Here is a 128,395-nt window from a genome sequence, read left to right on the forward strand (position 1 = left end):
ATTTTGTATTCTCTTTCAGTAGAAGTCTATGCGTCTTTCTGTGGAACTTCGGGTGGGTGGAGTTTGGACACATCTGGTTCACTTCGGTGTCCAGAACCTGACCTGAACATGAAAGCCAAAAGAGGGAGAGAATGAGGGGGAATGTGGGGAGAGGGGGGGGGATCACTTACTCCCTTTTCCATGGAATCCAGAAGAGACACAGTGCCATCTAGTGCTCCTTGCGCAAAATCTTCCGGAGAATACTTTTGGAAATAGTTTCCATGCAGGGAGGGAGGCAGAGGTCTAGGCGTGGAGTGGAGTGCTCATTTGGCAAGGAATGGATGGGGGTGGATGTTGATGCACGGTTGCTGTGGACCTACTTGTGTATGTGTGTGTTTGCGCGCGCTCAAACTGTGGAGAACTCGTAGTGAAGGTCTGGCCTGGACTCAGATTTTCCACTGAGATCACTGTTTCATGGGAGAAAATGGTGTGTGGAGAAGCGGGGAGGGAGGAAAGAAAAAGAAGGGAGAGAAGGAGGGATGAGAAGAAGGGGTGGGTGGGTATGGGACATCTGGTAATGATCTGTGTTTATAGCAAGCTCTCATAGCAAATCTGTTTGAGCTTTGGCATCCACGGAGGGGGGTTAAAATTGTGATGCATGCATGTCGAGATGTCTCCATAGCAGCCCTAATCAGGTATAAGTACTCGTTAAATTCCCGAAGTACTCATTAGCCCAGCAGTTGGGTGCGTTTTCAATTTTGGCAGTTATAGGGGCAATTTTTGTTCAAAGGAAGGCACCTTTATGCGGCCCTGAAAACTGGCAGGTGGGCATTGAGATCCCTGAAGGATCTCAGCGAGAGGTCGTTATCCTGGATCTCAGCGAGAGAGGTCGTTATCCTTCGCCCCGAGGAAACAAACAGTGTATGTCCTCAAAAAGGTCATGGTAAAGCTGCGTTACATGCAGAAAGAAATGCAAGAACACCACGCATACTTCTAAAGAAGGCGGAGGGAGAGGTTCTGCATAATGTCTTCTTGGCAGACAGGATTTTTCCACAGGATCCTGATGTTGAGTGGAGAAGATTAGTAGCATTTCTGAGTCACAGAGGGAAAGGAGGGATAGTGCTGAGTACAGCCAGTGACTCCAGACTGACTTTTTTTTAGTTTGTTTTGTACAGCTTGTGGTTTTCAACATCTTGCAGCATTTAACACACCACCAATGTGAATGGCATAGACTTTAGTTTGACAGAGGGAATACGATTCAAATGCTACCACCATGCACGATGGTGACCATGGATGAGATGAAACACACAAGCATGGAACAAGGGAGAAACTGAGGGTAGAGAAAAAAATAAAATGAGCTTCTTTTCCAGCGAAAACATAAGTCAGCACAGCACACATGGAAGAGATTAATCACACATGACGATATCACTACAGACTCCATCTGCCTAGAGCTGCGAGTTAACCCACACAAGGTACTGGGAAGAAGTGCGGTGGTGGTCCGGATCAAAGTTTGCCGTTTACTTCTAAATAGGCACCATAAAGAAAATAAAAATAAAAAGAAGAAGTGAGGAATGCTTTGCCATGGTTTAACCCACTTCAAATACTGCAAGGCGCCAGTCACAACATCAGGAAATGGCAGACTAATCAAGATTCGGGCCACGCCAAGAAGAGGTAATGACAGGAAATGAGGCAGGCAATCTCTGCTGAATCTCTGAGTCTCTCATCAATAGTCAATGTCCTCGGGCATTTGCTCCGATCTGTCGCATAAGGAGTGAATATATACAGTATATTTTCTGATTGAACAAACCTATCATCATATTTCAATACCTATTATCAGAAATTGCAAGCACTGCCTGAGTGAATGTTTATGAAGATCTAGGGGGCTAAATGGTCAGTGGTCACTTACTACTGCCATCTAGTGACGTGTTCTATTTCTGATTGCAAATTAAACTTTGAGTACTTGAACACCGTCTGTACTTCTTCTAATAACTCCTCAGTTAAAAAAATCCAATCAACATGCACAAGGTATAACCAAGGTAATTTAATTTGAAATTCACAAACTTTGCAAACCATAGTGGGTGGAGCGGGGGTGGGTAAAAAAAGGCCTACAGGAATAAAGTTATGTCACGTTCAAATAAATGGTCTCATTTTAACTTTGCAATGTGCACGATATTTGTCTTTCCGCATATTTACAGTAGTTTCAATTTCTATTACATGCGAGACCTTTCCAAAAATATATTTTCACTTGTATAACAGATTATGAACATTACGTAACCTCACCCAAATCCTATCCAGCACAACATACAAACGTATCCATGCATAAGAAACTGATGCAAGAAAAAAACAAAAACAAAAAAACAACTCGATGAATAGCCTAGTAGGGCGTTAGGGAAAAAACAGACTATTAGCTTGTGCGGATAATAAATGAATAGTTCTACATTTTGTGAAATATGCCTGTTTGCTTTCCTGCTGTGAGTTTCTTTGATAGAAGATTGATACCACTCTGGTATCTGTCCATGGTAATACAGCCAACAACCAATTAGCTTAGCTGATTCAGGTCAAAAAAATCAGCACCCTCAGTGCACAATACTTCACATTGTCTATCTTGTTATAAAATGTGAAGTTAAAAATTAACAGGTTTTATGTGTGTATGTATATATTTCTTCGACGGGTAGATTTTTAATACACAGCTAAGCTAAGCTGATTGCTCTTGGTTTAAAGTTAAGGGAAATATATGTGTTGTCAATCTCTTAATTTAATCATTTGCAACAAAGTAAATAAGTGCATTTCACAACATGTCAAACTATTTCTTTAAATGTTCACATAGTCCTTGATAATTTTCTAATGTGTCATACTTTACAGTGAATAAGATATTCAAACTTTCCCTCAATTTCAACAGCAACTGTACACAATCAATCTATATTCCTTCATGTATTGCTTGGTTAAGTTGGTCCGTTGCAACTTTATTAGCTTAACTGCAAAATGCAGTGTCTCAGTATATGTGAAAATGTTATGAGAGTTTCTTCCCCAGGTTTTTTGGAGGCTGACTCAGTTCATGTTGGAGTGGCTTTTCAGGTGCCTCCTCAGGTGGTTTAGACAGGTGTAGGTCTTGGGACAGATCTGGCAGTGGTACGGCCTTACCCCTGAGTGGTTGAGCATGTGCTGCTTCAGCACACTTCCATCTGAGAAGGCTTTTCCACACTGAGAGCACACGTAAGGCCGCTCTCCTGTATGCACACGCATGTGAACTGTTACCTTGTGTGCCATTGTAAACCCTTTGCCGCACACTGTGCACTTGAACGGCCTCTCCCCTGTGTGGGTGAGCCTGTGGGTGCGCATTGCACCCATCTGGGAGAAAGCCTTGCCACAATCTGGGCAAACATGGGGCTTCTCTCCTGTGTGAACCCTGGTGTGACTCCTCAGTCCTCCCGCTGTGGAGAAACACTGTGAGCAGTGAGTGCACTGATACGGGCGCTCTCCTGTGTGAGTGCGCATGTGCTGCTTCAAGTCGTAGCGGTTCCTGAAGCCGCGGCCACAAACCAGACAGCTCTCTGGTCGGTCGTCGTTGTGACGCAGCTCGTGGTTGGTCAGGCATTTCTCCGACAGAAAACACTTGCCACATTCCTGACACTGGTAGGGTTTCTCATGGTCCACCCTCTGATGGTACTTGAGCTCGCTGATGCCAGGGAAAGTCTCGTCACAATATCTGCACCTGAAGCGATGGTTGGGGCTGTAAGGGAGCTGGTGTTCACTCATCTGATGGTTCCTCAGCAGGTGGGCCATCTTGAAGGTCTTTCCACAATGAGAGCACTCGTATTTGGTCAGCAGCTGTACACACTGATGTCTGACCCGCTCGTGTGGAGACCTGAACTGACAGCCACACTTGGTGCAGATGTGGGCAGCGTTTTTACACTTCCTCTTCCTGTGTCCGGACAGGTGAGCTTCTGTGCGGAAGGCTTTTCCACACTGGGAGCATTTGTAAGGCTTGACCGCCGTGTGGAACCTCTGGTGCTCCAGGAATTCAAAACGATACTTAAAGCTCCTTCCACACAATGGACAGTTATGTGTGACCCGTCCTCGTGGGTACATGGATTTCACTGATGATTTCCTGGAAGACATAGATGAGGAGGAAGTCCGATGAGCCGAGCATTTCTTCCTGTGTTTACCTCCGCTCATCAGTTTGGCCGACTCCATCTCACCAACCTCCTCATGCCGTAGTTGATGTTTGGACAGACACTTAGAAGAGATGAAGCTTTTTCTACATTGCTTACACTGATAAGGCTTTTCATGATCCACCTGCTGGTGATACTTCAGGTCACCGATTCCTGAAAAACCAACCCCGCAATGACTGCACTTGAAAAGGCGACTTTGGACGTGAGTCAGCAGGTGTTCCTTTAAGCTGCTCGACTTTTGAAAACTCTTTCCGCAGTGCCCACAGTCGTAGCTGCGGCCCCGCTTTGGGCAGTGGTGCCTGAATTTGTCCAGTGAGGTCGGAAAACTGTTCCCACATTTAATGCATAGATAGGCTGCGTTTTTGCATTTGCGCAGCCTGTGACCGGCCAGCAGAGTGGCCGTTCTGAAAGCCCTGCCACACTCGGAGCAGTTGTAAGGCTGCAGCCCGCTGTGGACCCTCTGGTGTTCAATGAGGACGGAGTGATGCTTGAAACATTTGTCACACTCGGAGCATTTATGCAACCCTGACTGCTGTCTCCTGCGAGAGAAAGAGGAGGAGATGTCGGGCCTTTTTGGCGATTCAGGAAAGTCTGTGGATGTGGAAGGATTTGTAGACAGTTCTTCGTCGAACATGACAATCTGAGCAACGCCGTTGTTTTCGTCGTCACAAGCGCTCGGGTGCGAAGCGATGGCCACTTCCAGCGATGGAGGGAGACACAGGGAGGGAATGAGCAGATCATCAGACTGGAACGGAGCTGCAGAGAAAATATGAGGAGAAAATGACGTGTTTACACAACAGTATCCCTCTGCACAATACACCATACTAGGGATGGGCACGAGTAGTGTTACTGCAACTCGAGGGATGGCTTGCATTCCTCGAGGATAAATCGATTCCTCGTTTAACTTATTTCTATTTTTAGAACGCAACGCATCTGTATGCAGAATAACGGTGCATCGCAATAAAGCCAATGCCCAGCGCTTAATGCTTATTGTCAAACAGTCATAGTTACCATATGATATTAAGGATTTATTTTCCACAAGTTCAAAACACCTTTTCCTAACAAAAAGTAATTAAATAGGCGGGTCACAATTTAAACAGATGGAGTAGGTCTGCGGTGGGGAGAAAAGAAAGCTAGACAAAAAGCATGGGCTGTAGGCTAACAAATAAAATAAGTAAGTCACCATTTAAAATAAGAAGGGCAGCAAATAAAATGTAAATATTTTAAAAGTATAGGCCTACAATTTAAATACATATACAAATAACTCATTAAAGAAGTAGAACTAGTAGTTGTAAATCCAACAGCGTAATGCTCACTCTGTGTCCAAGACTAATTAACACGACTAATTCCTCATTAACGGAATGTTACACCGGTTGGCTTTTGAATCTCTATCCCATATTACGTTTTAAAGGCTTCTTAAATGTTGTTGGCTCAGGGCGAATGTGCCTGGAGTAAGCCTGGCTTCTTCTTTAGGTGACTTTCCAAGTGGAGAGCGCCTTGTATGTTCACCTGAAGTCTACTCATTACCATACTACTTGCTGTAGTTTGGTCTGGCTTTGCAAGACTAACTCATTACCAACTGTCATCTCTCGTTCTTATCTACGTAACCTTATCATCTGCTTTGAAATGATTAGACAGTTATAAAATGTCCACATGCTCACACTGCGCTGCGGTGGCACGAAGGAGGCAGTTAGTTGCAGGAGCTGTTTGACACAACACTTTATTGCACATGCATCAAAATATTTTATTTTGTTAAGCTTTATTATGTCCGTTTTGTACACGCAATACATTTAAAAATAGGGCTGGCCTGCAGGCTACAGACACTCACAAAAAAACACCAATCGAGCTCATTTGAAACGAGGAGTACTCGAGTAATCGATTAATCACGCCCATCCCTACACCATATATTGAGTATTTGATAGTGAATGTCAGTTGTGCACATACCAACACTGCTCTTAGCCAATTTCCCGTGGCACTGTTTGCTTTGGAGGAGAAATTTAAGATCCTCTCCGTTTGAGACACACTGCATGTACTCCTCTAGGACAGAGGGGGCAGCACTGACCCAGGATGCAGTCTATAGAGAGGGGGGAAAAAGAAATACATATGGAATTTAAGTTACAAGTTCTCCTAGCTTTTTACTTAATTTGCATGGTGTAACTCTCAGTAATCCTCTGTGCACCTGTTTGAAATCCGGTATTGGCAGCAGCTCCTCCAGGCGGGTGAAGAATTCACAGACAAGAGTCTCCAGTGCCGTGTCAAAGTCTGGACCGTACTCCACTGGAAACACATTCTGCCAGATACAGAAACCAAAAAACAACCAGACACTTTCAGCACAGGGCTTTGTGCTTTATGACCACACATTTAATTCAAAATCTAAAAAATTTGGGTCAAATTGTGATAAAGAATTATAACATTTGAACTTGGGCACATCATATTATATACTGCACAACCACATACAAATAATGTAATATTGGTTTTACCTTGAGGAAGTGTTCTCTGCCATCGGTGTCTTCAATGAGGCCTTGCACCAGCTTCATGAAATTCGCCTCTGGTGCCTCAATAACAGGGTCATTTGTCTGGGTATGAACAGAAAATATGATATAAACACAAACCAGATAGGAAACAAATCATGAGGGCCACAACTAACTAGACAACATGAACAGTTATGTCATCAAATTCTTTTTTTGTCCAACCAACATTAATAACTCAATGAGTGTCCGATGTACTCTCATAAAAGACAGAAAGAAAACGAATCATTTCAGCTCCAGAGCCTATAGATAAAAACACCCACCTCTTCGATGCAAGAAGTTCGGATTCGGTTGAGGTGCGTCTCAACGGCTTTGAGATCTTCGGGGTGTTCAGAACGCAGCAGTTCAAGAGTTGTCTGGAGGAAATGAATTTTGACTTAAATGTTTCTGTGCGGCCCTTATTCATTGGAGTCTCGTATTTGAATAGTTCTCATTATAAACATGATAGACCAACACATCACTACACACTTACCCTTGCTCGCAGGCCCAGTGAGAGAAGTCTCCCTTCCCTTTTACTCATCAGTTCAGGAACAGCATCTGTTACCATGGACACAAACTCCTCCAGTTTCCCATAGTGCTTTATGTTTCGCTGGCGGACCACTTCCCACATCACTGCTGACATCAGCCGAAGTGGAGGGACCAGGAGTGCCAGCGAGGACAGGGGGAGGCTGAATTCTGAAGAGAAAAAACAAAAACAGATAGTTACATAAACTTAGAAGCAAAAGTTCACCCATAATGATGTGTTGTGTTTTGACAGCAAATATTTTAAAACATATAACTTAATGTTTAATGCCAAAAGTTGTGCTAGATCTTTAACACACATATGTGTCTATTTTTAGGAACAACACAAATAGACCCCAATACTAATGGTAGGCTGGAGATGCATCTCCTCAGAGCAGCACTTTTCACTTTCCTGCGGTGCACTAGCAGCCAGTCTAATGATGTAAATGTAGCACTTGGTTTGTTCGCATACAAGTCAAGCTCCATCCACTCATAGCATGATTACAGAGCTAAACATTAGGATAATTTAAGTCCTAAATAATGTGCCCAAACAAACACATGCAGTGCTCCCCCATTGCACCGCACACTATGTGAGGCAAAGGATGTATTAAGTAGGAAGTACACTGATGGAGAGTACAAGCTAACTGTTAGCATTACGTTAGTCACTTTCTTTCAAATTAATATAGCTCTTTCTGGCAGCCAGACACCCAGCAGTTTTGAGGATTTTAATAACATATTTAAACAAGAGTTATTGGATCGGGTGGTGTCCAATGCATTAGCGTTGGCTGACGTTGCCAGACTAGCCACGGGGTCGCTGATATTGCCCGGTAAAACCGGCTTGTTACAAGGAAAGCAATACTTGTTCCAGGGATTAGTCGAGGCCTATTGAGCCTCGGCTAATCCTTAGCTTTAGCTATATGGCTAGCTGCTCGAGAGGCGAAATATACATTGTTTAGCAAAGCTTTGCAGTTGAATACATACCCATGTCGTTCATTGTGGAATTATTTAATAACGACGAGAAGAAAAATCATTAGAATGGAATATATTTCATTATTTCAGTTAGCTTGCTGGCTAACTGCACACGGGGCCTCAGGCGCCAACTTCTTCCTGAAACACGTAGTTCATTCTGGCCAGCGTTGGCCCAGTCAGTGTCAGTGAATAACAACGACGCTCGTTTTGCTTCACGAGGCAGCCCGGATAAGCGGAGTCCTATACAGTTGACGGAAGAAAATGCACCGCCCCTCCGTGCAATCAAATAACTAAATCTTAACGTTTAAACTTGATACACTGTATTTTTCCTTTATCCCTCATGTATTTGTAATGTCTCAAAACGTTCAGATAATTGTAAGGTAAAGTGTTTTGGATGAAAAATATATATTCTTAAATATTTAATTAAAACAATTATAATTTCTGGTTTGATTAAAATGCAGGGAAAATAATAATTAGTTTGCAATTATTTCTTATAATAATAATAATAATAATAATAATAATAATAATAATAATAATAATAATAATAATAATAATAATAATAAATTAGTATAATAGCATTAACCTTGATACACCTGCAGGATGTTTAATGATGGATTCAAATAAAAATCCTGCTGTTGTCAGAAATAAACAAATAGTATACCATGGCCTTCTGCAATTTATTGTTTCTTGTTGAATTTTTTTCTTTCCAGAAATTTTAACATGTGTTGTAGAAAGTAATGCACTTAAATGTGAAGCACAAAAGCTGCACTATTTTGGATGGTACAATCAAACAGAAACAAAGGAATCAGTAAACACAACTTTTGCAACATACACAGTGTATAAAGTCAACAAATGCATTAATAAATAAAAAACATAAAATTCATTGTGGTATCAATGGAATTAGACTGACTGGTTTTGGACTACACTGTGAGTTCTCAAGTGTCTCTTCAGGTGATTGAGGCACTTGTAAGTCTTTGCACACAGCTGACACGCGTGCGGTCGAACCCCTGTGTGGGACATGGTGTGTTGTGTCAGTTCGTTGCGACGTGAAAAACCCTTCCCGCATACGGTGCAGAGGTAAGGGCGCTCGCCGGTGTGGACGCGCATATGAAGTGTCAACTTGCTCGCCATGGTGAATCCTCTCCCGCATACGGTGCACTTGTATGGCTTTTCCCCTGTGTGGGTGCGCCTGTGTATCTGCAGCTCGCCGGCTGAAACGAAAGCCTTGCCACAGTCCGAGCACAGATAGGGTTTCTCTCCGGTGTGGATCCTTACGTGAATTTTCAGGTTCCCCGACACGGAGAACCGTTTCCCGCAGTACGTGCACTGGAACGGCCTCTCGCCCGTGTGGGTGCGCATGTGGAGTTTTAGGCCTTGTTTGGTCTTGAAAGCCTTGCCACAATGTGCGCATATCTGCGTCCTCGGCTCCCTATGCCGCAGCTCGTGGGCCATCAAAAGGGCCACTGAGCTGAAAAACTTCCCACACTGCACACACCGATTAGATAATTTGGGATGGTGAATCTTCTGGTGGTTCCTCAGCTCCCTCATGCTGGGGTACACCTCTTTACAATGTCTGCACGTGAAGTTAGGGGTTTGAGTGTGATTCACTTCATGCTTACCCAGCAGGTGCATTGTCTTAAAGCTCTTTCCACACCGAGAACAGTCAAACCTTTGGGCACGATGAACACACTGGTGTCTAAATTTTTCCTGTATGGATTGAAAGCTATTCCCACATTTGATGCAAACGTAAGCTGCCTTTGTGCACTGTGTCCGCCTATGATTGGACAGGGCGGACGTCCTCCTGAACGCCTTTTTGCACTGGGAGCACTTGTAAGGGTTCTCTCCAGTGTGCAGCCTCTGATGCTCCAGCAGTTCGTAGCGGTAAATGAAGCACTTGTCACACTGAGTGCATTTCTGTGCGACTCTCTGCCGCGGGGGGCCAGTGGTAGAGCTGGTCACTCCGGGACTCTCAGCAGATGTAGAGGTAGCTTGGCAGGCGGCTGAAGTTGGGTCATTGTGATCTTCATGAATGGAGTCACTGCGTATCCTTCCTGATGCTTCTTCTTCATTGCTCCTGTCCACAATGTTTGTTTCTTCCTCAGATGGCCATCTTGTTTCCCCTGTCTCCATATCTTCGTCGTCCTGAGGAGAAATCTGTCTTTGGTCAACCAATGCTGGTGTGTTAGGTTGCACATCTTTGGCGTCCGTCTCTTGCAGAGATGGAGGGAGAGATAATGATGAGAAGAGCCGCTGCTCTGAGGTAGAGGGCACTGTGAAAAAAGAGAAATGAAAAACCTATTAATTTTTACATTTCAACAATTTGAAAGGGCTGTAATATATCTACACTGGAGCAGCAGTTAAAGGTGCTGTAAGCGGAATGGTTCTTTTAGCTAACTTCCTGTCGGTTACTGCAGTTAGCAGTCCCCTCGCTCGTCCCTACGTCACCACATTTATGCACTGCGGTCTTCAAGCAGCAAGTTATCTAGCATCATTTCAGATCCATAAGTGTGATAAAACATCAAAACAGACATTGGGAAGGATTTTTACCTGCTCCGCCATTGTAGGCGCATACACATTCAGCCATCTGTTGCTCTGGCGTGCACCGGCAGTGAGGCCATGTAGTTTATATACTAAATTAGAGTGAGACGAGTGTCGGTTTGTAGCGTTCTCTCTTCTGATTGGATAAAAATTTCGGGATACTCCAATAAGTTTATTTGCCGATTACATGCAAAGCAGCTGACTGAAAGATCGGCTTTATGAAACGCGCACATTATGTAAGTGATCACTGTATGAATAAAGAGCGATTTAACACTTTTATTAACATAAATAAACCGCTTACTTCACCTTTAATGATTATTGTCATTACCAATGCATCCGTGTATTATTATTAGTTTTGTCAATTAATATTAGGGTCTTCTAAAAGAAAAAAGAAAAAAATATGAGGCATATAATAAGCACAACATATCGCAATATGCATTGTATTGCAATGTACCATGATATATCATATCGTGACCCATGTATCGTCGTGATGCATATTGCATCGTGAAATCCTTGCCAATACCCATCCCTAATAAAAATAAGAACGATAGTATCAATCAGCATATTTTAAATTGTATGTTTATGATATCTATTGAGTGATGTGGGAAAAAAAAGTTTGACGAGGTGGATGCATCAAACATTTGGCACTTTTGCTTCACAAATAAACCTATGATGAATTGATTCATAAGTGAATTGTTTCAGTAATAATATGCAAGTGGAAATCTGTCTGGAATCCCAGGCAGACAGACTTACCACTGGTATCTATCTTGGCTATTTTCCCTTGGTGAGCTTTTCTTCTGAGGAGCACTTTGAGGTCATCTGCTTTGGACTCACACTGCATGTACTCTTCTAGCACAGGGGAGGGCACATCACTGATCCACACTGCCACCTTTTTAAAACAAACCAAACTGTTATTTTGAGGGACACACTGGGAGCATGCATAGACACTGCAATTTGAATGACATAAGTTGCTTTTATAACCTGCTTAAAATCTGGTATAGGCAGCAACTCTTCAAGTCTGGTGAAGAACTCGCCTACCAGCGTCTCCAGAGCTGTGTCAAAGTCAGGCCCATACTCCACGGGAAAGACATTCTGCGAAGGGGAAAAATTCAACCCAAAGCATGGACAAAAAAAACTAATCAAAATGTCTTCTATTCATGTCCGAACTAACAATGAGGCAAGAGCAGAGACACACCTTGAGATAGTGCTCTCTCCCTTTTGGGTCTTCCACCAGTCTTTGGACAAGCCTCATGAAATTTTCTTCAAGAGCCTCCTTTCCTGGACGATCCTGTCCAGTAGAATATAAACACATCTAAAAATTAGCAAAATGCTTTCGTAAACAGACAGAACATAAGGTCCACGATGGAAGAAGTGACACACCTGTTTTGAGCTAGGTGCCAGGAGGCTTTTCAGACGTGTTTCAACCCCTCTGAGATCCTGTGGCTGATCTGAACCTAGCATCTGTAATGTCATCTGGAAAACAAGAGTCAACGTAAAATACTGGTTTATTTTAGAGGACATTATTGTAGATCTGGGGCCGTATTCACAAAACATTTTATCTTAGCGCTAAGAGTACTCCTAAGGAGTAATTTCTTAAAAACTATTCACAAAGCTGATAATACCAACTTTTACTAAGGAGTGGGAGGGACTCCTAAACTAAGACTAGAGGGCGCTGTTGACCCTGTTGCTATGCGGAAGGAAAAAGGCGAGACGCGCAACTATACAGTAGCGGACCTGTGGAACGGAGGAGATGCTGCGAAGCGCCACATATAGGCCTACTCTAGTAACAAATTACTGTAAACCCAAACGTGACACCAACAGTAACTTTCAGTGCATCTAAACCGCAGGCATGCAAACTCATAAGCCATGAAAAAGGTGAGAAGTCCGAAAACAAACCCCAGTAGGGGGGTCTGGGGGCATCCCCCCCCCCCTAAAAGATTTTTTTTCTGATTAGAACATTTAAGAGAAGCAATTTGGTGTATTCTGGTGAAGGGAATTAAAGACAAAAAAAACGTTGTCAGATGATATGGGCAAAACAAGTTAGTCAGCCAACCTTCTTGACTTTTACAATACAAAGTGTGTAGGTAGCCTATTTGCCAAGAAAAACATTAAAAACTGCTTAGAAAAACAGTTAAAAATGCTGGCAAAACCAGCTTTAAATAAGACAGAAAATAACATGGAGCCTCAAATCAATCACACCAAAATCCCTTACAATAAACTAACTATTTATATTGTGGCAAACAGGATTTGCCTTATCTTTGTTACACAACCATCAATATGGCACATAAGAATACACTCTGTCACTATAGTTAATCTCGTGTTCACGCATTCACACACGCGCACGCACACACACACCTCAGTCGTGCGCAGGAACATAATTTTGCAAAATGGGACGATAGTGGAGGAAGCAGGTGAGTGTGTTGTTTCGGCGCTGATCTCCTATAATCACTACATTCACCTCAGGTGTGTCGGCCAGAACACCACGCAGCATTCAAAAACCGTGAAAACAGCAATAGACAAAAGCACATTATTAACTTGAGGTGACACGTTAATCTGCAGTGACAATCCGCCAACCGCGGCTGTTAATCAGCGCGCGCATAAACCAATGCAAATGGCTTTAAAACAATGGTTGGCAAATTCCGTGAATTTATTTAAAAAGTGATTCACATAAACCCGAGTAGGCACATTGACACGGTAAAATAATAGTAGCCTACTGCGGCTGCGGCTACTTGAACGCTCCGATGACGCTGAGATAATTGGTGTGAATGCATTCACATCTCTAACATTCTGTGTATTTATTCTCTATACTTATTCCGCCACTTTAAAGACCTTCAATAACTTCAACATACTTCAACCTTCAAACATCTTCCATATTTCAACATTTTCAGCTCTTCAAGGAATTTCTGGGACCATTTCAACATCTTCAAAAAAATTCATAATTTCATATTTCTTCAACGTTTTATGAAAAATATTCAAATCCCATCTACTCATTCATACTTATTCCCACAAACTTCATATAACCTTCTAATTGTTCAGCTATTTCAGGACATTAATTTGTATGATTCAGAATTTTTTGCCACACTGAAAAATTTCAAAGAAATTCAACTTTTATGAATTTTAATATTTCATGCAAAATTATGATCATTCCTACTCGTTCATACTTCATCGTAGAGACTCCATTCAACGTTTTTCCTATTTGTCTTGCACAGGAGCACACTTTGATAATTCACTATTTTTTCATAAAATGTATAACTTCAGAGATAATAAAGGTTTATTAAACAAAAAATCTCTCAATGTTAATTAATAGGGAAAGGGTACAAACGTGAAGCATTTGGACATGTCGCCAAACGCTACTCCTCATTCATACCTCATCCTAGAAACTTAATTCAAAAAGATAAATATTCAGCCGTCTTCCTTCTTTCATAGTTGCTATTCAAAATTTTCAGCAAATGTATAGTTTTCAGATGAGCCAGCCTTGTTTGATGCGGTGCAAAATCAATATTATACAGTGAGTGGATGGAGCAACATCCCTAGACCAGATGCCAAATGTACTCCATTTTCAACTTGCTGGCCAAACCAAATGTTTCACAATACAGACCCTAATTTCACACTGAATCTTAATTGGAATCTTCTGGTTCTCACGGTATGTTCATTTTATCTGTCAGACAAACGGTTTGCGAGATAGAAGCAGCAGTTATGGCTTATGCGTTCAGTTGAAATCGCCTCTGTGTTATCCTCTTTGGGGGAGAAGTGACTGTACGTGTGTACAGTACCAGCTATTTACAATTGACACTGATTAGCTGTCAGTCACTATGGAGACCTCTGCACCTGTCTGTGACATCATAGGATAATGTAGGTCACAGAATGGGAGAAGAGTCCAATCTCTTATGATACATCCAGAATACAAGTGAAATTTTCCTAAGTCGAGAGTTTGAGAATGCTTTTCCTCTAATCATTTTCAAAATGCTCGACTTTTGTTTGAAAATACCTCCTCTGGAAACCGGTAGAGGTTCCCGAAAATAAGAAAAAATATGAAAATATGTATGTGGATTTTAAATTTTATTTTCCAAAAATGACTCCACAGCCCCATTCAAAGCGGATGGAGAAAATTCAAAATGCGTTAACTCAGTAATTTTACATCCGATAAACTTCATTCCACAATCTACATGTTCAGCTCCTGATTGAGCTGAACACAGGGTCGGGGATTCGATTCCCCGTTCCAACACAACATTTTAGACTTCACCGGATTTTCTTCAAAATTTGCACAGATGTTGATTATGACTCAGAGATGAACTGATTACATTTTGGAGGTCATAGTTCAAGGTCATAATTCATTCCTCAATTCAGCTAGAAAGTCCATTCAAACTTCCAAATATTCCAAAAGTTTCAAACATTCTATTATTCAACCATTCTGTTCATTCAGATATATTCATCCTTCGTTCTTCATCAACATTCAGCAGTGAAGCGTCAGCTTCTTCAGCATCAGCTTCAGCAGTGTCAGCATTCACACCGCAATTTCTTCAAGGAATTGCATTTCTAGTTGTTTTTAAACTTCCCTGCAGACGCTCTGACTGACTGATGTCACCACCCCTCAATGACAAATACTGTTTCTGATTGGCCAAATGACCGTCAAAGCTCATATGATAGGAGTTACCATCCGTCAATCATAGTTAGTCACTATGGTCACTCCACTTTCTGAATAGGTCCATGCTCCACACCACACACACACACTGTTAAATTAATTTTATTAAACTAACCAAAGTGTTATACATACATACATACATACATACATACATACATACATACATCTTCAACCGCTTATCCGAAATCGGGTCGCAGGGGCAGCAGCTTGAGCAGGGAACCCCAAACTTCTCTTTCCCGGGCCACATCAACCAGCTCTGACTGGGGGATCCCGAGGCGTTCCCAGGCCAGTGTGGAGATATAATCTCTCCACCTAGTCCTGGGTCTTCCCCGAGGCCTCCTTCCAGCTGGACGCTCCTGGAACACCTCCCTAGGGAGGCGCCCTGGGGGCATCCTTACCAGATGCCCGAACCACCTCAACTGGCTCCTTTCAACGCAAAGGAGTAGCGGCTCTGCCCCGAGTTCCTCACGAATGACTGAGCTTCTCACCCTATCTCTAAGGGAGACGCCAGCCACTCTCCTGAGAAAACCCATTTCGGCCGCTTGTACCCGCGATCTCGTTCTTTCGGTCATTACCCAGCCTTCATGACCATAGGTGAGGGTAGGAACAAAGATCGACCGGTAGATCGAAAGCTTTGCCTTACGACTCAGCTCTCTTTTCGTCACAACAGTGCGGTAAAGCGTATGCAAAACCGCCCCTGCTGCTCCGATTCTCCGGCCAATCTCACGTTCCATTGTTCCCTCACTCGAAAACAAGACCCCGAGGTACTTGAACTCCTTCACTTGGGGTAAGGACTCATTCCCTACCTGTAGCAGACAATCCATCGGTTTCCTGCTGAGCACCATGGCCTCAGATTTAGAGGTGCTGATCCTCATCCCAACCGCTTCACACTCGGCTGCAAACCGATCCAATGAGAGCTGAAGGTCACAGGCCGATGATGCCATCAGAACCACATCATCCGCAAACAGCAGAGATGAGATCTTCAGACCACCAAACTGCAACCCCTCCCCACCACGACTACGCCTTGATATCCTGTCCATGAATATCACAAACAGGATTGGTGATAAAGCGCAGCCCTGGCGGAGGCCAACCCCCACCGGAAACGAGTCCGACTTACTACCGAGAACCCGGACACAGCTCTCGCTTTGAGCGTACAGAGATTGGATGGCCCTGAGAAGAGACACCCTCACCCCATACTCCCGCAGCACCCCCCACAGTATCTCCCGGGGAACCCGGTCATAAGCCTTCTCCAGATCTACAAAACACATGTAGACTGGATGAGCAAACTCCCAAGCTCCCTCTAGGATCCTTGCGAGAGTGAAGAGCTGGTCCGTTGTTCCACGGCCAGGACGGAATCCGCATTGTTCCACTTCAATCTGAGGTTCGACTATCGGCCGAACCCTCCTTTCCAGCACCTTGGAGTAGACTTTGCCGGGGAGGCTGAGAAGTGTGATACCTCGGTAATTGGCACACACTCTCTGGTCCCCCTTTTTGAAAATAGGAACCACCACCCCGGTCTGCCACTCCTTCGGCACTGTACCCGACTTCCACGCAAAGTGGAATAACCAAAGTGTTATTAAATAAAATAATTTGAGTCAGGCAGGCTTCAATTCAGGTGAAGATTTTACTTGCAAACAGCCGCAAGGGTTCAAACATGCGTCACAGCTCAGTGTGTGGCATCATGATCGAGACAACGTTTGAACAGAAATAGCAGAGGTTATATGTCCAAAAAATAGGCGTATACACACTTGTTTGTGTGTCCAGGTCTTGCAAGGGAAATGATACAATTGCACTGATAGTGCAATAAGCTCCTAAGCTAAGACTAGAGGGCGGTGTTGACCCTGTTGCTATGGATGATGTCATGTTCATACCTTCTATGCCTACAGTGATTGGCTGAGAGGGAATGTGAGCTAAGAGTGAATGTATGATAGAAACACTGTGGGAGATATCCATATTGTGTCGCTGTATTAAAGTAAAGAGTTTTTATATACAATTAATGACAAGTGACACTGATTTAACATGAAACCAAGATACTGCAGGGTTTCCCACACATTATTTCACAATTAGCCTACAATAGCGCCACATAGGTCTATTCATTTTAAATTTTACAATTATTTGAATCGGAAAAAATATCCTCATTGAAGAGCTGCACGCCATGCACTCTCACTGTATTTCTCTCAACGGCGGACTATGCAGCAATAGCCAGACAACGACAACCCGGGAAATTCACCATTTAGAAACAACAGCCGGCGAAATCGTAAAGTGCATGCGGAAGGAAAAAGGCGAGACGCGCAACTATACAGTAGCGGACCTCTGGAACGGAGGAGATGCTGCGAAGCGCCATATAGGCCACTAGTAGGAAATTAAACCCAAACGTGACACCAACAGTAACTTTCAGTGCATCGTAAACCCAAAGCAACTGCAGGAAAAGGAACTTAATGAATATTTTATTATATACATTTAATAAATATAAATGTGTCTATACTTTCTAAATATAGCTTTACTAAGATCATTAACCCCTTACAGCTATCCAAAACACCATCAAATGACTGTCTGTGATTTACTCTTAGTGACTTAGGAGTCCTCAAGAGGACTCCTAGCTTTTCATAGATTTAGGAGCTAGTTTTAGCGCTAAAATGCTTTGTGAATTACACTTATTTAAAAAAGTTAGGAGTCCTAAAATTAGGAGTGAAACGCCCCTTATTTTTGAGAGTTACTCCTAAATCAGCACGTTAGGACCTACTCTTAGCCTTAAAATGTTTTGTGAATACGGCCCCTGAACTCTCATCAGTGGTGTCGTTAAGTGGAATTGAGATGTCACTCTCTTCTGAGCTACTGTAGACAATCACTTTCTTTTGGTGACCAGCGTATACAGCCATGCCACTGGCACAACTCTCAGAAATGTACTTTGCACTAGTTGCTCCGTGCTTGTGGAACCAACTGCCACCTGACAAATGTGATTCCCTCTACATTTCTGCCTTTAAATCAAGGCTCAAAACCCATATGTACACCCTGGTGTTTCCTCCCCATTAACTATCTTACCTCTGCACTACTATCTGTGTTTATGTGGTGTATGGGCTTTACGTCTTTTATTTTGGTTATTGTTATTTTACCTTCATTGTTTACCTACTGAATGCACTATGTACAGCACTTTGGACAGTGCAAACTGTCATAAATGTGCTTTTATAAATACATTTTACTTATTTACTTACTTACTTATAACTCACCTAGGCCCTTTGGCACAAATCACCCCAATCCCAGAAATTTGGATAATAAGCATGATGCTGCAATTTAGGGCTGACATCGTGCTAACTGTATAGACTCAAAATGTAGCATACCAAAGCACTAAAACATGTGTCAAATGTTTTCAAACTTGTCTATAAGTGTTCAGACACAATAATCAAAAAACCTTGATCATGGAAATTTTACTTTGAAAGGCAAAACACAGTTTTTTGAGCTTAAATGTGCTTATATCTTATTCCTTGTGTCTCCCTTCTTTACGGGATGAGTCAAATGGATGGCTCTTCTTAAATATGTGGTCACATTTCCAATTTCTTCCACGGTTTTCTAGAAACAAGGGGTGGCACAACTTCCAAAATGCACAACTTAGGCCACTCTCCCCTACAATTAATGACAAGTGACACTGATTTAACATGAAACCAAGATACTGCAGGGTTTCCCACACCTTTGTTCACAATTAGCCTACATTAGCGCCACATAGGCCTATTAATTTTAAATTTTACAATGATTTGAATCGGAAAAAATATCCTCATTGAACAGCTGCACGCCATGCACTCTCACTGTATTTCTCTCAACGGCGACTATGCAGCAATAGTCAGACAGCGACAAACCAGGAAATTCACAATTTAGAAACAACAGCCGGCGAAATCGTAAAGTGCATGCGGAAGGAAAAAGGCGAGACGCGCAAATATACAGTAACGGACCTCTGGAACGGAGGATATGCTGCGAAGCGCCACATATAGGCCTACTCTAGTAGGAAATTAAATCCAAACGTGACACCAACAATAACTGTCAGTGCATCGTAAACCCAAAGCAACTGCAGGAAAAGGAACTTAATAAATAATTTTTTATATAAATATAATATATATAAATGTGTCTATAGTTTCTAAATATAGCTTTACTAAGATCATTAAACCCTTACAGCTATTAAAAGGTACCTTTTATAAAGCTCACTAGCATTAAATCTCTCCAACACACCATCAAATGGTTGTCTGTGATTTACTCTTAGTGACTTAGGAATCCTCTCGAGGACTCTTAGCTTTTCTTAGATTTAGGAGCTAGTTTTAGTGAAACGCCCCTTATTTTTGAGAGTTACTCCTAAATCAGCACGTTAGGACCTACTCTTAGCCTTAAAATGTTTTGTGAATACGGCCCCTGGGGGCCTCGAGAGGACTCCTAAGTCACTAAGAGTAAATCACAGACAACCATTTGATGGCATTTTGGAGAGATTTAATGCTAGTGAGCTTAACAAAAGGTACCTTAATAGCTGTAAGGGTTTAATGATCTTAGTAAAGCTATATTTAGAAAGTATAGACACATTTATATTTATTATATTTATATAAAAAAGTATTTATTAAGTTCCTTTTCCTGCAGTTGGGGTTTGGGTTTACGATGCACTGAAAGTTACTGTTGGTGTCACGTTTAGGTTTAATTTGTTACTGGAGTAGGCCTGTGGCGCTTCGCAGCATCTCCTCCGTTCCACAGGTTCCTACTGTATAGTTGCGCGTCTCGCCTTTTTCCTTCCGCATGCACTTTGCGATTTCGCCGGCTGTTGTTTTGAATTTCCTGGTGTGTCGCTGTCTGACTATTGCTGCATAGTCCGCCGTTGAGAGAAATACAGTGAGAGTGCATGGCGTGCAACTGTTCAATGAAGATATTTTTTCCGATTCAAATCATTGTAAAATTTCAAATGAATAGACCTATGTGGCGCTATTGTAGGTTAATTGAGAACAAATGTGTGGGAAACCCTGCAGTATCTTGGTTTCTTGTTAAATCACTTGTCACTTGTCATTAATTGTATATAAAAACTCTTTAATTTAATACAGCGACACGATATGGATATCTCCCACAGTGTTTCTATCATAAATTCACTCTAAGTTCTCATTCCCTCTCAGCCAATCACTGTGGGCATAGAAGGTATGAACATGACATCTGCCATAGCAAGAGGGTCAACACCGCCCGCTAGTCTTAGTTTAGGAGTCCCTCCCATTCCTTAGTAAAATTTGGTCTTATCAGCTTTGTGAATAGGTTTTAAGAAATTACTCCTTACTAAGAACTTTTAGTGCTCCTTAGGAGTACTCTTAGCGCTAAGATAAAATGTTTTGTGAATACGGCCCCTGATCTATGTGACGGTTGTTGCTTCATCAACTTTGCTTTGAGTCTGCATGTGTAGAAAGTTAAGGATTTCAGCTTTCAGTTATAGTAAGTCAAGAAGCATTTCACCTATTAACTACATTTCATTGTACTGACACTTACTGTGTGCTGGAAGTTAATCTAAACGTCTCTAAAGAATATTCACATTATCTAACATGTTCCCAATGAAAATGATTATAACAAAATGCTGACAAATATTAGCAATAAAAAAAATAAAAAAAAGATTTGACATGATACAAATTATTCTCTTTGAAGCTGCCGAAAATGAATGTAAGTTGACACATCTTGTTTCTCTATACCTTTGCTCTTAAGCCCAGAGTGAGCAGTCTCATCTGTCTGTCAGTCAATACATCGGGGACGGCCTCCGCCACCAAGGAAACAAACGCCTCCACCTTCCCGTAATTCTCCACATTCCTCAGACGAACAACCTCCCACATCACGGCCGACATCACCCGCAGAGGAGGAACCAGGAGCTTCAGGGAGGACAGGGGCAGGGACACCTCTGCAACGGGCAGGAGGTGACTCACACATTATTATATTAAACCAAGAAACATGTTGCATAGGAAACATCAACTATAAACAGATTGTTTATAGTATGTGCAGTCTCCATATTATAGTAAGAAAAGTTGCAACCAGGAGAACAAGCGAGTAAAACAAGTACTCCTTTCACTCCATCACACTTAAAAGGTGGAGTCAGCAATTCTGGAGATCGCCTGTAGTAAAAAAATAAATCAGTAAATAGCCTCGTGTGAGAAGGAGCTGAGAGATGCGCAATTATGACGTGGGTAACACTTTACAATAAGGTACACAAAATTGTAGTACCTACTACATAGAGACAGTGCATGAAATAGGCCACGCCCATCGTGGGGGAAAACATTGAACAGCGCTCCATCCACTTTGTATTGAAGGAGACCTGTCTTCTGCAAACAAACTTAATTAAAATGTAATCAAACATCCATTTAAGAAAAAAACGTTACTTTCTTGAAAGCCACGACTCTTGTTTGTCTATATGAGCTGTTTTTGTGAAAAATAATTGAGTAGTTTTCAATATTGAGGTGTTTTTGTCGGGTCGGACCCATCGTGGGGGAAACCGTTGAAAACCGTTCCATTCACTTTGTATTGAAGGAGACCTGTCTTCTGCAAACAAACTTAATTAAAACGTAATCGAACATCCATTTAACAAAAAAACTTTACTTTCTTTAAAGCCACGACTCTTGTCTGTCCATACGAGCTGTTTTTGTGAAAAATTATTGAGTAATTTTCAATATTGAGGTGTTTTTTCCAGTCCGTGAGGGTTAGCCTATGGTTAGCCTACAGCAGAAGGCTAACATTAGCCTAGCATTCAGCATACATTAGTTAAGAGTTTTGTCTTTTTCACCAAAACAGCTCGTATAGACAGACTAGAGTCGTGGCTTTAAAGAAAGTAACGTGTATTTGTGAAAGGCATGTCGTATTACGTTTTTATTAAGTTTGTTTGCCGAATACGGGTGTCATTCAATATAAAGTGAATGGAGCGCTGTGTATTGTTTTCCCCCACGATGGGCGTGGCCTCCGATTATGACGCGTTCCGCACTGTCTCTATAGATATGTGTTACCTACTACATAGTTTTTTTTTGTTGTGCTACCTAACACAGGTTGTTTTTTTTTGTGCTACCTAACACATAATCTAACGCGTTACTATCTCCAAACCAGTAATCAGATTAAAGTTACTCATCAAAGTCACTGTGCGTTACTTTTTCTGTCATTTTCCTTAGTAAAACATTTTACATAACTGCACAAATGACTGCGATTGCGATTTAATGTAAATAAATGTGCGCGCAAGTGTCTCTAAACGCTCCAACCGCTCCTCGTCTTTTTGGTGGCGCCCCTCGTCTCTGACATGCAGTGTGTGTGTGTGTGCAGCAGCATTACGGCCGAGTGTAAAGGCCAGGACACACCGGCCTGATAATCGCCGTCGTAGAGTCGGGAGGGGGCGGGGACACGAATCTGTTTGGTGTGTGCCGTGAAATCGGTCGTCGTAGATGTCGTCAGGCTTCTTTTGAGCGGGCAGTCTTTCAGTTGGGCAGTCTTTCAGTTGGAGCAATTTGATTTGTGGAGGGCTAGCGAATCAGTGAAGCCCGGAAGTGAGGCGGGTAGCACAAACAGCTAACAACAGTTAGCCATCGTTTTAATGTGTTTGTTTGTTTCGTTCAGCGAGTACTCACATGCATCAACCCTTGTTGACTGCTCGACACCATGCTCGACACTCTCTGCTAAAAATGGTGCTCTTTATGGTCCATAAATATAAATACGTATTTCTATCTATGTTTATGGTCTAGAGAGCCGTCCCATCATTTCCGGCTTCCGTATTTTTTCGGGCCACAATACAGATTAGCGCCGCCTGCTGTTATGGAGACATTATCTCCCGCTCAAGCGCAGAGCGTACGGAAAGTCAGCAGTCGGTTTGGTGTGTTCTTTGCACTTTTGCGGCCACGAAGGGAACACTGGAGCTCCCTGAATCGGCAGTCTCCATTTTCGGGTAGTCGGACTGGTGTGTCCTGGCCTTTAGCTGAACTGTGGCGCAAAACAAACGTTTTCCCCCCCATGAAATATAGCGTCTGCTATGGGGATATTTAGGATTCGGGTACGGTGACGTTGAAGAGATAGAAGTGTTTAAAACTTGGAAACGTATAGTCATTTGGCGACCGGTGGCCGCACACACCCAGTCTATCAACACATGAGACATCACAGAGAAAAGTCAAATTATTGCATGAGAGTGAAGGGCCAAGCACGTTAAGTTTAAAGACACTGCTACTGTCTTTGCACTTTGGAGGAATGCATTTATTTTCATGGGGGGAAAAACTTTTTATTTTATTACATTTTTTAAACCATAATTTTTGTTATTTTGAAAACAGTATGCCTATAGGCTACTAACCTACAAGCTTTATTTTATATATTTTCAATGATTCTAAATGTGTGCATGTTTTAAATTGAGATATATGGGTTTCAAAACCTGTAAAGTAACGTTTAAGGTAACTTGTAATCTAACTTAGTTACTTTTAACATCAAGTAATCAGTAAAGTAACTAAGTTACTATTTTAAGGAGTAACTAGTAATCAGTAATCGGATTACTTTTTCAAAGTAACTGTGGCAACACTGCCTACTACATAGGTTTTTTTTTGTGTGCTACCTAACATAAGATTCACCATTCTGACTTATTTTAGGCTGCAGTTTAGAGAATGAACCTATGTGTTAGGTAGCACAAAAAAACGTATGTAGTAGGTAACACACAAAAAAAAAACCCTATGTGTTAGGTAGCACACAAAAAAAATCCTATGTAGTAGGTAACACAATAAAAAAAATACCTATGCGTTAGGTAGCACACACAAAAAAAAAACCTATGTGTTAGGTAGCACAAAAAAAATAACTTATGTAGTAGGTACACACAGAGCCGGCCCGAGGCATAAGCGAACTAAGCGGTCGCTTAGGGCCCCCAACCACCTCCAAAAATAAAAATAAAAATCTTTTTTTTTTTTTTTTTTTTTGTGTGTTTGATATTAACATCATATTATGCAAATGTAAGTTATCATACAAAAAAAATAAAAAAATGTTTTGGTCTAGATCAGGGGTGTCAAACATACGGCCCGCGGGCCGGATCCGGCCCGCGAGATGATTTGATCAGGCCCGCGACCTGTAGAGCATAAATTTCTGAGTATGTCAAAAAAAAAAGTAAGTCTCTAGCCCATTCCTGTGAGGAGTTATGAATTTTTAAAGAAATAACCGAAATGCTCACTCCTGCCGCTAGGGGGCAGCCTAAATAAAAAAAGCACATTTTAGCAACGTGGGAAATGGTAAATGGCAATCCTGCTTCACCGCTATTAATGTTTCCTCCAGTGCTTTATGGCAAAGTAAAAACCAAAAAAAAAAAACATTTTTATTTTTAGTACATTTATTTTATTACTTTTTTATAAAAATAAAACTATTTTTATTTTTAGTGCTGAACAATTAATGTACTAGCAAGCGCGGTGTGTCTGCGGCTCTGTGTGCGCAAAACGAGCAGGAGCATGCTAGTGTAGGCCTACAAGATTTATTTCCTAATTTTCAATGCTGCTTTATTTTTATGTTTTAAATTGGGAAAAACGAATTCCAAAACAACCAATAACCTCTGTATTTAAAAATAAATCAAAACAGTAGAAGTTGCACTTTTATTTAATTGTATTTTGTACAGTCTGCATGTTTGCACAAAATGTGTCCCTGTACATATAGTAAACAAAATTGGACAACTGTAAGGTCAGTGCCTGTTGTATTTGTGTATTCAAATAAACAGTTGTTTATTTCATTAGTGCACATTGGCATCTTTGAGCAAATTACCCCCAAAATTTTTGCTGCGGCGCTGCGCGCCGCACCTCCTATTCCCATGGCCAGCAGCAACCTTTACTAAGACATCTCCTGGGGGGTACAGAGATCCCTTGTGATCCGTGATAATGTAGGTTACAAATGTAGGCTGGGTGATAAAGCATATTACTGAAAAACAAAGTTAGGGATTTGGAGTTATTTTGCCATTATTTTACTAGTCCGGCCCACCTGAGATCAGAGGCTGTATGTGGCCCTCGAACCAAAATGAGTTTGACACCCCTGGTCTAGATAATTAATAGCCTAAAAATGTAATCAGTTAATCTGGACTGGGAGGTAATCCGAAATTATCTGATCATGTCACGTTCAAATTCATGCACAGTGTGTATTGAGTTTATTTAAAAACAATTGGAAATAGGGCTGCCTTCAGTTTCCCATACACTGTGTATAGTCTACAGCCTATTTCAGCCTCGTCTGTGGAAAAAAAGATAGCTAGACAACAGAGTTCTTCTGCTTCGTTTCCTCTCACTGCATTTAAATGCATTCATTATATTACAGAGAAATATGTCCCGTAAAAGAAAAAGAGCACCAAGCCCATCCCAGAGGACCCTGCATAATATTTTATTTTATATTAATATATTTATGGAAAATCCATGTGTCCTTCTTCAATAGCTTCTAATTCATCAGACCCAGTGTCTCCAAATTATTTGTTCACACAAAATTTCTCAGATTTAGCCTCTTAATTTTCCTCTCAAAGTGCGCCAGATTCATGCATTTCACTTTAAAGAGGTTAAAAAAATCTCCCCGGGTGGGCATACCCCCGGACCCCCCTAGGAGGGTCTGAATCTCGGCTGTCTAATATTTTCACAAAGCTGCACAGTGGAGGCACTAGCGGAAAACACTGGGTGTGTGAATGATGTTTAACAAAGATCTATAGTTTCAGCAGCGCTAACATTGGAGAGGGGCCCCCTAATCATATTTCGCTTAGGGCCCCCTGAAGGCTTGGGCCGGCTCTGGGTACACACACCAAAAAAAAACCCTATGTGTTAGGTAGCACACCAAAAAAAAAACCTATGTGTTAGGTAGCACAAAAAAAAACCCTATGTAGTAGGTAACACAAAAAAAAACCTATGTAGTAGGTAACACATATCTATGTAGTAGGTACTACAATTTTGTGTACCTTATTGTAAAGTGTTACCATGACGCGCATCTTGCTGAGTGCACAGCAAAAATGCAAGACGCGTGTCATAATTGCGAAGGTCTGAGCCAGACGGCTTCTTCTATATGGACCTACAGGTGAAACTCGAAAAATTAGAATATCGTGCAAAAGTTCATTTATTTCAGTAATTCAACTTAAAAGGTGAAACTAATATATTATATAGACTCATTACATTCAAAGTGAGATATTTCAAGCCTTTATTTTTTATAATTGTGATTTTTATGGCTTACAGCTTATGAAAACCCCAAATTCAAAATCTCAGAAAATTAGAATATTACATAAAATCAATAAAAAAAGGATTTTAAATACAGAAATGTCGGCCCTCTAGAAAGTATAATCATGCATATGTATTAAGTACTTGGTTTGGGACCCTTTTGCACAAATTATTGCCTATATGCGGCGTGGCATGGATGCTTTCAGTCTGTGGCACTGCTGAGGTATTATGGAAGCCCAGGTTGCTTTGATAGTGGCCTTCAGCTCGACTGTATTGTTGGGTCTGGTTTGTATCATCTTCCTCTTGACAGTACTCCATAGTTTCTCTATTGGGTTCAGGTCAGGAGAGTTGTCTGGCCAATCAACACAGTAATACCATGGTCAGTCAACCAGTTACTTGTGGTTTTGGCACTGTGGACATAATACCTCAGCAGTGCCACAGACTGATAGCATCCATGCCACGCCGCATTGAGGCAAGAATTCATGCAAAAGGGGCCCAAACCAAGTACTTAGTACATATGCATGATTATACTTTCTAGAGGGCTGACATTTCTGTATCTAAAAACCTTTTTTTATTGATTTCATGTAATATTATAATTTTCTGAGATTTTGAATTTGGGGTTTTTATAAACTGTAAGCCATAATAATCACAATTAAATCAGGGTTCTCAACTTTTGGAAATTGTTTAGAGTGAGACAGAAGCGGATTTCCCATGCGAGCGCGCGAAGCGCGCGAGCGAAATTTTATTGTGTTTATTTATTAATTTAAAGCATAATAATGGTTTTTAACACAAGTTCAGTTCAATATAATTTCTTTGTTTTAGTTAAAATATAGCCTATTGTAGTAATTTTATGATGAAAGTATAACTGATTAATACCAAATGCCAGACTAGTGAGATGGGTGTAGGCCTAGGGTAGTTCTTCGGGGTAGTTATTTCAGTAAAACTCTTAGTTCAGTTCAGCAAATATGGATACTGGATATTACTGATGCTCGCTGTTGTAGCTTTGAGTGGCAGATTTTGAGGCCTTCAGGATAGGGGTTTTCTGGCTCCCACTTGAAGCACTGTGGCTCCACACCAGCCATTTAGACCATCATAATGGAGGACAATGTTCCTTCTAGGGCTAGTCTGTTTCTGGTGCTGGTGAAGACCAACCATGGAGAAGACTCTTTCGGCGTCCGCATTTGAATGTGGGAGCACTAAAACCAACTTGGCCCCTCAACTAGTAGGTGAAAAATCGAAAAGCAAGTGCAAAACAAAAGCATTATTAGCTATGTCTTATGGGCTTCATGAGGGGCCTCTAAGGCCCCCACACACATACAGGAATAAACTTTCTACATGTAAATTATATACTGTTCATAAAAAGTAGCTTTCCACCCTGTATCTGTTGCAATGGGCCCCTCCATCATATAACATGGGTCTGCAGACCAATCTTCTGAAATGTTTTTACAGTTGCAGAGTAAAGAGTGCTGCCTGTTTAAGAAAAATAATGTTCCTTCTGCAGCTCAAGATTTGATTTAAATCTAAATTTTCCAGATTGATTTTTCAGATTGATGCATTTTACTTTAAAACTGTACCAATTTTCTTCCAGGGGGGCATGCCCTCGGACCCCCCAACAAGGTACAGGATATCTCCCACAGTATCCCAAAATCCTGTGGGAAACACTGACTCCCTTAATATGTTTATGCCAGTAAACGTATGTATCTTTGCGGAAAAGTCAATGTAACTGACTGGATAGGGAGGGGGGCGGGGGGGCTTTAAGAGTCTGGGCCTATTATCTCATAATCTGTCTATGAACCAACTAGTTTCCACAATCTTTTTTATTTTTGCGGGGAGCATGCACAAGCATTATTCATAGAAAAAAATAAAAAATAAATGTGGGGGGCCCACACAGGGTCTTGAAACGGGCCCCGAGATCGTTAGGACCGCCCCTGCACGCTTGTCGTGTAGCCTGACGAAACGCTGCGCCTTCTCTCTGCCCGCTCGGCTCTCGCAGAATGCATTAGTGGGCGCAACAAACGCCACGGTCCGTGTGAAACGGCCTTAACTACTGAACGAAGGAAATCAAATTAGTTTTTCCCCAAAAAAACGAATGAGTTTTTCCCCAAAAAACGGGACAAATTGTGTCCCGGGAGAGATTTTTCCTTCCTCGGGACAGCTGGTGAAAAAAGAGAACAATTTCGGGAAAAACGGGACGGGTGGCAACCATAGATAGTATAAATAAGGTGGCAACACTAAGTGATGGTGGTGAAGGCCAGGATTTATCGAAGCTATAGGCTATATATAAAAAAAAATTGTCGAAGCTATAGGCTATATATAAAAAAAATTGTTTGGCAGAGTTATAATTTGCGTGAGAAATGCAAGGTGTGGCGTGGAGCGTGTGAATTGCCTGAAATGCGTGTGTCTCACTCTCATTGCGTGAGGGTTGAGAACCCTGATTCAATTATAACAAATAAAGGCTTCACATATCTCACTTTACATGTAATGAGTCTGTATAAGATATTATTTTCACCTTTAAAGTTGAATTACTGAAATAAATGAACTTTTGCACGATATTCTAATTTTTCGAGTTTCACCTGTATGTTCTTCTCAAACGAGACTAGCGTTTCCTCAAGATCCGCTACCTGTCCATGCTGCGTGTAGAAAACAAGCATTCTCCAGTATCGCTGACTCCACCTTTAAGACACATTAGTTGGCTTACGGTGAACACATACGGTGGTATGGCATGTAAGTAACAGCATGGAGCATTAGGTTTTTTAATATTAATGGATATCGGGTATAGTATGCATGTGTTGTCATATCTTTTACATGTGGATGGATGTTTACTTCTGCCTCCTTGGCTTGGTGGTCTCTTAAATCTCAGTAGCCTAACTGAGATAAAGTGACTTGGTTAATATAACCAAACGAGTCAAATTAAGCCCTTTAGGTGCCTCCAAAAAGTATATCGTTTAGCCCACTTGTGTAGCTGGGTAAAGATGCACACAACAAAACTGTTTCTGACTGACGAAGTGCAAAACTTCCTAACTATGCTCGTTATTTGCCCCCAAATCGAATACATGTTGTATGAACTGCAATGAATATATCTGTTTAATAAGTCAAAGCTTTAAAGAAGTTGCTGCTAGCAGCTAAGCTAACAACGTGAAAACAAACCGACAGGAGCCAAGCGAAATACAAAAACCTTACCCATTTTATTCCGCCAGAGAGCTGTGGCAGCATATACACTGAAGGATTATTCCCTGAGGTAAAATAAGTTCCTCCAGCAGTTACTGTGAGAATACGCTTCTTTTATTTAACCTACACCTTGCTGTCTCTCAGACGCTGCTGTGCCTCGCTTATAACACCACTTCCTGACTCTACTTCTTCGTGTGTATTCCTGTTGCCTTACCGCCGCCTGCTACAAACTAGGCTACATTCAGCACAGCTTCAACAAGGTCCATGTAATTTCATAATTTACATTAACAGATTTGACATATATTAAACCCTTTCGCCTAAACCTTTCATGCACAGTGGTCACAGTGGAAAGCCTTTTAAAAGCTGTGTTCTTGTATATGAATGTTTTTTTTATGGTATCAGGCCTCCACAGTGGATTTTAGGCAACATACTTATTATAATAGTTGTAGGCTTTATTTTATTTTATACACATTATATATCATTTTAATAATTCTTCAGTTGAAAAAAATAATTTTCCCTTTCATGCAAAAAGAGGAAAAAATCCGGACCATTGGTTTTCTTTTAAATTTATGCATGACAGGGTTAAAAGTAAAACAATTGCACTGCATAACAAAAAATATCCAAGCCTATCATGAAAGGCCAAATGTAAGCTTATTGTAATGTCACAGTACTGCTGCAGGAAAAATATATAAAACCAACCTCTTTCCAATCCTCTCTGTGAGTCACTGAGCTACACATGTAAACATATCAACTCATGTACTACAGATACACCTTTTAACCTCTAATCTGTGATAGTGATGTGAAACCTGTGGTACCACTGAGACTACAGAGGCAATACAGGAGCAGGGAGAGAAAAGGGAAAATCCTTAATCATGATAAATCTACATAGGATGATGCACAAATGTTTGGATGATTCACCTTCCTCAGCATTGTTCAGTTTTCTTTAGTGTTATTGTTTTCCTATCTGTAGTTATGAAAATAAACTTCTCCAACATATTTTAATTCTGGTTGTAGTCACTTACATCCTTTTGTCTCTCTCCACATTCACACAACTCAGTCAGAGAGTGTTACCTTTGGGTGCCAACAAAGTCTAAAACTAGTCATGCTTTTGCGTGATGAGTGTAGATGCATGAATCTCCTTATGGTGGTAGTGAAGGCTTTCTAACAGGGATGGCCCAGTAAGTATTCAGCACAAATACAGGAACCATGGGCAAAGTAATTAGTGCCTCATCGGACCATCTGGCCCAACAGAATAAATAAATAAAATCCTTGCAGTGCATGGTGACTGAGAGTCAGTGACTCTGGTACCTAAAAAGGCTTTTTCCTCTACTCTTCTTTTGCTGTTTCGCTGCCCTTTTAATGTGAGGCCAACCTCTATGTTCACTTTGTGACCACAAACAACAAACCTGCAGCACAGGGCTAATAACTAGCGACCTCAGCTCAAACGTGGGATTGTAACTTTGAATATGAATCTTAATAAAAGGAGCTAGTAAACCTGACATACAGTATATTGATAACTGGGTCGCCAGTTTGAATTAATTGCACTTCCATTATGAGAAACATTGTAAGCGAATTCCAACCGGATACTGCAGCCCACTGCAGGAGGACATTTTTAGCTACTATGGACAACAAGGGTGTGTCACCATATTGCAGGATGTTTAATGATGAATTCAAGTTCAAATCCTGCTGTTTTCAGAAAAAAAAACAAATAGTATATACCATGGCCTTGCGCAATTTATTGTTTCTTGTTGAATTTTTTCTTTGCAGCAATTTTAACATGTGTTGTAGAAAGTAATGCACTTAAATGTCAAGCACAAAAACTGCACTATTTTGGATGGTACAATCAAACAGAAACAACGGAATCAGTAAACACAACTTTTGCAACATACACAGTGTATAAAGTCAACACCACTATCAGTACAGGCCAAATGCATTAATAAATGAAAAACATAAAATTCCATGTGGTATCAATGGAATTAGACTGACTGGTTTTTGACTACACTGTGAGTTCTCAAGTGTGTCTTCAGGTGTTTGAGGCACTTGAAAGTCTTTGCACACAGCTGACACGCGTGCGGTCGAACCCCTGTGTGGTCCATGGTGTGTTGTGTCAGTTGGTCGGAACGTGAAAAACCCTTCCCGCATACGGTGCAGAGGTGAGGGCGCTCACCGGTGTGGACGCGCATATGAACTGTCAAGTGGCTCGCCTTGGTGCATCCTCTCCCGCATATGGTGCACTTGTATGGCTTTTCCCCTGTGTGGGTGCGCATGTGTATCTGCAGCTCGCCGGCTGAACCAAAAGCCTTGCCACAGTCCGAGCACAGATGGGGTTTCTCTCCGGTGTGGATCCTTATGTGAGTTTTCAGGTTCCCCGACATGGAGAACCGTTTCCCGCAGTACGTGCACTGGAACAGCCTCTCGCCCGTGTGGGTGCGCATATGTAAGTTCAGGCCTTCTTTGCTCATGAAAGCCTTGCCACAATGTGCGCATATCTGCGTCCTCGGCCTATTGGGATGGTGAATCTTTTGGTGGTTCCTCAGCTCCCTCATGCTGGGGTACACCTCTTTACAATGTCTGCACGTGAAGTTACGGCCTTGAGTGTGAGTTCTCAAGTGTCTCTTCAGGTGATTGAGGCACTTGAAAGTCTTTGCACACAGCTGACACGCGTGCGGTCGAACCCCTGTGTGGTCCATGGTGTGTTGTGTCAGTTGGTCGGGACGTGAAAAACCCTTCCCGCATATGGTGCAGAGGTGAGGGCGCTCGCCGGTGTGGACGCGCATATGAAGTGTCAAGTTGCTCGCCTTGGTGCATCCTATCCCGCATACGGTGCACTTGTATGGCTTTTCCCCTGTGTGGGTGCGCCTGTGTATCTGCAGCTCGCCGGCTGAAGTGAAAGCCTTGCCACAGTCCGAGCACAGATAGGGTTTCTCTCCGGTGTGGATCCTTACGTGAATTTTCAGGTTCCTCGACATGGAGAACCGTTTCCCGCAGTAAGTGCACTGGAACGGCTCCATATGCCTATTGGGATGGTCAATCTTCTGGTGGTTCCTCAGCTTGCTCATGCTGGGGTACACCTCTTTACAATGTCTGCACGTGAAGTTACGGGTTTGAGTGTGAGTTAACTCATGCCTACCCAGCAGGTACATTTTCTTAAAGCTCTTTCCACACCGAGAACAGTCAAACCTTTGGGCGTGATGAACACACTGGTGTCTACATTTTTCCTGTATGGATTGAAAGCTATTCCCACATTTGATGCAAACGTAAGCTGCCTTTGTGCACTGTGTCCGCCTATGAGTGGACAAGTCGGACGTCTTCCTGAACGCCTTTTTGCACTGGGAGCACTTGTAAGGGTTCTCTCCAGTGTGCAGCCTCTGATGCTCCAGCAGTTCGTAGCGGTAAATGAAGCACTTGTCACACTGAGTGCATTTCTGTGCGACTCTCTGCCGCGGGGGGCCAGTGGCAGAGCTGGTCACTCCGGGACTCTCAGCAGATGTAGAGGTAGCTTGGCAGGCGGCTGAAGTTGGGTCATTGTGATCTTCATGAATGGAGTCACTGCGTATCCTTCCTGATGCTTCTTCTTCATTGCTCCTGTCCACAATGTTTGTTTCTTCCTCAGATGGCCATCTTGTTTCCCCTGTCTCCATATCTTCGTCGTCCTGAGGAGAAATCTGTCTTTGGTCAACCAATGCTGGTGTGTTCGATTGCACATCTTTGGCGTCCGTCTCTTGCAGAGATGGAGGGAGAGATAATGATGAGAAGAGCCGCTGCTCTGAGGTAGAGGGCACATTGTGAAAAAAGAGAAATGAAAAACGTATTAATTTTTACATTTCAACAATTTGAAAGGGCTGTAATATATCTACACTGGAGCAGAAATTAATGATTATTGTCATTACCAATGCATCCGTGAATTATTATTAGTTTTGTCAATAAATATTAGGGCTTTTCTAAAAAGGAAATAAAAAAACTATAAGGCATACAGTCCCCTCCAAAAGTATTGGAACAGTGAGGCCAATTCCTTTATGTTTGCTGTAGACTGGAAACATTTGGGTTTGACACCAAAATATGAATATGAGACAATATATCAACATTTCAGCTTTCATTTCCAGGTATTTACATCTGGATCTGATACACAACTGAGAAGATAGCATTATTTGTAAAGGAACACCACATTTTTAGGTGAGCAAAAGTATTGGAACAGATAGACTTAAAATAAATTAATGTAAATATGACTTAATATTTTGTTGCAAATCCTTCGCTTAAAATAACCGCATCAAGCCTGTGACCCATTGACATCACAAAACTTTTGTATTCTTCTTTTGTGATGCTTTTCCAGGCTTTCACCGCAGCCTCATTCAGTTGCTGTTTGTTTTGGGGGGTTCCACCATTTGGTCTCCTCTTTGGCAGGTAAAATGCATGCTCTATAGGGTTTAAGTCTGGAGATTGACTTGGCCAGTCTAAAACCTTCCACTTCTTGCCCCTGATGAACTCCTTTGTTGTTTTTGCAGTTTTTTTGGGTCAGTATCTTGCTGCATGATGAAGGATCTTCCAGTCAGTTTGGTTGCATCCTTCTTTAAATTGGCAGACAGAATGTTTCTGTAGACTTATAAGTACATTTTGCTGCTGCCATCATGTGTTACTGTGTTGTTGTCAAAATGAACCTTTACCAAAGTGATGGAAAGGCTAAAGTTTGGAGAAAGAAAGGATCTGCTCATGACCCCAAAGATACATCTGTAAAACACGGTGGAGGCCATGTCATGGCTTGGGCTTTTTATGGCTTCTGCTCGGATGGGCTAATTAATCTTCATTGATGATGTAACACATGATGGCAACAGCTAAATGAACTTTTTACACTCAACGAAAATATAAACGCAACACTTTTGTTTTTGCTCCCATTTTTCATGAGATGGACTTAAAGATCTAAAATTCATTCCAGATACACAATTGTACCATTTCTCTCAAACATTGTTCACAAATCTGTCTAAATGTGTGATAGTGAGCACTTCTGCTTTGCTGAGATAATCCATCCCACCTCACAGGTGTGCCACATCAAGATGCTGATCTGACATCATGATTAGTGCACAGGTGTGCCTTAGACTGTCCACAATAAAAGGCCACCCTGAAATGTGCAGTTTTGTCTCACAGCAAAATGCCACAGATGCCACAAGCATTGAGGGAGCGTGCAATTGGCATGCTGACAGCAGGAATGTCAACCAGATCTGTTGCTCGTGCATTGAATGTTCATTTCTCCACCATAAGCCGTCTCCAGCAACTTCGCACAGCCATTGAAGAGGAGTGGACCAACATTCCACAGGCCACAATTGACAATCTGATAAACTCTATGCGAAGAAGATGTGTTGCACTGCATGAGGCAAATGGTGGTCACACCAGATACTGCCTGGTTCTGAGTCCCCAGACCCCCAATAAAGCAAAAAAATGCACATTTCAGAGTGGCCTTTTATTGTGGACAGTCTAAGGTACACCTGTGCACTAATCATGATGTCAGATCAGCATCTTGATGTGGCACACCTGTGAGGTGGGATGGATTATCTCAGCAAAGCAGAAGTGCTCACTATCACACATTTAGACAGATTTGTGAACAATGTTTGAGAGAAATGGTACAATTGTGTATCTGGAATGAATTTTAGATCTTTAAGTCAATCACATGAAAAATGGGAGCAAAAACAAAAGTGTTGCGTTTATATTTTTGTTGAGTGTAGTTTACACAAACATTTTGTCTGCCAATTAAAAGAAAGATGCAACCAAACTGATTGGAAGATCCTTCATCATGCAGCAAGATAATGACCCAAAACACACTGCAAAAACAACAAAGGAGTTAATCAGGGGCAAGAAATGGAAGGTTTCAGACTGGCTAAGTCAATCTCCAGACTTAAACCCTATAGAGGATCAATTTTACCTGCTAAAGAGGAGACTGAAGAGAGTAAACAAACAACAACTGAATGAGGCTGCGGTGAAAGCCTGGAAAAGCATCACAAAAGAAGAATGCAAAAGTTTTGTGATGTCAATGGGTCACAGGCTTGATGCAGTTATTGCAAGTGAAGGATTTGCAACAAAATATTAAGTCTTATTCACTTTAATTTATTTTAAGTCTATCTGTTCCAATACTTTTGCTCACCTAAAAATGTGGTGTTCCTTTACAAATAATGCTATCTTCTCAGTTGTGTATCAGATCCAGATGTGAATACCTGGAAATGAAAGCTGAAATGTTGATCTATTGTCTCATATTCATATTTTGGTGTCAAACCCAAATGTTTCCATTCTACAGCAAAAATAAAGGAATTGGCCTCATTGTTCCAATACTTTTGCAGGGCACTGTATAACAAGCATAACATATCGCAATATGCATTGTATTGCAATGTACCATGATATATCATATCGTGACCCATGTATCGTGATTCGTGATGCACATTGCATCGTGAAATCCTTGCCAATACCCATCCCTAATAAAAATAAGAACGATAGTATCAATCAGCATATTTGAAATTGTATGTTTATGTTATCTATTGAGTGATGTGGGAAAAAAAAGTTTGACGAGGTGGATGCATCAAACATTTGGCACTTTTGCTTCACAAATAAACCTATGAAGAATTGATTCATAAGTGAATTGTTGCAGCAATATTATGCAAGTGAAAATCTGTCTGGAATCCCAGACAGACAGACTTACCACTGGTTTCTATCTTGGCTATTTTCCCTTGGTGAGCCTTTCTTCTGAGGAGCACTTTGAGGTCATCTGCTTTGGACTCACACTGCATGTACTCTTCTAGCACAGGGGAGGGCACATCACTGATCCACACTGCCACCTTTTTAAAACAAACCAAACTGTTATTTTGAGGGACACACTGGGAGCATGCATAGACACTGCAATTTCAATGACATAAGATTTTATTACCTGCTTAAAATCTGGTATAGGCAGCAACTCTTCAAGTCTGGTGAAGAACTCGCCTACCAGCGTCTCCAGAGCTGTGTCAAAGTCAGGCCCATACTCCACGGGAAAGACATTCTGCGAAGGGGAAAAATTCAACCCAAAGCATGGACAAAAAAAACTAATCAAAATGTCTTCTATTCATGTCCGAACTAACAATGAGGCAAGAGCAGAGACTAGGGTTGCAAAATTCCGGGAATTTTCAAAGTTGGAAACTTTCCATGGGAATTAACGGGAATTTATGGGAATTAACGGGAATTTTGGGAATTAACGGGAATAAACGGGAATTTACTAAATTTAAAGCAACCCAAATGCACTAAATTCTCCTAACTATGTTATTTCAGTCCAGACAAACGTTCTAGACAGTAAAAAGCAGTTTTTTCAACTAAGTTTTAATATATTTATGAACATTTAATTTCAAATCAGATTTTTTTTTAAAGTTTATTGAGATACCCAACTTGATAACATAAATTGATTTTTACTAGACCAGGTTTACAGAGGCTTAAGCTTTGATTTTAAATATAGTTGGGGACAATATATTTTAGCATAATCTTGACTAAAACAACCAGATTTTATGCAAGTACACTTGGCAAATTGCACATAGCACACATCCTACTGCAGGGGTACTGAGGCCACGCCCCCTACATGCTCTGTGCATTCCTCCATCACATGGTGGGGGGGGCATTTGACTTTATTTATTGAATGGGTGGGGTCAGACAGATGAGTAATAATTTACATTCATCTTTTTGTTGTTCAGTGAAATTATTGATTGTTCATAAAATAATCAACTTGATAAAGTTCTTCTTACAAATAAATCTGTTCAAATGTAATGTTTTTTGATTGTATTATTTTGCATGGATGTCTGCCTATGACCAAACATAGTGTTTAAAAGTTTAGATTTATGGTTGGTTATGAAATTTTTTTTTTAAATTACCGCCATTTTGTTAACCCATTGATGACGGCTGCTGCGCGATGCCACATTGGCTCTCCTGCCTGATGCTGCATCGTGCAGCATTATTACTTTATCTAATTTTCATGGCATTCCCAGCATTGAATACACTGTCATTGGTTCAAATACACATGAGGTGGGTTTTGTTGATTTTTTTAAGACCACGTGACCACCCAAAAGTTGTGTGGTTTGCCGAAAATCATGTCAATCAAAAAAATTAAAAATTAAAATAATAATAAAAAAAATACGCCAGCTATGTCGGCGACAGAACAGTTAGTGGCGTTTGGTGCGCAGAATCAAGGTCTACTATAGACTACTGACGAAAATCACACAACACATTGCATCTATTTATTAACAATATTTAATAAATAAGATTTTTAGAAATATTTGTTGGTTTGTAAGCGCTAAGGGAGCATGTTTAAATAAAACATGTGAACCTTAACTTTTAAATGTATTTTATTTCATGTTTCTATGTGCTACACAGGCTTAGATATTAAGGTTTTGGTAGACTTGACAATTCGTACTATTTTTTCAGAAAACCCTCAGGCATTAAGGACATGCATCCTAGATTGCCATAGTCATCAATGGGTTAATTCCTATAATTTCCAATTTTGAATATTCCCAAAATTCCCGAGCGAAAGTTCCCGTGGAAAGTTTCTGGAAACTTTCCGGTAATTTACCGGAAACTTTCCACCCCTTTGCAACCCTAGCAGAGACACACCTTGAGGAAGTGCTCTCTCCCTTTTGGGTCTTCCACCAGTCTTTGGACAAGCCTCATGAAATTTTCTTCAAGAGCCTCCTTTCCTGGACGATCCTGTCCAGTAGAATATAAACACATCTAAAAATTAGCAAAATGCTTTCGTAAACAGACAGAAAGTAATGTCCACGATGGAAGAAGTGACACACCTGTTTTGAGCTAGGTGCCAGGAGGCTTTTCAGACGTGTTTCAACCCCTCTGAGATCCTGTGGCTGATCTGAACCTAGCATCTGTAATGTCATCTGGAAAACAAGAGTCAACGTCAAATACTGGTTTATTTTAGAGGACATTATTGTAGATCTGATCTACAAATGTGACAGTTGTTGCTTCATCAACTTTGCTTTGAGTCTGAATGTGTAGAAAGTTAAGAATTTCAGCTTTCAGTTATAGTAAGTCAAGAAGCATTTCACCTATTAACTACATTTCATTGTACTGACACTAATGGCGCTTTTCCACCGCAAATGTAGCTCGACTCGACTCAACTCGACTCAGTTTAACTTGGTTTGGTAGCAGCACGGGTCGTTTTCCACCGAAAATAGTACCTCCTGAACGTGGGCGGGGTTGTCGTAAGGGGCTGAAAGCCAACTCCGGAGTCAAGTAGCAAAGCAGAAATTACGAGCAGTTGTTGCACTAGGCCTATTAACTGAACCAACCGCCAAAAACACGGATGAGAAATGTTTAAGAAAATACTCCCCTTGTATCTGTTTGCTAAAAGAAGTAGAATAATATTGCTACGGGCCGTTAAAAGGGTAGGGTTTGTGTCCTGATGTGTGACTGCCACACAGCTGTAGGGATGCGTCACGTACATCCCTATGCACGTAAACACGGGCATGATAAAGTTGACTGTTAAGTGCTTGTTTCAGGATACGTGTTTTCAAATGCAAGCCGTGTCTCAGCCTGAATATTTTATTGAGGTAATCAGTGCAGTCCGAGGCTTGTAATGTAATCGCTCGCTATCATGTCTGTCCCAGCTTGCTGCTATAGGCTATTTAGCCTAGCTGCTATGTCTCCTCTCGTATGTTCAAAGTAACTTCCCCAACAGCCAACACAACTGGGTGAGCTTAGCGAATATATGGAGAGAAAAAAATCGGGTCTGTGATGCAAATCAAATGAAAGCGAGCCAAAGAAGGCTGCACGCGGCGAGACAAAATACACATAAAAGTCCCGGAGAGTTGTTGAGAATCAAGGGGAGAATAATCAACAGAATGAAGCCGGCAGACGGTAGTCTCTGGCCAATCAGCGGCCGGCCGTCTGCCGACGTCACCTTTTAGCTCGACTCAGCTCGCTTGGACCCTAGAGCAAGGCGATACTAAAAAAGCAGCCGCTAGCAGGTACCAGGTACCATGAAATTGCGGTGGAAACGCCAAAAATGCGAGTTGAGTCGAGTCGAGTCGAGCTGATACCATGCGGTGGAAAAGCGCCATTACTGTGTGCTGGAAGTTAATCTAAACGTCACTAAAGAATATTCACATTATCTAACATGTTCCCAATGAAAATGATTATAACAAAATGCTGACAAATATTAGCAATAAAATAAAATAAAGATTTGACATGATACAAATTATTCTCTTTGACGCTGCCGAAAATGAATGTAAGGGTACACTCACACTAGGGCCGCGGCCCCGTGCCCGAGCTCATTTGCATACTAAAGTCTAGAACGTTTGGCTAGTGTGACCACGCCATCCGTATTCCAGCACGGAAAAGCCCCTTTGCCACGGCACACTTGGGAGAGGTGTGCCGTGGCCAAAGTACAGATGCTAATGAGATGACACGCGCACAAGCGGCGTTCCTGACGTGAATTTATTAAGGATACATAGTCCGTTAACGTCCGCTGCCTTACTAGTCGGTACCAGAATTGCCCACCACTTGGACTTGTAGCTACATAAAATGTGTGAGAATTAACATGTGTGTAGGCCTAGGTGTGGGCTAATAAAAGAGGGGGAGAGCTAAATAGGTGAGCGCAGAAAGCAAAGCAAAAAGGTTTTCGTGTTTACTCACGTTCGTCAGATGATTTTTTAAAAATGTTTCCTCCCGTCAGCTGTCATAATACTGCCTTTACGCATGAAACAACACACAGCGGGACTCCGCGGCCCGGTGATAAGGAAACAGTGGGCCTAGCCTTCACTAAGGTTTAACAAGAAACTTTATAAAGACACTTAAAAAAACGATGTCTGCCCATACAAAAGGTTCTGACTTGGATTACTTGATGGAGCGATCGATGTGTATAAAACCATCCGGTACGTATGGTCTGATGACGGGCCGTTATATTAATAATAAACAGCGTGCTGCACAAATATGAGACTGTCCACCGCAGCCTATTACGTCAAGGCTACATTTAAAAAAAAAAACAATAACTTAAGGATTCTCTTTGCTCTAATGTGGAAGTGGAAGATATGATGCAAATTTGGCCGGATGAAAATATTCACAAACAGTCGTATAGCCTACAAGTAGACTACGCTCCAAATCCTAAATGCGCACGGTGACGTAGGCAAGGTGCAATCGTGCCAAGGCCACGAGCAGTGTGACCACGGGCCAGCGGGGGGAGTGGGGAGGGAGGGAATCGTGCTGAATCTTCCTGCGCCCTAAGTTGACACATCTTGTTTCTCTATACCTTTGCTCTTAAGCCCAGAGTGAGCAGTCTCATCTGTCTGTCAGTCAATACGTCGGGGACGGCCTCCACCACCAAGGAAACAAACGCCTCCACCTTCCCGTAATGCTCCACATTCCTCAGACGAACAACCTCCCACATCACGGCCGACATCACCCGCAGAGGAGGAACCAGGAGCTTCAGGGAGGACAGGGGCAGGGACACCTCTACAACGGGCAGGAGGTGACTCACACATTATTATATTAAACCAAGAAACATGTTGCATAGGAAACATCAAGTGCTTTAAAAAAAATTGTTATAGTGTGTGCAGCCAGTCTCCATATTATAGGAAGAAAAGTTGCAACAAGGAGAACAAGCGAGTAAAACAAGTACTCCTTTCACTCCATCACACTTAAAAGGTGGAGTCAGCAATTCTGGAGAACTTCTGTAGTTCTGTGAATATTTCCTCAAATCTGCTACCTGTCCATGCTGTGTGTAGAAAACAAGCATTATCCAGTATCGCTGACTCCACCTTGAAGACACACATAAACAGTTGGCTTCTTGCACAGAACACACAGTGGTATGGCATGTAACGGTATGGAGCATTTTTACTGCTGCCTCCTTGGCTTGGTGGTCTCTTAAACCTCAGTAAGACTTTGACTTGGTTAATAAAACCAAACGAGTCAAATCAAGCCCTTTAGGTGCCTCCAAAAAGTATATCGTTTAGCCCACTTGTGTGGCTGGGTAAAGATGCACACAACAAAACTGTTTCTGACTGACGAAGTGCAAAACTTCCTAACTATGCTCGTTATTTGCCCCCAAATCGAATACATGTTGTATGAACTGCAATGAATATATCTGTTTAATAAGTCAAAGCTTTAAAGAAGTTGCTGTTAGCAGCTAAGCTAACAACGTGAAAACAAACCGACAGGAGCCCGCAGCAAAATACAAAAACCTTACCCATTTTATTCCGCCAGAGAGCTGTGGCAGCATGTACACTGAAGGATTGTTGAAAAGTGAAAATATGTTCCTCCAGGAGAACTGTGAGAATAAGCTTCTTTTATTTAACCTACACCTTGCTGTATCTCAGACGCTGCTGTGCCTTGCTAATAACACCACTTCCTGACTCTACTTCTTCGTGTGTATTTCGATTGACATCCTGTTGCTTTACCGCCGCTCGCCGTCTGCTACAAACTAGGCTACATTCAGCACAGCTGCAACAAAGTCCTTCCATGTCATTTCATAATTTACATAATTTCCATTAACAGAATTGACACATATTAAGCCCTTTTGCCTAAATCTTTCATGCACAGTGGTCACTGAATTGGAAAGCCATTTAAAAGCAGTCTTCTTGTACATGAATGTTTTTTTTATGGTATCAGGCCTCCACAGTGGATTTTAGGCAACATACTTATTATAACTAGAATACTATTATGTTTGTAACCAAAACATAAGGCCCTGCAACAGCAGTGAAACAGTAAGTTTTCTAACTTTGAACACTGTTCCAGAGATCCAATTTTCCTGCGAGGAATGTTTGTTTATTCAGTTACGAGAATAGGCTATAACTTAGAAAATGAAATTAATGAAAAATACAGAATGAAAAAGGACTTTAGGCTTTAATTGCCGAAATGTTTTAATATAGATAGACAAGTGAAAATTTTTAATTATAAAAGAAAATAATTAATAAATAAATACTTATATTGTTTTGTTCCGCTTTGCCGGGTGTGTCAGTACTGCAATGTCTATTTTCATTGAGGGGAACGTAAGAAATAAATCCCTATTTAATTACGCCTCTTTACTGCCATCCCGTGGCCACAATTAGATACTGCATATACAGGTATAAAGTAAAGGGGTAGTTAAATCGGTATAGTATTGAATGCACCGACGGTGTCGCCCCCTGGTGGCCACAGTGAGGTACTAGACCTAAAGGTTTTTTTTAATGGAGCTAAAAACAAAATTAAAAGCATCAACATAGAAAACAAATCTGTATGCAGCGTTTGGTGTTAGTTTCTTGTCTTAAATACCAACTTAATATTCTGTTACGTATGTGTATTTATTAATGCACTATGGCCCATATTAACTGTCTCATTCGAATTGCCTATGTAGAAGCCCAGTGGCACTAGCTAAACCTTACTAGCCAGCTCCTAAACAAACCGTTAGCCTAATATATATATAAGCTAGGAAGGACGCCAACATGTAGAATCCGTGTACCTTCCGTTCAATCCATATCCGTTTGGAAATCAAAACACGAAAAACGAAAAGTGACCAGTTTTTTTAATAATCATCCTCTCATCTACATTATATATTATACAAAAACACGTTTTTATCCATTTTTAATCACAATTCATGACCAGGATATCAAATATGAGAATAGTGGCCTAAATGTTGATTTTGAAAAATACATGTTTCAATTTAGTGAAAGAAGTGCGTGCGCACGCGTGTGTGCGTGTGTGTGTGTGTGCGCGCGCGCGCGCGCGCCCAGAGTCGAACTTAACCATTGCGCAAAGGTAGGCAATTGCCTTGGGTCTCATAATCATCTAATAAATGTTTGTTTTAATCTTCATTCATTAATCACCGATTACGTTCGGACGTCAGCATCGCACTGGGAACTGAGGGACACACCCTACATTATTGATAATGTTATTGATACTCGTGATCAGCTGAGGCATGAGCCCCAGTGCAGACAGCTGCTTATGAAAGCATTTTTATTGGTTAGGTCCTCGAGTGAAAATTGCGTCTGAGGCGATCGTCGTCTCTGTCTCTCTTTTTTCCCTGTCTTCACTTCACTTGCCGAGTCAAAGTGGGCAATCGCCCAGTTTAAGGGGGCGCGCGTGTGTGTGCGTGCGTGTGCGTGCGTGCGTGTGTGTGTGTGTGTGTGTGTGTGTGTGTGTGTGTGTGTGTGTGTGTGTGTGTGTGTGTCGAGGAAAGAAGAAACTTGTCTAGGCTATATTTTGTCCACGTTTAGGCTATAGGCTATCTGAATTGAGCTTTTTGTAAAATAAGGCTCTTGATGGTAGCTTATGACAGACAATGACATAGCAGCCTTTGGCATCCAGCCAAAATATGTTTCCCCTCAAAATAAAGATTTAACATTTGGTGGTTTGTCCCGTTTTGATCTGGATCAACAGCTGTATGTCTGTCGCTGTTTAGATCATGCCTCGTTTCCTCTGAGCAGCACAGTTCGGTTCGGCACGGTTCGGCATGGGTTACCCTACTAGATCTGCCATGGGTTTCCACTACCGACAAGAGGCTTTAGCCTACTTAAAAGACGGAGATAGCCACGGTCAGAAAACAGTCTATGGGTCGGTCAGAGCCATCACGGCGCTGGCCGCGCATAGCTCGTGGCAGTGTGGCAGCGGGACACAGTTTAACCCGCTGATTAATATAAATTATTATTTGGAACTTCAAAAATTAAAATGCAGTTACACAGTGTGGCCACAGGAGGGCAGTAAACCTTGTAAAGATAGAGACAATCCACTATCTTCACTTCCGGTAAAATACAAATTAAAAGCCTCATTAAGAAACGTTTATTTTGAAAGGGTTAACCGGGAGTATTACTTGTATGTGATTGCGTATTGATCTATTTATTTATTTATTTAATTATTTCAGGACAATGCACATTGATAAACATAGTCATTCCAACATGTAAATGTGCCAGATTGTAGCCCAGGGGCTAATTTCCATCTGTTGTCCATAGGCAGGTGGATGTTACAGTAAAAGCTTGGTTTGTTTGTGTATGATAGGAATACGAATGTGATATGCCTTTTTGAATTGGGTAAATGTTGTTCTTTATAATAATAAAGAATAATAAAAAAAAAAAAAAAAAAAACTTGTATGTGATTGCGTCTGGCTTTACACATGGTTGTAGTTACGGTATGAGGCCACAGGGGGGCGACAACGTCCCTGTTTTGAATAGAATACTGATTTAACTTCACTTCTACTTTTTTAAGTCTTTATTGAACATGTTAAAAATAATACAAACTAAATAAAACGTATGAGCAGTATAAAAGGAAATAAATAAAAAAACAAATGGGATCCTCAGGATCCTAAGCAACAAATACATAACTCAAATAATATAGTTCATGTTCAAAAGGGATAGGAAGAAGTTGAGAAAAACTTTTTTGGTCCTACCCCCTCTTATTTTTATAGTTTTTCCACAAGAAAATGTGGACTGAAGTTTCGCGTGGGTGTTGTTTAAAGAAACTTTACTACAAGAGAGTAATCGTTGATAATGTAGAAGTTAGTGACAATAGTTCTTGCTTGACCTGATTAGCCAACTGTTTAATACAAACTTACAAAATGCTAGTGAAGCTAAGAAAATGTAGCCAAACTTCCTCCTAAAATAAGGTTTCTAACGTGTGCTTTGTCAAAGTAAATATGCTGTTTTTTTCTGTTTTAATTCACAGATATTATCTGTTTTAGTACATTGATGCTTTGAAACGGGGAATACATTTTAAAAGCGCGATTGAGAACAATATGACTGACTCCATGATAAACCTGTAGGTGTAGTACCTCATTGTAATCACCAGGGGGCGACACCGTCCGTGCATTCAATAGTAAGCCGATTTAACTGTGGGTGTAGTACCTCATTATGGCCACAGGACAGCAGTATAGATTGGTAAAGGGATTTATTTCTTATGGACACATTACCCTCAGTGAAAATAGACAATGCACAGTACTGACACACCCGGCTAAGAAACGAAAACATTTAAGTATTAATTTTTTTATTATATTCTTTTATAATTGTTTGTAGTTTTATTAGATACATTAAGTAGTGCTTTTAATTCATTTGATTACATTTGTCTTTATCTAGTGTAGTGTAATCTATGTGAACTATTAATAATGAAACCCTGACATTTGGAAATAATAGCATTCGTGATAATATTTCAAATAAAAACATGGTTTCTGTTCTTGTATTTTTTCGATAAAATCTTTGCATATATAACACAATCAAAACAAATGCCAGTAATGCTCAAATGTGAAATAAACATCTTATATTTTTATCGTCACAGTCATAATTGTTGTAATCATGCACACAGAGCAGTCGCATTAATCCAGAATTTTGCATGAAACAAATCTCCCGTTTAGTGAATATCTCATAATACATTTTTATTTATTTTGTGTTTTCCATTTAAAATTTGAGCATGACTTAGTTCCTCAGATTCTGAGTAACTTTAAAAAGATAAAACATAAAAGGCTGCAGGATAAATAAAATGCTTTGTTGATCTGTGAATTCAAAGTGTCAGAATATACTGCCCAACTGCTGCTTGCTTGCATGGAATTATTGTAACCAGAGTATTCGCGAACGCGTAGCGCGCGCTCAACCTCCAGTGGGTCGGGAGTTTGATTCAGTTTCCATTTATTGTCTTCGCACATATGTAAAACGGAATCTATAGCAACTCCTCTCAGTGTACCGGAAAAATTAAGTGTGAGATTAAAGCACAAAATAAACAAGTAGACCTAACCACACATAAGTGAACTGGTAACATTGTATTGCACTATATTCACAGGGTAATATCACTTAGCTGTGAGGCTGTAGTTACAGTTCAGTTATTTTACAGCACATGATTATAAATGCTTCAGGAGTCTAGAGGTGCATGTTGTGCAAGTTAAAATGTGGCAATACGTACAAAAGGATAAAAAAAGGGATGATGAAATAAGTAATATATACAATAAATAAAGTCTAAGTAGTGCAAAGGGTAAGACAGAACAAAATGGTACAAATTAATTAAATACATTAAAATGAGCAATATGGGGAACATTATTTACAATACGTGCAATATGAAATTTAAAGTGTACAATAAAAGGTCATTTCAATATGCAGATTATAAATGGGTCAAGAGTTCCTGGGGGCAGATGGGAGGGAAGGGAGGGAGTTGAGCTTCCTGACAGCATGGTGGAAAAAGCTGTTTACCAGTCTGGTGGAGTTTGCCCAGAGGCCCTGGTACCTTCTTCTCGATAGCAGGAGGCTGAAGAGGCTGTGTGAGGGGTGGCCGGGGTCTCCCACAATGATGGTTGCTCTGCGGGTGAGGCGGGTTCAGTAGATGTCCAGGAGGGAGGGGAGTGGGACACCGATGATCCGTCCAGCAGCCTTCACTGTGTCATCATGGCTTATGGTGTGCAGCTAAAGCAGTTCTTTATAGACAATGTTGTCTGTCAGGCCGTCCTCGTTGTCTCCCACAAACACCATCAGACCTTTGGCACGCTTGCCTCTGCTAAAGGCAGTGTAGAGCTGGCCATGAGCGAACACGCTTTGAGGCAGGAACACTCCAACTCTGTCATTTTCCTGTCCTTGTCCTGCAAAAGACATGGGTTCAGGTACTGCAGAAGACATGGGTTCAGGTATTTACTAATCAAATCAAATGGAATTGAGATGTGAAAACGCAAGATGCAGTGTTTCTCACCTTCATTGATAGTTACAGCTAAGGCCAGGCGAAGGGGTAACTGTCTGCGGACCACTGTGAAGGGGAACTCCTGGGCCCTGTCAATATTGTAACAAATTGCTGAGTGGATAATGCATAACATTTTGCACATAATGTTCCAACTTATACATTGTGGTTCACCTATTGCATTATGAAGTAGGCAAAATATATTTTTTCTAATAGTGTAATTGATTTATTACATTATAAACCGAATTAATGTATGGATTAAAGGGGTAATTGTACAATGTTAAGTGTAGTATGTATTAAAAGTCATGGCTCAAAGTGTTCATACAGAAAAACACATTGGTTTTAGGTCATTCTTCCAGTCGAAAACAACATTTTTATTCTGTTTCACGGTTGACACATATGTGGTAAGATATTACCTTCTATGCCCGACAACGCCACCTCCAATTTGATGGGCAGGAGGAACCCGTTTACATTAGCTATGAGTGTGTCGTTTTTACCGATGTACCCTAACATGAACAATGAATGGGAGGCATGAATTGGTGCAAAAATATATCTTATTTATTGAAGACTAGATTAAAACCCTCTTAAGAGAGGGATGCAATAGTAGAAGTCTCAGATGACAGCATCACTCTCCTTTTGGTATAAAAAGGTCTGGTCCGCACGTGCACGCTGAATAGCCACTGTGGAGGACAAAAGAAACGAAAGCAACAAAAGCCAACACCAAACAAAAGGGAAAACACATGCACTATCTACAAAATATGTAACATAAGAAGTAAATAATAAAAAATGTGCATTTAGCAATACATAAAGTGTCAAACCGTGCAGTCCCACCACAGAAAGCTTGGTGAGATCCCTGAAATGTAGAAGGAGAGTAATCTGAGTTACACAATTCTAGCCATAAGAGCTACTGATGGGTTCTACCAAAATAAAACAGACAAACATAAAGAAAATATAAAAACAGTGTAAAACAGTGGCTGGCCTGGTCCCTTTTAAAAGAACAAAACAAAGTAGGGCCCGACCGATATGGATTTTTGAGTGCCGATGCCGATACCGATTATTTTCAGAGAAAAATTACGATAACGATTAAATCGGCCGATTATTTATTTTTTTAAATCCCCAAAATATATATTGAAAAAATGTACTTTTTGAACCCTTAAATATATATAAATATACTTGTTACTGTCAATAGGTGTACAGGAACATTTTATTTATTGAAATATGCATTATCTAAAAAAAATAAAGTGTTACAAAAATGTCTTAAGTGACATGACGCATTTTTACACTCAGACATTAAGCATTTTATGTAACTTCACCCAACCCTCTGGAACTCCCTGCCTCCAAACATCAGCATCTCAGACAAGATAAACTCATTCAAAAGTCAACTCAAAACTCGCCTCTTTAAGAAAGCATAATTACACCTGACTCCATTCCAAACCTTATCTTTAATTAGTCTGTATTTTGTTTACTTTTTCTAAAAGTATGATTTTCTATATGTATGATAAGTGTCTTTGAATGACCTCCAATAAAGCACTATATAAATTCTATCAATTACTATTAACAGTCAAAAGATGACCAATGACTCTGCTATTGGTGTCAGGGGGAACTGTCAAGTGTGAATGAATCCAATGTATTACAACACACCTGCTGCTGCTGTTAATGGGCTTTAAGGTCAATGCTATGCATGTAGGCTACTTCCGGACAGCAAAGCATCTCACTCAACAAAATCGGCCATTTTCTGCCGATTGCCGATTTCGCGGAGATGTGCTATAATCGGCCGGCCGATATATCAGTCGGGCCCTAAAACAAAGTAACAATTAGTTGCCAGCCCGATGGTATAATCAGCAAATATTGTCACAATTGTAGATGAGCCTACTTTGCACGAGTATCCTCAGCATACACACTAGTCCTGCCTGTGGCCCAGCAATTCAGGAAGGAGGGGTGAGGGACTTCCACTCTACAACATTAAAATAAGATTATAAAAACCATGGCTAAAAGCAAATAAAATACAACAAAACATTAGTTTACCCGTAACGAGGCTTCTTACTGGCCACAGCAACCCTTTGTCACGTCAGTGACCTGAAACAATACAATAAAAACGGTGATATAAAAACGGACATGTACTAAAAACAATGCGGTAGCGCAACAGGTGGTTAAAACACTCAGCATTACCTGCCAGAACTGGCCCCAGTAGCTGGTGAATTGTTAATTGTTTTCATTAAAACAGTAATCTGATATTTTGTCACAATATTTAGTGAGGCCTCAGTTCAAATATGTGCGCACGCACACAGTAATTTGTGTATGACAACTTTCAGCAGAGAATTTCAGGCAAAGCTACATTGAAAAGGGCTTTTACTGCATACAGCACTTGTTTAATCAATACCTGATTACAATGTAAGGAAAGCAGTAAACTGTTAGGAGAATATAATACTCTTTTGCTTGCTTTGTAATGCAAATAGTGAACCAAAATGTAATTGGTGGATGCACCCAAATTACAGGGATTTTCTGTGCATTTCTGTTGTTAGGAAGGCCGTATGACATGTACACTCAACAAAAATATAAATGCAACACTTTTGTTTTTTCTCCCATTTTTCATGAGATGGACTTAAAGATCTAAAATTCATTCCAGATACACAATATTACCTTCAATTGGCCAAAACTTGTGACTTGCGTTCGAGCCGGGCCGACGGGTGGGGCGCTGCGGATGCGGGGCTGGCGGTCGGCGCCGGGGGGGCCCGTACTTTTAAAATCTCCGCGGGATTTTCTAGTTGTATTTTATTGTTTACGCATTATGTATCATTTTAATAATTCTTCAGTTGAAAAAGTTAAGTTCCCCTTTCATGCAAAAAGAGGAAAAAATCCGGACCATTGTTTTTTTTAAAATTTATGCATGACAGGGTTAAAAGTAAAATACTGCACTGCATAAAAAAAATAATATCCAAGCCTATCATGAAAGGCCAAATGTAAGCTTATTGTAATGTCACAGTACTGCTGCAGGAGAAAATATAAAACCAACCTCTTTCCAATCCTCTCTGTGAGTCACTGAGCTACACATGTAAACATATCAACTCATGTACTACAGATACACCTTTTAACCTCTAATCTGTGATAGTGATGTGAAACCTGTGGTACCACTGAGACTACAGAGGCAATACAGGAGCGGGGAGAGAAAAGGGAAAATACTAAATCATGATAAATCAACCTACACTCACTGGCCACTTTATTAGGTACAGTGGTTCATTTTCTTGTTAACACATATAACTAATCAGCCAATCACATTGCATCAACTCAATGTATTCAGGCATGTAGACCTGGATGGGACAACTTATTGAGGTTGAAACCGAGCAACTGAATGGGGAAGAAAGGGGTTTTAAGTGACTTTGAACATGGCAATGTTCAGGGTGCCAGACGGGCTGGTGGTATGAGTATTTCAGAAGCTGCTGATCTACTGGGATTTTTACTCTAAACCATCTCTAGGGTTTACAGAGAATGGTCCGAAAAAGAAAACATATCCAGTGAGCGGCATTTGGTCATTTGGGCATACTGGTTCGAGAGGACAGAAAGGCAACAGTAATTCAAATAACCACTTGTTACAACCAGTGTACGCAGAATACCATCTCTGAATGCAAAACACGACCAACCTTGAAGCAAATGGGCTACAGCAGCAGAAGACCCCACCGGATGCCACTCCTGTCAGCTAAAAACAGGAAAATGAGACTACAATTCTCACAGGATCACCAATATTGGACAATAGAAGATTGAAAAATCATGCTTGGTCTGATGAGTCTCGATTTCAATTGCTACATTCAGATGGCAGGTTCAGAATTTGACGTAAACAACATGAAAGTATGGATCCATCCTGCCATGCACCATCGACCATGCCATGTTCAAAGTCACCTAAACCCCCTTTCTTCCCCATTCTGATGCTCGGTTTGACTTCAGTACATTGTCTTGACCACGTCTAAGTGCCTAAATGCATTAAATTGCTGCCGTGTGATTGGCTGATTAGCTTTTTGTTTTTATAAGCCATTGAACAGGTGTACCTAATAAAGTGGCCGGTGAGTGTATATGCTGATGCACAAATGTTTGGATGATTCACCTTCCTCAGCATTGTTCAGTTTTCTTTAGTGTTATTGTTTTCCTATATCTGTAGTTATGAAAATAAACTTCTCCAACATATTTTAATTCTGGTTGTAGTCACTTACATCCTTTTGTCTCTCTCCACATTCACACAACTCAGTCAGAGAGTGTTACCTTTGGGTGCCAACAAAGTCTAAAACTAGTCATGCTTGTGCGTGATGAGTGTAGATGCATGAATCTCCTTATGGTGGCAGTGAAGGCTTTCTAACAGGGATGGCCCAGTAAGTATTCAGCACAAATACAGGAACCATGGGCAAAGTAATTAGTGCCTCATCGGACCATCTGGCCCAACAGAAAATAAATAAATAAAATCCCTGCAGTGCATGGTGACTGCGAGTCAGTGACTCTGGTACCTAAAAAGGCTTTTTCCTCTACTCTTCTTTTGCTGTTTCGCTGCCCTTTTAATGTGAGGCCAACCTCTATGTTCACTTTGTGACCACAAACAACAAACCTGCAGCACAGGGCTAATAACTAGCGACCTCAGCTCAAACGTGGGATTGTAACTTTGACTATGAATTTCAATAAAAGGAGCTAATAAACCTGGCATACAGTATATTGATAACTGGGTCGCCAGTTTGAATTAATTTCACTTCCATTATGAGAAACATTGTAAGCGAATTCCAACCTGATACTGCAGCCCAGTGCAGGAGGACATTTTTTAGCTACTATTCACCATAATGTTCTGTTCCATATAAGGTATTTTTTGGACAAGAAAAGTAAAATACAATAAATACACAAAATTGACTGTTTAGGTCTAGTGTCAACATTGTCTAACCACTACACCACGAGTGCCCCTTCCTGACCTCCGTATTTCTGAAATCATGGCTACTGTCCAGTATTGGGTAAGTAACAGGAAACGAAAAGCAGTAGTTCACAGTAGCCTGCAGCTTAACGGTACATAGAAAATCAGCAAAATATGTGGAAACACATTTCCCACAGAAAAGGAATAGAAAAACAAGAAAAGTAGTTATGCATAATAAGAATTCAGACATAGTCAAGTTAAGTTAAAGTAAAATAATAAAATATTGTTTTGAAAAACAAAATTAAAATGTTAAAACATGAATAAAAAGGTTGAAGTAAAAATCTGAATTTAAAAATAATGTTATAGCAAGATTGGGACTCATTTTTTATTTTTGATACCTTACTTTTTATGTCTTTTAGTTATTTCTTGTCAGAATTGGATTTCCATAAAAAAAACATGACCACAAAGGCTAGAAAAAGGTGAAGGCATAAAATTTAAAGGGGAAAAAGAGTCATGACCTTAGGTTAACTTAATGTTATTTCAATAAATGGCACACGTAGAAAATGCAATTCATTAAATGTCTTTTGTAATAGAGTTAAGCATGTCCACACTCAATGTAGACCATTTGTAATGCATTACTACGTTAATATTGCTGTATTTTACATCGTGCTGGTGCATTTTGTAATTAGACATAGTGCCTTTTTAATCTTTTTAAAAATGTTTGCCCTCTCTGGTGAAGCTTTTAATCTCCGCCACATGTCCAAACGCTTAAAAATCAGATCAATTACCAAGTCACATTCAGTCAAGTCACCTTTTTCTGGCACCTCACGCACAAACCCAAAATTAAATTTAAAGGAAGCATCTGTCTATTATGAATATGGATGGCAAGAGTAGTGTGTTTGTGGTAGTCGTGTTAACGCTTGTTTGTTCATATAACAACTGTATGTACATGTGTGAAAGATAAAGAGAGAGAGAGAGACAGAGAGAGAGAGAGAGAGAGAGAGAGAGAGAGAGAGAGAGAGAGAGAGAGTGTGTGTGTGTGTGTGTGTGTCTGTGAGTGAGTGAGTAATTAAAACAAGTGATTTTTTTTACACACAGATTATCCCTCTATCCCAGCTGGTCAGAGTTGGATTTGACCACCCTGACAACCACAGAGAGGAAATCTCTTTGGGGCTAAATCCAAATTGGCAACCTTGATGATTTTTTATTTTTTTATTTTTTTCAAACCGAAAATGTGGCAGTGCTCAAGTATTAACTTGAATCCGCCACAGAAATCCAAACATAACAAAACATTCTGGTGGCCCAACTCGGTAATGTCTTGAAGGCTGAAAAGTTGTGTCCTAGAGAAAAGAAAATACACACAAGTGCCAAATAAAGAAACATTCCAGTTTCTGTTTTTTTATGGCTGTTTATGAAATGTCCTATTTCTTATTCCATTTCCATGAGCGCAGTAGATGTTTTTTGTTGTTGTGGTAAATCACACAGCAGTGGAAATTCTGTGTATGTAGGAGTTTTAACTTTCTTACATACTCCAATGAGAAGATGAAATCCTTCATAATTTGGCTACGTTGTTGAAGGGTTATATGTGATTATACTGCATTTGTGGTGGGAGGCATTATTATAAACAAATTCAAGCTTTAAAGGGCAATACACTCACAGGGACAAGCAGCAATAGAGATGCAGTGGCTTGCACATCTGTCCTGTTTTTTTTATACACAAGGACTCAGATAGAGAGATTTATCAGCGCTGTAATGAGGTCAAATCATTTAACTGGTTCTTCATGTGGAAATGGAGAGATAATGCACTTGTTTTTAAGCACATCAAACTATATTCAAAACCATATCCATATATATTGAAATGTTACTTGTTAAAATAGGTCAATGGCAATAATAAATGATTATAAAGCCTTGTAAAACGTTTCAGAATAATCCCAAACATGTTCCATCCAGCTATTTGAACTGTACCAAGAGTTGGAAAACCCACAAATATGGAAAAGAGTTTTATTGCCATTTTAATAAAAGAATCCATAACATGATCAACCTAAATGCAATATAGACAATCAGGTTCTCACAGGAAAATATTGTTTTATATATATATATGTATATATAAAATTGAACACAGTATATTTATATAATTTGATCAGATCTTGTTATGGCCGTCATGAGAGTCACTGTAATGGTCTTTCAATATAAATAAATTACAAAAAAATAGGTAAAAATTAGCTTTACATTACACAGCCTCAAAGTTCTTTACACAGTTAATTACAAAATGAGCTTCCAGTGCATTCATGCTCTTCCAGTCCCACATCCATCAGGTCAAATTAAATGGTCTAAAGAGAGTCAGAGAATTGTGCGAACAGCAATAGACATCAGGCACATAATTCAGGGATTATTGGTATACAAACCTGCCCATTGCTATGTTGATGACAAAATAAAAAAATACGACAAATTAATTGGAAATTTGCAAAGTTTTTGACATGAGAAACACTACAGTATATTGCTTTATATTAGTAGTAGTATATACTGAATAATAAGATAACATGAAGGTTTGTGCTATTTTAACCAGGGGCCATATCTAAATCACCATTTACAGTGTAAAGCAATTTCAGTCAATCCAAGTCACAGGAATCATTTCATCATTACCACTTCTCATAAATGAGACAATAAATGGCATCATGTAAGAACATTTATATCAGTTCAGGATTTTGGCGTATGATTAGTTCTATTATTCTTAAATTTAGAAATAGAAAATGTAAAATTGTATGAGTAAGTAATGGCTTTGGTTCAAATAATTTTAGTAACACCCGATAAGAGCCTCATAGCATCTAGTCTTGAATGCTAATTCAGTCCATTTAACATTAGTTGACAGAACAGCCTGCTTGCCACTGTACAGTATAGCTTAATGGGAGATGTTTGGTGTTTATTGTGTGCTGTTCAATATTCCCCTCTCTGCTTTGAGCTTGTCGGTTTCTGAGCTGCATGGATACAGAATGTTGGTGAACAAGACTGCCACGCTGCTCTCAACACACAGTGGATTTTGTATCAGTTGCAAAACATCTGGACATCTATAAATAAAACAAATCCCTTTTTTCCCGAAAAACAGTTCAGAAACAACAATTGCTTGAATTTGTTCTTAAGAACTCTCAAATGCTGTTTTTTGTTGAAAAAAACAAATAAATAATAATGATAATAATTATTTATTTTTTGCTAATGTTTAGCTGAATACATTTTTGTGGGTAACATTTGCCAATGTATTATTTTTCTGGTGTTCTTTTTAGTAACTATCTTTATTTCTTTTCTGTCATGAATTACCCTGTGTGTCTGTGTTCCCTTCTGTTGTCTCTTGTTCGCATTAGGTGAAGCAGATTTGAGGCTTGAGGTGATATTTTGCTTCAGATACAAATTTCACTGTACATGTGTTCATGAGTTTTTTTTATATTAAGTTTATGAATTGTTATAAATCTGCCAAATTCTAATTCTAATTTTGAAAATTGCATGAGGAAAAATTTAACTTCAGTCCTCCTCCTTTCATGGAGGTTGCGACCATGATATTAAAATGGACTTTTTGGATGTGCAAATTTAAACAGAGGCTGTGAGTTACTTCAAAATATTGCATATTTTCTCAGTATCTGCTAGCATATATATTATTTTAAAAAAGTACATCTCTTTGACCAGGGGGTTATTTTGAGTTATATTCTCTGCTGTAAACAAAACAAACAAAAACACACACAAACACTCTCCACACGATCGAGGCTCAAAGAAAAGTTTCCTCGTAGGTTTCACCAGGCTCCCCGAGCTCAGAGTCTCTAGATATTGATCTTAATACCTCTGAGGTGTTACCAGGTGGCCTGGTCACACTCTCATAAGATGGTGGTGAGGACATTAGCATGTCCTCTGTTGTCTGCTCAAGCTCCGCCCCCTCAGGTCCATAGTGCTGAATCATGGAGGCTATGAGACCCTCTGTTTCCGGAGCGTTCTCCACATCAACCATTATCTCGTAGTTTATTTGTCTGTAGAGGTAGGATGCCTGCTTCATATGCCGGCACACCAGATGCCTCCTGTAACACCTTTGGATGATGATGGCGGACACCTCCTCCAGTCTGCGGCGCAGTGTGGAAGTGATGGGCTCGTGGGAAACCTTGGAGGGGTTGGTCAGCATGAACTTCTCCTCCATTTGCTGCTTGAGGGCGTCCATCTCCCCCGACTCCCCCAGCACGCGCTTTGTGAAGGCAAACAGGATGTCCAGGCAGTGGATCCTATCCCCGCTGACCATGGGAAGGTCCATGGCGATCAGCTTGATCTTGTTGGGCTTGGCTATGCGCAGTGGCTCTGACAAAGTGTCGGCGAATCTCGACAGCATGGAGAACTCGATGAACTGCGTGGCCTCGAAATCAAACTTCTCCCAGACCTCGTAAAACATTTCAAAGTCGTCCTCACTCAGTGGCTCTGTGCTCTCCTCTGTGGCAACGCTGAAGTTCTCCAGAATGATGGCTATGTACATATTTACCACAATGAGAAAAGAAATTATTATGTAACTGACAAAGAAAGCTATGGCCAGCGTGGGGCTGCCACAGTTGCCCCGGGTGTTAGTGCCGGTGTTGATAAAGTTAGGGTCGCACTCTGCTGAGGAGCTGGCCATTATTGGACTCAGGAGGTTGTCCCAGCCTGCCGAGGTGCTGATCTGAAAAAGGCAGATCATGCTATTCCCAAAGGTCTCAAAGTTAAACATGTCGTCCACCCCATCTTGCTTTTTCACATAGGCAAAGTTCGCCATTCCAAAGATAGCATATATGAACATGACGAGGAAAAGCAGGAGGCCAATGTTAAACAGTGCCGGCATGGACATCATTAAGGCAAACAGTAGAGTCCGTATTCCTTTGGCTGCACGTATAAGTCGAAGCACACGTCCTATCCTTGCAAGTCTGATGACTCGAAACAGGGTTGGCGATACAAAGTATTTCTCAATGATGTCTGCAAGAACAATACCTGAAAAAGACAGAAAAAGAAAAGGTGGAAGTAGGTTCGCCTCGTTGCACAATATTGTTATTGCAGAAGCCGAAAATGCATTTTTAAAGCCTCTGGAAACCTGGTCAAAAATAGTAAAAATCATATTGCCATATGAGCATATTTATTCAAACATTTCTGAAAGAATTGTAATAAAAAAACTATTATTTTAATGTAAATAATCCACTGCCAAGGTTTCATGATTTTATCTATAAGTAGCAACCAGAAGTGTATCATTCAAGGATCACCTAATTTGCATCTATGGAATGAAGGACGAAAATAAAGAATTTACTATGTCATTGCTGCACAGACCTCTATATCTGATATTTAAATGATAACCAATCAATATGCATGCAGGGACACGTGAAATAATTCTTATATTGAAGAATTGAACAGAGACCATTAGAAAATAGCAAACTTAAAAATGAAATTAATTAACTTTTCTCACAATATTTAAAATATATTTTGCTATTAAACCAATCATGCACCAAGTGCTGAAAAATTCAAAACACAACTAAATATATATTATACTATTTACTGGATTATCAATTTTTTGTTGCAGTGTGTCTCCACTTACCCACAATAGAGAGAATTATCACCACAAAATCAAAGATGTTCCATGCAACTGTGAAGAAATAACAACGGAGGGCAAAGATCTTCATTAAGCATTCGCTGGTGAAGATGACGATAAAGGCCAGGTTGATTATGTTGAGGACGGACTCCATGCGCTCTGACTGGTCATTGGTTTCCACCATCATGGTCACCATGTTGACAATGATGAGCATCATGATCATGATGTCAAAGGCTTGCTGGGACACCAGATCAAAGAAGAACCCTTGGATAAAGTTCTAGTATTGGGAAATGCAAATGGTAAATTAATTAGTAAATATATCACTATTATTACAATATTATCAAGCATGTAGGCAGGCAGGATGACATGCAGGATTAGGGGTTCTTAATTCACTGTAAAATATGGAAGAAAAACTATATGGAAAGAAGTAAATTATGGAAGAAAATTTCATTTCAGAATTATATTATTTTACCCCAGGTCTTGGTATTGGTTTTTGGGGCTTTTTGGATCCCAACTTCTTCATAGCATTGTAGTACTTCTTCTGTTCTTCAGTCATGAAGATATCCTGTCCCCCTAAGTATAGGCAGAAACATAGAACATTATTTTAACATAAAAAAAGGTCATTATAAAACGGGTGGCTTAAATCAAGCGATCTGATTTGGTTTTCCCTGGAGAATAAATTATTTAAAGGTCACCTATTGTGCAAAAAGCACTTAATGGTTTTCAACATTAATATGGGTGTGCCTAAAGACTCCAAAAGTATATGAAAAAACAGCCCTCTTTCTTTTTTCCACTTCTACCTTTCTGAGAACATGTGTTCTCAAATCTCAGTCAGATTTTCTCCCTGTAATGACATCACAACAGGTGAAGCCATGCCCCCTTTACCAACTTAATTTAGCAGTACCTCCATCTGTGATAAGCACACCTCCAGATACTCCTGAATCTAAACAGCAGTCCGTCAGCTGGAAGGCAGTGCCTGTGCCCCCACATGGAACTTGCCAATCAGATGGGACTGGGCTTTTTAGAATGTGGGGCCAATTAGAGGCAGGCTCTAAAATTTAGCATTTCGGGAAAAAGCTGAAAAGAGGAATGGCATTATGAGGGATTTTGGAAAATACACCATGAAAACACTCAGATTGAAGGTGAAACACAAATTACAATTTTAATTCTGAAAATGTGCATAATATGTAAACTTGTAAACTGTGTAATTCTTTGTGTGTATCCCCTAAATTGCATCTATCCAGCACAGGGACACAAATACTTGCAAATACCCAGAGAACCAGGTCGGACATCAGTGTTGGTGAATACTCATCTTTCGTTTCTGCTGATTGAAATTGTCAATAATGACGCCGATGAAGAGGTTTAGGGTGAAGAAGGAGCCGAAGATGATGAAGATGACAAAGTATAGGTACATGTAGAGGTTGATTTCTCTGATGGGCTGTTCCTCCACCTGAAAGCATAGCGTTTTTTAAGTCAGCTGGTTACTGTGACATGTTCATGACATATGCATATTAAAGTAAACAGGCATACTTACTCCTCTTGAATCAACAGCCGCATGCATTATTTCCATCCATCCTTTAAATGTAGCCTATAAAACAACACAATATTACTTACAGTACTGTCGGGGAACTTCACTGTATTGTGAATCATTGACTTGAACTATAGGAAAACAACACTAAAAAGACTAAAAATATGTTCTTGTGATTTAATATGGCCTATTGACAGAATGTTTGACATATTTGTCACACACCAAACAGCAGAAATAACTCACAACTTGCAGAAGGGAAAGGTAGCCGAGTCCAACGTTGTCAAAGTTGACCTTGACTTTTGTCCAGTAGAACTGGGTGTCATTCATTGCCAGGCACTCCGTCTTGTTGTTGACCAGGGAGACATTGTGGATGAAGCCGGTTCTGTTCACACACTTCCCGAACTTGCCGGCGAACAGGTTGACGCCCATGATGCTGAAGATGAGCCAGAAGATGAGACACACCAACAGCACATTCATGATGGAAGGGATGGCTCCTATGAGAGCGTTCACGACAACCTGGTGAGCAACAACAGGCAACATGAAGGTTAGTCTTTCATCACTGAGATTCACCATTAAAGGCAAGAGTGCCTATTTGCAGACCCATGTGGGAGGGAGCTCCACCGGAAACACGAAACCTGCTTCACCGGAAATACGCTACCTTCTTCTTTGTTTTGTTTTACTGGCGGCCAAGTGGCCAGGGGCCTATTTCAGGTAGCTGGTTTACTGCGGCAACATCATAGATAGTATAAGAAACAACATACGCCGTGGGTCTAACATGCTGGATAGGTGATCACTTTATGCTGCAGCTCCGACTGAAGAAAGAGTGTCACTGCCACAACGTGACCCTGTACAGTTTAAAGCAAAATCACTCCATAGAAATCTCCATCGGGATGTTTTTATCATTTCCTGATGATTTTACGTTTGATCGATCATTTATCTGATCAGTAGCATAGTTCTCAGCCCTCGTGCCGTTCATATGCGGCCACCTTACACATCGTGACATGCTCTACATTCAGATTAATAAACCTATTGTATTGTATGTATCTCATTATTTATTTATTCATTAACAGGGCTTTTGTGCCACTGAACAGGCTATTTAGTTGAAATGTAATTCTGCGGCTGCACGCGATCGTTACTGTTCACTTGAGTGATCACAAAGTCACAGACGAGCCTCGTTAAATTGCCTAATATGAATATAGAATTTATATAATAATTAGGGCTGTCAAAATTAACGCGTTAACGTAGGGTGATTAATTTCTGGAATTAACGGCGTTAATTTTTTTAACGCATTTAACGCATGTGCAGAATGATCCGCCCCGTACATCCCACCGGCTCTGTACTACAGTCATCTAACGTTGTGGCTGACCCAGGATCAGTAGCTACGCTCAGCCTAACATAGCAGCACGTTAGCTCGTGCCGTGTTTTAAAGTTTTAAACTGCTAACGGTCACGTCTGTGTCGGGGGCATAGATAGTATATAAAATCAACTGCCGCGGCTGGCAGTTGATGTCGGGAGCAACAGGAGGAGAAACATTGTCCACTCTGTTCAGAGCCCGCGAGGACACAAATGTGTCCTCGCAGTTTTCAGAGGTGTGTTTTCAGTTTTCAGAGGTGTGTGTGATCAAACATCAACATAACGTCGGCTTTCTGGAACACATGAACAGTCCCCTAGGACGTGGTCGCGTCTACAAACGCACGCACAGACACACACACACCGCGGACTGTAATCAAGTTGTATTTAAGAATGCACAACCTATAGGTTCACCTAATAAATGGCATTCTATAGCCTATCCTATATTTGCCCAAAGACATAGTAAAGAGACAGACCAATTGAATTATGGTTTGGTTTAAATTTATTTTCAGTATTAAAACCATAATTTGGATTTTCAATTAATAAACATAGCCTACTAATTTTAAATGTACATATCCACCTTCTGTCATTTATCTTTCCGTTCATACAACAATATACAGAGAAAATTCGATTTTTTCGGGCATATTTCGAATGGTAAAATTAATCGTGATTAATCGTGATTAATCCACAGAATCCTGTAATTAATCTGATTAAAAATGTTAATCGTTTGACAGCCCTAATAATAATTGAAACTGTGATCATTAGAGGACAATGGGTCTGGTAATAAATCAATCAGGATCTACAATGGAAACTGTGACTCCCCTTTTTTTTAAATTAGTTGTTTATTTTAATGTGGTGGCACTTTTTGTGTTTTATTTATAAGAGTTGATATTTGTATGTGATTGACCTACTTGTGATAAAGAGACGGATTTTGGAAGATGTACACAAAGCTTTGTTGCTTCATTCATCTTCTACCTCAACATCTACTTTGTACCACCGTCCTGGCCACTTGGGACCCTTAACAAAACTGACTTATTTCACTGTCTACTAGCACCATAGCCGGTGGAAACTTGCCGTTGATCGCCGCCAGTAAAACAAAACGAAGAAGAAATTTCGTATTTCCGGTGGAGCTTCGCTCCCCCATGGGTCTGCAAATAGGTGCTGTGTTGTCTTTCCAGGCATTCATTTAATTTTCTTGCATTTATTTCTGAAATAATTGTATGTAAAACGGGATGTGGATAATTACTTTACAGTTGAAATTAGCTAAGGTATAAATTCATATTATTTTGACGATTTAGGTTTGCGATGATGTCACTTCCGGTTTAGTCACTTCCTGTGGCGTCATTTCCTGTTAAAATCTTACCTGTGTAGAAGGAATGGCAGACATGTGCATCGTCTGAATGTAATCTGCTAGCATCCACTTGAAAGCATCAAAGAGGCAATGCCGTAAGTTTGTTTACTCAATAGAGGACATGTTTAAGATAATATATCACAGTGGATTTAGTTAAAAATTATGTTTGATGTGTTGTTTTAGAACGTTTTTGGATAGCAATTGTGTACTAGCTAAAAACAATGCAATTGTCAATCAGAATGTCTAGATACAGTGTAAGACAGTTTATATTATTATTTACAACTATGTACAACATGCTGTTTAGTCGAAATGTACACTCAGTATTTTTGTATCCTTTTATTTACAGTTTTCACCGTTTGTTAATGAGGAATTGTGACAGTAAATGGTCAACCTTACTACGACTCTGTCTTCATTGGCTACGGTTTAACTCGGTGTTAAGTCAGAGTTACAACACACTGCACGAGAACACTACAGTGAAAAGGCAGCATTGGATGTTTTGAAGTGGTCGCCATGGCAAGCAACAGATCGTCTGTCGGCAGTGCTAAGAGCATCAAAACATCAGCATCATCAGTAAGCGCAGCCCGCGCCCGGGCTGAAGCAGAAGCTGCAAAGGTGAGAGCTTCATATGCTAGCCAGGAGGCTAAGCTAAAAATGGAAAAAGCTGCTAGAGAGGCAGAAAGGGCAACTAGAGATGCTCAAAATAAAATGGAAACTACAAGAATAGACACAGAGTATAAATTGGAAACTACAAGAATAGACACAGAGTTGGAAGTGTTAACCCTTCATAGAGAAGCTGACGCAGCCATGGTGACAGCTCAAGTGTTGGAAGACGCAGAGGCGATGCAGTCTGTTGTCGAAGACGGGAAATCTGAATCTGAAAAGGTGAAAATTAAACGCACCAGTGAATACGTTCAATCCCAGATCGACCTTAAAGAGGACCTATGATGCTTTTTGACTTTTATGACCTATAAACGTTGTTATGATGATTCATAGTCATGCTTAACCATACTAAATTATCAAATAATGACTTACATGCATTTCGACGTATTCCCTGCTGACCGTCTGGGGTGTCTGTGCAGAGCACTAAACACTATTCTAGCCAGTCGAGAAGTCACGTCTTCAAAGCGGTCTACCCTTTCATAATTGGTGACGTCGCATAAAAATTGGTGATGTGACCACGCGGATGTTTCCATGTATGGTAATGCTGTCACTTCCCTGTTCGCGTCTGCCTCGCGCCCTTATAGGTCCATGCTCGCGCTTCCCGCCACTGAAAGTGTTTCGGAAGGAAGGTAACCAATCACAACGGAGTGGGGTTTGCAGGAGGGGGGGGGGGAGGGTAGCGGAGATGGCCGATGCACAGGCGGAGGGAGCGGAGATTGCCGAAGCACACACACTCAAGTGTTGACAGGATGTGCTGGATCGCCAAAATAAGAGAAAGAGCTTCCCGAAAATCTACATAGTTTTTTGTGATGTGATTCGTGTCAGGTTGCTCTATAGCAGTGTAAAACAAGAAATTAAGACCAGAAAAGTAGTAGGGGAAGGTGGGGTGATTTGTGCAACTTTTTACTCAAAGTGATTTTAAAGTGAGGCCTTGACAGTTATGTCTCCAACTCAAATATGTACATATATTTCAGGATGTTGTGCATCCCTGGCAATAAAAACTTTGGATCTGGAATAAACTGTTTAAGAAATATAGCTTTCGGAAAAAAAGTTGTCTTGTCGCACAAATCACCCCACGTAGTGGGGTGATTTGTGCGTCATTGTGTCACAATGACAAAGTCACCATCATCATCTTTCTGGCCATCTGAACTCTCATCAGTGGTGTCGTTAAGTGGAATTGAGATGTCACTCTCTCCTGAGCTACTGTAGACTATCACTTTCTTTTGGTGACCAGCGTATACAGCCATGCCACTGGCACAACTCTCAGAAATGTACTTTGCACTAGTTGCTCCGTGCTTGTGGAACCAACTGCCACCTGACAAATGTGATTCCCCCTACATTTCTGCCTTTAAATCAAGGCTCAAAACCCATATGTACACCCTGGTGTTTCCTCCCCATTAACCTCTGCACTACTTACTTACCTCTGCACTACTATCTGTGTTTATGTGGATGTATGGGCTTTACGTCTTTTATTTTGGTTATTGTTATTTTACCTTCATTGTTTACCTACTGAATGCACTATGTACAGCACTTTGGACAGTGCAAACTGTCATAAATGTGCTTTTATAAATACATTTTACTTACTTACTTACTTATAACTCACCCAGGCCCTTGCGCACAAATCACCCCATCCCCAGAATTTTGGATAATAGGCATGATGCAGCAATTTAGGGTTGACATTGTGCTAACTATATAGACTCAAAGTGTAGCATACCAAAGCACTAAAACATGTGTCAAATGTTTTCAAACGTGTCTATAATTGTTCAGACACAATAATCAAAAAACCTTGATCATGGAAATTTTACTTTGAAAGGCAAAACACAGTTTTTTGAGCTTAAATGTGCTTATATCTTATTCCTTGTGTCTCCCTTCTTTACAGGATGAGTCAAATGGATGGCTCTTCTTAAATATGTGGTCACATTTCCAATTTCTTCCACGGTTTTCTAGAAACAAGGGGTTTTGCAACTTCCAAAATGCACAAATCACCCCACCTTCCCCTATAATAGGTCCTCTTTAAGAACCGTTCTCCTTCCTCACCATTACCCGTTGCTCCCTCAATTAAGGCAAAGTCACATGACACTTTCATGACATGGCATCCAGCGGAGGAAGACGACTATCAACCACAACCTGTCAGCAAGGAAAATGCTGACAGTAAACAACCATCGCCACCACACTTACGTGACCCAACTAAAGCTGAGACAAAGGCTAAGGTTAGTAGAGCTAACCCCACCATGCACGCTCATGCTCCGTCGTATACTCCGCTACATTCCCCTCAAACTGGCACACCCATATCCCCTTTAGGGGAGCCTTTGGCACAGTATTTGGCACGACGAGACCTTGTGACTTCAGGGCTGTACCAATTCGATGACAAGCCCGAGAATTATCGTGCATGGTACTCCTCTTTCTTCAGTGCAGCCAGTGAAGTTAACCTCACAGCAACCCAAGAGTTGGACCTCATGACCAAATGGCTGGGAAAAGAATCTAGCGAACAGGTTAAACGCATACGATCGGTTCATGTCAACAACCCCAATCTGGCTCTAGACAAAGCGTGGGAACGGTTGCGTGAATCCTATCCCCGAAGTCATTGAAAAGTCAATGTTTCAGCGCTTAGACAACTTTCCGAAGATTTCAGCCAAGGATCATTTGAAGTTACGTGAACTTGGGGATCTACTTACAGAGATCCAAGGAGCTAAAGAAGATGGATATCTGGCCGGCTTGTCCTACCTGGACACCTCACGCGGCATTAGACTAATCGTAGACAAACTTCCTTACGGGCTTCAGGAGAAGTGGGTGTCTGCAGGCTCACGGTACAAAGAAGGAAATGACCGTCGCTTCCCTCCCTTCGAGTACTTTTGCAACTTTATTAGCTACGAGGCGAAAAAGCGCAACGACCCTAGCTTTAATTATCAAGGCAGCACAACAACATCCACCAAACCCGACAAACCATTTTCACGGAACTTGAACATCAACGAACCAATCTCAGTTCACACAACGGATATTTCAACAACCAACAACGAACCCATCTCGGTTCACACAACGGATATTTCCACTACCAGCAACAACCCTATCAATAACTGCCCGATACATAACCTACCCCATCCCCTTAAAAGGTGTAGAACATTCAGGAACAAACTCCTCGACGAAAGAAAGGCCTTCCTCAAAGAGAAAGGAATATGTTTCAAGTGCTGTGCCTCCATCTCTCACCTCGCCCAAGACTGCAGGTCCGTTGTGAAGTGCTTTGAATGCAACAGCACCAGTCATGATACAGCCATGCACCCTGGTCCACCTCCTCAAACTGTCAAGGCTCCTCCACCGTCACAAGAGAACGGCGGGGAGAGAGAAGATCACCCGACATGGCTGTCGTTGGAGCAAGCTGCACAGAAGTTTGCAGTCCAGGTCATTGGAGCCGCTCATGCTCAAAGATCTGTCTCGCAAAGCTTTACCCCAAAGGTTCAAAGGACATGGCCATCAAAGCCTATGTAATCCTGGATGACCAGAGCAATCGCTCGTTAGCAAGACCAGAGTTCTTTGAGCGGTTCAGTGTGAAGAGCAAATCATTCCCGTACCATCTCAGAACTTGCTCTGGCATCATGGAAACATCCGGCAAGAAGGCAGAAGGATTCGAAATCGAGTCACTGGACGGCACAGTTCTCATTCCTCTTCCACCACTCATTGAGTGTCGAGAGATCCCGAATAATCGGTCTGAGATTCCAACACCGAACGCTGTTCTTCATCAGCCTCATCTCCATCATATTGCAGAGCGCATCCCTGAACTGGACCCAGAGGCAGAAATACTACTGCTGCTAGGAAGAGATGTTCTCAGGGCACACAAGGTAAGGCAGCAGGTCAACGGACCACATAACGCCCCCTTTGCCCAACGTCTGGATTTGGGTTGGGTAGTGATAGGAGAAGCGTGCTTGGGTAATGTACAAAAACCAACAGTCAACACATTCAAGACCAACGTGCTGGACAGCAGTCGCCACTCAATCTTTCAACCCTGTACAAGCTTCACACACGTTAAGGAGACACACCAAAGCTTTAACAGGTCTGATACAGCACCCGAGAGTATGCAGGGACAGACAGTGTTCAACCATACTGAGAATGACAACAAACCTGCTCCATCAGTGGAAGACACCAGCTTCATGAGGATAATTGACACAAACGTCAACAGAGACAACGCAAACTGTTTGGCATTCAGAGAACTACGCCAGCCTTTACCGAATAAGAAAACGCAGACAGCTGATAGATTCAGGTTAGTTGAACTTGAAAAAGACACCGAAATCCGACCACATGTACAAACTTCTGCTATTCACCTGGAGAAATCGGCAGTCACCTCTGGTTGTTTCGAGCGCTTCTCCACCTTTACCACGCTAGTAATAGGAGTCGCATTCCACCTGTTCCTCCTGCTCATGGCAAGATCCTACAAATATTCAAACCAAGACAAGGCGGTGCAAAGGTACCTCAGCGGACAAAGATGTAGCTGGGATTTCAACCACCCGCACGCCTCTCATATGGGAGGTTACTGGGAGCGTATGATTGACGTTGACAGAAGAATCCTCAATTCAATGCTCCAACAGCAAAACACTCGCTTGACCCATGAAGTGCTTTGCACACTAATGGCGGAGGTCACGACGATTATGAAAGCACGCCCACTTCTACCTGTGTCTATGGATCCCGAGAAACCATTCATACTCTCTCCGTCCATGATCCTCACACAGAAGTCGGGAGTTCCACCTGCTCATGGAGACTTTTCTGACAAGGATCTGCACACAAAGCAACGGAGACAAGTCCAGGCCTTTGCAAACCAGTTCCGCTGGAGCCGAGAATACTTACCTTCCTTGCAGCTCAGACAAAAGTGGACAGAGCCCCGCAGAAACCTTCAGGTTGGAGATCTGGTTCTGCTCGGGGACAAGCAGGCCGCTCGCAACAACTGGCCTATGGCCAGAGTCAATGCCACGTTCCCTGGGAAAGATGGGCATGTATGGAAGGTCGAAGTGAAAACAACTGACCAAGGCAATGTTAAAACCTTTCTCCGGCCAACTGCAGAGATTGTTCTGCTCCTTCCTAAAGACTGATCTAAAGATAATGTACAAGTTCTAAGTGACCTCACATAGGTCAGTGTGTTGTCTTTCCAGGCATTCATTTAATTTTCTTGCATTTATTTCTGAAATAATTGTATGTAAAACGGGATGTGGATAATTACTTTACAGTTGAAATTAGCTAAGGTATAAATTCATATTATTTTGACGATTTAGGTTTGCGATGATGTCACTTCCGGTTTAGTCACTTCCTGTGACGTCATTTCCTGTTAAAATCTTACCTGTGTAGAAGGAATGGCAGACATGTGCATCGTCTGAATGTAATCTGCTAGCATCCACTTGAAAGCATCAAAGAGGCAATGCCGTAAGTTTGTTTACTCAATAGAGGACATGTTTAAGATAATATATCACAGTGGATTTAGTTAAAAATTATGTTTGATGTGTTGTTTTAGAACGTTTTTGGATAGCAATTGTGTACTAGCTAAAAACAATGCAATTGTCAATCAGAATGTCTAGATACAGTGTAAGACAGTTTATATTATTATTTACAACTATGTACAACATGCTGTTTAGTCGAAATGTACACTCAGTATTTTTGTATCCTTTTATTTACAGTTTTCACCGTTTGTTAATGAGGAATTGTGACAGTAAATGGTCAACCTTACTACGACTCTGTCTTCATTGGCTACGGTTTAACTCGGTGTTAAGTCAGAGTTACAACACACTGCACGAGAACACTACAGGTGCCTCTCATTAAAGGAGAAGTAAGTGCTGAATGAAGTGCCTAGTCCTGAATCCTTGGTCTGAGCAAATGGAATGGGAATCTTTTTATTACTAGGAGATAATTTAGAATAATAATTAACTACACTGGTGGAGGTAATAATGCTGAAATGAATCATCAAGGTACTAGTCAAAAGAAACTTTGTAAAAGAGATTTGTGAGATCAGTAGGCCTGTAGTTAAGAAAAAGTGTTTCTTACCCGCATGCCCTCAAATCTGGACAGAGCCCTAAGAGGTCTCAAAGCCCGCAGGGTCCTCAGGGACTTTATGGCAGCAAAGTCTGAATATCCCAGGGAATTTGCCACCAGGCTTATCAAGGACACCTATACGGAGTTCAGAAAGACATGTGTACTGTGAGAATCCTCAAGTTTAATAAACATTTACAAGTAAAAACTTCACATTTAAACCTTTGGGAGAAAAGTGGCAATGTCTTTTTTATAACACAAGTAGGAAGAACAGAACCTTGTGAAAAGCACTGAATAACGTAATATCATACACACATTCTTATCAACATGTTAACCAAGGGACTGCATGTATTTTCTGAGCAAATATATAACTAAGAACATCATAAAAGACAGGTACAAGAACATTTAAAGAGCCATATTTAGGAGTTTTTGTGTATTTTGGGACATTCCACAGTAAGGAACACAAATTAGTTAATTGCTGAGGTTTAGATTTGGTTTGGTTGTTTAATCTTTGAGCAAATTTAGACTTCCACTCTATTCTACATCCAAAACGGACAAAACAAAATGGTATTCCGCTGTTGAATGACCCTTGGATGATAGCTATGAATGAAAATGGCATGATATAAATGAAAAGAATTGATGATTATGATGATGACGAAACACAGACAAGTATGCACATATAGACAAATAGTTCAATGCATGCATACTCAGCTATATATGCATATGAAATATGTATATATATCAAATAGAGTGAGTTTTATAAAGAATTTATATCTGTCTTTGCCAAATTTGTCTCCCAATTTGCATCCAATTGATCCAATGAGTCCTTTAAAACAATTTCGGATCAACAAGGTCCCAATGGTCTGTATTTCTTTATAAAAGTCTATTTATACATGTGTTTGTCCTATATATCTAAAGAAGATACTCAAAATTGATTCTTGCGACAAGAGAAGACTTTGGCTCCAAGAAGAAAGTATTGATGGAAGAATTCAGAAGCACAGTAAAAGACAGTAAGGTAGCCCTTTTCATAGAGAGAAACAAAGTTATGTAGTTGCAATGTTCGACAGGATTTGTCTTTCCTGATAAAGAGACATTACAAATAACACTCCATACATCAATAAGACACAACAGTTTGGACATGAATTCAACCGGTGCATTTCTAAATTGACAATAAGACTAAAAATGTCTGTTGAGCAACATTTTTACGAGTTTAATATATAAAAAGAACACTAGATCTTCTGTAGATAAACCTAAAGAGTAAATGGCACTGCTTTTGTTTTTGATATAAAAGCCAAGGTCCCGGGGTAACTAAATCCAAGAATGACTGTCACTGTTGAGTAGTTTTGAAGCGCAGGAAATGTTTTTTTAGCACGTTACATAAGAGGTGCACTTGTTTGGAAACAAGACGCTGGCTTTTGATATCGCAAAGAAAGCCCTTACAAGGGTAAAAACACAGAAGCTTTTGTGATGCGGATGCAAGTTTTCCAATCCCAGAGCCCATACTCACCTGGTACCCGCTAACTACAACTTACCCTAAAAATAGAGCGGTCTGTGGAAATCTGTGTAACAGCGGGCAAAATCAGAGGAGGTCAAGTCAGGCCTCAGTCTGCATGCCACGGGCATTTTGGATGACTACATACTACAGAGCCACATCCATTTTACCCGACATAAAGACGCTCTCAGAGCGTTGGGTGTGTGATTTAGCAATGTGTATGTTTCTGGTAAATTGATTAGGCTGTGTAGACCTTGTTTTAAATAGGAATAACTGTTGATGGGGAGCACAATTTCAGTAAAGAAAGTGCATAAACAAACTGTCAAGTGCTTTCCTGTAAACAGAATGACACCTACAAAGCTGTTATTCCGGCAAAACATGAAACCCAGTTGACATTTGAGCTTTGATTACCTTTCATGTGGTGCAACAACAACAAAATGTTCACTCACATCCACAATAAGGAAGTCCAGCCAGCACCAGTAGTTTGTAAAATATTTCTTGAAGCCGTACGCGATCCACTTGAGGAACATCTCCAGCACGAAGATATAGGAGAAGACCTTGTCGGCAGACTCCAACATCAACTTAATCACCTTTCTTCTCTCAATGTAGATATCTTCAAATGCCTGCAACAGAGGAGGGACAGCGGAGTGAGGAAATGCTACCAAACCACTGTTGTTCGTGGAACGTACTGTTCGTCAAACTTACAAAACATCCAGCAAAAAGTCCAACTGAAACTACATTAAGTCATCCGTTTTTACAGTCAACAATAGTGTCATTGTTGAAGATTAAGGACGACACCAGCCTAAAAAAAACAAAGGGGCATTTGCAGGTATGTTTACATCCTTTTTAACTTGGTGCTGAGCAGCTAATAGACTATCTAGTCTGCAAACTTGATGTTAGCGGTGCATTTTTCCCTGGTGAAAGTTTGTTTGCAGGCCTGTTCGACAACTTCAGATGCAGTACGAAAGTACGAAAGAGATTACAATTCAATTTCAGTTGAAGTTGTTTTAGATTTAGGACGTTTGCATTAGAGTTTGCATTCAACCAGCTCAGCATCCCACCTTATAAAACTGGCTGCCACTTGCCACTGAGGGAAGGTACTCATTGACCTTACTTGTTTAGGCGCCAGTACTTTGAGGATAAAATGTTAAATCTTGCGAGTTTTCTATTCCTTGCATAAAACATTCAGAAAGTACCTCTATATACAGTAGATCTCACAGAAAACAACTGGGTGTTAGTCCCTCAGTTAGTGTTTGATGCCACCGAAGTTCTGAAAAAAGAATGACTAAACCACACTTGCCGGAACCACAAGTGTACCCAAGATTGGAATCTTAGGGATTGTTGTAAGACTTTAGAATTATTCAATGTTTTTCTAATGGCACCTAGTGGCGTACCAGAGCCCCACTGCTGAGCAGGATCATGAAGATGATGAACGTCTCAAACCAGCTGTGTTCCACGATCTGATAGCAGGTCTTCCTCAGCCTCCACCAGGCCTGGCCCAGACCGCGGCTGGTATTAATTTGACAGCACGGACAGTGTCTTGAGCAAACTGATTGGAAAAGGCAAAAAACAAAGCAGCATAGATTACACCAAATGTAGAAGCTACAGTTTATAACAAATTAAATGTTTAAAAAACTTCTATAACACAGTATGTTCATAATTTTACTCAGGTAAAAAGTATCAATTCTCACATTCTGGGAAGCATTCATCCGGCTCCATACTGTCATCAGCCAGCTCTGATAAGTCGTCCATCTCTTCTCCTGGCTTCCGTAGATCCACCGTGCTGCCCTCTGATAGGCTGATCTGCTCCTGTGTGATGAGAAGTCTGCTTGTTATTATCAACAGATTTCTCACTTATACTGAGAGTTGTGAAAGCTCCTTTGAAAGCATAGCTTTGCTAGCTACGAATGACTTCACACTGGAAGAAGTTGAACTACAGCAAAGCTCCCCTAGTATACGGATAACATCTAGTTTTGTTTTACTTCAACTATTTAAAACTACTTTGTAAAGAATAATCAAATTGGAAATGTGCATTATAACAAAATATAATGCAACAATGTCACATGGCAGCAAAAAATGCCACAGAGTTTACTGCAGAACACAACATTTAAATAACATTTGTTAATCTATATGAATCATCATAAATTCATGTCTGAATTAATGCATGAAAAAACAAGAATTCATTCATATAGTACTTAATGAACTGTCAGTAATTCATTTATAGTACGGTATCTCATTCATGATTTAACACAGGAACAATACATACTGCACCAAGTAAGGAATGTGATTCATCATGATCTTTGTGTGCTTTGTTTAATACCAAGTGTTGAAATCATGATGAACTAAGCATTAATATGTCTTGACTTCATCATGTTTTAGGCCCCTCAAATAAAGTGGCACCTAGTATCTTAAGGTCAGAACTTATACAGTGGTGACCTTGGGTTAGTAGTGACCTTGAATTTAATCAAATGGTTTGAATAAACCAGGTCACCACTTTATTTGAGGGGCCACAAACATGATGAAGTCATGAAACATTAATGCTTACTTAATCATGATTTCAAAACTTGTATTTGGTGTGTGACTAATCAGACATGATCATCAATAATAACTCAAAGATTATGATGAATCACATACCTTACTTGGTGCATTAAGTAAAGTATTGTTACTGTGTTAAACCCTGCACCATGTACCCTGCACATGGAAACAGTGTATGAACCAATATTGACTTGTTATAGTTGTTTGTTTGGAGGATTTGTCAGGTTTTAAGCTGTCGCAGGCTCAACACCTGCTGTGACATCACAGATTGGGGTGTGGCCATTCGAGAAACAAGCTCATGAGTTTCAAACCAAAGAGAGCCGTGCAGCAGCATTTGTCTGCCCTGTGTTCAGCGTGGATTCATCCCATCAAAGCGAGCTCACCTACGTGCGCTGCCTTGCCTTTCAATCTCTTCTGAGCCTTAATACAATTCTGATGAGATTTTCGTGTGTTGTAACAGCAACATATTTAACATGATTCACAGGACAGAGCGGCAGCGCCAATCCTATAAACCATTACAAAATCTAATCCAGCATTAAAGAGCATCCACTGGACCTGGAGACCAGATTACCAGCATTACCAGAAGACAGAGCAGAGACAATGTGCACTGATGACATTTTGTGGATGCAACTCTGTATGAAACATCTGATAACCATTACCACATTTATGCATGGGTGAAATATAGGTGGATTGCTCTTTGTTCTTTAAAGTGATCTACTATCAAAACATTGTAACACGCGTAACAATTTATTTGAAACTAATTCCTTAATAACAAAAATATTGCCATTTTTGCTGTGTGTATTTAAAACACTTTGCATATAAAATGTATCCTTTATTACTGTTGAGCAGCTGCTGATGCCCAGTTAAGCTGATGGAGGGAGTTTTTTTTTTTTTTTCATTCCCGTTGATGCCTAATTCTGTAGAGCGGAGCAGAGCACGGCAGGGAAAGAGGTAGAGAGAGAGAGCCAGACTGCAGCCTGTGTTGGCCCTGCCGGCTCTGCTCAGCTGTGTCACTTTAATCTGCTCTACAGGGCCATGCTCCACATCTGGCCTGCTTCTGTCTGTCTGCCAGAGAGGACAGCAGAGACACGCCCAGAGTCCCCCCACCCACACTAAGGGATCCAGGAAGAACAGGAGAGCTTGATAAAGGGAGAGAGAGGAAGAGAGAGAGAGAGAGGTTTGCTTGGTTCATGAACGTTAGAGAGAGCAGGAGAGAGAGAGTATAGTGTTGTTGGACGGTCTAATGGGTTAACAGACAATAGCGTCGTCATAGATATGAATAGGTAATGTTGTTATATAGTAAGTGTAAAGTATAGTAAATTATGTAGGATACTTAATTAATTTAACCTTACTAGAGTATCCAAAATTATAAAATATTTATTTAAACTTAATTTATTCAGGCTGTTTATTGGAGGCTAATCAAATAAGGCTTAATTTCAGCATTCCGGGTGTGGTGATTATAAGATTGTTTCTCCAAACCGGTCACATCTTTCAGAGAGAAAACTGATACCACTCAAATGTCTGCACTGTAAATATGAAGGGAGCAACAGCAGCTGGTTAGCTTAGCTTAGCATAAAAACTGGAAACAGGGGGATAGGGGAGCGTACCTATGTTCCCTGGGTCCTATGTTCCCTGATTTGTATGTGACCGGGGAACATAGGACCCGGGGAACATTAAACTCTTTTTTGAAAAAGGGTTCTATGTTCCCCAGTCTGTTATTTTTTCCACCATCAGTGCCAAATTCCACGGAAAATGGGCCTATGTAGGCTTTCAGGCCTAACCCTAACCCTAACCCTGTAATCTACTGTAAAAAAATGCTGAATTAAATCAGCGAAGGCATAGGCTTATGTCATGCAATTCGGCAATTATGGAAATTATGGTGGAAAAACTAAGCCCTTTCTAAATATTATTAAGACCCGTTAAGGCAGTGCTTCTCAAATGGTGGGGGGCGCCGCGAGTTGTCAGGGGGGGGGGGGGGGCGCGGGCTGCCTTGATTTCCAACTGAAAAAAAAAAAAAAGTGCTAGCAAGTGCGATGTGTGCTTGTGTATGGTCATATCCGCGCGAAAGGCCGCAATTTGCAGTAAATAAATGTCCACATGTGTCTCCAAGTGTCTCTGTAGGCTATTTAAAAAGAAATCAAGCAAGTAGACTAATAATAACATTAATTAATTATTGGTTATTGCATCACAGAAGGCCTATTGGCCTACAGTAATAAAAAACACCACATTTAACTATGTTTACAGTTTAATATATTTTTGGAATGAAATGCAAACCTCAGTGAATCATTTGCTCTTGTTTCTCTGTCCTGAGATTCACACAGACTGAGCAGTCTTGTTTAAATGTTACAAATTGAGCTAATAAACTGAACTTTGAACTTTTTTGCTGCAGAAGTTATCACAGCTATTTTTTGTTATCTAATTTGATAATAAGGTGATTGTGTGCAGAATGCTCGTGCCAGAAACTCATACAGTGGTTTTGAACAGATAAATAAATAAATATTAGCAGGTTCTCAATAGTATTTCAATTTAGGGGGGGCGCAAAAAATGTTCTGTCCCCTAGGTGGGGCATGACAGAAAATAATTGAGAACCACTGCGTTAAGGAATTGTTATGTATTGCGACCGGGGAACATAGGACCCTTTTTGGAAACAACACGGAACATAGGACCCGGGGAACATAGGGATGACCCCCTATGGAGGCTACTTGGTATTCAGTCCTTCAACCCAAATAAGTTTAAATAACTGTGTCGGTATGCAGGGGCAAGTTCCTAGGATTAGGCTATAGTCCTTTCTTACAGCAGAAATTTTGACTTGTCATAGCAGGAAAAGCACAGGTGTTACTGATAACATTACAATTGCTCCGTTCCATACAAATGTAACCTAGTAGCGAAGCAACAACACCATGACCCTGAAACTGAAGCCACTGAATAGAATTCAACCATTGTTAATTGCTTTATTTAGACCTGTGCGAGGTGGCTAATGACAAAATGCTGCACTAATTTTTTTTTTAAACTTTGTTATTTTCGTCAATCTTTCCTCGTACAACTCTGCTTTCTGCGGAGACAAGATGTTCACCACAAGACATTATCACTGATTACAACTCAGTGGTACAAGCTGAAATGAAACATCTGGATTCCAAGGTTCTATTTGTCTCAGCAGGACTCTAGTCTCCATCGGAGTTCACCTTGTCTGCTTGACAGATTAACAGTCAGTGTACTCTGCCTATGCCGCCACCCCCCTCTCTGCCCTCATCGTGCTCTTACATTTGATTGACATGAGCATGAACAAAACACATTTGGATGGTGGGTAACTGATTAGATTAACATTTTCTGGCCAACAGCTTTTGCACAGAGCCAGTTAACAAGCTGCTGCTAAAATCATGTAGGTCCTCCTAATATACAGTATATCACAAAAGTGAGTACACCCCTCACATTTCTTCAAATATTTCATTATATCTTTTCATGGGACAACACTGAATAAATGACACTTTGATACAATATAAAGTAGTCAGTGTACAGCTTATATAACAGTGTAAATTTACTGTCCCCTCAAAATAACTCGACACACAGACATTAATGTCTAAACTGTCGGTTACAAAAGTGAGTACACCCATGTCCAAATTGGGCCCAAAGTGTCAATATTTTGGGTGGCCACAATTATTTTCCAGCACTACCTTAACCCTCTTGGGCATGTAGTTCACCAGAGCTTCACAGGTTGCCACCGGAACTCTCTTCCCCTCATTCATGACGACATCACGGAGCTGGTGGATATTGGAGACCTTGCGCTCCTCCATCTCCTGTTTTAAGAAGCCCCAAAGATGCTCAATAGGGTTTAGGTCTGGGGACATGCTTGGCCAGGCCATAACCTTTACCCTCAGCTTCTTTAGCAAGGCAGTGGTCATCTTGGAGGTGTGTTTGGGGTCGTTATCATGTTGCAATACCACCCTGCGGCCCAGTTTATGAAGGGAGGGGATCATGTTCTGCTCAAGTATGTCACAGTACATGTTAGCATTTAATGAACTGTAGATCCCCAGTGCTGGCAGCACTCATGCAGCCCCAGACCATGACACTCCAACTACCATGCTTGACTATAGGCAAGATGCACTTGTCTTTGTACTCCTCACCTGGTTGCCACCACACATACTTGACACCATCTGAACCAAATAAGTTTATCTTGGTCTCATCAGACCACAGGACATGGTTGCAGTGATCTATGTCCGTAGTGTGCTTGTCTTCAGCAAACTGTTTGTGGGGTTTCTTGTGCATCATCTTTAGAATAGGTTTCCTTCTGGGACAACAGCCATGCAGACCAGTATGATGCAGAGTGCGGCGTATGGTCTGAGCACTGACAGGCTGACCCCCCACCCCTTCAAGCCCTGCAGCAATGCTGGCAGTATTCATACGTCTATTTTCCAAAACCAACCTCTTGGTGTGACGCTGAAAACGTGCACTCAACCGTCTTAAACTGGGCCGCAGGGCAGTATGGCAACATGATAACGACCCCAAACACACCTCCAAGATGACCAGTGGCTTGCTAAAGAAGCTGAGGGTAAAGGTGATGGACAGCCCAGCATGTCTCCAGCCATAAACCCTATTGAGCATCTGTGGGGCTTCTTAAAACGGGAGATGGAGGAGCGCAAGGTCTCTAATATCGACCAGCTCCGTGATGTCGTCATGAATGGGTGGAAGAGGATTCCAGTGGGAACCTGTGAAGCTCTGGTGAACTCCATGCCCAAGAGGGTTTAGGTAGTGCTGGAAAATAATGGTGGCCACACAAAATATTGACACTTTGGGCCCAATTTGGAAAAATTTTCTTAGGGGTGTACTCACTTTTGTTGCCTTCAGTTTAGACATTAATGGCTGTGTGTCGAGTTATTTTGAGGCGACAGTAAATTTACACTGTTATATAAGCTGTACACTGACTACTTTACATTATATCAAAGTGTCATTTCTTCAGTGTTGTCCCATAGAAAGATATAATGAAATATTTGAAGAAATGTGAGGGGTGTACTCACTTATGGGAGATACTGTATATGCATTAAAAATGCATATATATAAAAATGCTAAAGCTCCCATATTATACACTTTTCGGTTCTATTATACACCATATTATATGGTCTTAGTGGTCCCTAATACGTTTTTCTTTAATTGTTTGCTGAAAAAAACTTTCAGATAATTTATTGTACTATGCTGATGTTCAGCCAATCTCACAATGGCCTATTTTTTAAAAAGAGCTGCAGCTCCCCTCGTAAATATACAATCTTTGAGCTAACCCCGGCCCCTATCCGGAAGCGAAGCCAGATACGCCTCGCCCTCTGTCTGTCAGGGCCGTGGACCAATAAGAAATAGGGGTGTGGGCTGCACAGTGGAAGCTTCTGGCTTTCCAGTTTGTGAGGTCAGAAACGAGGAGAATTCTGACTGGAGTATATTGGGGGGGAGGGGTGGGGGTTTCAGAAAGGGGGAGAGTGAGAAAAGGAGAGATTGTTATTTTTTTAAATATTTTGGCAGTCTCTAGGCACACCGTGGACCCATGGATATGTTAGAACACATTTAAAAAGTGCATTTAGCATAATATGGGACCTTTAAACAAGCTTTTTTTCTTTTTTTTACACATGTATTGTAAATAGTATGGCAATAATGAAAATGAGTAATAACCTGGAAAGGGTTATCTCAGGTTAATTAGGAGTCTAAAGTTAGGCTACACAAATGCTACAGAGAAGTGGAATTATGTTGGAATCTTCTTTCTTTGAAAATGTTAAAATGTTGACCAATAGAAAGCAGAGCAGAATTTGATAAAGCATTATTTCACCCTTTAAATTGAGTAACATTCGGTTATCTGAGTATTCAGGTCAGTGTGAACACACAGGAGTGAAAAACTCACTTTGTCTTCATCCTCTGATGACTCCGAAATCTCCTCCTCCTCGGGAAACTCCACATCCGACTCTCCGGGTGCGATGGGAACAATGACGGTCAAGTTAGGGTTGGTCATGTAGCTATCCTCCTCTGTTATAATGTACTTCGCTTTGTAGCCTACGAATAGGCCTACTCCCCCATTGCATTCCACATGATTCTCCACCAGCTTGATGGCCTGACAGTCTTCTTCCACGTTTGCCTTTCGCCGCCTCAAACTGCGGTTGAAGAGGTCGACGATGCATGTGGAAAGATAGGAGAAGCCAGCGTGGATGCGGGCAATGGCGATCTGGATGTTGTTCAAATCTCCGTCATCTTCAGGAGCAGAGAGGTTGTCGGAGCTGAAGGAGCTGAGCAGCAGGGCCAGAAAAAGATTCAACACCTGTTAACAGACAAATGTTGTGTTGCATTAGAACTGATTCAGAGAACTTGCCAGAACATTTTAAAGTAATTTAGAACTAAAGCTATAGTGCGTGTCTTACGTTGCCCCCATGAGAAATTCTGAGTAATAACAACACAACTGTCGGTGCATCTACATAAGTTAAGCCTTTGGTGATAGTGCATGGATTTTATTCCTTCTGCTGTGTTCCAGGTTTTTTCTTAGCAGTATAATCAACAAATGAAACGTTTCTTGGTTGCTCCTTGGGTTGTTTCTGTGTTCCTGTGCCGGTGTCGGGGAGCGACACCAGTTTGTAAATGCTGCCATACTGAGAAATACAGAGAGTGTTTTGTGGAGCTGATAAGCTCATTCAACTTTGTGTCAACTCGTTTGGCAATGGCTTGAATGAAACCGTCATTCATTTTATATTAAAAAGTTACGCACTATAGCTTTAATGTGGAAGAAAATGCATTAACATTCTGCTTCTGTCAACATTTATCTTTATTTACAGACACATAGTTTATCCCGTAAACTAAAGGATAAGTACACCCAATACATGACAAGATATCCCACAGATTTTGCCAACACTGGCAAATCCTTCATTGTAAATTCAGGAGGGTATTCTACACAGATATGCTTGAACACATATGGCTTCGGGTGCTTTCCAAAACACTGAACTCAAGTTTCCAAACATCCATCTCCCCAGTAATCTGTCTAGTGGTTTAGAGAGCAGCAGCTTCAAGCATATATCTGCAGAGTGGCTAGTGTGTTTATGTGTGTGTATGTGTGCGCGCCTACTGCCTGTACACATCAGTGACGTGCCCAGTTGATGAGGATCATCTTTAGCCACTGAGCCAGTCAGAGATGGGGAGCATGAGCAGATTATAAGTGATGAATGCCCTCCGACCTTCTTGCCTTTAAGTATCCTGGATAATCCCTTGGATAAACAGTTTTCCCATGACTCATGTACAAAGGTTTCTGCTTTTGAACTCTGTAAGGAACACTGATGTGATCTGGTCTTGACCTACCAAGACAACAGAGATACTTAAGGTGCAGACATTGTGAGAGAAACATTTGTGTGCTCTTTTAGTCGTTACACTGCTGTGGCAGAGTTCATGATTATCTAGTCTCGCACAACTAAACCAAACTCCAGCTAGTAGTATGTTTTGGCAGCACGCTATATCATTTCTGAGATAGGGGGAAAATGGGCTGGCCTGTTTTGATTTCTTTAAACCAATCACAATGGTCTTTGGCGGAGCTAAGCCCAGGAAGCAGCAATAGTGTCCTTTCAAAATTGCTGCTGGGGGAAACTTGTTTTGAGGTTGGAAGTGAAATGGCTGCTGTAATCACCACCAAAAATGCCACACACCACTGCTGAATATATGTCGCCTATGTGCTGTTAATTTTTTTTATACTCACATTTTTATTTGTTTTTTCAATGCAAACACACCAAAACAAAAACAACAATACAGCCGGGCACATTTTGTCATGATCCTGAGGGGTATACTACGAAGCAAACTCAACAGAGCCCGGCTCTCTTTTTTTGATCTGGTTCAACATAACACATACCCTCGCTCAGAGCTAACCGGTATCACGAAGGCAGTTATCAACCTCTTATGTTGAACGAGGGTTTCGGCTTCAGGCTCTGTGCGCGTCCCCATGAGAGGGGGCGTTTGACCGTCATTTGACTCTGCTTCCGCACAGACTGGACTGATCTTGTGCCGCTAACTTTACACAAACGGACTGATTGTGAGCAGCTGAGTAAAACAAAAGTGTGGTTGCGTTCCGAATCGCATACTTTCTACTATATAGTATGTAGAAAAAAGATTTAGGATGTCCCGATTCTTGTGGCCAGATTTAGGATGGTTAGAATCAGAGCCGGCCCAAGCCTTCAGGGGGCCCTAAGCGAAATATGATTAGGGGGCCCCTCTCCAATGTTAGCGCTGCTGAAACTATAGATCTTTGTTAAATATCATTCACACACCCAGTGTTTTCCGCTAGTGCCTCCACTGTGCGGCTGTGTGAAGATATTAGACAGCCGAGATTCAGACCCTACTAGGGGGGTCCGGGGGTATGCCCCCCCGGGAGATTTTTTTAACCTTTTTAAAGTGAAATGCATGAATCTGGTGCACTTTGAGAGGAAAATTAAGAGGCTAAATCTGAGAAATGTTGTGTGGACAAATAATTTGGAGACACTGGGTCAGATGAATTAGAAGCTATTGAAGAAGGACACATGGATTTTCCATAAAAATATTAAAGGGTAACTGCACCCCCTGTTTGAGCTACTGCACGATTTTGAAAAATGCTTTCAGACCATGGATTCTGAATTCCGTTTGAGAACCATTGTTTTTAAACATTCCGACATCAGCCGGCCGACTTTCGGGAGGGAGGGGGGCGCGCGGTGTCAGTGAAGGAGGGGGCTAGCTGCTAGTAGCTGTCACTCAGGAAGATCTGAATGACATGACTTAATTGAAATATCGAGTGACACAAAGTCTAACGGCACTATCGCTACACAGTGAGCTCATATGCCACACAGATGGGTCGTCTGAGGTGGAGGACTTGATGACGTACATTAAGTCAACATGTACGTCATTTTTCGAACCCAAAAGAAAAAGTTTTTTTCAAATCTTAGTAAAGTTCTAAAATGATTTACAATACAAAACATTTCTTAAATTGCCGATATTTAACATATTGCAATTTTTTTCAATATCAACACCAGCATATAAGTGTTCCTTAACAACATAGTGATTTAATTCAGCTTCTATCTCAAAAAACAAGTAAAAGGGTGCAGTTACACTTTAATATAAAATAAAATATTATGGGTTGGGCTTGGAGCTCTTTTTCTTTTACGGGACATATTTCTCTGTAATATAGTGAATGCATTTAAATGCAGAGAGGAACGAAGCAGAAGAACTCTGTTGTCCAGCTACTGTATCTTTTTTTCCACAGACAAGGCTGACATAGGCTATAGACCAGGGGTATTCAACTAAAATTCAAATAGGTCCAGTTAGAGAAAATGTCCTCAAGCAAAGGTCCGGAACATCATAATGTCTAACTTGCGTTATGATTCAGTGTGATATATAGTGAAGTAGCCTAGTAGTTGTATCAACGTCTGCATGTAATTAACAACTGACTGTCAGATCAATATAGAAAGAACAATTCAAAAACATTTCAACAATATTTATTCTCACTTTTAAATAATTATAGATATATAATACTGAAGATATATGTATTTAAGTGACTCAACTGAAACTAATCTCTTCATAGAGAAGGGCTGCATTTAAAAATAAAATGGTGAAAATAAATATAATAATAATCTTAAAATAAAGATAAAATATATAATTAATTTTTGAAAAATTAAATAATTTTGAGAAATATTTTCAATGTATAATTTCTAAACTTCACTATACCTACTATGTTTGTTTAACATAGTAATCTCCCACTTTGTCTAATACTGGATTTTTATTTTGCAATTTTGAAAAGCTCTGAAAAAGTGACATGTCAGAAACTAAACCCCTGTAGGGGGGTCTGGGGGTTTCCCCCCCAGTAATTTTTTTTTGTGTTTTTAGAATGTAATCGGAGCATTCTGGTGCATTCTGGGGAAAATAATAAAAGAAAAGGTCAACATTTAATATAGTTAAGATGAATAGAAAAATTAACAAAACAACATAACTTGCTAGCAGCCAGATAACTGGACTGAGGGACGGATGACCACTAGCTTTCGCTAATGTTAGTGGGGGCTACTGCCAAATATCTTGCTAAAAAATTAACCTGTATTTATAAATTCTGCCATTACTAAGAATATGTAAAACTTAAAATGTAGATAATTGAAACTACATACAAAAAAAATTTAAAAATAATGTTTTTCCTGTTGCTGTTGTGGGCAGTGATGCAGTGCTGCTGGCGATTGGTGATTATGTCAATCTTATGTCTGTGTCATTCACACATAGGTCTACATCAGAGAGAGAGTCCACATGATTGCACCTTGATCGGTTTTCACCAGTCTTACAAAAAGGGGAAAAAAACCATAGATAGTAAATAATAGGAAAAAACTCAGCTGTTGATCGCTCGTTAACTCGCTCGCGACACACGAGCGTGCAGAGAAAGCTGTCTCTCACTCTCCTCCCGCTGTCTTTCTCACTCTAATCTGACTTATTTCGCTGAAATTCTCGTAATTCTTGCACTTCTCTCTGTCATCTCTCGCATGATAGCTCACTGTCTCTTTGTCTGTGAGCCAGCCTGAGCCGGGAATGCACAGATTCGATTGGCTGCCTGAGTAGCAGGAGGCGGGATGGCTTAACTCAAAAGCATTTCCTGATTCGCTAAACCAGTACCGTAAAGTCTAGAAAAGCTGCGCCGGTCAAAATAGAAGCGCCCCGTCAAAATTTTAAATACTTAAATAATTGATTGACTACAGGTCCGGGTCCGTATAGGACGGCGTCTGGGTCCGGACCCGGACCGCGGTCCGCCTGTTAGTGACCCCCGCTATAGACTATACACAGTGCATGGGCAACTGAGGGCAGCCCCATTTCCAATTGTTTTTAAATAAACTCAATACAGACTGTGCATGGATGTGAACGTGACATGATCAGATAATTTTGGATTTCCTCCCAGATGAACTGATTACATTTTTAGGCTATTAATTATCTAGACCAAAACATGTTATTCCTTTTTTTGTATGATAACTCACATTTGCATAGTATTATGTTAATACCAAACACACAAACTAAAAAAAAAAAAAAAAAAAAAAAATTTTTTTTTTTTTTTTAGGGGGCCCCCCAGGCAGTCGGGGGCCCTAAGCGGCCGCTTAGTTCGCTTATGCCTCGGGCCGGCTCTGGTTAGAATACCCGGATGGTCTACTTCATGCGGCCAAGATTGTTAGTGTTGAAAAGTGCATCCTATTTGGGCGATTCTGACCCACAATCCAGTGCGCACGTGAAGTGACGTAACATCGACGAAGCCTATAGGTCCATGTTATGAAAACAAACGGGGATGCGACGGATATAAAAGCAAGAGGCAAGATCAAGGCGCAATGTTATGATGAAATAAGAGAGAAAAGTATGTCCCAATAGTATGTCTACTGCATCCTAACTAGATTCTTTTTATCGTCGGATGTAGTATGTAGAATAGAAAAAAGAAAGAGTATGCGATTCGGAACGCAACCTGTGTCGCCAACTTCATTCAAGAGGAAGAGTTTGTCAGTCTGAATTATTACAGCAGAAAACAGAGAGCCGAAAAAAACTCTTACTGCAAATAGGCTAAGGAGAGTGGAATGCTGCCAGCATGGAAATTATTTATTTATCTTGCCGATCGTTCTCGCAGTGCGTAACGTGACATTATAAAACAATGAAACGTTGAACTCGGATTTAAACACTATACCATTTAGCCTAATAGGCTATATATAGGCTACTTTGCTATATTTATAGCACTACGCCTATAGTCCCATACTTAAGAATGTAATTTAAGTCTGACACTGTCCCCAAATGAATAGCCTATGGAAAATCATTTAATTTTGGGCCACATCATAATGAATACAATTTTGATCTAGACTATTAGCCTTTTATTTGAATCTTACAAATACCAATAGGCATACATTAAAAAACCTGTAGTCTGGAGGACAAATATGAACTGTGAGAAGCTTAACCTGCGAGTCTGCAACGATGTCCGAACTGTAACAGCTGTCACCTGTCACGTCCCAACTGTAATCGCTACTTATGAAAAGAAAGAAGCCTACAGTGAAATAATGTTGCAAACTGTGATTTTATAGAACGCTTTATTAAGAGCCAGTGTGTGTAGATCGCCAGGTAAAATCATTTGAGGTGAGAGCATAGAGTGGCGCTGCATACAGTAGGCTATAGGTGTGGGCTATTTTACATTTTCAATAACTGTATGCATGTGGCAAAAAGCCCCAGCGCGATGTTACAGTTCACTCTGCTGTAAGCCTAATGTCACGGCTTCGTTTCGTTCATTAACTTACTGATCAATAAATTTAGATGTAACAGTTTCCTCAGTAAGAATGTAGCGCTCAGACAATATTGTCAGGTCCGCGGGATTTCTAAATGTGTAGTTTCCTTGAAGGGCAGCGCTCTAAGAGCCGAATTTAAGCTCAAACTCTGGAACAAAAACTGCTCTGAGCAGGTTAGCCGTGCAGCCTCTGTTACCACGGTGATCTAGCCAGGTAGAAAGAGAGCCACCTTTCGTGATACTGAAAATTCTGGCTTTAGACCGCTTTAGACTCAACAGAGCTCGCTCAGCCCTTAATCTCGCTTCGTAGTATACCCCTCTGCTTGGGCCTCAAGCCCTTGTGTTGTTTTTTCCCCTTTACCCTTGTCTGTGTTCTGGTGCAATTGCAGGGTTGGAGTCAGGTGTGCTGGAGTCAATCACCAGCATTCACAGCTGCCATCAATCAACAATCAACTGCTCTTCATATACCCGGCCCTACCTTCCAGACACTGCCAGATTGTAAACTCTGTTACCCAGTCAGTAACTCTCCAGCCACCTAGACCTTTTGTAGTTCCGCCTGCATTTAGCTTGTTGCTAAATTCTGTTCTTTTTTGCCACAGTCTCCCAGCCTGACTCCTGCCACCAGCTCCAGCCCTCGTCAGCCAGCTCTCCCTCCCTGGACCCCTCCGCCTGCCTGCTCTTGCCTGCCCCCATGCCTGTCAGCCACTCCAGAGCCCGGCCCAAAACCCCAGATTCCTTCTAAATAAACCCTCTTGAACTGGTACTGTCTCTGCGCCTGTGTCCTCCCTGTCCAGCCGTTACACTTTTACATTAATCCAACAAACATTCAATCCACTTCTTCCATGTTAATCAATACAGATCTTTTTGCAATATCAGCACGAAGATTAGTCTTCTAAGTTTTTTTTTTGCTGCCACTGTTAGTATTTTTAAGAGGTATCTAACGTTCCCTGTTATTCCTTTGAGTTAATCAATCACTCAAATAAAGAGAGACATATGTCAAGGGTATCTGTAATCCAAGAATTTGCTGCATGTGACTCCTATGGGTTGATCTACTAAACATTTGCACGTATAAAAACGTGTGCAACGGGATTTCACCCGCAAAAAAACATTCAAGCTGATCTTCTAACGTTTGATCACTGAGGATTGCGTATCAAATAACACATGCTGTCCATATGGTACGTTTGCATTAATGAATACGTAAAATGAGGGGTTTCTTTCCGAGTGCGCAAAATATGGGAGGAGTAGATGCAAAAAGTTATGTTTCAAAAGCAGAGGCCTGTTTCAGGTAGCTGGTTTTGAGGCAACCCAGAGTTTGTTCGCTCCGAGTTAGTGGAAACTCTGGGTTTTCAGTTTCAGGAAGCAGGTTCAGCGCAACCGAGAGTCAGTTACTGTGGCAACATACGCCGTGGGTCTAACCTGCTCGGGAGGTGGTTAGACCTACCCTGAGTTTGTTTTCACTTTACGCTGCAGCTCCGACCAGGGGTGGACTGGGACAAAAATTCAGCCCTGGCATTTTTGGCCATGGCAGCCCACCATGATTATTTATACGATATGTGGAGGCAGGGGCGTTGCTCCAAATTCTGGGCCCCTATACAGGAAGTCCTGATGGGCCCTCTGAGAGGCAGTCTTACAATACAAACATGTAAAAGCTATGTTTGTCTATAGTCCAAAACGTATGAGTGACTGGTCCCTCTCTGAGCCAGATAACAACACAATGTTTCTATTGATGAATGACCAAATCATTACGCGTACTTGAACACAACCCCTGGTCTAATGACTCTTAATAACCATGCACACACACAGTGTTTCTCACAGGAATTTGGGAGACTGTGTCGTGGACCCTGGACCTTCTAGAGCAGGGGTTCTCAACCTTCTGCAAGCTGGGCCCCCCCCAAAGCTGGGTCATTGCAGTTGGGCCCCCCCACCGACCCTGACAACCCCCCCCCCCCCCCCCACACACACACCACCCTACACAGATAGATAGATAGATAGATAGATCGATAGATAGATAGATAGATAGATACTCTATTATTGTTATTATCACAAGGGCTAGGCCAGTGGCGCACCTTTGAGTTGAACATTGGGTTTAGGGTTGGGGTCCGGAAATTTCTTATAATTTAACGTTAAATTCTGGTGCACTTTTATGTGACACTGAGGAAATGTTTTTTTTTTAAATCTCCTTAGAAGAGAAGAAAATAGTAGCCTAAATAGAACATACACAGAATACATTCTACAATAGGTATACCTGTTATGAAAAAGCTTCACAAAACAAAGTCTATGATCAATGGGAAACACTGCTGTCTGACAACCCAGTTCAGAGAATGTTTCAACTATTGAGTCTTGGATTTGGAAAGTGGCCAGATTTAGCTCAAAATGCTACCTGCGATTAATGTGCTGTGCAGCCTGAACGCGGAGTTGTGTGTGTCTCAGTGGCGATTCCAGGAAATTTTGACTGGGGGTGGCCAAGGTGGGCCACAGAGCTAGAGTGGGGTGGCCATCACACCCCTGAATGAATAGCATGTGATATGCTGTACAACCAATTAAAAGATGATTTATAATCCCAAATGCCCAAATCATGTTAGTATCCATTGTAATGTTTGTCAGAAAACTAAACCCCTGAAGGGGGGTCTGGGGGCATCCCCCCAGAATATTTTTTTGTGTTTTTAACATGTAATCTAAGCATTCTGGTGCATTCTGGCGAAGATAATAAAGGAAAAAGTCAATATTCATTTCAGTTCAGATGAATAGTAAAATTAGCAAGACAACATAACTTGCTAGCAGCCAGATGCCTAACAACTGGACAGAGGGACGGATTACAACTAGATTTTGACCAAATATCTTGCTAAAAAAATAAACCTTTATTTATGAAATTCTGCCCTAAGAACATGTTACACTTGCTAACTACAAACTTAAATTTTTTTATTCAGATTTCAAAAATCTGCTGGGACACGTGCCCATACACATGCATGGGTGGCACGCATGTCACAAGCACACTTATGCTGTTTTCAAGACCTTTGCTGACCAGAGACCAGTTCTAGTGGCCACAGTCCTACCATTAATTCAGTACTTGAAAATTGCAAACTGATCTCATATCAGTGGATTGGAGTGTTTGTGTGATGAACTTGGCAACTACCTATCAAAAAAAGTTAAGAAAGAAAAAAAATAACCCCACCGGTTGAGAACCACTGTTCTAGAGGGGTCCGGGGGAATGCTCCCCCGGAAGATTTTTTTTCAAATGTTAAAGTAAAATTCATCAATCTGGTGCACTTTGAAGAGAAAACTAAGGATAAATCAACTGTTTCCTATGTAAGCTATTTAGTAGGCTATTATTTGCTGGAATAATGTATAGACACAGATGACACAAAAGGCGGAAAGAAGAAATGTACATGTTTAAAAAATACAGTCAGCTTCGGGATTTTTTTTCCTTTGTTTGTATTTTTTAATGGCCCAATATAGGCCCCTGATCTTCGTAGCCCCGAACAATGTTATTTAAAAAATAACATAAATGTACTGACGAATGAAAGGCCCATGAAATCTTTTTTTTCCCTAAATAACGTTTTTCTGGGCCTTCAAAGATCAGGGGCCTATATTGAGCCAGTAAAAAAAAAAATAAAAAAAAATATATATATATATTTTTTTTTGGGTGCAGCCCCCCTCTGCCTTGGGCCCCCCAAGCCTGTCCGCAGTCCGACGGCCCTGAACGTAACTGACCATCGTCAGATGCTCATAATTACGGAGTAGAAGTTGAATGCATGATAATACAATTTAATGCAGCCTCTGAATGGGCGGCCCTCTGCTGTGTGTGTGATTGGGCCAGGCCCAGCCTAGAACCAATCATAATGAGTAATGGCCTGGGACAAAGTTTTATTTAACTTTCAGGTGAAGTTGACAGCCTGCACGCACAATTATATGTCCATGGCACTCCCGAGAGGGAAGGGCCCTCGGCCCTCGGCTGTGTGACTTGGCCGGGCCGGGCCGAGTCACACAGCCGAGGGTCCATAAAAAAAAATAAAAAAAAAAAAGATTTTTAATTTTTTTTAATTTTTTTTTATAAATGGACCCGGCCCGGCCCAAAATGCCTGCCGGCCCACCGGGACGATGCCCGGTATGCCAGATGGCCAGTCCACCCCTGGCTCCGACTGAAGAAAGAGTCACTGTCACAACGCGACCCTGTACAGTTTGAAGCAAAATCACTCCATAGAAATCTCCATCGGGATGTTTTTATCATGTACTGATGATTTTACGTTTGATCGATAATTTATCTGATCAGTAGCCTTGTTCTCAGCCCTCGGTCCGTTCATATAGGCGGCCACCTTACACATCGTGAACATGCTCTACATTCAGATTAATAAACCTATTTGTATTGTATGCTTTTTAACGTCTGTGTCACTGAACAGATTTATGTCAGGTGGAGTCATGTAACCATGCGGCTGCACGCGATCGTTACTGTTCACTTGTGCGATCCTAAAGTCACAGACGAGCCTCATTAAATAGCCTAATATGAATATAAAAATTATATAATAATTTAAACTGTGATCACTTGAGGAAAATGGATCTGGTAATAAATAAATCGGGCTCTTCAATGGAAACTGTCACCTAATGTGTCTGACGCTGATGTCTTTCAATCCCCATTTAAAAGAAGCGACAGTCTGTTTACTGCACAGTAGGCTATAGCTTGCCAACATATTATACAGCGAATATAAAACACTGTCAGCAATGCTGTGCTGCGCCAGCTTAATACTTTACTGCTGATATGCGTAACTTTTTAAAATAGACTATGGCTTCTCATACGGAAGCAAAATGATTCTCTTGACAAAAAATGTTTGCTCTGTTTTCTTCTGAATTGCAGAGGAGATTAGATCAGAGTTTTTAGACAATATCCCCGTTAATTCTTCTCCATACCATAAACCCATTCGTTAATAATTCTAACCCTAGTGGGAGGAGCGGAGATTTTTTTTTATTTTCTTTTTTGAGAAGTGGAGAAGTGGGAGGATCAGTCATTTGTTTCTTCTGTTTCCATGGTGAATCATGTTATCATCGATCCATTGACGATGGCTTTTACGCACATGCTCCACCCAGAGTGAACACGCTCAGAGTTGATTGACCCAACGCTGATCCACTGTTCTGAAACCGAAAACCCAGAGTTGCTCATCAACCCTGTGCTCTGAGGATTTAACTCAGAGTATGTAAAACCAGCTACCTGAAACAGGCCCCAGGTGTTAAACTGTTGCGCACAGACGGCTGGTGAGGAGGAAAAAACAACAATAAAAAACAACGGATAAAGTTTTTTTTTCTACTCGTGTTATGTTTGGATTGACAGAAACAAATAATCCAGACATATCGCCCATCCAGCAATGCAATTTTGAAGCTTTTGGATGAGTTAACGGCTTATTTATAGCAACTCACAAGAAAGAGTCACACAATACCTGCTGTGCAAAATGACATTTCCTCACATCTGGGTCATACCAGCGCAATGAGCACACTGTAACTTTTTCTGCTGGGGTCTCCCACAGTAGTTTGTCTTCTGTCCCGAGTCTTTAAAGGTCTCATAGTATGCACTTTTCTGTCAATTTTCTATGGTCTAAGTAGTCCCTAATACGATTTTTTTTAGCTATTTGCTGAAAAACCTGTTCAGATAATTTATTGTAGCAAGCCTCTATACCCTGATTTTCCACTCATCTCAGTATGACCTATTTTGGTGTTCGCAGCCCGCAGCCTGGTCTATGCCCTCCCACCGTCTCTGCTGTGCTTGGTTACTAGAGAGACACTGCGGAGTGCAGAACACAGTGTTTACCCGTTTGTGAAGAACCAAAATGTCTAACGCAGGAGCTCAGCCATACTTTGAACAGTTTGACATGACCGATCCTTGTCTACATGAAAGACTATGTTCATACAGATGCACTGACAGCCACTTCCTTTTCAACATTTTTCAACCAAAATTGACCCAAATGGTCGATTTATTATTGTGACTTGCACCATTTTGATCCTTCATGTCACCTTGTTAAATATATACATATGCACCAAACTTTGATAATCCAGGCTATTTCCGTAGTGTTTTCAGTCTCATTCCTGACTTATCAACAACCAGCTTGATAGCATGTGGAGACTTTAATTGCATTTTAGATACATTTATGGATAGATCTTCCTCTCGCCCAGATAATCCTTTGGATTCCACAGTTGTATTGAATAATCTGATGAAATCGCAAAACCTCGTTAATATTTGGAGAATTCAGCATCACACTGAGAAAGAATACTAATTTTCCTTGCAAGTTCATGGCACCTATACAAGAATATAATACTTTTTAGTTGACTTTAAATTGGCATCAGCAATCCCTGCATCAAAATACCATAATATAAATCTTAGAACATAGTCCTGTCACCATTGGCATCGATGTTGGATAGAGAAAAGCCCATTACAATTGGCAATTTAATTCTTCTTACTTAATGATGAAGTATTGTGCGAAAAATGTTCAGGTTTCATTAAGGGGCATGTGGCTTTTAATGACACAGGGGAGGTTTCAGAATCAACTCTTGTGGGAATCTTTCGAAGTAGTATTAACAGGATTTGTGATACCATATGAAGCCGCACAGAAATAGCAAAGGAGACAGGCAGTCAGAATTAGATCAACAGCTCACTTTGCTTGAAAAATAGTATAGAGAGGCTCCATCCTCACCCGTACTTAAGGATATTGTTAAACTGACACATTAATATAACAACATTCTTTCCAAACAAATCAGTAGGGGAGAACGGGGTAAGTAGGCACACTTTTTACTCTAGTGAGAATTGCTCATCACCAAAACATCTGTCAATAGCCATTCCTACATTAAATTGAAGCTTAAGGTGTTGGCTAGAAATGTGTGTCTCTCTTTTTTTCCAACTTATTGTAATGAAGAAGTAATTTACCATCAAAGACACTCTGACACATTGTGACAACCAACCCCATCAAGGGGTCGGTTGTCACACACTATGGGGTTGTTTGTCACAATGTTATCTTAATGGGAAAAATCTTAAAAAGAAGGCAAGGAGGCAGGACCAAATTTGAATGTTTAATTGCATTGTCAAGTTGACAAATAGGCCTACATAACGTTCTGTAGCCTTGGCAGCTGGTCTAGTTTGGGATGCACTGGGTTGTTTTGATTTTGTTGCCCTTTTTTCTTTTGCTTGCTAGCTGCCTTTTCCTGCTCTATTATTTCCTTCTCTGGGGTGTCAGTGAGGATACAGCTTGACAATTTCTTTCGTTATTGGGTTCCTTTTCTGGCTGCAGCCTTGAGATAACATGTGACAACCAACCCCCCAAAAAATTTGACGACCAACCCCAACTTGAATTTCTTGCTAGCATCAAGGCCAACAACCATCTGACAACTAATTAGCTTGCTAACCACAATCTAAACTATAGTTTACCCTTCACACTTTCTGAGGGTAACAAGTGTTTTGTTATAAACCCATTGTGTAAAAGCCTAGAAGAAAAATACTGAGAAGCAAAATATTTGGAATTTGACATGAAAAACACAAAACATCCTCTCACCTGAAATGCAGCAGTCGAACTCCAAGGAAGTCTATGTATGTGACCTCTGATCCCAATTCTGGACCTTTTTTATATCAACATTTCAGAGCTAGCGCGCTCTGGTGGCGAGATATAACGAATGTGACATCCAACCCATGTGACAAATTACCCCGTTCTCCCCTACTTTGCTTCTGAAAATTAAGCACAAGCAGTTTGAATTGGGAGAAAAACCTGGACCATTGCTGTCGCGTCAGCTGAGAGGTGCACAAGCCAGTAGAGCCATTCCCAAGATTAAAGCTCCTTCAAGTTCTTTAGTCACAGACCCTGCTTTACAAATTGCACTATAGTGCTATGACTGATAAACTTATATATGATATTGAATTTTGGCGAACACTTCCTCTATCCAGGAAAACCAGCAAAATGGTGTCCTATATATATATATATATATATATAGATATATATATATATATATATAGAGGACTGAATTGATTGCTGTGCATATGATGCTAATTCTAATGAGTGTTAAACATGATATGGAAGAACATTTGTTTCTCTTTTGGACTTGCATTGTCTCTTGATAATTTATGTAAAGTAAAATTTAAGTAAAAATAGAATGAAACAAAATCCTGAGAATAGATAAGGGGGAAAAATAGATAATTTTATTCAAATCAAATCTAGATTTTACTCAAACAGCTGACTACAACGTGGCATTTTATCTTTGACCATAAATAAACTGCGCAACTGCTGGCTGCCAGTGCATCCGGGATTTTTCTAAATCTCTTCTCATTAACGTTAGCTTACAGGAACCAGCTGGATAGCAATACGCCATATGGGTGGACCAACGAATGTATCCTCTCTTTCGCAGAGTTGTGTACAAACAGAGTGATTCACACAGATGAACCGTGCGCAATGATGTGCAAGTTCCATTTCATCAATGCTTCAAACGCACTACCTGTTTAAATCGCCAGACCGACAGCGAGATCACTGTGGCCTCGTCTGATCCTATGTACAATCTTTAGGTCACAATTTCACCCATGGGGCTTATTTCATTATCAGTGGATAAAACATCCAGTCCTGCCGGACATGAGACTGCTGTAAAGCCGCTCCTTTTGTATCTCAGAGAGTGTCTGTTGCATGACATGTGCAGATAATATATATATTGCTTGGGACAACAGATGGTTTATGTGTCGTCCAGACATGATCTGTTTTGAGGTCCGCTAATGCTAATCTGCAAGACAGCAAGCATGATGCTGGAACAGAAGCGTTTTCTCAGCTTGTGTTAAAGAGCACTGAAGGAAAAGTGCACAAACCACTGCAGCTTCACAATTTTCTGAGTTTTACAAAATGTGTCATGGCGAGGCAACCATGACCATTCAAGGATTTCCCACTCTTACAATATGAAATCACCAATCCTCATTGGTGCCACGTAATCCCTGATTACTCATGACGTCATCATTAGGATTTGACATCAGTTTCAGTCGGTTGCATTGGGGTGTTATGGAAATTCTCCCTAGGCAGACTTCCTGCTTTATACCAGCCCCCATTTTTGATAGCAAGGTTTCTTTTAAAACTAGGCAGTCCATGGACATTGTAATGAAGGAACATTTCAATAAGCAAATTGACATTTGATTCAATTTGACACTCTTGACACAGATGAACAAGCTTTATCAAGCTCTGGGTACACAGTAAAAAAAATCCCATTTAATACTCACCACCAAGTTCCCAATGACCATGACCAACATAAACACCAGGATGCAGAGGGGCTGCCCGGCCACTTCCATACAATCCCACATGGTCTCGATCCATTCTCCACACAGCACTCGGAATACAATCAGGAAGGAGTGGAAGAAGTCCTTCATGTGCCAGCGCGGCAGCTGACAGTCAATGGAGATCTTACATACACAGTCCTGGTAGTTCTTGCCAAACAGCTGCATGCCCACCACAGCGAAGATGAAGACAATGATGGCCAGCACCAGCGTCAGGTTTCCCAGGGCACCCACCGAGTTGCCGATGATCTTGATAAGGGTGTTGAGGGTGGGCCAGGATTTTGCCAGCTTGAAGACTCGTAACTGTTGAAAAGAACAAGGTTAGTAAAATCAAATGAGGCTCCATCTTTACAAGAAACTGTTTCTTTAGTTAGTTTGATGTAGATCTGATGAAATGATCTCAACTTCAGAATTTAATCTTTTTGAAATATTTGAATTCTCAGATGAAAGTTTAGTGTCGATGAGTGCTAGGCGGATTTTTAGAAATAATGAAATGTTGTTTAAGTTTTTTCATATAATATTAATGTTAGTTTAATTGACTATATTAGAACATCTCTCATCTCCAACCACTTATAAGGGGACAGGTCGCGGGAGCTGGGGGCAGCAGCTCCAGCAGGGGATCCCAAACTTCTCTTTCCCGGGCCACATTAACCAGCTGTGACTGGGGAATCCAGAGGCTTGAAGATATAATCTCTCCAGCTAGTCCTGGGTCTTCCCTGAGACCTCCTCCCAGCTGGACGCTCCTGAAACACCTCCCTAGGGAGGCGCCCAGGGGTATCCTTACCAGATGGCCGAACCACCTCAACTGGCTCCTTTCAACGCAACAGTGCGGTAAAGCGAGTGCAATACCGCCCCCTGCTGCTATACGATCATTCAGCCAATCTGACGCTCCATTGTTCCCCCACTCCCAAATAAGACCCCAAGGTACTTGAACTCCTTCACTTGCGGTAAGGACTCATTCCTTTATTCCATACCTACACTCAACAAAAATATAAACGCAACACTTTTGTTTTTGCTCCCATTTTTCATGAGATGGACTTAAAGATCTAAAATTCATTCCAGATACACAATTGTACCATTTCTCTCAAACGTTGTTCACAAATCTGTCTAAATGTGTGATAGTGAGCACTTCTGCTTTGCTGAGATAATCCATCCCACCTCACAGGTGTGCCACATCAAGATGCTGATCTGACATCATGATTAGTGCACAGGTGTGCCTTAGACTGTCCACAATAAAAGGCCACTCTGAAATGTGCATTTTTTTGCTTTATTGGGGGTATGGGGACTCAGAACCAGTCAGTATATCTGGTGTGACCACCATTTGCCTCATGCAGTGCAACACATCTTCTTCGCATAGAGTGTATCAGATTGTCAATTGTGGCCTGTGGAATGTTGGTCCACTCCTCTTCAATGGCTGTGCGAAGTTGCTGGAGACGGCTTATGGTGGAGAAATGAACATTCAATGCACGAGCAACAGATCTGGTTGACATTCCTGCTGTCAGCATGCCAATTGCACGCTCCCTCAATGCTTGTGGCATCTGTGGCATTTTGCTGTGAGACAAAACTGCACATTTCAGGGTGGCCTTTTATTGTGGACAGTCTAAGGCACACCTGTGCACTAATCATGATGTCAGATCAGCATCTTGATGTGGCACACCTGTGAGGTGGGATGGATTATCTCAGCAAAGCAGAAGTGCTCACTATCACACATTTAGACAGATTTGTGAACAACGTTTGAGAGAAATGGTACAATTGTGTATCTGGAATGAATTTTAGATCTTTAAGTCCATCTCATGAAAAATGGGAGCAAAAACAAAAGTGTTGCGTTTATATTTTTGTTGAGTGTATATTAGAACATGCCATCCATTATTAGCTTTTATATAGCCTATATATCTCATTTGATTTGTCACATTTGTAAAAGGAATATAAGGGCAAACAGTGTCAAATAGCTAATAGTGAAAAAGCCTGATCACCTCTGTCTCTCTGCACTATCAATAAAGCATAAAAATGCCCAAAAAATACCTTTAAAAAAAATACGTGAGTGAGAGTCATAGATTTCGGTTACCAGTCTGAAAGATCTCAGGACAGACAGCCCCTCTACATCGGAGAGACCCAACTCCATTAGACTGAGGCACACAATGACTCCGTCAAATATATTCCAGCCCTGCTGGAAGTAGTAGTAGGGGTCCATTGCAATCAGTTTCAGCACCATCTCAGCAGTAAAGATCCCTGTGAACACCTAGAAAAAACAGAGGTGGACAGAAAAATTATGAGCAGGTAAAAGGGCCAACATTTACCATTCTGAATGCATTTCTTTACACACACACACAGACACACACACACACACACACACACACACACACACACACACACACACACACACACACACACACACACACACACACACACACACACACACAGTCTCTCTCTCTCTCTCTCTCTCTCTCTCTCTCTCTCTCTCTCTCTCTCTCTCTCTCTCACACACACACACACACACACACACACACACACACACACACACACAGTATATGTGTTACAGTTTATCACCACCCGACTCTACACTGTAAAAGGGATTTTGGGTTTAAGTCTGCTGGACTATAGTTATCATGCTGAGTGAACTCATTGGCTGTGACAACTAAGTAAACCGAGTATAACAACTTCAACTTGAAGAAAGACATGAAAACTTACAATAATTTATTCAATTAACAGCAGAAAATGAGTCAAGCCAATCACATATAGAAGTGCACGGGACATTTAGAGGCTTCAGTGACACCTTATAACACCTAGCCAATAAGATAGTGTTGCAGGCAGGGACATGAATGAAACCGGAGCAGAGGGAGAAACACAGAGCTGAAGAGCCAAAGTAGCGCACATTTTTATAAATTAACAATAACGGTTATTCCTCAAATAAATCGCCGATACCTGTATTCTGCAAAATGCCAAATATCAACCCTGATAAGTATATAGTTCTTCTAAATTATCTTTTTTACTTCAGATTATTTGACACATTAAGTTGAGTCAACAAACAATATGTTACTAGTCAGATGAACACATTTCTTTGAGTGACGTAGACGTGACACTTCAGTGTGACAAACTTGACTCAGTCACAGCAACAGATGACACGACTGAGTCAAGTTGAGTTAACAAATACTTTTTTACAGTGTACAGATTCACTAACTGATCATTTTAGTGTCTTTAGCTCAGTGTTGGGGCATACAAATACACACAGCACTGTTTGATTAAGTCTCTCTGTTATCATTAACCTTCCATAATCAAAAACTCCAAATGAATGCTAATGTTGCTCTGTATTTTCTGGATATTCAACTCAGGTGCTAATATAGTAAGGATGTCCATACAAATAGTCTTGTTCTAAATTGACCCAAAAAGTTTAAGTTGGTTGAAGTTGAGGTTTAGATCACTGAGATAAAGGTCAAGTTGAAAAAATATTAACCATTAGAGTATGCAATTCAAGATAAAGTTCGATTGTCCTCTTGTAATGTCCAAAATTGCTAGATCTGCACAATACACTATTTATTGCCCAGGCCCTTTCATAGAAATCTCTAAAGGTTTCTGAGATATCCAGCTAAAATGGACAAAAATCAAACAAACAGGAGGAAAAATATAAGCAACTTTGCAAATGCAAGGAATATTGTTAGTAAAAGTAAATGTATTATATCCATTTGTAAAAAACAATAGAGGGTATCAGTCCCACCTCCTGCTAAAATACCCCCTCTTAATCACAACAGGTTCAAGTAGACCCTTTCACAAAGGATCAACATGGCCCCATATGATGACCTTATGTCCAGCACAGCACTGGCTAAAAAAACCATCTGTGTGATATAGAACCTTATCTGAAGGAATGCCATTTGCCTCTTTACTTTCCTCTCGGTGAGGCTTTCAGTCCTCTCCACTCTTAACCCAATAGCACTTACGAGGAAGAAGTGTGTCACATGCTGGAAACCCTATCATTAAAAAACCCTTACCAGATTGCCCACTGAGAGCATGGTGTTGAACTCGTCAGTCATGGGGTAGTGTTCTAGGGCCATGAAGAGGGTGTTCAGCACAATACATATGGTGATACCCAGGTCCAGGAAAGGATCCATCACCATCATCTTCACCCACTCCTTCATCGTCAGCCACCAGGGGCAGCAGTCCCATATCAGGTACTTCTTGGCGAATGTGTACCAGCAGGGATGGCACTTTTGCCTCGACTCCTGCAGCTCTGCAAAGACACGCCAAGGACTATCCATCTGCAGGTCTTCAGTAAAATTCACAATTGCAAAGTAAGCCTGTGCTTTTGCTTTTGTTTCAAACACCAGTGGATATAACCTGAGGCCCAATAATGTACAACTCAGAGTATTATGCTATCTTCAATCTGTAAGGATTCTAAGGCACCATATAGCGAGAGCAAAAAGAACAATCTTTAAAGGTGCAGGGAGCATAGTGGCGTCATATAGTGGGGAAAGTTCTGGATTGCAACTCTCTGTGTCTCTACCCCTCCCAATGGCCCTCATTTATCAAACTTGCGTGGAAACTGGTCCAGATTCTGTCTCAAATACCTCCCTATGCCAGGTATCGCATGGGATTTATCAAACAGTCGTATCTCGCCAATCTCAGCGTACGCCAGGCCATTAATGATAAATGCGGCGGCTGAAAACAATCGTATCACGCCCCTATATTTTCTCAGTTTAGAGGCCTCGCCCAGAGGTTTTACGACATGGATATGCGCATTACGGCACAGAAGAGGAACTTCTCTGAAGTAGAAATTGACAGAATAACAGAAAGTAGAAAAAAAAAAATTCATTTCGGAGCATTAAAGAACGACGGCATCAAAGAACGACAGAAGGCAGCAGTTAGGAAGGAAATAACTGCTGCGGTCAACAGCGTTGGTGTTGACATAGTGGTAGAGGAGAAAAAGACGCACCAGCTGTCCGATAATCGTCCCCATAAAAGAAATACAGGTCTGCAGAGATTTGAATGATTAGAATGTATTGGCCCTTTTAGATTGCACTACTCAAAAGGGTTTTAAAAACTAAAAATAACACATTTTGCGTTTTACTGTATGACAGCATGCGCTTGGCACGAGTGGTCAGCCGGGCCGTCAGCTGCACAAGCCGACCCGGGCATCGATCAGCTGTGAGAGCGCCCACAGTCCTGCTCCACCAGCAGATCGGGAAAACGTCCCGGTTAACGGTGGAAAAAATCGCTCGCTTAAGCGATCAATGACACATTAAAAGAGGAACTATCATCTAAAAAGTGCGTCAAATAAATAAAATGTTAAGCTGAATGTTGTGCCGTGTATTTTTTATCATAAAGAGCAGTGTAGGCCAATACATATTTAATACTTAGGCTAACATTTTGAATGAATGCAGCCCCCGTGCCTTAGTGTCCCCCCAGCTGCTCCAAGACGGAGACAACTGCCCTCACGCAGTCCCATGCAGCGCTCCTAAGTGGCCGGTGTGCGCACTATTGAATCAGCTCTCCTACTCAGTTGCACACCATAAGCTGCACATGTTTAAGTGATTAATATCTTTATTTCGGTCTGAGCAAACACTGCATTTGTATTATCTTCTAATAATTGTCCAGCAAAGTCATCGGCTACCCGGCACAGCCTGCACTGCGAGTCCATGCTGTTTACAAACTTGCGTACACGAGCTGAGAGCTGGCGTGGGATTTGAGCGTACCCTACGCTCACGTCCATATTGATAAATGCCGAGGTTTGCGTGGAAATGTGCGTACACCCACTTTTCTGGTCTACGCACGGTTAATAAATGAGGGCCATTGTGAGAATTTACAGAAGCTACAGTGTGCTTTTAAGGAAAGGAACCTAGTTATTGAAGATGGCATCATCCACCACTGCCTCAAGTCTTTCCAAAACATCAAGTTATAAAATAAAGATGTACTAAAACACGTAAGGCCGTTAAGTTATCCATTATCTGCTACTGTAGAAAAATGCTGTTGCAACCTGCCCTACGCTCATTCTAAGGTAATAAAAGACACAACAACTTTTATTTTCAAGCAATTATACATTCATTAAAACATACTGGAATATTATATTCCATTTATACAAAATCTTTACACACTACACCTTTAAAGGAATAATTTGACATTTGGGGAATTTTGCATATTTGCTTTCTGGCTGAGAAACAACAGGCTGAGCTAGCCTATTTCTATCTAGGTAACAAAATCCAACTAACAGCGCTTCTTAAGCCTAATAATAAACACATATTATATGGACCGAGTTGAGTTCCAGGGTTTGTGCTGTGCCAATTTGCTGCTGGTTTTACCTTAAAAAAAAGTGAATATTTCCAAAAAAATATTCTTTCTCACCATCCATGGCATCACTGAAGAAGCTGACAGAGCTCAGGCCTCTTTTCCTGGGCACTGGAATAGGCTCAGTCCCTGTTGGGGAGGGGTGGGGGAGAGGTTTGGGAGCTGTGTCCTCCGTAATGGTGGACTTCTGGTACACAGAAAACACACAAACATTAAATGCAAGCCTAAGCAATTTTATTTGGTGGGTTAATTATTAAGCAGACAGGGTGCCCATGTTCCATTTGCATGCATGTAAATAAGGGTATATTCAAACATTTGGCGCAATATGCTCCCTTTGTAAAGGAAATAAGCCTTGTACAAATATAATTCAAATGACAAAGACTGGTGTTAATTATAGTGTTGCTATTTAACCCCATTTAAACCTGTGTATTGAATAGGTGCAATATTTTTATTCCTCTATTCCAAGTTTGTGAGCTTTGAATGATATTGAATTGATATTGAGTTATTTTATGGGGAAAATCTACAGTCAGGGGTTAAATCGATTGTGAGCTTGTATCAGATTTTGAAATGTAACAGTTCTGATGGAGCTCAAGTTTCTTCTGTAAGCGCTGCTAAACTTGGTGGGTTAGCGCCGGCATTAGTGAAAATTATTTCGTGGATATGGTGCTTAAACAGCGCAGATTGCCGGTGCAAATTATCTGCAAATCATGGAGCTATAAGAATGTGCAATGCTTTTCTTGTGGATCAAGCCTTTAGTGTACTACATCCTAATAAAAGTATCGTATTTTACTCACTGTATCATCCTTGACCCTCTCAGAGCTGTAAGCAGGTATGGAGGTGGGAGAATGTAGACCCACAGTGGTCACTCCGTTCTGGTCTAGGGAGATGTTGAGCCGGCCGTTGACGTTGAGGCTGGGGATGAACATTTGGGAGCAGTGGCTCCGCACGCTGCCTGTCCTTCTCTTCCATGGTGCTGCAATTGAATTGGTGCGACTCCTGAAGGCGTCCCCATGAACACTGTACTCGTCATCCCCGAAGTCGGCTTCTGAGTTATTTCGCACCCGAAAAGAGCTGAAGATGCTAGCCTGGCTCCCTCTCCTGGTGCTGAGCGGATGAGAGGAGAGCGTGGCCAGCAGAGGGTGGGCTGGAAGGGGAGACAGAGGAGGCTACGGAAACACAGACGATACGTTAGCTTCCATGTCTGCTGATAACAGGGTTGGTCGGTTATTACATTTTTGATACCTTTAAACCTTGCCCAAATTCTACTCCTGTACGCAGTATTACCATCAGGTTATACTGTATCTATCTCTACTTCAACGGTAGCCTATTTGTTTTAGTCTCTCGCCAAACACAATACTACAACATTTTTTACTGAACAGTTCTTGAACACATCACAATGTAGCTCTACAACCTAGTTGCATTTTTTGGGGGGACAAACTCGTTTGGGATGGACATCTTTTCTATCTATCCCTCTTCAGAGACGCCTAAGGCTGTGTGAAAGGTTCAGAGTAGTATTGTTGGGGGATATACCATTGGCTCATCCAATGGGTCAAAGTTCTCTTCATCAGCTTCCTCTGTTGTTTCCTCTGAAAACATCCTGAAAGACCGTCTTCTTCTGCTGTTGCTGCGACGAAGGCTGCCTTCTTTGGTCTTCAGACATAACGGAGACAACTCTGGGGACAAGACTGAGTCCGTTTCGTGCGCCAGTCTTTTTGATGCCGTCTTCACACAGAAAAAAAATTATTAAAGGACATTTTATTTGGTCTGACTTAAATTGAAAGCACACATGAAAAAATATGAATATGTGAGCGTTGCACCCACTCTTTGGTCTCTGCGAAGGTGCTCCATAGCCAGCTGAAACTCCCTCTCCTTCTGCCAGGCCTCAGCGATGGTTGCCTGATTCTGCTCCTCGTAGGCCATGGCCACCACGGCCAGGATGAGGTTGACCAGGTAGAAGGAGCCCAGGAAGATCACCAGCACAAAGAAAATCATGTAGGTCTTTCCTGCTGAGCGCAGCGTCTAAGGGGACCATACATGAAGTATGAACAATTAAACTCAAATGGAAACGGAAGATTGGGGTCTTTTTAAAACCTGAGTCCTGTTTTTAATCATTTATTTATTTTGGCATAATGTATGGTTATGATGAATAACATTTTGCTCACCAATTTCATTGCAGATAGGTTTCATATGTGACAAGGACACATGCACATTTGATAGGTTCAAAATTGTAATTTGGGTTTCTAATAGAACTGCTTTCATGGTGTAGTGTCGATTTATATTTCTCACAGTGTCATTGGTGAATCTCCTCTTTTCCGCCTCCGGCTGAAACGCTCAGTTTGAGAGTCTCTTAAAGCCCCACCTTCCAAAAAGCCCATTCTGCTCTGATTGTCCTTGAATCTAACTGCTGGTTTGAATCTAACTGCCAGTTAAGATTCAGGAGTACCTTGGGTGTGCTTATCACAGGAGGAGGTAGTGCTAAGTTAGGTTGGTAAAGGGGCCGCTGGGTTTTCCCCTTATGATGTCAAAAGGGGAATGAAATCTGAATGGGGTTTTGGAACACTGGTATTCAGAAATGTGGTGGAGGATAGGAGGGTTAATTTATCTAATATTTGGTAATATCTAGACACACAGGGGAGCCAAATTAATGTTGAAAAACTGCATTTTGCATAATAGGTGATCTTTAACGTAAGTTGTTTTGATGAAAACTGCAGATGGATAGAACTGCTAATGTTGCTTGCCCTTATGAACTATATTGTGGAGTGTTTAGACACTGCATCACCAATTTCCTAATTCAACCAGGTAACCAAAATACTACCAATGAATATAAATGTATGTCCAGTCTACAAAAATACAACCCAGGTTGTAAAAAACTACTTAAAACATAATTTTTTGACATTTAAGGTACAACTATTGCATTCTACTTTGTTTTTGTGGATCAATTGAAATGTTTGAGGATTTGAAAACATGGGATCATATTCACGGGGAGCAGCAAATCACCACAGACCACATGGAGATTCAATAATTGCACCTGCTGAAACAGCTTTTCCCAGGCGTCTTGCGTCATGAGTCGGAAGAGGGCCAGAAAGGCCCAGCCGAAGGAATCAAAACTGGTGTAGCCATAGTTTGGATTCCTCCCTACTTTTAGGCAGTCAAATCCATCTGGACACTTCCTGTAAAGCACACACAGTAGAGAGGTGAAAGACAGACGTTTACGGAACAACACTGATAAAAACATAGGCAGTGCACAATCAAATCGAAGGCAGCTGGGACAGATATAGCCGTGGTAGCGTGCAGGCTGCTTCACCACCATTTAAAACAGCCCCAGTATCTACATGTGTCCCTGTGGCCTTTGACTCCACAGTGTAGAGGAGTGGATGAGTCAGTAAGTATGTGCACTGCTATCATCAGCATTATTTCAACTGAAGAGGGCACTTGAAATTGGTTCCAGGCCTGAGCACTAAAATGCACTGGAGCAAAAGGGATTACGTTGAGCCAGATGGATATCAAATTGCAGTTCAAAAATGTCCAGCTCCATGCCTCCATCTCTGATCTTCATTGTCAGCATAGTGGCATTACAGCAAATATTTAAGTCCAGCAGCTGAGAACAAGCTGGACTGCCATGTCAATCTGAGTGCAGAATAATTTCGTAATGGCTGGGAAACATCTGGGTGGCAGAGCGCTGCTGCTGTGATAACAGCTGTAGATCTCACCAAGCAGCCAGCTGAGCAGTAGCGCTCGCTAATATCCAGAGGTGAGTACAGAGGAGGCTGTGTGAGGCCAGCAGCATCTACCTGTCTGCACTGCCCAGCATGGCACCAATCTGTTCGTCTCTTTTGCTCAATGTGACATAACCGGCAGATACTGCAAGTGCTGTTTTGAAGGAACTCACAGTGGCGTTGCACATTGTAGCCCATTAGTTTAGTTTAGTTTAGTTTTATTTATTCGTCACATACACAATTGCACAGGGCAATGCATAGTGAAATTCTTATAACAGTCCGGCTGTAATTCAGCTATGTAAAGTGCAAGATTATAATAATGAATGGGTGGTCATTGGGTGGTGGGCTAAGTGACATTGTCAGTCTGCTTTAACAGTCTGATGGCCTGGAGACAGAAACTCATCCTCTCTGTGTTGGCCCTCCAGACGGTAGCGGCTCCCTGAAGGCAGCAGGGTAAACAGGCTGTTGTTGGGGTGAATGACATCACTAGTGATCTTTTTGGCTCTTTGTCTGCATTGTTTGATTCGAATGTCCTGCAGATTGGGGAGGCTGGTCCTGATGATTCTCTCAGCTGAGCAGACCACCCTTCTTAGAGCCAACTGATCTTGCTTGGTGGCGCTCCCCATCCAGGTGGTACTCCCACTCAGAATGCTCTCTATGTGAAATGAAAGGCCTAATGTGTGGGAGTTTAAAGTCTTCTGAGATGGTAGAGACGCTGACAGACTTTCTTAACAACGGTGTCGGTTTGACAGCACCATGATAGGTCCTGTGTGATGTGAACACCGAGGTATTTGAAGCTGTCCACCCTCTCCACCAAGGCTCCGTTTATGCTGAGAGGTTGGAAGCTCCTCTGCTGTTTCCTGCTGAAGTCCACTATAAGCTCCTTGGTCTTTAGACGTTCAGCTTGAGGTTATTCTCCTCACACCAGTCCATTAGGTGTTTGATCTCAGAGCGGACGGCATCATCAGGTCTCATCCTTACTTGAGATCAGGCCCACCACAGCTGTGTCATCAGCAAACTTGACCGTGGGGTTGGAGTCTAAGGTGGCAATGCAGTCGTATGTGTGAAGAGAATACAGCAGAGGGCTAAGCACACAGCCCTGGATGAACTATATCGTGCCATGTGAGTATATCACAATGCTGTTCAATTGACAAAACTGCCTAAAATGAATCTGTTCAAGCTTCTCAGTTGTGAGGATTTGCTGCTTTTCCTTCCTATGGTTTAGCACTATTGGTCAAAAACCAGTCAACTGAAGACATCACCTTTAGCTTCAGGAATTTGTGCTGGGCATTTCTCATCTTTTTTTTTGTATACATTTTGAACTATTATTCCATAGGAAAATAATAAAAATATGCAGATTATTAGTTGATAATGAAAGAAATACCGCAATTCTGTTTATTAAATACTATAATCCAATTCATGGAATACAAAGACTGCATGGGAAGTATGAAATCAGTCTAAATAAAAAAAATAAAAAAAAAGTCTTTAGCCAAAATCATTCAAGTATCTTCCAATCCATGGTATCTTATACTATGACACTATATGGCCAATGTCATGTTGGATTTAATTTTCTCTGTAAAAACTAATCGGAGCAGCTTTGTTTGGCTGCCTAACACTGAATGCACACAAATGGACTACACAGACACTAATGTTGTTGCCACACTGCTTGCTGGCTAATGTTGTCACGCCATGCCACAAGCCTTGACCCAGCCAGCATGGAGCCCTAATGGTATTAGCGCAGGGAAGAGCAGAATATAGTCATACTGGTGTACATCCTTTAGTGTATGACTTTGTCTTTGGAAATACATTGGAAGTCCTGAAGTGTAATAATACGGTAGTAATAATTATCAATTTAATTAACTCTGACTCAGTCCCATTCCAGAAAATATAGAAATACTGTAAATAAATACAAATTGCACATACTTTACATGACACCTAACCATTCAAGGTAATCATTGTTTTGAATTGATCTCTGTTCAATATTAAAATCAGTAAGCAGAGTCTTGACTAGCTTTTACATTTGAGTCATTGCACTTTAATGCAGTTTAAAGTTTTCACATCATTGCTCATAACTATAATGTCACACAGGCAAAAAGCTACAATCATGGACTGAACATAAATGAATGGAACACTGGCTTCCTAGAGCACAAGCAAAAATATATATATAAAAAAAATCGAAAACTGACGTGACTAATTAAAAAAAAAAGAAGTAGTAAACACAAAATGTAAGCCTATAAATAATTTTCAGTTGCGGAGTGCGGTACTATACGGGTGTGTAAGAGCTCAATGGAAGCTCTTTGCTAACAGGTTTCCTTTATTCGTTAGACAGTGTTATGTCCTTATATACTTCCTGCAGTCTGTGTAACAGAGCAGCTAAAGAACATCTGTCATCTACAGCAAAGTGTTTTCCCTCTGTGGTGGGCGGTGAGTTTCCATGCCCTCATCACCATTCTTGTCAAAGGCAAAAGTTGAAAGTAATAATCCTTGATGCACAGTGGCTTTAAGATGGGGAGGGATAAGCATTTGTCTGAACTCTACAGTACGCACAATGAAAATGCAGCTCGGACCTTTGAGCAAATCATTTGTCACAAACTTATTTTTTTTGTTACCATCAAGGCTGCAGATAGCATTTGAATATGTTTGTGCATGCATCTCCACATGTGCCTTTGTGTGTTTGTGTGCATTCGTGTGGCTGTGTGTGTCATCATAACGTTTACAAAGCTTTAATTTGGAAATCTACTCAGGGATTACTTGTTGGAATACACTCAAAAGATTAAGCATCCTCTATGTTTTACGTCCTCCATCCTGACCGGCTTAATATCTTGCCCGTCTCCACAGCAATCCTCAGGAAGTTCCATATAAACGTCACAGAAATGAAACGGCTGTCTCCATCGTTTTGACGACAGACACATGAGACACCTCATGGTTACTATTAACCTATAAACCAGCAGGTGCCAAACTGCGCCATTCTGTCCTTGATTTTAAGTGAATCTGACCACAAAGAAATTAACATTTTAATAAATACCTTAGTAATGAGAGAGTAAAATGAAAGTGAGACCAAAAGACTAATACTCCCTGTTTTCTTATTGTCCAAAAAGCCATAATAATAATAATAAACCCATTAGACACAGAAAAAAAGATTAAAGCTGAACGAGAGTGATCCCAGTCCACTGTTGGAGCTCCACAAATTGCAGAAATGCAAACAACAGGCAAACAAACCACATAATAATTCAAATTGGAGGTTATGTTTGGGACAGCTGGATAGGTCACATTGGTACAAGTCTGATCTTACTGACCTACTTTTCATGGAAGTTTAATTATGTAATTTACCACTGAATTCCCTCACATGTCTGCTAAAAAAAATTACCAAATCAGATTTGACTTCTTGGGAGATTATGTTCCTGTGTTTTGAAGGAGAGGGTATAGAGAGAGATTAAAAAGGAAAGGCTAGCTATACCCTGATTCCAATGGAACAATGTCTATATTTTGTTAGTGAGTCATTAAAATACTTTATTGATATCAATATTAGCTTAATGCAATTCAAAAAGGTCTCTAACACCTAAAATCTCTCTTGAAAATATTGAATAAATCAAGAAAAGGTTATCTTCAAATTTCTTTTTCATCGTAGCTTTAAAAGAGGTCTACTGTTAGAATTGTAATATTGTCCATTGGAAAAATGAGTGAGACTTTTACTTCCAGATGCAGGTTCTCCCAAAATGGTTCCTCACACTTCACACTGTTAACTAACTACAGTTTTTTTTAGATAACGGTGGTTGAGTTTTCGCCTATAGCTCTTTCTGTCAGTGTGGTTATATTATTACTCCTACTCCTACCAAAACCTTTGTTACAAGAGAAGAAAAAGTGTCCTGTGTGTAGCCTATTCAGTCACTTTGAACACCAATTTCTCAAACATTTTACAACGAAACAAATATTCTGCAGCTTTTCCTGCTGTCTGAAAGAGCCCCTGAACCTTTCACATCAAAGAAGCCTTTGCTTGAAAAATGACTTCAACAATAGATTCAGTTTCCAACTGTTTGTATTTTGCCTCTTATCAACATTTTATCAGCAGCATATGTGCATATACTATTTGAGCAATACTCCTTTACTTTCAAGTGTTAACCTGATACAAATTAATTTTTTTTGTCGAAAAAATCAAGTTGTTTGCATTCTTTAACCACACAGAATTATTTGAGGATACCATATGGTATGTTCCTACAACATAAAAAGGTTCAATACATAAGCCCCTTTTTTAGAGTGTAAGAAATTAAAACAATATCTGCACTGAACCTCCCTGTAAAGCTTAAAATCATCACTGTTTTTATTTGTTATAATCCATTATATTGTATCATTAACAAGAGCATCTAATGGATGCCATTTGTTGAAGCTGCAGGATTTCAGATTCACACAGATGGGTATTTAGTTGAGTATAACCCTTGAACTGGGCCTGGCATTGGCATTGACTCATCCTGTTGTGTTTGTTTCAAAAGCATTTGGATTTACAGGATTATTCAGTGCGTCGGCTGAGTAGCAATATTTGGATGGTTTGACACTGTGCCTTTGATTGGGAACAAAGTCCATCCCTCCACACTTAACATCTTTGCATTTTTTAATTTATATCAATGTTTGAAATTAAATTAAAGGCAATTCTGGTACACAGACAGACACAAGCCGAGGAACTGCTTGAAGACAATATATCATCTCAAACATAAAACCTAATCATGTCACAGAGCTTTTGAGATCATGACATCTGCAACGACCCCCCCCCTCCCCCCTCTCTCTCCCCAGCTGGCAACTCCATGTTTCTCAGTAAAGGTTTCCAGTGGAGCCGTGGTGATTATCTACACCACATGTCTCTTGTACAGCCTCTGTCACGCTACAGCCCCCTCTCCTCCCCCTCCCCCAACGCCCCCTGAAGGGATCATTTCCCTATACATTACACCTCTAAGTCACAAAGCCCACCATCCACTGTTTTCTCTTGTTCTGCGAAAACTATTTAAGTTACTGTATCCAATTTTACCCTTGACATGCATGGGATCAAAAGCCATTAGACGCTGAATTTTTTCATATTATGTAATCGCCGGCAGATGACGAACAAGCAGTTGGCAGGACAAACACTCACTTACCCTGCATCGCTTCCATATCCACATATTAAGGCATCCTTTGCTCCTTCAACTTTGTAAAAATTATCTAAGGAGGGGGGAAAAGAACAAATTAGCATTATTTTTTGAACTTCACTGAATGTTCATGACACAGGACTGTGTGTTGAACATTATGCATGGCGTGACGTCTCTTGTCTTTGGGCTGACCTTCGCTGGTGAGGAAGTCCTCCGTAGAGCCCCAGGTTCGGTTGTTGCAGATGAAGGATTCGTTGGCGCTGTAGGAGGAGTTGACACAGTGCGTGAAGCTGCGGATGCACTTTTGCCGCAGCAGCCCCATGAAAAGCTGCAGGCCGATGAGGGCGAACACGCTGAGACAGAAGACGGTCAGGATCATGACGTCCGCCAGCTTCCGCACGGACTGGATCAAAGCGCCCACGATGGTCTTCAGACCTTGGCGGAGGAGTGGAGTCAATATTTTAATCGATCAAAAAAAGACAGGTGGACTTTTCCAACTATTTTGATATGTGGCCTGAGGTTTGACCTGATGCTTGTCTTACCAGGGATAACTGAGATGGTTTTCAGCGCTCGTAGAACTCTGAAGGTCCTTAATGCTGAGACGTTTCCGAGGTCTATAAATTCTGTCACATATCTGAAACATGATATAAGGAGATTTATCAATCTCTGCAGGAAGATTTAAGTATGACAGTCAGACATACCCAAATGTCTATTATGCTCATTTTCAGATTCAAAATTGTAATTTGGGTTTCAACTAGAAACTGTTTTCATGGTCTAGTCCCCAAAAAACCCTTTATATTTTTCTCAGCACCATTGCTGAATGTTCTCTTTGCAGCCTCTGTCTGACACGCTCATTACCAGTATGCTCTGATTGGCTCTGAATCTAACAGCCGGTTTAAACATAGCCTATCTGTCAGTTAGATTCAGGGATACATGGGGATGTGCTTATCACAGGTTGAGGTAGTGCTGAGTTATGTTGATAAGTTAGGGGGCATGGCTTCTCCCCTTATTATGTCATAGGGAGAGACATCTGATGGGGTTTTGAACACAGGTTTTCAGAAAGATGGAGCAGGAAAGGGAGAGGGTTGTATTTTCTCATACTTTGGGAGTCTCTAGTCTAGACACACTGCGGACCCATAACAATGATGAAAAACCATGAAAAGGTGCATTTGCATAATAGGTTACTTATTACCTTAACTGACATATGTTGATATGGGGAATGTGTTAGCAAAGAGTCACCTATTTCATTTACACATCCACCAGACACTTTGGAGTCTATCTCTGTATAACTTAAAAATCCAATATTCACTCTGCTTTCAACTCTGATTCTGTCTCAACCAGCTCCTGAGCTAAATATCTGTTTTTTTAATCTGCTAAATACTCCACTATATGTTCACCAGCTAGTTGTACACTGTCAGTTTACTGTTTGGAGGTGGGGATGTGACTTTGTGTTTTTTCTAAAAGACATACGCCTGCTGTTGCCAATAAAAATATGCCATAAGAACTGAGAGAGTGAAGACACTAAAACTCTCTTCGAGCTAAGCGGAATTCTTTCTGGGTTCATCACTACAGACAACTACCTTCGCCTACACGTGGTCCATTGTTAAAACAACAGCACAGCGTGAGTTTGGCTACTGGGAGAAGAGAAATGTCTGACTAATCAATCAAAAACAATTTAATCTGTAAAGGTAATGACGGCTTTCAGTGGGTCTACACCCAAAAAAGGGGATTTGTAACGCTGTTTTCAAACAGTCACCGTCCTATCAGGATGATTGGTCCCAGACAATGCTGCACAAATGCACACACAGGTCACTTGTCTAATCTGCCACCTGCATTGTTGCACACAGATCTCTGACCCCAACGGTAAGCTTATCGTTCATGGCATTACAAATCACCTCTCACTATGACTGACTGACCACAGTCACTTTGACATTAGTGGAAAACACTGAAAGAATGTTTATCTTTTTATCTGCCCATCATTACAGCAGGCACCAGAATACTGCCACAAACCAGCCAGGGGGAGAGTCCCTGGCCATAGAAGGAAAATATGATTGTTACTCACGCCATCACAATGACACTGAAGTCCAGCCAGTTCCATGGATCTCTCAGGAAAGTGAACGGCACTATGCAAAAGCCTCTGGCGAACATCTTTATTGCTGACTCGAAAGTGTAAATGCCAGTGAAAGTATACCTGAAAAACAATTCACAGAGAGGGGAAGAAAAATTCAGTTAGCTCTGAATCCAGTGTTTGCACAAAATGTATAGGTTTGGTTGGAGTGTTTAAATAAAAAAAACAAACATTAACAACGAGGACTAAAAGGCAAAGCATGAAAAATAAAATAAGGAGGGATGTCAAAACAGTCTCAAAACATATGAAATAGTACCCTAGTACACATGATGAATTTGTACATAAAAACATGTGAAAATTAAAGTAGGCCTATGCAGGACACTTAAAGGCCTACTTCACCAGTTTGAATATGAAGGTGTATTGAATTCTGAGATCCTATGTAGTATAAATGTGCGAAAAAAATTGAAATCAGTTCATCCTAGCCTGAGAAAAGGCAGAAAGAGTGTTTTTTTTAACCCTATATTTCTCTTTCTCGTGACATCACAGAAAGAGAAATATAGGGTTAAAAAAAACTTACTTTGTAAATATTACTGTGATGTCTTTTACTGTGACATCAAAGTAATATTTACAAAGTACGTTTTTTTTTAACCCTATATTTCTCTTTCTGTGATGTCACGAGAAAGAGAAATATAGGGTTAAAAAAAACTCTTTCTGCCTTTTCTCAGGCTAGGATGAACCGATTTCATTTTTTTTCGCACATTTATACTACATAGGATCTCAGAATTCAATACACCTTCATATTCAAACCGGTGAAGTAGGCCTTTAACTTATAAATACATTTTTAACAAAGTTTTCACAGAATAAAAAAAGGCATCACGAAGACTTTTACAGTGGTTCATTTAAATTATAATTTGTTTCCTGCTCGTAAACAGACTCCAGGTCTACCACAGTCAAATTGCAAAAATGTATTTACGCTCGGCTGCTTGTTGAAACGGATAAACACAAGTAGCCTGGATCTGTCCTACTAACAGAAAATAAAGCAAACTGTTCATCTTATTTTCCCCACATTTCTCAAACGTTGATTTCTAAAGAAAGATGCCAAAGTAAATTTACAAATCAAAAGTCCTTTCACAGATAGCATGCTGTATGATTGATGCTTAAAACGACTAAAAAGACCCACTGCTAATATCAACAACTTGGCTACATCTTCGACTTCATGCACATCGCAAGATTTCCATTTTCATTCCACATCCCATGCTTTATTTGAACATGCCTACATATTACATGCATCATATACTCACATGTATTTCAACTGATTCTTCAATCACCACTGACAAAACAACAAACCCCAGTAAAAATCCCTACATTAGAACACAGTTTCAATTTGTGTTAAGGCTTATGACCAAATGATGAGTGTACTTACTCCAGATACTTGGTCCATGGTGCCGGATCAGACATGGCCATGAAGCAACAGTTGGTCAGTATAGTGCACATAATAAACAGGCTGAACAATGTGGGAAAATGGGTTAAGGAAAGCGTATTGGGAAATAGTCATTTGCAGTCTTACAGTCAAGTGAATTGTTGTGATAAGCCAATAATATATCAGACAGTGTTGCATTGTAATCCTATGACATATAGCCAGGAGGATAAACCATCAATGTGCCTGCCAATGGCATTAGTTAGTTACTATTGACAATGACAACAATCAGATAATCCCAAATGTACTGTATGTAAATTCCATTCAGCATTAAACCAGGATGTGTTCCGATTTTCTCGAATGTATGAACGCAACAAAAACACAGGATCCATCAACTTCTAATTCAAAAAAAGAATAAAAAAAGTAATCTGAAAATTAAACCAAATACTTAGTTTTTTTGTGCCAATATGTGTCTACGTAGTTCAGGGCATAATGTTGTCAGTTAGTACAATTATCATTACATAGAAGATTAAATAACAGTTGATAGATGTTATTTGATAGATCATTAACTGTTTAGTCATATATAACAGAGAGGAGATCCAGAGGAAAGATTCCTTCCGGCATGCAAATTATTATGAATCATCTGTCTGAGAACTACTAGGCAGCTGTCACATGATGCGAAATCTCCTTGCTCTTATTTTATTTCAGAGATTAAAAGAGGGATATGAGGGGATTTGGTTGGCGATGCCAGAAAGGACCATTACAAAGCTCTTTCAAAAATGGGACTATGGAACACCATGGAATCATTACTTTGGGGAAAATTTTTCTCTACACAGTAGATCTTTAAATGTCAGGACGCCGACGTTCATACTTTTGCATGTTTTTGAATGGGTTGTAAAACACTGCTTTGCAAAAGCAATCCTTGAAGGCTAACCCTCACCCACAGCACTTTAGCTAAATAAACAATTACAAGAGTACTTCACGTTCATGGCAGGAAGACACAGGCGCTTGGTAATCAAAAAAGGATATGAATGGACTAAAACTTTTATGGCTAGTGTTCTGATGAAGTGAAATGGAGTAAAGATGTAAAGTGCAGATGTGGCACTGAATCTGAAGATGGCCTTCCCTTTGTTAAGTACTATAAAAGTCTGCAACGAAAAGAGAGAGAAAAAAAAGGAATCATTAGTGGAGGGAGAAAAAAATCCCATTTTTCTCACATTCTGTAATTAAAACAAATGTTTATCACAATGTAAAGACTCATTTTCCCATGATGTTCAGAAACACTGTTTTCAACTTTTGCAGAGCAGTTCTGAGCAGCAGTGAAGATGTTTTCATGGATGATATTGTTACTGCTGTGTTGAGTCTAGCACTCTGTCTACCATCTGTGTTAACCTCCAAGAAAGCAGTGAGTGCACTGCACACACACGCAAAGCCAGAGGCCAGTCGAGATAATGGAGGCAACTCCAAAGCGGGCTGAACCTTTCCCCAACAGATGTGGCATTTATTTAAATATTTCTCCGTCTTTGGATAATCCTCCCATCCAGCAGCGCATCACATGCCAAAACAAAGAGACCCTGAGAATGACTGCCACGTCCTTTTTTCATCTCTCGGTAAGCGGCACATTAATGGGCAGCAGCCTGATCTACTCTGCAAATCAAAACTTTGCGAATGCCATTTTGTGTACACAACAGATCTAAAGGGACGCAGCCGCTCTACTCCTGTCTTGGCTAGGATCACTGCTGCATCGTGTTAACAAGTCCAAATGAGAATAAACGTATCAGTTGATTAGTACACTAGCATTGCATCAGTTCACCCCCATTCAACATTTATTGAGATGTCAGACAATGTTTAAAGATGCAGAAACGTTTAACTCTTGGATCTGTTTAGTGAAAGCTATTTGAGGAAAACGAAAACAAAAGGAAAAAAGTTCACAATATTACAAGTAGTTCCTGGTAGGATCATTTGCCCATATGTCCAGTGTTTGCCATCTGTAATCATTCCTCCTGTTCATGTAAGCTTCAAGGGACAAATCCCACTGTCCTCATTCTGTGTAAAAATGAATTCCAAAGTTTAGCTGTAGATAATGTGAGGCTTCAACTGCCTGATATAGTATCATTACTTATCCCTCTACCGAGTCCAGGGATTTTTTAAAGGCCCCTACTTTCGGAGGTAATACCTTGACTGAATCAAACTGCCAAAGCCTCAAAACAAACTTTTTTTATTTGAACACCCAATGACGACAATGGATTTTGTCCCTAATCATTTCAAATACAGTCATATTCAGAAGAAGTCCTTCAATGGCATGTATGAAAAGAAAGAATGCCTGCTTTTTACTTCAGGTACATTTTGGTTATGTTGATGTAAACACACACAAAAACACACACACACACAGAAGAAGCACTCACCTTTTGGTTCTTGTAGTAGAACGGGTCAATGTCCTCCAGTGGCACCCCGATAAGTTCTTTAGGGATGTCACCGAAGATGCGTGGCAGCTGCTTGCCTGCCTCCAGGTCCATCCTGGGTTTGGGCGGCTCTGCGTTCCTGTGAGCGTCTTGGCAATCCTTGGCGTTCTTGGCCTGCTCCTCCGCAATCCGCTGCTCCAGCGCAGCCAAGGATTCGCGAGTGAACCGCCGCAAGCCATCAGGACCCGTTGGTAACAGCATGGCTGCCATCTTTTCATCCTGATTCTCCTGTACTAGAATTTACTTACAGCTACAGGCAAGGATATGTAGAAGAGAAGGAAGAAGGTTAGAAGACACAGAGTTAAAAGTAGTTTGGCTGTAAATTGAAAATAGCACAGTGCATTACTAAAAAAAATAAAAAAGACTCCCAATGCCATTGTGGATCTCCTCTTTTCAGCCTCTGTCTGAAATGCTCCGTTTTAGAGCCTGTCTATATAAGCCCTGCCTTCCAAAAAGCCCACTCTGCTTTGATTGGCCCTGAATCTAACTGCTGGTTTGAATCGAAGTGCCAGGTTGTTTTCTTTCCATTTCAGCCCTCCAAAATAACTCAGACCTATAAGCAATTTTTTCCTTTGCTTTTTTTGTGCATATGGTGACACTGCAAAGGGACTCAGACCCCTCTGAAGCCAACCAAACTCAGACCTACTCAGGAGATGGTCTGAGTTCGGTTTGCTCCAAGTCCTTGAGCTCCAGTTAAACTTTGTAATGTGAAAGAGGATAGAGGTCCCACCTGAGCTGAAGTGGAAAAGAAAGAGAACTGAGTCCTTTTTCAAATTTACTGACAATGTGAACGCAAAACAAACTGAGTTTCTTTTCTTTTCCTTTTTTTATGACTTCATAAGGGGACAGTAATCTGACTGGAGTTTTTGAACACAGGTTTTCTGAAAGGTGGAGGCAGAGAAAATGGAGAGGTATGTTTTTTCTCATACTTTGGGAGTGTCTAGTCAAACCGGGGACTCATATTAATGTTAAGAAAACATGAAAAAGGATTTTCTTAATAGGTCACCTTTAAGCAAAACCCTGGGACCTCAGCCTTTGACTTTTAAGGAACAATTAATGCAGGGTCCAGTCCAAGAGTTGCTGAGTTTGTATGGGCCAAAGGCTTTGCGTGGTATGACTCTGGACAGCATGGAAACCCCTTTACTCCTCTCCATGTGACTGGTGTTTATCTACTTGTGTTCCAGTGCTCTTGAAGTTGTGAACTGCTTAAGCTGCAGTAGAACATGTGCAGCTGCTCTGCAAAAGAGCCAGGATCAGTGCAATTGATTGGGGCCGATACAGGAGTGAACTTTTTCTCCACTTTATTATTGTATGCTATTCTGTTTTGGCCGGCTTCGCCTCCTGTCTCAACTCTGTCACTGCTCTCCCAGTAGCCTAGTTTCCATCCACAGCAGGCAGCTGTTTGAATAGCTGATAAACCCACTGTACACTACATGCACAAGACCAAACAGCAGACTGACACAGTTAGTGACACGCTGGGGAACATAGTGGAAATAAAGAATATACTTCACTAAGCGGTCACATAATATGTTAATTTGAAGGTTCAAAATTTTAATTTGGGTTTCTACTAGAAACTATTTTCATGGTGTAGTGTCCGAAAAACCCTTTCTATTTGTATCACTGTGCCATTACTAAATCTCCTCTTTTCAGCCTCTGTCTGAAACGCTCCATTTTAGCTAAGCCACGCCTTCCAAAAAGCTCAGTCTGCTTTGATTGGCCAGGTTTTCATGTGGGGGCACATGCCGGCTCAATATGGCGGACTGCTGATAAATTTAGGGGTATTTGGGGGTGTGCTTATCACAGATGGAGGTAGTGCTAAGCAAGGTTGGTAATGAAGGGGTGTGGCTTCTACCTTGATGACATCATAAGGGGAGAGAAATCTGACTAGGGTTTTTGAACACATGCAGGTGGAGGTGGAGAACAAGTGAGAGGGGTTTTTTTCTCATACTATAGGAGACTAGACAAATCGGGGCCCAATAAGAACTACAAATTTGAATGATTTTAATATTTTTTACAAAGAATGGATTTTTAATTGAAAGAGTCACAGAGTACACATATCTCGGGCATCTGGTTAGATGATAAACTCACTTTTAATTTTCATATAAAAATTGTTTGTCGACTACGACAAAAAATTGGCTATTTTTATAGGAACAAAACCACCTTCCCTTTATTTAGTAATAAAAGGAATATTGAGGCAGTTTTCATGTCCGTCCTTGATTACGGTGATGCATCACATTCATGTCTTAAACTCCTGGACTCTGTTTTTCACTCTGCTTTAAGGTTCATCACAGGAGATGCTTATGATACACACCATTGTCTTTTATATGAAAAGGTTGGGTGGTCCTCCCTTAAAGAGAGACGTGATGCACATTGGCATGTTTTTATTTACAAAGCCTTGACCGGGAAGCTTCCTCATTATTTAACAGAAATGCTGCAAATTTCAGATGGGCTTTATCAGACCCGCTCCACTGACATGCTTATGCTTTATGTCCCACAAGCCCGGTCTGAGCTGGGAAAGACAGCTTTTAGCTTCAGTGCCCCTGACTCCTGGAACAACTTATAGCAACAAATTAAACTAAATTCCTTCATATCCTTTAACCAATTTAAACAAACTATCTTAAATCTGCCAAACTCTACCTGTAACTGTTTTAATTAGGCTATATTGTACTTTCACCCATTTAATTTTAATTTCTGCCACTTCACCACTATGTACATTTTTCAATTGTTTTTTTCTCATCACCTGTTTTTGTGTATTTGATGTATTTGCATTGAATATTGTGTATGTATTGTTGTTTTTCCTTTTAATTTGTTTGAACTCGACGTCATTGTAAATGAGGGTCACCCCTGGTCTCTCGAGGATAAATAAAAGTTAAATGAAAATTAAATTAAATATTAATATTGGAAAAAACATGGAGAAGTCCATTTTGCACAATACTTTCAATTCATCAGGGGGACCCCAATGCCAGCCAGTCACCCATCAGCAAAGTTGGGTCACTGACGGTTGTCATACTAAAGGTGGTGACACAAACACCACTCCAAACTAATACAGCATAACAGTGCCCCATGACTGCTTGCTGCGTAAATAATAGCCACTGTTTGCCAACACATTTGCCATATACATTTCATCAGCTTTTTCCAATGCCCCAAATGGCCCTTAAAGCCACTACAAGTAACATGGCACGTTGGCGTCCCCTTTGGACAAAAGCGGTAGTATTTTTATGACGCCCGCTGTCGCAAAGCTGTTTTCTAGCTCGTGCCAGGAGTGCGAGTGTGAACTGAGAAGGGCGCAATATAGTGCATGTCCGTGTGTTGAAAGTGTGAGGACTCTTTTCGGCTCCGTGAGAGTGGTTAGTGACACTGCATCAACTAATGCCAGTCACTGCTACACACACCTGATTGCAATGAGTTGATGCAGCAGTGTCACCTAACTACTCTCTCTCACGGAGCTGAAAGATTACGTGTCCTCACAGAAAGCGAATGAACGAGAGACGGCAGTTAGTATGGATCACGATGAGGTAATGTGTTTGTGTTGTTAATGTAAATAATGACTATTTCAGATAATGATGATGGTGAAGCAAAGCAAACTTTGTGTTAGTACCAACCGCTCATTCATTTAGGAGTAAACACTGTAGTCTAGTTTCGCTCTCGTGAAATTGTATACACGTTGCTTGGCCCTTTTAACTTTTCTTCATTGCATTCTCTTTTTTTCCTTTGATGGTTCAGCCCCGTTATCAGTCATTATGACGACAAATAACTGTCTCAAACAAGGCTCCCGCTCCCCTTCCCTCACCTGGAGGGATAGGCTTCTCAAATCGCGTTGCTGCTCCACATTGAAATCTGCGACCAATACGGATATGTGACCATAGAGCCTGCACGAGCGAACCGAAAATCGGACTGGGTGTGCGACCAGACCAAAAGCAGTAATAAAAACTATATAAAAACGTCTTTCTTTGCACTGATGGTCTCGTTTGCTGTTAAAGGTAATTTATGATTATCAGAGGAAACATGAGGCTGTTTAAAAGATATTTAAATGTTACTCGTAGCCGCTTTAAATCTATAATTGCATGTTTAAAGCCTCTATGTGAGCAATTTAGAGATGATATGTTTTGCATTTTTCAGGCTTTTATTGATAGTTTAGACAAAGATGAAATGGGGTAGAGAGGGGAATGGCATATGGCAGAGAACGACCAAGGGTCAGACTTGAACCGGGTCACTGCGAAGAGGACTGAGCCTTGGGGAGGACATTCTCACCACTACACCACTACTGCTCCCTTATGTAAGCAATTTAAACATTTCTGAACGTCAAAGGTGTTGGCATTAAAAAAGGAGCAGACACTAAGATGAATGGGCAAGAAGTAACACATTCATGAAGGGCACAGGTCGGTACGCCTCCATCACTGAAGCGCTCTCATGATTCATTTTCAAACATTGTCTAATTGCAATGTATAAAGGCTAACGTCAAAAAGATGGATTGCCACTGACGTTGTGATTGGAAGATGGTGCTGAGGGAGGCCCAGAGACACGTTACACATGTTATACCCTTGCCGCTGACAATCAGCTTCCTGTTATCCAACACTCTCTGCCAAACTAGGGCAGCCATAGTTCTGAGTCGGAGGGATTAAGTCCACCCGCTGTAGCTCCGACCAGGGGTTTTCAACAGGACTGATTTAGGAACACTGTGTATGCCTCGGCTGAGCTGAAGAAGACTGAAGGGCCTAGACAGTAACCTTATTTTTAACATCGCACAACAACACACTCTCTCTCCCTCTCTCTCTCTTTTCATCTCTCTCTCTTTATTTTCTCTGACTAAAATATGTCAAGTTTCAAAAGATTAACAGAGGTTTGGCTCCAGTGAGCACTATCACAAAATCACTTGTGTAAGTACAAAGTGCAATCTGTTTCAATAATCATTCTTACTTTCTGACACTACAAGATAACTGTAACGGTTAAAACATATAGGAACTGTATTGTCTATATCTCAATGTTTCATTCTCCTTGAAAGTTGTGGGCTTTACGGTGGATAGTGGCTGCAAAGAAAGCAGATGTCAAGTCACATTTGTTCTGACATGAAGTTAGTGGATATATTTAAAGTAATTTGGTCTTGTTAAATATTTGTTTGCTCTTTAACTCTGTTTCTGTCTCCTCCACCTCCTGAGTAAAAATATCTCTCTTTAGTTTTAGATGCTCCACTGTGTTCACCAGCTAGATGCATCATTTTACTCTTTGCTGTTTCGTGTTGGGCAGTTGATTTGTGTGTGCGTGCGTGTGAAATCAGCAGCCAGCTGCTGCTGGAAATTAGGATGAGAGCTGTTACAAGAGAACCAAAATTATTAAATTGCAGGCCATGAAGCCAATTCAGCAAGCATACGGCTCCGTAGAGCTGAGGATTATCACTATGAGGGCCCACATTGAAAATACACACAATCATTTGATCTCTTCTATATATAAAATGTCCTATTAGTCCAGCTTTAAATAAATAGCAAACCATACAGAATGGTACAAGTTTAACCCAGCGTATTATATCTGAGCAGGCAGAAATACAAGGATGCAGAGAATATGGAGGAGTGGTGTGCAAAAATACTGAGATAAGGTTTAAAGCATGAATTCAAACTGGGGTTGTCTTAAGGGACACATTTTTTAACCATGGGCCAACTTTGTTCCTCTAGACTTAAATAAAGATTACAGCTGTTCAGAGACCAGAGCCAATATCTAAATAAAGATGACACCAAAGGCCTTTCCATGACAAAAAATTGCTCCCGTCATTTTAGCCAGCGACTGAATCTGATTTTTTTTTTACCGAAAAAGCTTTCCAAAGAGAGGATTATATTTTTGTATTCCCCTTTTAACAGAAAACCAGCCATTGTATCCTTTTCATATTGACTAAGCTCTGGGAGATTTCCATATCCTCCTGTCCTGAAATGCATTGATCCCTTCACACGTCCAGCCAGACGAGTTATCTGCTTACATTTGATCTGATTATTTTGGCCCAGGTTGATCTCAGATCAGCTCGTCTCATGCACTGAATCTATCACTTTCCCATTTCCTATCAAAATAAATAGGTTAAGGTCCTCTTGAAACATCACAAAACAGAGAAACAGATTCAGAGCAATGATATTTCTGTCAGGATGAGACAAATCCTAGAAACGTAGACAGCATTTCCTCTATAAAGGTAACAAATGATAGAGCAGTAAGAAGCTATATGACAACCGTTACTATGTGGCACACATGGTCAAAGTACGTGAGTTATGTGAATCTGACACTGTGCACTGTTTGGATTTAGGAAATGGTGAAAAGAATTATACAGCGCACAAGAGAGAGAGGGGGTAAAAAAGTATTTTAGTTGAATGAAATTTAATTCCCATAACGGGAACAGATGTGATGTGGTCATCATCACGGCAAATAATTATGATAATTAGATTGAAAGTAGAGTGGAGCCATGGACTTACAAACACGCACACAACCACACACATAAAAACACACGCACGGACGCACGCACGCACCCACCCACCCACCCACCCACACACGCACACGCACACGCACACACACACACGCACACACACACACACACACACACACACACCCTCTTGACACATGTGTTCTTCAGTAATGTTTGTATTTCTGAGAAACTTGGAGCTGAACTGTAAATCAAATGACTTTGCGATGAGAGTCAAACAGCAGAACTGTAGCCTACGGTTCGAACTAAAGGAGAGAAACACTGGAGCCCAATGCTTATAACAACAATTTGAGGTTTATAACGATGTATTGGACCAAATTAAATTTCAACGTCGGAATCCTCTTTCGACCAAGATTCGTACTGCACGGGACATTTTACTATTAAGAAAAAAATTTAATTGTCAGTCCTCTCTGATGAGCACACTATGTAAGGCAGACACTTTTCCTAAATGACCTGTAAGCCTTCCTTATCCCTTCTATACTGTTATCTATTTTTACTTATCCACCAATGGCTGTGTTACGCTAATATCATCTGATATATTTGCCTGGCTGATTAATTGATTTAGCTCTAGCTTGATCCCCTCAAGCCCGGTTCCACCAATCTGCCTTGGAGCGAGGCATTCGTACACCAGCTGCTCAGTGTCTACTAAGTTAGTCAAAGTGCTTTAATGATTATTTCATTATTCATAATTTCTGCCCACAAATTCCATTATCCGAAATGTAATAAAACAAAGAAACACCTATCTCCTTTAAAAGAGAGGAGACGGAAGAGCTGCCTATAAAATATGTAAAAGAGATTTAATGGTGGAGTCAGCATTTCTGTTGTCAAAATCACTTTTGGTCAAAATCAGTGAATATCTCCTCACAATTCGCTACCAGTCTGCTGTGTGTACTTAAAAAAATCCAGCGCTAATACACAGCCTACGCTCTGTAAACCAGCATGTTGCCAACGGTGGGCCCCCTTGGTTTACATACCACTTGTTTACATACATGTACCCGTTTACAGAGCCTAGGCAGTGTATTAAAACCAGATTTCTTTCAGCGCACACACAGTACGGACAGGTAGGCGATCATGAGGAGATATTCACTGGTTTTGACAAAGAGTGATTTTGACAACAACAAGCATTGTTAAAGTTTGACAAAATGTGGCATTTGGTATGTAAAAAAAGGGTATGTAAATGAAGGGGGGAGGGGCACCGTAGCTAGCAACACATGTTTACAGACTCTAGGCTATGTATTTAAACTGAATTTTTTTTTTTGGATTCTTTCTTCAGAATCACTGACTCCGCCTTTAAAGGTATGGTTAATACAAAAATTGGCTCTGTCTTTGATACAGAACAACACATTTATTTCACTCATTTATATACAACATTTTTTATCAGCTGGTCAAGTTGGTGAGTTCTGGACATTTTATACTGCATCTCATTCACCTGGGAAACCCCTAAGTTGATTATGGAAATAGTTAACACAATGTTAAACTTCCTACTAAAAATGTATTAAAAATGCTCAAGTTTGAGTCAATAGACTTACATGTTCTGCACAGGTAAAATGTTAAGGTTGAATGGTCTATTACAATTAAAAGACCAAAACAGGCAACAAAACATTCTCTGCTGAGGTAGCTTTAAACTAAACTGTGAGCTTAAATAACACCAAATCATATCAGAATAATTAGAGAATACTATGTGAAGAAGGAGAAGAGATACTATATAGATTCAGTTTATGTCTTCTCTTAGTATACCTATTGGTATCCTAAAATCCTTGTTTCTATAATAAAATGCATTAAAGTGCAAATGATGATGAGTGTAATATATCTTATCTTGTTTCAAGTAATGGCTCTAAAACAGGATTAATAGGAGCTTTGCATTTGAAGTTTGTGAATCTTTAACTAAGGATTCAAAAATCACAATGCGCTGTTGTGTGTAGAGCAATAATTCTTCTGAAGACCTCAGAACAGAAAATACAATATTTTGAATGTGTTTGTGACTGAGTGAATGAACGTGTGTTTAGATTTGCATTAAGAAAAAGGTTTGCATTTGAATTGAAAACGAAAAGCTGTTAAGAAGTGAATGTTGAAATACTGACTAAGTTTCCCGTGAGTTTGGTTTCTGAGAAAGTTTAGAGAGAGACCTACTTGTCCCACATCACGACGTCATGCTGCATTACGTCACTCCGGCTCCTCTCAGCTTCATGACACTTGTCATTTTTGTTTGAGAGGGTCGACATCTCTCTGGCAAAACATCCTGATATAAGCATATGGACTAGAGTCCTTCCTAGTGAATGTTCTCATTTAAGTTATAGTTTTTAAAAATGGCAATATCAGTTACCCTTTCATCTGACTGTCCTCCAAAGTTATTAAAATGCAGTTTTATCTATGTTTTTGCCCAATTCTGTTTTCTCATTATTTTAAAAAAGGACAGAGAAAATGATTTCTTACACGTTTACTGTGAATGTCCTAGTTTTTAAAAAATAGAGTATTTAAAACAGAACAAGTGTGTCCACATCGTTGTCACCGTGGTCAGTATGTAATATGAATTAAAATGTTGTTAAATTATAAAACGGCATCCTTAGTTTCCTGTTACTTGGCAGCAATATCTAGGGTTTGAGTTGTTCTGCATTTAAGGCATTGCATCCTTAAATAGGTAACTACAAGATAGTACGATGACGCAACAAATATTTTTTGTTCACTCATGGTGATCGGTTATTTAGTCTGAAATGTGTTGTTTAATTTAAGACTTTGCTTTGTTTGAATTGCAAAGGTGTGTGAACTGTAAAAAGAAAGAAAAAATTTACTTAGTCCATTCACGTTTTAAATGGTAATTTCTAATCATTATTTTGGTCTGTTAGTAGTTTGTATGTTTTCTTACTTGATCAAGATTTGCTTACTATTTTCCATTTTGTAAAAAATTAAAAATAAATAAAAATGTCCAAATGTGGCAGTGGCATTATTACCATCAAATTGAAAACTTTGGAATGACAAAATATGGCAATAAAGAATTTAGAAAAATAATGGAAAGTCAAGCGCAAATGGTCTGGCACAATTCAAATCCGTGTACCTTCCGTTCAATCCATATCCGTTTGGAAATCAAAACACGAAAAACCAAAAGTGACCTGTTTTTTTAATAATCATCCTCTCATCTACATTATATATTATACTAAAACACGTTTTATCCATTTTTAATCACAATTCATGACCAGGATATCAAATATGAGAATAATGGGCTAAATGTTGATTTTGAAAAATACATGTTTCAATTTAGTAAAAGAAGTGCGTGCGCACGCGTGTGCGTGTGCGCGCGCGCCCAGAGGCGAACTTAACCATTGAGCATAGGCAATTGCCTTGGGTCTCATAATCATCTGATAAATGTTTGTTTTACTCTTCATTCATTAATCACCGATTACGTTCGGACGTCAGCATCGCACTGGGAACTGAGGGACACATCCTACATTATTGATAATGTTATTGATACTCGTGATCAGCTGAGGCATGAGCCCCAGTGCAGACAGCTGCTTATGAAAGCATTTTTATTGGTTAGATCCACGAGTGAAAATTGCGTCAGGGGCGATCGTCGTCTCTGTCTCTCTTTTTTCCCTGTCTTCACTTCACTTGCCGAGTCAAAGTGGGCAATCGCCCAGTTTAAAGGGGCGTGCGCGCGCGCGCGCGTGTGTGTGTGTGTGTGTGTGTGTGTGTGTGTAGCCTATGACAGACAATGACATAGCAGCCTTTGGCAGCCAGCCAAAATATGTTTCCCCTCAAAATAAAGATTAAACATTTGGTAGTTTGTCCCGTTTTGATCTGGATCAACAGCTGTATGTCTGTCGCTGTTTAGGTCATGCCTCGTTTCCTCTGAGCAGCACAGTTCGGTTCGGCACGGTTCGGCAGGGTTACCCTACTAGATCTGCCATGCGTTTCCACTACCGACAAGAGGCTTTAGCCCACTTAAAAGACGGAGATAGCCACGGTCTAGTCTCGCAAAGCCAGACCAAACTACAGCAAGTAGTATGAGCCACGGTCAGAAAACAGTCTATGGGTCAGAGCCATCACGGCGCTGGCCGCTCATAGCTCGTGGCATTGTGGCAGCGGGACACAGTTTAACCCGTTGATTAAATTATAATTTGGAACTTCAAAAACGAAAATGCAAATTTTTTACATTTTCTGTTTGTCTCCTTTCCCATTTTCGTATGTAAAGGGCAACATGGAAAATAAAAAAGAATAAATCAATTCATGTTTTACAGGCATATTTTGAATAAAACAGTTTTATTAAACAAATAATTAAAAAATGTAATTAAACATTTTTTTTCGTTTTTCGTGTTTTGATTTCCAAACGGATATGGATTGAACGGAAGGTACACGGATTAAATCACCATAGGTTGTGATCCTGTGCCCCATCAGAGCTCCACACTTGGATCCCTAGTGCGCAGACTGAACTGATGGCCTACTTCTTTTGTAAAAACCCTTTCAATGTAATTACACCTGATGGCTTAAATACATAGGGTACAGGAGGTATAGAGGCCTACAAAATGAGACAAAGGTGAATGTATTATCATGACCAATGCTGTATGGAAAATATGAGCTCATGCTCACACATAGGCTATAGGCCTACTCATGTAAACCCCCATAAACCATGGTATCTCTTAAATCAAATGGAACGCTAAACAGGAAGATGATGAAGGTTTTAGATGTCACCAAGAAAAGAAAATATGGTCTCCAATTTGTAACCACTGCCCCTTAACATTATGTAACGTTTCAACATTTCAATAAGTTAGTGATGCTGTGGAACACAAAATCATGCAATTGTGTAGGCTGTCATCCCTGTACATGTTTACAACAGGTTTTTCATTAACTTTGTGGTAGGTCAGTCTATGTTGTATATCTTTAATATAGCCTATAGCTGGTACTGTATAACCATGCCTGTTTAAAATGTTAGGTGTAGCCTTTATCCATATGTTTAAAAAGTATAATGTGGTCTTAAATCTGAATACTTTTCTGTTTCCCTTTTCACCTGTAATTTTTATCTAATTTAAATGTTTTATTTCTATTCATATTTTTCATTCGCTTTGGTAATGTCTATTCTATACTTGATGTAGGCTATTTTAATCTTGTTGTATTTCATGCCCCTGTAAAGCACTTTGAATGGCCTTGTGTCTAATTATGCAACATAAATAAACTTGCCTTGCCTTGCCTTAAATTGTTTTTCAAATTGAGAAAAGAAATGTAGGCCTATTACATTTCCGTGTATAGGCAAACAATTCGATGCAGGATCACTAATCATTCCAAGATCCCAAACTTCTAACATAGTACTTACATATGAAACTCTGAGATTCACAGCATCATTTCAAGAGTTGAGTTCTTGGGGTTTGAGAAGAAGGAACAGCCAAACCCTCCGTGCGAAATCCATGCCTTCTTCTTAAGGTTTGTTCTTCATGATGGACCAAAAAAAACTCCAGTCCCACGGGACAGAAAAGTGCTTATATATCGCCACAATCCTAAATGTATGAAGTATCACACTAATGACGCCAATCCTCCAATCATCTGTGGTTTGACATTTTAACACAGGTGCAAAGTGCGAGTCGTCCTCCGTCCTCCCATACGAGTGGCTCTTCCGCGTTCATCCCACAGAAAAGTCCCAAAGCCGCCGAGCGCTCAGAGGATGCGGCGCTGTCTTCAGCAGCTGCGCAGCGGAGGGAGACACGCACCAAGCTTTGCCCTTGAATAAGGGCAAGAGCACGAGGGGGGAGGAGGATGCTGATGCTGGACCGCGCAGGATTACCGCTCCTATGGCCGCCCCACCATGACACACTCAAATGTAATGTGACAGACATAGTGGAGTAACAGACTATAGCCATTTCCCCAACATCAGCAAAAAAAAAAAAAACATAGGGCCCCTAGACCTAAGTTAGCGTTCTCTGTGGGAAAGACTTCTTCTCTCAGTTAGGGGCGGACATTAAATAAACTGCTTGTATTTGCCAAATCTTCATGTGGTGGTGTAGGCCTATAAGGTATATAGGCTAAATATTAGGCTTAAACTAATTTAATGGCGACACTGGTTGATTTAGATGAATGGCAAATGAGAAAAATAGCAATTGAACGTGTCTGGAGTCTGTCTAGCTCAACTTCATGTCGTCTTTACACTTTAAATAATTGCAGATAAGAGACATGGCAGCCATGTAACGAGTAGGTCTAACGACCGAGGCCCGCACAGTTAATCATGTCAATGTCCAGCACTGTCAAGTAGCCCACAGAGAGGAAGTAATCAATTAAATCACCTGCTGTCAGCCCGAATCAAAACCTGCTTGAACGAGCATGAAAGGAAGAGAGTGTTCAGGATTACCTAGTGACGCTCACAGTTAATTGGTGTCTTAGTCCGCCCTCTAGTGGCCAATAGCAGACCTTCTTTGAATAAATTCATAAACCCTGCCCATTGCAGACAGAGGCCATGTCCTGTGCAGTTTACATAGCCTATTTTGGGGTTAATCTAGCGGATCCGGTATAATTGGTCAACTGTAGCCTATATTTTTAAAATCCTGTATTCTAGTAACCATATGGCCTATATTTATGTTTTGAGGAATTAAGGCTACAATGAGTGTGTGTGTGTGTGTGTGTGTATGTGTGTGTGTGTGTGTGTGTGTGTGTGTGTGTGTGTGCGTACGTGCGTGCGTGCGTGCGTGTGTGTGTGTGTGTGTGTTTTACCAGATCTGAAAGTGATAAATTGGTTACTTTGAGATA

General features: G+C 40.8%; 4 protein-coding genes across 5 annotated transcripts; all 4 read right to left on the minus strand.

Annotated features, from left to right (window-relative positions):
• Positions 1-2,058: 2,058 nt before the first annotated feature.
• Positions 2,059-8,297, minus strand: LOC307255148 (uncharacterized protein). 2 transcript variants are annotated; one of them, XM_080033780.1, is made up of 7 exons: positions 8,162-8,297; positions 7,152-7,354; positions 6,943-7,035; positions 6,632-6,727; positions 6,331-6,441; positions 6,096-6,225; positions 2,059-4,907 (listed from the first exon to the last, which is right to left on the minus strand). In XM_080033780.1, the coding sequence occupies exons 1-7, from the start codon at positions 8,172-8,174 to the stop codon at positions 3,028-3,030; spliced, it is 2,526 nt and encodes an 841-aa protein (XP_079889906.1). In that variant the 5' UTR covers positions 8,175-8,297; the 3' UTR covers positions 2,059-3,027. The 2 variants fall into 2 exon arrangements, with proteins under 2 accessions (XP_079889906.1, XP_079889907.1); XM_080033781.1 differs by having other exon boundaries at positions 7,152-7,347; positions 8,162-8,244.
• Positions 8,298-8,846: 549 nt separating this feature from the next.
• Positions 8,847-29,808, minus strand: LOC307255088 (uncharacterized protein). The gene is made up of 7 exons (XM_080033693.1): positions 29,669-29,808; positions 21,023-21,225; positions 12,068-12,160; positions 11,883-11,975; positions 11,669-11,779; positions 11,441-11,576; positions 8,847-10,419 (listed from the first exon to the last, which is right to left on the minus strand). The coding sequence occupies exons 1-7, from the start codon at positions 29,670-29,672 to the stop codon at positions 9,050-9,052; spliced, it is 2,010 nt and encodes a 669-aa protein (XP_079889819.1). The 5' UTR covers positions 29,673-29,808; the 3' UTR covers positions 8,847-9,049.
• A 1,302-nt stretch (positions 29,809-31,110) lies between these two features.
• LOC307255087 (uncharacterized protein) lies at positions 31,111-41,983 on the minus strand. The gene is made up of 7 exons (XM_080033692.1): positions 41,847-41,983; positions 40,911-41,113; positions 38,449-38,541; positions 38,264-38,356; positions 36,561-36,671; positions 36,336-36,471; positions 31,111-33,422 (listed from the first exon to the last, which is right to left on the minus strand). Exons 1-7 carry the CDS (start codon positions 41,848-41,850, stop codon positions 31,633-31,635), a joined length of 2,430 nt encoding a protein of 809 aa, XP_079889818.1. The 5' UTR covers positions 41,851-41,983; the 3' UTR covers positions 31,111-31,632.
• Positions 41,984-55,907: 13,924 nt separating this feature from the next.
• On the minus strand, positions 55,908-115,428 carry LOC307255660 (sodium channel protein type 2 subunit alpha-like; the record flags this gene model as incomplete). Its single annotated transcript, XM_080034396.1, has 27 exons — positions 55,908-57,139; positions 57,735-58,005; positions 58,201-58,301; positions 59,037-59,178; positions 59,263-59,316; positions 59,500-59,772; positions 68,636-68,758; positions 70,153-70,179; positions 70,562-70,735; positions 71,507-71,661; positions 71,804-71,921; positions 78,526-78,936; positions 94,115-94,471; positions 96,234-96,407; positions 98,152-98,390; positions 100,499-100,628; positions 101,236-101,607; positions 101,972-102,163; positions 102,263-102,460; positions 103,470-103,611; positions 109,281-109,344; positions 109,464-109,706; positions 109,814-109,905; positions 111,334-111,462; positions 112,763-112,843; positions 113,759-113,904; positions 115,162-115,428. The coding sequence occupies 27 exons, from the start codon at positions 115,426-115,428 to the stop codon at positions 55,908-55,910; spliced, it is 5,907 nt and encodes a 1,968-aa protein (XP_079890522.1).
• Positions 115,429-128,395: the final 12,967 nt, after the last annotated feature.

The sequence above is a fragment of the Ammodytes marinus genome, assembly GCF_949987685.1.
Source record: "Ammodytes marinus genome assembly, chromosome: 9".
Lineage (NCBI taxonomy): Eukaryota > Metazoa > Chordata > Actinopteri > Uranoscopiformes > Ammodytidae > Ammodytes > Ammodytes marinus.

Coding starts and splice junctions, on each gene's coding strand:
- LOC307255148 (XM_080033780.1), bottom strand. Junction 6,442..6,631: donor GCAGAGAACACTTCCTCAAG/GTAAAACCAATA, acceptor TGTATCTGGCAG/AATGTGTTTCCAGTGGAGTA. Junction 4,908..6,095: donor ATTGGCTAAGAGCAGTGTTG/GTATGTGCACAA, acceptor TTTTCTCTGCAG/CTCCGTTCCAGTCTGATGAT.
- LOC307255088 (XM_080033693.1), bottom strand. Junction 11,976..12,067: donor TGGCACCTAGCTCAAAACAG/GTGTGTCACTTC, acceptor TCTACTGGACAG/GATCGTCCAGGAAAGGAGGC. Junction 11,780..11,882: donor GGAGAGAGCACTATCTCAAG/GTGTGTCTCTGC, acceptor TCCCCTTCGCAG/AATGTCTTTCCCGTGGAGTA.
- LOC307255087 (XM_080033692.1), bottom strand. Junction 36,472..36,560: donor CTATACCAGATTTTAAGCAG/GTAATAAAATCT, acceptor TGTTTTAAAAAG/GTGGCAGTGTGGATCAGTGA. Junction 33,423..36,335: donor AGCCAAGATAGAAACCAGTG/GTAAGTCTGTCT, acceptor CCTCTACCTCAG/AGCAGCGGCTCTTCTCATCA.